Genomic DNA, 128,966 nt, shown 5'->3' with positions numbered 1-128,966 from the left:
AGTTCACCAAGCCAGTCAGACCACCAGAGGCCAGGGCAAGGTCAGTCCGGCTGAGCCGCAGGGCCAGGCTCGCCCCAAAGAGCATCTGTGGCTCAGCAGCCCGACGTCACCTCCCGAGGCCTGAAGAAGGGGCAGCAAGGGCCCATCCGGCGGGGCACAGAGCTCAGTCGGCAAGGGCACAGGGCAGAGGGGCCCACCGGCCAAGCGCAGGCACTCTGCACAGACGTCCTCATGCAAGTCGGGGCCCTGCATCTGGGGGGTGAGGAGCGGCACCGGCAGAGTCGAGGAGGGATGACCGCATGAGGGACGGTGGGAGCAGCAAGTACGAGGCAGAGCAAAGCTCTGCGGCAAACGGCGCCTTCCTTAAAGAGATGTACGAATACCTGCCCAGGAAATGCTCCTGTGCAGCTTTGCTTGGCAACTGGACTGGTACAGGGAGGAGAAAGAGGCCACTGCAAGGAAGACCGCGCGCGGCCGGTCAGCAGCAGCACAGACTGCGCACAGTCGAGCAGAGAGGAAAGGCAGCGCTAGTCCCGCACAGAGCCCGAGCCTGGAGGGAGAGAGCGGAGGGCCAGCGGCGGCCGGCCGGCAGCGGGCGGCTCCCGGCTCTCCGCGCTGCTGCAGGGGGGCGGCCCTCCTCCTCACCAGCAGAGGTCCTGGGCCTCGAAGCGCCACGTGGGGCCACAGGGAAGGCCGGAGGGTGGCCCGGAAGGAGCGCACCAGCCCCGCCAGGCAAGGGCACAAGAGCGCGCAGGCAGGCTTAGCTGTGCTCGGCGCATCCAAACCTAGACCCAAGCGCAAGTGCAGCTGCCCTCCTGGGGCCACGGGCACGTCGAGGACAGTGCAGGGCACAGGGCGTGCAGGGCTCTGAAGTGTCCACCCTGAAAGCACCTGCCTGCCCCTCTGCGAGCGGCACATCTCTAAAGAAGGGGGCCCTCCTGTAGGAGCCGGCCCCGCTCCTGAACGCCAGGCTGTGCCAGCGACAAGGAGAGCTCAGGGAGCTGGCTCCAGCGCGGCCCCACGGGGCGGGGGGCGCAAAGCTGCCTTCCCGCGGCACTCACCCGTGTTAGACCGCGGGGGCGGAGGGGGCTTGGCCGAGCCCGCCGCCGGCACCGACAGCGACTTGTACAGAGCTGTGTCGCGACGCTCCTTAAAGCGCTCGGCGGCCATGAGCGCGTTGGACAGCTCCTGCAGGGGCATGTTGTTGATGTCCGAGGAGAAGGGGCTGAGTGGGTTCTCCAGGCTCATCAGCCAGCTGGTGTTCCCTGGGGAGGCACACAGGCAGCACCCTTTAGGCATCCAACCGCCCCATCCCCTCCCAGAGCTCCCGGGGCAGCCCATCCCCCCGCCACTGTCCTTAAGGGCATGTGCCCGGGCTCAGCAGGGTTCCTGTGCTCAACCAGGGAGTGACAAGGAGGGGGACAGGCCCCAGGCAAAGGCATGCCCACGGCTTGCCCCAGACCCCCAGGTTAGGGCAGCCCCCGTGCAGCGGTCACCCGCCTCATGCATGAGGAGGGGTCTCAGTGCACACCACTCTCCACCCCAGGGCAGCTCCCGGGTCCTGGCCAGGCTTGGCGGAGGCATCTCAAAGCCCCAGGCCTCGCCATGGAGAAGCCTGAATGGGGGGCCTTCTGGGCTCTGTCCCTCTCCCCATAAGACCCAGGAGCCCACACTTTGAATCAACCTTCCACACTGAATGTCTTCCAATCCCGAGCATCTCACCCAACCCGACCCACCTCCTCTTGCCCTGCCTGGGCCTCCTCATCCAGTCTCCCACCTGCCCCCTGCCTGTTCCCTGCCGGGAGCCAGGACCCGCAGCCCTTCTGCCCACACTCGAGGCTCCTCAGGGCCTCCTATCCAGCCCTCTCCTGTCACCGCTCGCCACACTGTGCCCAAAGCAGGTCTCAGGCCCTGGACCTTGGTTTAAGTTTTTGCAATACCCATTACAGGCAGAGTCATGTCCAACAAAATCCATGTATCGGACTCCTGACCTCCTGTAGCTCAGAAAACAGCTCATTAGGGTAAAACAGGGCCACAGAGATGGCCCCTAATCCCCTGAGCCCTTCCAAGAAGAGACAGGACACAGACCCACAAGAGTGACCCAGGACTTCCAGGCTCCGGGCGGACGAGAATACACGAATGTATCTGTGGCTGAAGGCCCCCAGGCCATGGTGCTCTGTGAGGGAGGCCCTCTCGCTTAGCCGCCCGGATTGCCCCTCGCCACTCCCCTTGGCACTCAGCTCAGAAGTCACAGAGCAGAGGCTCGCTCGACCCTGTGTGCCTGCCACTCACTGCCGGGTACCTCAAGCCCTGGCAGAGGCCCCTGCATGCTGAGCGCAGGCCCCTCCGTACCTGTGGGCCTCCGGACCAGGATCTCTGCCCAGCCCTGGGTCAGCAGGGGGACGTAGGCTGCCAGGCTCGTCTTCTCCTGTACTGGGAACTGGGTACCAGCTGACGCCCTCTCAGACTTGCTGGCGAGTGCTGTCTGTGCACCCGGGGAGGTGGGGCCACCCGGGAAGTGGGAGGCTGGAGTGTCCAGGGCACCAACACGAAGGCCGTGGCCCCCTGAGGAAGAGAAGGGCAAGAGTGCCAGTGACCACCACCTGCCCAATGCAGAGCCACCAGCCCGGAACCGGCTGTTCCGCCCAGGGCCCGGCGACCGGAGGCAGCTCAGCTCTCCCTGGGTGCGGCCCTTGTACGGGGTCGGGCTCGGGCTCGGTGGACCCAGGGCAGTAGGAAGGGGCCACGGTCGGACCACATCTCATTCCAGCTGCAGCAAAGAGAAGCTCCAGGGGCAAGCTGGGCCGAGAACCAGGGCAGCCAACGGTTCTCAGGAAACACTGGCCACGAGGAATAGACCCACAGCCACGAGGGGGCCTCAGGCCAGCTGTAGAGAAGGCACGCCCCCCACTACACAGCCCCGTGGCCAGGGCTCACAGAGACAACACCCCAGTTGGTCAACCACCTTGTCCCCAGGCTCCGAGCAGTCCCTGCGAGCATGCGGACCCACAGGCACCTGTGAAGGAGGCAGGGTGGGGCCCAGGCTCACCGGACATGGAGCGGACCCGGTCCCGGGCCCTGCGGCACACCTGCTGCCCAGCCTGGGACTCCAGCTTGGCAGGCGCCTCCTTGGTCTGTCTCACGTGCGTGCCAGGGTCCGAGCTGAGGGCAGAAGGGTCCGTGTGGAGCGTGACCGAGGTGCCTGGGCCCAGGACGGCCGCTGTCAAGGCCTGCTGGGCAGGGGGTGGAAGGCACAGTCACCTCGACTCGGGGCCACCCTGCAGCTCTCCTGAGTCCAAGCCCAGCAGCGACCGGGTCCCAGTCCCCACGCTTGTTGTCACGGTAACAAGCTTGTTCCCAACCAGCCAGGTTTTGGTCCTGCCGCCAGCCAAGAGGAACTCGCCCACAGGCGACCTGAGAAACAAGAGCGTCAGCCGACACCTCACCCACCGTGGGCTCTCTGAATGGGCATCTTGGTTTCAAAGGTACGCGGACTGAGGTGGGCCCTGGTCCCCAGAAGAGCGGGGCCCCACGATGTGCAGGGCAGCCTGGCCTGGGCCTCGCCTGCTGCCACCGCTGCCAAGTTCGGTGACAGAAGCCAAGCCAAGCGCTGGCCTCCCGCCCCGGGGCCCGGCCCGCACCTCTTGGGAACCGCTGTGAAGTTGGAGAACACATATCTGGCCATCATGTCCAGACATGTTTCCGTGAGCTCCAGGTGGAGATTTTTCAAGTTGTCATCAGCCTGGGCCATCGAATTCTCGTCTGCAGACCCCAAGCTGGCGCTGGTGAGGGACGTCTGGATCCTGCTGGAGGGAGGGGCCCCCGCGAGGTCAGGGACCAGTCAGGGCAACTCATCTCCCACCAGGGGCCAAAGCTCGAGGCATGCAAGTGCTGAGAGGGCTGCGCCCACACACCCCCCACCAGGGCGCACGGCCAGTCGAGCCACAGTGTGGCAAACCGCGAGGACACATCGTCCCAGAAAGAGGAGGAGCAGGGCCTCACAGGAGAGACCCAGGCCCACTCGTCGGAGCAGAGGCTCAGGAGACAGGGTAGAGACCGACGTCCCCTCACCGAAGCACAAGAGAGTTAGGGGATGGCTTGGTGGCAGAACAGTTTAGTCATGCAGAAACACAAAGATTGCATTCTGCCCACAGGGCCACCTCCCGATGACAGGGAGGGTCTGGGCTTTGTGTGCCGCTCTTCCCCCTCAACTCAGGCCCCTGGGGCCCCACAGACACCCAGCGACCAGTAGAAGAGGCTCATGCAGGTTTAATTCTGATACGAAATTTTACCGACCCTTTGCCATGTTTGGCTTGTGTTAAAGAATTTGCTAGAAAAAAGCTGAAAACTTCGCTGTCCCCATCCCCCCAGTCAAACCCTACTCGGCAGAGGCCAGCCTGAGGCTGGAGCCTAAGCCAGGCAGCAGTGAGGAGGTGGGTCTCCGAGCTTCGGACTCAGAGGCCTGAAGGGACTTCCTGGGGAGGACACAGCCCCCCACACAGCTCAGTGCAGCCTAGCCTGGTCGGCGCAAAACAGTGACCCCCAGAGCCCACACCTGCACTCAGACACAGCAGGGGGGAGTGACCGAGGCCGCGCCCCTCGACAGTTCAGGCCTCCCCAGCCCCCGCCTCCTCCCAGGCTGGCCCCCACCCCTGCTGCTCTGTACAGAGCCCCCCCCACCATTCCCTTTCAGCTACAACAGAAAGCAACCCTCTACTAAAAGAAAGCTCAAGATTAAAGTCCACTTGAGAGGATAGGAAAACCAAACCCTAGAATGCGTTTCCTCCCCCAACCTGCGTGGGCGCCGCTTTACTATGCGAAGGCCCCTTACCTCCGGGGATAGGCCTGCGGGTAGCTGCCACCGGCCACCTGGCTTTCTCAGAGCTACAGCCCTGCTCCAGGCTCCCAGGCCAGCCTCTGAGGAGGCCATGCAGCCAGCCCGTGCTCGGACGAGGCTTGGGGACAGAATGCAACCTTTCCACCCCTCACCTCCAGGCTCCCCTGGACCAAGGGCTGCCCCTTGGGCTCTCCTCCAGCTCCGGCCAGGGAGGGCGTGGGCAGGCGACGAGCTCATGCAAGCAGCCCCATGCACCGCCCCCCGGGCACTCCCGCCTGGCAGGGCCGCCTCGCGGGCCCTGCTCCAGGGCCTGAGCCCCCCGCCCGACGGAGCCCACTACCTGCGGACCACATGTTCAGACACACTGATGCTGCGGCACCGGAAGGCCTCGGCTGCAGGGCTCTCCTTGAATTCTTTCACGGGTGGAGAGTTATTCAAGCCTTGTTTGGGGGGTCTGGCTATCCTCAAACTACCAGGTGAGGAAGGAAGGCCCAAGCCCCAGAGAGCCCAGCTCCCGGGAGGGGAGAACAAGCCATTGGAGGGAGGAGGAGGAAAGGTCACAGGCCACAGGGTCAGGATGGAGAGCCCGAGGGTGAGATGAACAAAAAACCATGCCAGAGGCCAGTTAGCAGGGGGAAGAAACAGAAAATAAAAATGCATGAAAATACATGTCATAAACGTGACTGAGAAAAAGTCAGGTTTCACGCATGGAACCAAAACAAAGAACATTAGTGCAAATTAAACATGTATGGAGCGCTATGCACGGCAGATTCCAGGCTGTGCTGACCAGGCGCCCCACCCACCCCGCTCAGGGGCCGGGACGCCCCAAGGCCCTGAAGGTCACCGCTCAAAAGGCCGGTTCTTAGCTCAAGGCCCCTGGCACCCAGCTACTGGGAGCTTGAGAAGCCAGCTTTTGACTTTAGGTCACGCTGACCTGGTCATTCTGGAAAATGCCGTATCCCCACCAAGGGAGAACTGAAAAGCTTGGGCGGGAAGGCGGGGACAGAAAGAGGAGTCGCCGTTCGTAGGAGATGCAAACAAGACACGAGGCCTAGCACAGTTCTCTCAGATCTGGCAAAAGCGGCTGTGACGGGGTCCAGAGGAGCATGGCCCCTGCTCAGCAGGGGTGGAGAGCAAGCTCGGGAGAACGGGCAGCCCCGGCCCGAGACTGGGCTGACCATAGGGCCCCGGAGCTCCACCCCAGCCAGGCCAGGGATTCGGCCTCTCGAGAGCTACCGCTGCCCTGACGCAACCCTCGGCCCATCCGGTGGAGCCGGGCCCAGGCGCCCTACAGCTAGCATCCCGATTCCCAGCTCTGCGAGTCTGCACTCAGGGGCTCAGGCAGGCCTGGCCACAGTCCAGCACATGGGCTCCGCGACACCGCAGGCCACGCGGGCCAGCTGGGTGGGCAACAGCTTGCTCCTCCAGCTACATGAGGGCGCTAAAGGCCTCCACAGGCCCTGCCTCTACGCCAGGACCCCCTGGTGCCCAGCACAGTCTGAAAAGGGACATCCCCCAGCCACATCCCAGTGCCGCCGGCCGGCCTCGGGGCAGCAGGCCAGCCCAGACCTTATGTGCACCACGCCAGTCACAGGTCACGCTCGCAGACCCGCCCCGCTGCGCCCCATTCGCACCGCAGGCCCGCACCTCTTGGGCCTCTCGTTGAGACTAGTGCTTCGAGCTCTGAAGCTGTCTTTCTCAGGGGTGTCATCGAAGGGCAGGAGGACGTTGGAACGCAGGCCCTGGCGGAGTGGAGCAGACCTGAGCCATCGGCAGGGGGACTGACCCCCCTGGTTCTTCCCTCCGTGAGCCTGCCTGCAGTGCGCCGCGTCCCAGCAGGCCACGCTCGGCAAGCGCGGCACCTGACGACGCCCACTTCTGGCTCCCGACATCTCCACACCAGCCACAGATAGCCAACGGCAAAGCGGGTCCCACCCTAACTATGGGTTTGGCCTCCGCTGGCCTACCTTAGTGATAAAGGGAACAAAATCCTTCCGGAAGGGCAGGCGGCATCTAATGAACCACATGGCTATAACGTGATGGGCCAGGCACACGATGTACTGATTAAACCTGCAAGAAGAAAGGGAAGTGAGGCAGCTCTGATGAGGCCCTGAGGCCGAGCATAGAAGAGAGGCCCCAAGGCCAGAGGCCCATCGGAGGTCAAGGACCAGCATGGCTCTCGGCTGCAAGAGGCCTCAGGCTGGCCCAGGCCGTGGGCGGGAGGGACGGGCCAGCACTCACTTGGAGGGATTGGTGTAAGGCAGGGAAATGGCAAAGACACTCGCGTACTGCTCAGCTGCGAAGTTCCGGTAGAGGTGGGGCAGCCGGGCCAGAGCTGCAACAGGAGGGCACAAGGGTGAGGGGGCGCGGGCGGGCCGGGCAGACACAGGCCCACGCCTGCCGTCGCCAGGGGCCTGTGCTACTCCTGAAAGCCAGCGCGGCCACCCTGACCTAAGAGGGCTGCAAAGGACTGAAGGTCGCAGCCCCCTTGAACATGACCTTCCCTTGACCCTTGGCTCTCTATTCCAAGGGCTAGTAAACTATGGTCCCCAAGACCAAATCCAGCCAACGGCCAGCACTCGTGTGACCCATGAGCTAAAGATGGCTTTTATGTCTTTAAAAGGCTGTAAATAAAAAGAATGTGCAGCAGAGATCCTACGTGTCTCTTTGCAGAAGCGCTGGTGGCCCGGCTCTGCTCCCGTCACCGCCCTGCTGAGGGCCAGATGCGCACTAGGGTACTGGGAACGAGGGGGTGAATGGGGCAGGTGAGCAGGGCACCCTGAGCTCCTGGAAGCCCCTCCCTGCTGTGGTGTGTGTCCTGAGGGGAAGCGAGAGGAGGCTGTGAGAGCCCAAGTGCAGGGACCCGCGTCCAGCAATAGAGAGGCTTCTGGGCCGTTTAAACTGACACTGAGTATAAGAATGGAGCCGGCCACTGGAAAGCCAGAAAGGAAAGCATTCAAGGCTCAGGGGCAGGAAGTGCAAAGGCCCTGAGGCAACAGAGGATGGCACACCCCAGATGCTCCATGGAGTTGTGTCCCAAGAGAGGCGGCAAGATGAGGTCAGCAAAGCCAACACGAGTGACAGCCCCAACCCCGAGGGTCCGCCCCACACTCACATGTGCACTTGCTTGCACACAGAGACGGGAGGGGAGCCAGATGCTTACTTGACAGGAACTCGAGGAGTGGAATGGCCATGCTGGCCGTGGCTGAGATGTGCGTGAGCTTCACGACCAGGACGGGAAGCGCCTTGATGATGATGTCGGGCATCTCCACGCTACAGATGGCCAGCGCCACGACGCACTGGCTAGCACAGCGGTAGATCAGGCCTTGCTCCAGGCAGTACACCATCTCCCGCTGTGGGGCAGCATGGGTGCCTCAGACCCAGCCCGCCACGCCCCCCCCCTGCCCACAGACAGGTCTCCCCTCACCCACTCCGGAATGTTCTACAGAAAACAAGATCAAGGCTTAGCAAGGTTAGCTGCCTCATCCCAGGTCCCTGAGCCCCTAACCAGCACAGCACCAGGAGCTGAGCCCTCTCGAGGTGACTGGACAGTGGGGCAGCTGTGGTCAGGCACTCCCTGATGCTTCCTGCCCACCAACAGTGGCCGGCCGCCCCGGCGCCTCAGCCCATCCTGGAGCCAGAATGCGCTGGGCCCATTACCTCTTTAGTTATGGGCCCCATCCCCCTTATGACAGGGGAGGTTCTGCCTGACACAGCAAGGCCACCAGGCCCACTCAACTCCGGGCGGCCTCCCACGTGAAGACGCCATGCCATGCCCAGCAGGAGACAAGTGCAGCTCGGGCCATAGCCTCTGGGCAAACCCTGTAGCGCAAGGCCCCACGGACCACTAAGTTTCCCGTAGCCAGCCCCATCCCTCAGACACACTCCAGGCTCCGGGGGTCCTAGGGACACCTTCAGCCCAGGCGGACAGCTGCCCAACAGGGCGCGGCCAGGAAGAACCAGGCCAAGCGGCACAGGAGTGCCCGGAGGCGGGGCAGCGGATGGGCGCGGGGCACCAGCTCCAGACATCGCTGCCGTTGGCTCTGAGCAGCCCAAGTCTAGCGCAGGCCCCTCTCCCTGCTGGCTGGGACCCCGAGGGCACTAGCCGACCTCTCCAAGACTTCTGTTCCCTCACCAAAGACGGCCGGCTGACCAAGAAGCATTGGGATTCTAATGGACACGGTGGACGTGCCCAGCAGCGCGATATCAGGGAGCTGCTGTGTGCCCGCTGATGGCAGAAGCGCAGGCAGATGGAAGTCAGGCGCCCTGGGCCCCGCTGCCAGCCTCTCAACACAGGCCCAGCGCTTGTCCCGAAGCCAGGCAACGCTCCATAGAAAGAAAAGATGCCGCCGCGTGTGGGAGGGCAGCAGAGGGCCCAGGCCCCCCGGGTGATGCGGAAAACGTCCGGCCGGGCTGGCTGACGCAAACATCCTGCGGAGCAGGCTCGCCTGTCCCTCTCCCACCAGGTACCTGTCTGGTTTTGTCCAAGTAATTATGGTAAGAGATCAGCGCCGTCAGCACGGGAACCACAGCCAGATGCAGGTCAGTTCTGGAGAACCCTTCTGGGGTGCCTCGAAGCCGCTCCAGGGTTCTGGGACCTGAAAGCTGAAGACCAGGGCTCAGGTGGCAGCACGCCCAGCAGCGAGGAGAGGGCGAGTGCTAGATGGCCAAGAGCCCGGGGAGGGGGAGCCCTTCCTACATCCTTCTCTGGCCAAGGGTCTGCCTTTTCAGACGTGGGAGCATGCCCACACCCAGTGGCCAGGGACAGACAAGAGACGGGGCGCACGTGTCCCAGAAACCCCGGTGAGGAAGAGAGGGGAAAGAAGTTAAGACAGCACACTCAGATGGTGAGTTCAAGCCCTTCACGGAGATCTCCGATTTCCTGCCCCCTGAGCAGGGAAGGGAGGACGGGGCCTCAGGGGCAGGATCTGCACTGCAGATAGGGGTCTGTGTCTGAACGGGACTGCCCTCTCATGCGTCCACACGTGACCTCCCAGGACCTCGCGGGCAGGGCAGGAAGGCACTAGAGGTAGCCCCACCGCGAGGGGCAGCATTACCACGGAGCAGAGGGCGGAAGACAGCTGGTCGACGCTGCACGGAGACGTGAAGATGAGTACCTTGTAGCGCAGGGACTCAGGCAGCTTGCTGAGCACGAGCTTCAGCACCTTCCAGTCCGCCTCCTGCAGGAAGAGCGGCCGCTCAGGGGGCGGTCGCGCCCTACAGGGGAAGACGAGCTCTCAGAGCCTCAAGCTGTGTGTGCAGCCAGGCAGCTGCAAGGCCTCTGGACCCCCTCTGTCCCCACAGGAGCACGTGTTCCTCTGAGAAAGTTCCCTGCTGTACATCAGCTGCACCCTCCAGATGCCAGGCTGAGCGGGAGGCCCAGGCACAGCCAGTAGCGGCTCTCTGCCCTGAGCTGGCCCTGAACTTCCCACACCTGCCCCACCCTCCCCATGTGCCTACCGGTGACCCACAGGCTGCCTGCCCAGGACACTGATACCCATCCAGGGCACCATGAACGCATAGCAAGAGAAAAGCCCGTATCCTAACTCCAAGAGAAAAGCAGCACGTGTTCCTGAATAAGAACAAGCCCAAGAACCCGCTCCAGGACCAAAATCCACTGAGGGCCACCGCAATGAGGAGGACGTGGTTGTGGCTCCCACTAGAACCTGCCTGGTGAGTCCTCCCCACCTCATCGGGGGAGACCACAGCCCATAAGTGACACCAATGGCTGTGAGTCCTGAAAGCCTTTCCCCAGATTGAGCCTGGGACTCAGAGGCCTTGAAACTCTCACAGGAAGTGCCCGACAGCCCCCTTCGGTGCCAACGCCTGGTGCCCCCGGCAAGAAGAAGCCGCTTCCCTGCATGTGGCCCTCCAGGGCTGACCTAGGCCAGCACAGGCTGCCCAGCCCCGTGGCGGCACACCACTGACCACGTGGCCTCTCTCGCCGGCCCCTGTGCGGGAACAGGCCTCCACCCTGCCCCTCCGCGGTGCGGCCCCAGCTACGTCTCTGCCGGCACCTACCCTACCTCCAGGCTCTGCTTGTCCTGCCCCTGGAACCTCTCCTGCCTTTCAGGGCCTCACTCGGCCCTCCAGCTGCCCCCAACCAGAGGTGACTGCACCCCCCTGATTGCACACAGCCCGTCTCTGCCTCCACCTGATGCATGTCATCCAATGACTCGTTATCCCTCTACACACCTTCATCTTACACCAAAGCCACCTCCCAGAGGTGGGAACACGTCCTCAGCTCCATGCCCAGCTCCACATGACGGGCCACACATGGCTACAGATGGTTACAGACCCACCATAGGCATGGGGCGGCAGCGCGCACGCCAGCAGCGGACCCCCGACGTGGCTGACACAAGGACCGGAACTGTGCCCGGCGCGGCGGAGGGACCGGCTGGCTCACCTGCTTCAAGCACTGCAGGAGGACACGGAAGAGCAGGGAGTAGGGCAGAGAGCCGAGCCGCACCGCGGGGCCTGCAGGCGCGGGGCCAGGCGGCCCGGTGGGAGGCGACAGGGGGCCACTGGCCTTCTTCTCCGGGCCCCTCTCCGGCTCCCTGTGGAAGCAGGCGGGATAAGCACTGAGGCCGCAGGTAGGAACCGGCGCGGGGCCCCGGCCACCCCACACTGCCATCGGTTGGCTGCGGGACGTCCCTCAGACCCACGGGCACCCCCGGGGCAGGGAAGGGCTAGCTCCCCGGCCTGGAGCTGGGGGCACGGCTGACACGCACATGGCGTCGCAGACACAGTAAGGGCTGAACCTCACGGCCCCATCCTTGCTGGGCAGGCCGAGGCGGTGCAGCGAGTCGGCCCTCAGCAACAGCAGGAAGTCGAAGGCCTGTGGGGAGAAAGCGAGGTCCAGCGAAGCAGGGCCAACGCCAGGCCAACGCCGGGCCCGTCCACTCACACGCCAGCCTCTCTGGGAAAGGCCGTGCCCGCTAACAGCACACACATCCCAACTGCTCCGCGTCCGCAGCAGCGCGGGTGGTACCACACGGCCATTCCTGGCCTCCTCCCGCAGCGCCCAGGGCCTGCCCCCAGGACACAGGGACAGCACGGCCCACACTCTGACCGGGCAGCGCCCCGCACCCCCGAGTGTCGGAAAACACAACTGTGCTCAGGCCACCGGCACATCCTCCAATGAACGACAGGTCACTTAACACGCGGCACAAATGACGGACGGCTGCCCCACCGCACAGAGGCTCTGGAAGGGACCAAGACTTCCATCCCAGTGACCTCCGCTCAGCCTGGTGCCAACATCTACAATGGCAGCCGCGAGCTGTGTGCTCTGCCCCGTGTGGCCTCGCCCCACCACCAACCGACCGCGGCCCCAGGGCTGACAGGGCTGTCGCCTGAAAGCGATGGAATCCCATCTCCGCCCACGCCCGGGGCCACCGCCTGGCTCAGCCCGGCCCGCGGACACAGACAAGGGGAAGGGCAGCAGGTCCAGGCAAGGCTGCAGCCACAGCCGGTGCAGAGGACGGAACAGTCTGCAGGAGACCCCTCCTGGGCCCCCTGCCACCTCCCCAGCCTGGGGTCCCTGCGGGCACTACCAGGCCCCCAGGAAGCTGGCCATGGCCAGCCGTGAGCGGCAGTGGGGGCACCCAGAGCCGCGGACAGCCACCAGCCCCGTCATACCTGCAGCCGGATGCTGCTTGCGATGGGCAGGGCATAGTCGTGCCTGTAGTGCAGCTCCATGTGGCTGACGAGCGTCTCATACACACGCACCGCATGGCTGGCAGGCAAGGCGTACAGCTTGGTCTGCAGAGAGAGCGTGCCGGTCACTTCAAGGGCAGGAGGCTGAAAGACAGCCAGGGAGCCAGCGCCCCGGTGCCCAGGAGGAGAGGAACAGGACAAACTCTCCGGAGTGACTGGACAACACACAAAGCCTTCAGGCTGCTAACTCCGCTCCCGGGACTTTATCCCGTGGACGCTCCCACGTGTGCACACTGTTACGGCAAAAAATCAAAAACAACATGTTTGTGTCAGCAGCAGGGAATCCACTAATAAATCTCTGCAACATGTGCAACGGGGACCCGTGAGCCAAAAGCACATTCTCCTGCCACCTGCAGAGCAGGACAGACCAGGGGTGAGCGAGGCCCCATCGGCTCCAGGGCGTGATCCAGGCCTGTCATCCCCACAGCGAGCCCCCTCCCTGACAGGTGAGCCCAGGAGAGGCCAGGTAAGACCTTGGCGTGGGGGGTGCCGCGGGGTGGCATGGGCTGGCCAGGAGCTGGGGGTCCAGCCGCAGCCAGAGCGACCCCTCCATGGCTTGTGGTACTCTTGAGGAGAGCAGCGGGGCCTTAAAACATAGATCATTGGTGTTCTTGTTCAAGAAAAATTAACAAAAAAAAGAGAGGGGGTGGTGGGAGTTGGACACAATGCTCAGGCCTATTCAGAAAGCACCGCAGGGACAGCTACAGCCGGGCTTGCCTGTTCTGGCAGGAAAGACAAATGCAGTCTAAGTCTTCGCTATGTTCACGCTACTTGTGTGTTTCACGCGGATGCAGATTACTTTTTAAACAAGAACCGCCTGACCCAGGACTTTGCCTCAGCTAGCCAACAGCGTGGTACTGTGGCCCCCGGTCTGCAGGGCTGGAGTTCCAAGTGAGGGCAACGGACCACCTTCCCAGCTTCTCAGAGGCAGGAGTCTGGGCTCGCTCAGGCCAGTGCACTCCCTCACCCACCAGAGGTCTAAAGGGGGCCGGGTTCCCGTGACAGGAGGCCACGGAGGTGACGGAAGGCCACGGAGGTGCCAGCCAGCTTTCTGCAAACACTTCAAACTTCTGCACCAGGAAATAACCATCCCGTGTAAGCGTTAGGAGACACTGTGTGAAAGAGAAGCATTTGAGGCCAGTGGTTCAAGTACAACATTTTACGTAATACTGATGCTGGCCTGTGAGCTTGAGTGACACTGTGACGCGGAGAGTCAGTGACAGGCCTGGCGGCCAGCAGCAGAGCCCAGGCGGGGGCCGGCTGGGGGCGTGAAGGGGCCCAGGCGGGCCTGGGAGCACGGGAGGCCGGCCGCGGTGCAGGGAGGCAAGCGCCAACCCCTGACAACAAACTCATCCACGACACACAAAGTCCTCTCACAACTCAGTAAAAAGACAAATGATCCCGTTAAAAAATGAGAAGATCCGAACAGACGTTTCCCCAAAGACGACATACAAATGGCCAACAGGCACCGGAGGAGGTGCTCATCCTCCTCACGAGGGGCATGCGGACCAGACCACAGGGAGCAGCACTTTACGCATAGCGGCCCGGCTACGCTCCAGAGAAGCACAAGATCCGCGTGCTGGGGAGGACGTGGGGAAGGGCAGCCTTGCGCACTGCTCCCGGAGATGGAGCGGCCCCTGTGGAAGACAGTCTGGCCGCTCCTCGAATGATTACGCCCAGGGTCGCCATCCGAGCCGGCAAGTCCACTCGCAGGCGTGCACCCAAGAGAAGTGAAAACCCATGTCCACACACTGGCACACGGACGTTCACCGTGGTGGGATTCACAGTGGCCCAAAGGTGGAGCCACCCAGTGTCCGTCAGCACAGGAACCGATAAGCAAAGACGGCAAATCCACACGAGGGACGACGAGCCATCCGAGCAAAGCACTGAGCCCTGCTACCAGCCAGGTGAGCCTTGAGACACTCAGAGCGCACACTGCACAAGTCCATCATTATGAAACGTCCGGAGCAGGAAGATCCACAAGACACACAATGGACTGGTGGTTGCCAGGGGCCAGGGTGCCGAGGGGGAATGGGGAGGGACTGCTAATGGGTGTGGCGTCCCTTCTGGGGAAAGAAGACGTTCTAAAGTTGCAGTGATGCAGCGATGGCCACACAAGTCTGTGGAGATACTGGAAAATCCACTGGATTACACGCTTGAAGTGCATCAATTCTCTGGTACGTGAACTGTATCTCTCAACAAAGCTACTAAAATCATCCCGCAACCACAGGGCCAAAACGGACAGCAGGCCTCCCCACCTCGGCAGCGGTGGTGAGAGCTGGCGGGGGGGGGGGGGCAGCCCTAGCTTGGGGGCATCTCTGCAAAGACTGGCCCTGCAGCCCTCACGAGCCCCCATGCTGGGACAAGGAGTCCGGGTCACACCGGGCTGCCATCTGCGACCCCCAGGGACTGCCCTGGTCTCCCCAGAGACGTGTCCCTGCAGAGCAGCATTCCAAGGGGCGCCTGGTTGGCGCGCCCTCCCAGAAGAGCAGAGGCCCACCTGAAGGATGACCAGGAGCCCCAAGACGGCGGTCTTCACATCCTCTAAGGAGGCTGAGTACGCCGCCACATCTCTCTCCTCCAGCTCAGGGGGTGGAGAAAGGGAGCGGGCAATCACCTTTAGAGAGAAAATGTGGATTCAGCTCCCTGGCTCGGGGCTCCCTCCAGCGGCACTGGTCAGACCCAATACTTTCTCCTTTATTTCTCAAAAGCTGCATTTTACACACCTGAGGGACCGTTCAGAAAGCGTGTATTTCACAGTTAAGAGAAGAACACGCTAGTTATGCAGAAGGACAATGCGCCCAAGCCCCAGTGCCCAGCCCAGCTCCCGTGGGGCACGGCCACAGGTGTCTCCCAGGACCCGCCCCAGTGCCAGCCCGGCCACATCCCTGCTGGGAGGGGAGCCCTGCCTGAGACACAGCCCATCGCTCTGCGGAGAATGGGGACAGGAGGTCCAGGGGCCAGTGCTGCTGCGGGGCTTGGCCATAAACTGGGGCCCCTCTGGCAGCCCAGGTACCCAGAGCCCCGGGCTCGAGCGGCCCTCACCTTTTCCACAATGTCCAGGAGGCTGTTGAAGTGGTGGGTATGACAGCCTTCGGCCAGGTCCACCAGCAACTGGGTGGCCAGTTTCCGGACTTGGGGGTCTTTGTCCTCGGGGACGTGGGAGAGCTGGGAGATGACCACTGAGCTGATCAGCTCCTCCTGGGGCAGCACAAGCCGGGGGGGGGGGGGGGGGGGTGAGGCACGTGTGGCAGGGATGTGGCAGCACCTGAGGGGCGCTCTGCACAGCCCCTCAGGGGCCCAGGCCCACAGGCCCGATGCACCGAGTGTCCTGGCTAGCTGCTGCCCATTCAATGTCACAGCGGTGGGCCCCCATGTGCGTGCGCCTGGGGTAGGAAGACCCTGTCCCTGACATCACAGGGTCCGCTGTGATGGGCAATGTGACGACAGCTTTCAGAGGGAGGTACAAAGCACCACAGCAGCAGAGAGCAGGACAAGACCGACCCTGACATGAGGAAACTGAGAACCCAGAGGGGCTTCCTGGAAGAGGCATCACTGAACTGGACTCCAAGGGACAGAGATACAGGAAAAAGGAAGGCTAAGAGGGAAGGAGTGGGCAGACCGGTGCTGGGAACACCAGAAATGCTGGTGAGGCTGCCCTGAAGCCACACAGCGCCTGAAGTGCAGCTCCTAGGGGAACGGGCATGCGAGCAAGGGGCATGCAAACGTGTCTGAAGGATGCACTCTAGCCACAGACCAAATAAAGGACAGACCGGAGGGAAAGAACGAACAGTAGAGAGGAAGGCAAGACATGGAACCACAGTGGTCGGGCTGGGACTAGAGAGTGTGAGCACAAAAACGAAAAGAAAACTTCCCTAACAGGAGACTCTGCTCAGAACTTTTGTTCTAGGTCCCGAGCAGGCCCATGATCCCTGAGGGCAGCCCCGCGACTCTAGGCCCAGCATAGGCCTGGCGGGAGGCAGGAATGAACATCCAAGTGCGCAAACAGGGGGTGAACCAAGCCTGTTAAGAGAGCCTGCCACAGAAAGGCACCTGTTGGACCCCAAGTCCAGGGCAGACCCAGGAGGCTCGCAGAGACCCCACCCCTCGAGCCCACTGACCCCAGGGCATCCCCCCCACACACCCCCCAGCAGGACTCGCACCTCATAGAACTGCCTGTTGATGAGCAGCACGAAGGACAGGACATCCAGCACCTTGATGCGAACGGCACTGCGGGATTCATTCCTGGGGGCAGGGCACACCTGCTGGGGCCGGGGTAGGGGGCACCAGGCCCCAGCTCACCCTGCACCCTGCGCCCCAGGCCCACACGCCTCTGCGGCAGGGGAGAGCCACTGAGGACTCCGCCCTCATGGGGCCTGGCTTGTGAACATCCAGACCAAACACGGGGCGACGGGACAGAGCGCTCAGCCCCCAGAGCAGCATCTTTCTAGACGACCACTCCACAGGAGCAAGCACACGCAGGTGCCTCAGAGGACTCTATCCTACCGGAAGACCAACCTGCTACCACTCCTTCCAAGAATGAGAAAGGAAAACCCTGACCGGACCAAGCCTGGGCTCCAGGGGGCAGGCTGGCCCCCGAAGGCTCCCTACCTGAAGAATCTCTCCATCAGCAACTGCAGGTTGTGAATCCAGCCGTCCTTCGCCGGATGGATTGACTGCGCCCTGTAGGTTATTAAGTTTAAGAGGGAGGACTCCTGTGGAAGAAAAAGCCTGGCGTTAATGAGCTGCTCTGCTCCGAGGAGGTTTTCCTACACTCATGGCCGGCCGGGCTGCTGACCCCCCCGGGGGGGGGGGCAGTTCTGCTTACAAATGCCAGCCACTTCCCCAGGTGGGCAATCCACACAACAAAGGCGCTAATAGCGGTGAGAATTCACTTAAAGACCCACACAAGAGCCTTGGCATCAGGCTGTGGGTTTCTGGCACGAGCGCTTCCTGCTGCCTGGTGTGCAGACGCACCAAGCAACAAGTCTCCACGGAGCCAGCCAGCACCTTCCTCCGCACAGGTGGGAGGAAGCCGACGGTTCAGCTAGCGCCTGTCTGACCGTCCCACACGCAGTCAACCCGCTGACGCCCTAGCAGACTTCCCGGGAAAGCAGGAGCCTGCCGGCCAGCCCTTCAATTCAAACTCACACAGAGCCATTTCAGCCGCGGCGTCCCACCGCTCCCCCAGCAGCCAACCCTCAACCACCCTCTTGCGCGAGCACCAAAGGCCCCGCCAAGTTGGGGGAGAAGTGATCTTACAGGCCTCTGGTCTGCGCATCGCTCAACGAGCTCAAAGTATCTCTCCTGAGAGCCGTGGAACTCGTTCTGGTCACACAGCTCTTCCACTGTGGTCAGCAGGTCGTGGACGATGGCTCTGAGCTCCGGGCTGTCCAGGCTCTGCAACACAAAGGTGCAGTCACAGAGGGGTGACTTCAGCTCCCCTCAAGGACTCGGCCTGAGTCCTGAGCTCCAGCGAGCTGCATGCAGACACCCCTCAGGCCTTCCCGCTGGGACACGAGGCAGCCGGGCCCTTCTCGCTCATTTGGGAAGTGAGGGCCCCAGGGAGCCCTGCTTTGCCCATCCAGCAGGCCTTAAAGGGATCGACTCCGAGGATGTTCACATGTCCCTAAGGCTCAAACATCTCCTAGAGGCCCCAGGGCTGTGGCCTCCCAACCTGCCACTCCAGAGTGAAGCAGGGCCTGGCTAGCTGGTGGGTGACAGCGGTCGGTCCAGCAGCCAGACCCTGAGGAACGACAGTCCAGTCCTCAGTCCACTAGCCTGGCCACGCACATCCCCAAGCACGGGCCCCGGTCCCTGGGCCCCGCCCCCACCCCGCCCCCGGGGGAGACCCTGCCCCGCTCCCCAGGGAGGCCCCTGGGGAGACCCCCGCCCCAAGCCCATGCTAGACACCGCAGTCCCCGCGCTGCACCATGTCCTCCCCTCCCCGCCCCGCTAGTACTTCAGCCAAAGTTGCGGCAAAGTGGGAGCCATCCCATTACCCTTCTGGCCTCAAGTGACACCAGACCCACCCCTCGCCCACCTGCGTTCCCAAAGCACGGAGCAGCGTCAAAGCCAGCATCTTCAGCAGGTGAGAGTGCAAGGAGCTGTCCGAGCACGTGGCGGGGCAGGCACAGAGGGAGAGCGCTCCTCATCGGGAGATGAGCCGCAGGCCCCCAGCCGCCCCAGCAAGGGCCCCATGGCCTACCAGCCCACCATCCCAGTCCCCCCCATCCCCCGGTGCCCACGGCCTTCTGGCCGCCTCACCTGGAGCTGCTGAAGCAGGCGCTCCATGATGTTCAGCAGGATGTCCCACGCCACAGCCTGGAGCTCCCTCCGGTACTTCTTGATGAGTCTGGTTATAGAGAGGACGATTTCGTAGGACACCACCTCGTTTGGACAGGTCATGGCCTGGAACGAGAGACCCAGGGAACACACAGTGGTCAGCCGCTTCCCGCTCCTGCCCGGCAAGCCCCCCATCCCATGGCCCTCAGGACCACCTCTCCCAGACCTGCTCCCCACACGTCTCTCACGGGCCACAGAAGAAGTCTCTCAGGAGCCCAGAAACAGTCTTTCTACCCCGGCTCCAAAGGGCTGGACTCAGCCAGACCACTCGCTGCCGATCCTGGGCCACTGGCTCACCAGCCTAGAGACCCAGAGTGCTACCCCTGCAAACTGAGGGCAAAGACCACGCCCTCCACCGCCCGAGAAGTGGGTCGCGGCAGGAGGGACGAGGCTCGGGACACTGTGCAGCACCGGGCACCCGGGCCCGGCTCACAGGGCGCCCTGCCCACGCGTTAGAACGTGTACAGCAAGTGCCCGGAACGCCGGCGGGCACCACGGACACAGAAGCTACATCTCGGGCCTCTCTCTAGAGCAAGAGCAAGACCAGTGCTTGCCGAGATAAAACCGCCACCTCGGGGAGTCTGAAGCAGTTCTGATGCTGATCTACACGAGGTGAAACCCGTTAAGACAGAACCTTACTTAAAAATAAAACCCTTGGGGCTCCTGGGTGGCTCAGTTGTTAAGCGTCTGCCTTCGGCTCAGGTCAGGATCCCAGGGTCCTGGGATCGAGCCCCGCATCGGGCTCCCTGCTCCGCGGGGAGCCTGCTTCTCCCTCTCCCACTCCCCCCGCTTGTGTTCCTGCTCTCGCTCTGTCACTCTCCATTAAATAAACAAATAAAATCTTTAAAAAAATAATAATAAATAAAAACAAATAAATAAATAAATAAAATAAAACCCTCCTGGGCGCCTGGGGGGCTCAGTCGTGGAGCGTCTGCCTTTGGCTCGGGTCATGGTCTCAGGGTCCTGGAATCGAGCCCCGCATCGGGCTCCCTGCTCTGGGAAGCCTGCTTTTCCCTCTCCCACTCCCCCTGCTTGTGTTCCCTGTCTCTGTCAAATAAATAAAATCTTTATAAAAATAATATAAATCCTTCCAAGAGTCCTAAACTTCATGGTCTCCAAGATGCAAAGCAAGTGACCAAAAGCTGCGCCTCCCCCCCGCCCCACCCAGCTACTATGGTGCACAAACCCAGTCACCTCATAAAACGATGGCAGCACGGACGTCGGGGAGTTCTTGAGGGAGTAGAGTCGGTGTGCTCCCCAGAGAGCCATGCCCACAAAGAACACAGCCCCTCTCAGCAGCGGGGCATCTTCCATGTAGGCTCTGGAACAATCCGCAGGAAGACCACGTGTCAGGGGAGCCCATGTAGCCTCCCCAAGCTCCCTGCTCTTACAGGGCAGGCACACGGGATGTAAGCTCTAACTCTAGCGCAAGCTTCCGAAGCAGCCACCTCAAAGGGACAGGAAAGCTCTCAGCCCCCTGGAGAAGGCTTTGTGGCAGCTGACCCAAGCCACCTGGCCCGCCCGGGTCCGCCCCAGGCCTGGCGCACACTCGCCTGTCCTCCATGATACGACACATGTTGTAGATGGCACTGTGGCCCAGATGGGTGCCCAGGAGGTTACGCATCAGCTGGGAAACAGAATGCACCGCCGTCAGAGATGGGCAGAAAGAAGCCCCAGGCCCCGGGGGCCAGCCTCGCACAGCCACCACTCTGAAGCCCTCTGCGTCCAGCCGCTTCTCCACCACCTCCTCCCAAACACAGAGGCTGTAGAATTTTCAAAATGCTGCTAAAACCCTGGCCTCAGCTCAGCCCCCTGGGAAAATGTTACTGGATTCCCCTCAACAGGGCAGATGGCCATTCCCTGAACACAGCATGGCCCCTGTCCTATCCACGTGCCTGACTTTTAACTTCATCCAGGGAAGAACTCTCCAGAACAACAGTTCAGACCCCCACCTTCCAGCAAGGCTCACAGAGCTCCTTGACGTTGATGGTACGGCAGAGGGTGACGATGAACAAGGGGAGGCTCTCAGCCGGCAGGCAGTTGTAACAGACCACGGCATCCAGCACCTGCAGGGAGACCTGGGGAGGGGGGATAGGGGTCATGCCGGCCCTGCCCTGCCTCCCGCCCGCAGGGAGGTGACCCCCTAGCCTCCTGCCCACCCTCCTTTGGTTGGTGACTGCCGCCCCTCCCCACTGCCAAAGCAGCCTTCCTTAGAACAGCAAGAGTGAGTGAGCATCACCGTCACTGTAGGTCACCCCATCCTGAACTATGACCCCACGACGGAGGTCATCCAACCAACCACCCTTACTGCAGAGTCCTGAGTACCAGAGAGGCCAAGCAGCTAGCCCAGGGCCACACAACCAGTGAGGGGCAGTGCAGGGCTTGACCCCACAGCTGGGGTTTCAAGCACTCCGCCACCCGGCCCGCCCAGAAGGAGGGTGAGAGGAACCAACCCTGGGGAGGACCAGCTACTAACCTCTATGTCCACGGATGACACGGTCTGGACACACAGCAGGCAGATCATACTGTTAGAGGAAGCGAAAAGTCAGCAGAAGGATATGTTTCTCAAGAGACTGCATGGCTCCGTCTCACCTTATGGTGACTCTACAAGTCAGTTAAATCAAGAACTCGACCCCCTGACGGCTCCACTCACCCACAGACAAGCAGGTGCCTGCCCTGGGCCAACCACTGCTCAGTGCTGGCTGGAAAGCACCAGCAAGACCCAGCCCCTGCCCTCACGGCTCCCAGAGTACGTGAACAAACAACAACAAAAACGACGATACAGAAACCTCGGCTAGGGACGCCTGGGTGGCTCAGTCGGTTAAGCCTCTGCCTTCGGCTCAGGTCATGATCCCAGGGTCCTGGGATCGAGTCCCACATCGGGCTCCTTGCTCAGCAAGGAGCCTGCTTCTCCCTCCGCCTGCCTCTCTCCCTCTCTCTCTCTCTCTCTGATAAATAAATAAAATCTTTAAAAAAAAAGAAACTTCAGCTAACGTAACTCGTCTAGTAAAGAGAAAATGCTATCATTCTATAAATGTTAAGCAAAGGGCGGCTACGCTGCTCCCAGCATCTCCGACTGTTTGCTGATTCCAGCAGCTTTAGTCACACTGCAGAGCTACATGCAGCGCACAAGGCAGCAGGACTATGATCAGAAGGACGTTATTGGAACTCTTCTTACTGGACCATTGATGCAATGTATTCATCCAGGTAGCAGCTGTTGAACTTAACCAAGTTCACAAGTACCAGCAGGAATTCTGAGGACAGGCCGACGTCCATCCACTGCAGGACAAACCCAGCTGAGGAAGAAGAAGAGAAGGGCGGTGTACTGCCTACTCAACTCCTCCCCAGGAAAACACCCCGGTCCCTTCCGCTGCTGTCAGCCACGTCACCTGCCCCCATGCAATAGCAGGCCATGTGCAGGCCGACGGAGGCTCGGACTGTCAGCTCGGACTCTGAAATTTACCAGCCCCCAGGAGGCACTGAGGGGGTCCAGGCTGAGAGGCAGTAGCGGGGTTTGTGTGTTGGATGCTCAGAGCCCGGGCCCCCGAGGCTGGGCTGTGCGAGCATCGCTGGGCACGTGTCTAGGAGGCAGATTCCTGGCCCTCTACCCCTCCCTGAGACTCTCTCAACAGGGACAAAAGCCACGCTTGGCCACTGGCCAAATCACCTCAGAAAACCTGAGCATGGCCGCCAGTCAGCACCTGTCCTGGAGACAGCTGAAGCCCATCTCTGGGCCCCAGTCAGACTGACTTCCTCCTCTTTCCTCTTCTCCTCACAGCGGTGACATGAAACCTCAAGACCCACGGAAACGTCACCCCATCAGGACAACAGAGAGGAAGGCCAGCCAAGGGGAGGGCTAGGAGGTCAGGCCCAGGGCACAGAGAGACCCAAGAAAACACAAAGAGGCGGCCCCAGCCCCCAGAAACCTCAGGGTACCCTGGATAAAATACAGGCTGACGCCTGGGTCAGCAGCACACTCTCCCTACAACAGAACTCGGACCACCTCCTGCCCACCTAGTAGGCCTCACTCCCCAGGGACTCTGAGCCAGCAGGTCTGGAGAGAAGCCCAGGACTGTCCATCTCTAACAAGCTCCCCAGGAGACCGTTGGCTACTCCAGGCCGCACCTGGGCAAGCAGAACCTCGTGGTGCCGCGCCCTCTGCAGGCCATCCTTGTAAACTGCAGCACCCCCTCTGCACCTCAGCAGCCTTCTGGCATCCGGGGTTCAACAGGATCCCCCAAGCCAGAGAAACCCCACAGCCACTGTGGCACCCACCCAGTTCTTCTTCCAAGTAGGTGATGTGTCTCCCATTGTCCGTGAGGGCCTTGAACACTTCCAGTCTCTCGTGGAGGTCTTCATTAGAGGGGTAATCCTTGATGACCTTAAAGAAGAGGGCCCTGAGAACGCCCAAGCGGTCCCCCTGAAGATAGAAGCACATGCTCAGCAGTCCTGCCAGGACCCCCGCCAGTGGGGTTTCCCACACAGCCATACACAGTCCAAGTACAGGGGGCTCTAGGACTCCCGACCCTGGGACCCCTTCTCCTTCCCACAGGCACTGGCTGTAAACAACAAACTGGGCACATCGGAGCGGCTCCAGATAAAGTGTGTGTGTGTGTGTGTGTACACGCGCGCGTGCATGTGCACTCGTGTGTACAGCACCTGTGTGCAATGTGTGTGTGCGTGTGTACGCGTGCGCACGTGCATGTGCACTCGTGCGCACAGCGCCTACTGTGTGCAAGCTCTGGGTACAGCGGTGGGTGAACAGCAGGGGACAATGCAGTTCCAGCCCTCCTGGGGCTCATGGCCAAGAAGAGACGTGCTTGTGCCCGCACGTGACAAAAACGGTCTGACTACTCTGCAAGGAGACAGGCCTCTCCACGCAGCAGGGGTGTGGAGGGTTGGAGGAAACGCACCAGACGGAAGGGAGCCTTCCAGGCAGGAGTGCAGAGGCCGCCTGCGGTTCTAGGAGAGGCTCAGAGCAGCATGGCCACAGCCTGGAGCACAGTGAGCCATGGACAGAGGCCCAGGCCCAGGCCGGGGGCATGAGGGCATCCGGAGGCCACCCGTCTCTCATGGTGGGCACATCCCCGTCATTTGGCATGAACAGCCTCATCGACACCCCAAAACATTCCAGAGGAGGCAGGAAAAACAGCCATCCCCATTCTAAGGGAGAGGAGGTGGAGGCTACTACAGTGACTTGCCCGGGGTCCCCCGGGTTCGAGAGGCTAGGGTGCTCGCTCAGGCAGTCGAGCTGCAGAGACCTGGCACCAGATGCCCTCCCCAAAGACCAGAGTCCACGCATGGCACAGCGGGAGCAGTCCGTGGCCGCCCGACGTCACCCCCCCCACCCAGGCCAGCTCCACCTGCACACAGACCCGCTGCCCGTTACCTGCCCCTGCACTATGGCCTTCAGCAGAGCCAGCACCGCGTGCCGGGCCTCCGGGGGCCGCTCCGGGTGCAGCAGGTCCGCCACGGCCTTCCACAGCGCCTCTACTGCATGCTGCCACCAGCAAAGAGGGACAACGGTTAGGGGGTGCTGGCCCCTCCACTCAAGGCTCAGTACCATGAGGGAAGGATGGAGAACAGTTCTTCTGACTTAGAACTCACTCCCCTAAAGCCCACATGTCATGCACCTGTCACAGCACACGTGAGCCGGAGCCTACAGAGGGGAACGGCTGCAAGCTACTTCAAACCCGCCAAGTCCTGGCCACAGCCTGGGGTGGGGGGAGGGAGGAGAGCAGTAGGCCAGGGGAGCTGTCCCGGTGCCCCCAGGGATCGGCCAGGAGTCCCCCCTTTAGAGCATGCTCAGACTCCAGTGAAGAAAGCCACTGAAAGAGTCTCAGAACCAGGCGGGCCTGGGTCTGCAGCCTGACCCAGAAATCCCATTCCCCTGGCCTCTCTGTACCAGCTGAGGGCCACTCTGTACCACACGCCTGCCAAGCCTGTGCTGCCGAGAACGCTGTGGGCTTCTGGAATCTGCCTCCCAGGGTACCTGGGTCCTGTTCCCTGCAGCTACCCAGAATAAATCTCTCTTGTCACCTTCTCTCCCACATTAACCATCCCGTGCTCCCTTCAATCAGGGTTTTCAGACCACTCAAACTTTCCTGGGCTCCCTTCTCTTAGGAGGGGACTAAAACATCCTTTAGATGTTGTCTGACCCACACCCTGACCGTTTCAGGATACTATGGAACTTTCACCTCCTTTGTCCTATGCACAACACTCCTAGTGACAAAGCCTAAGCCACAACAAGACGCAGATCCCGACCCGGGGGACTCTGCCAGCCTCTCAGGGTTATCTATTCAGTCACAGCCCCCCCCCCCCAAATACCTATGCAGCCAACTTCATGGACGCAAAAGCCTATGTTCACATTTATCCTCAGTAACGTAAAGCCTGCATGTTTCAGATGACCTGTGGATGTCGTGGTTGCTCTCCCCTCCCCCTTAGCAAATCCCAATCTGCTTGGTCCACGTCTCCTCCCAAGTTGCCCATATAATCTCTGGGCCAAGCTACAGCAGAGCCCTTGAGGTGCTCTCATGACAACTTCCCAGTCTGTCCTCGGGATGCCCGGAGAGAGCCTGCAAAAATTTGCCCGAAATAAATAGGCTTATATCTGTGAGGTTGCTCAATGCCACCAACTAGACACCTCTCCCAAAAAGACACCGGAAATGGCATGCCTTGAGTCACACGGTTTCCTGATGTTCCCTTACCTTCCTTGGGATACGAAAAACCAAGTAAGCATGCGTTTATGCAAGTCACTACTAAAGCCTTTCTCGGAACTGCCGGAAAAACCTTAATGCCTGTGCTCCCCACCTCCATGTGTGAGTGACCTCTAAGGGTTATGCTCAGAGCGTTTCCAGAAGCTCCCCTAAAAGGGTGCAGTCAGCGGTCAACCCTGCTCCTAGAAAGAGCCAAATCAGACTTCTCAACAGCAGCCAACTGAGGCAGACCTACCTCTTCAAATTTCTTCGTTTTTGCAACTTCGCAGATCTGCCCTATCACCCGGATGCGATTGTTGATACCACATTCAACACTCAGTTCCTGGCAAGAGAGGAAAGAAGCAAAGGGGCCAGCGCTCAGGCAACAGGTCTCCTTAACCGCCAGTCGTCACAGACCACCCCGAGAATTCCCACGCTGGAGACCTGGCCCGGCTCTTTCTGAAATCGGGGACCACGAGAATTTACTACTCTGTTTCAAAGGAGTGAGAACAGACTACTTCTCTTTTTCATGACATTTCATTTTGTTGAGATAAAATTCACATACCAAAATTAGCTGTTTGAACAATTTAAAACTGTACAACTTAGCTTTTGGTATGTTCACGAGGCTTGCAACCACCTCCACTGACTCCCGAATATTTTCATCCCCTAAAAGTACAACTTCACACCCATTAGCAGTCACCTCCCACCCCTCAGGCCCCGACACATGCTGATCGACTTTCCATCTCTAAGGATTCACCTATTCTGGACATTTCATAGAAATGGAATCACACGTTATGTGGGGGCTTTTGTGTCTGGCTTCTTCCACTTAGCATGTTTTCAGTGTTCATCCACATTACGGCATGTGTCAATACCGCATGCCTTTTTTTGCCAAGTAATACTCCATTGTACGAATGACATCACATTTTGTTTATCTGTTCACCAGCGGACAAACATTTTGGTTGTTTCTGAATGGGAAACCTCACAAGTGCAGAAACTCAGCATTTATAAAACACGGTGCCGGGGGCGCCTAGGTGGCTCAGTTGGTTAAGCGTCTGCCTTCGGCTCAGGTCATGATCCCAGGGTCCTGGGATCGAGCCCCACATCGGGCTCCCTGCTCTGCAGGAAGCCTGCTTCTCCCTCTCCCACTCCCTCTGCTTGTGTTCCCTCTCTCGCTGTGTCTCTGTCAAATAAGTAAATAAAATCTTTAAAAAAAAAAAACATGGGGGCGCCTGGGTGGCTCAGTTGGTTAAGCGACTGCCTGCCGGGAGTCCCTGGATCGAGTCCCGCATGGGGCTCCCTGCTCAGCAGGGAGTCTGCTTCTTCCTCTGACCCTCCCCCTCTCATGTACTCGCTCTCTCTCATTCTCTCTCTCTCAAATAAATAAATAAAATCTTTTAAAAAATAAATAAATAAATAAATAACATGGTGCCAGGATGTGGTAGGGGGATTCAAATACACACCAGAAAACAAAAACCCGCTCATTCCAGGAACTCACAAATTACCAGGTTAACACTTGGCTACAACCCTAATCACCCGTGGAAACCAAGCACGGCGTTTTAGCCGTGGCTAGTGAAGTAGGTTCTCCAGCACGGACATCCTAGTACTACCTCAAGTGTGCTAGCCGCAGTCCCCAAGGTCCTGACTTCCTGCACCTCTGAAGGAATGATGTACAGGCTTCCAGAGCACTGGGGACAGCAGTCCCACTTCCCACAGAACCTGGTGACAGACGGAACCCAGCCTGCCCTGCACCTCCCAACAGCCTAGCAGGGCAGACAGGGCAGCTCACTCACTCTCAGGATGTCCGCGGTGATGATAAACTCCGTCTGTTTGCCCTCTGCAGACCTGGGGTTTGGCCTCGGGGTTCCCAGTCCCAAGAGAATCCTGAACTTCTCCTTCAAGCCTGAATCTTTGCTTGTTGGCTTGGCCATGGTGGGCAGGGATGCAGCAGAGGCCGCTTCTGCGCCGAGAATACAGGCGGAGAGCTCAGGGCAGCTCCCCGCACCTGACCCCGCTGCTGACCTCCGGCCTTCCACCCGCGAAGCCTAGGTCTCGGGTGGGCACGACCCTCCCACAGCTCCCGGGAGGACCTCAAGCACAGCCTGGCGGTCCCGGCCAGCAGCGGGCACCGGGTGAGGGAGGGGAACCGCAGGCTGGGGCTCCGACGCTCGCCCTCCCTCTCCTCCCCGACTTGGGGGAGGCCTGTCGCGGACGCCGGAAGCAGGGGGCCCCTCGCACCCGCTCCGTCTTAAAACCCAGGACTGCTCGAGCGGCTGCAGGCCGAAGGCCGGAGCCGTGACACTGCGGGGTCCGCCCCCGCCGCCTCTGCGCCGAGCAGCACCTCCCCCTCCCCGGCGCGGCCGCCGCCCCCTGCCCCATCGCGGCCGGGCCACACGGTGGACCGGGCCGGCGTCGGCGGTCGGGAGCCCGCGAGCCACTCACCCCACGCCGCGCCGGCCGCGCGCCGGGTCGTCCCGGCGCGGAGAAGGGAGCGCTACCCCGGCCCCCCAACCCCCGAGCCGCCGCCGGAAGCTTGGTCCGCACTTCCGGCAGCGGACAGGGGGGCCGAGCGCCGCCGCCGAGCTTCCTGGGAGTCGTAGTTCCCGGCCGCTCTCGGCGGAAAGGCGGGGCAAGAGTCGAGTCACGTGACTGGGCCGCGGGGGCCGCCGGGATGTGTAGTGCGCAGGACTCTGGCATGAGCATGGCGGGCGTGAGGATGGTGACCCGGAGCCGGAGCCGGGACCCGGGGACCGGGCCGCGGGGGGGTGGGGACGAGGCGCCGCTCCGGAGGGGAGAGGCAGCTGCAGGTAGCCCGGCACTCGGACCGGGGCATGGGGAGAGAGACGAGGGAAGAAGCCTGCAAGGGGCCGGGGGCTGGGATTCCGAGTCGCCCCCACGTGGGGCTCTGACTCCCACCCTGCTCCCTGTTCCCAGGACGCAGGGGCAGGGGCAGGGGTCCACAGGGACTGAGTTCCGGGCGCTCGCACCTCCCCCACCCTCGTCCTGAACAAGAAAGTTCTCCGCGTCCCGGTAGCCTGTCCGGGGATACCCCACTTGCGCCGGGCTTTCTGTGGGCACACCAGCCTCGTTTGTCCTGGCTGCTTCTCTCTCAGAGAGACCAGGTGCCGAGGACACGCCCAGCCAGAAGTCCTCTTCCCCTGCTGGAGGGTGCCTCTGAGAGGAAACGGGAAAGGGCGTTGTCTTCGTTCTGTTTATTCTGCAGGCATTAAGGACCTAGTGTGTACAGGTCTGGGGCGGGGGGGTGAGGGGGGTGAGCGAGACCCACAGGGCCCCTGAACAGGGCAGCCAGAGGGGGATTCTCCTAGGCACCCAGTGAACTTAGGGGTAGTCCGGACAAGGAGATCCACTATGACAGACGCATGGCAGAAGGAAATGGGGCAGGGGGAGTAAGTAGGTAACAATACCAGCTAGGTAGGGAGGACCCTTGATGCTGGGATGGAGTTTGAAGTTTGCCATGAGTACAAGGAAAAATCAATGAGCAGTTTTAAACGGAAATGACGAAGTCTGATTTGGGCCTTAGGAATGTCTCTCTGGGCCCATGTGGAAATGAGATTGGAGGGGCACCATGGTGGAGGCTGTGGGTAGAGTCGTCCTGTCCTAACGCAAACTTGGTCAGGAGGGCAGTGGCATGGGGAAAGCTGACCTGCCCCAGAGCACGCGCTGCAGAGGCCAGAGCAGCCCCAGTTGCGGTAGATGATGGATGGTCGTTGAATGAATGATGATGGGTGGTAGCAGGCGGGACAGCACCCACGCCCACCCTCACCTGGGGCCCCTGCTGAATGGCACTTTTTTGCAGAAGGAAAGAAAAGCCACAGCCCCGCAAAGCGTCAGCAGAAGACACAGAAACTGAATGTCACCTATGAAGCCTCAGATCATGAGAAAGGAGAAGGCGCCAAACCCCCAGAGGCACCAGGCTGGGAACCCCCAGACTGGCAGCAGCAGCTGGTGAACATCCGCACCATGAGGAGTGGGAAGGACGCGCCTGTGGACCAGCTGGGGGCTGAGCACTGCTATGACCCCAGCGCACCCCCAAAGGTAGGCGCCCTATCTGCCTGGTGACTGCCTTCTGGACAAGACACTTGCTTCCTCTGTCAGGGCACAGCCTGACCCTGGCAGCTCTTGACTGGCACCCTCACCGGCAGGCGGCACCTCGAGGGGACAGCACCTGGGTCCCAGAGCGCAGGGCAGCATCACCTGCTTCACGGCGGCCACTCGGCAGGTCAGGACTGCCTGTGTCTTGGGGCTTCATGCTCTGTCTTCCACCAGCACAGTCCTGACCTACCAGGGGAGTTCGTAATGTTTGTGGAGAGAAAAAAAGTTCCTTACACCTCACTGTCTTGGAGCCTGGTCCTTAGACCAGCTTGATTCTAATCCCAACTCCACTACCAGTGACCTGGGTGCACGACCTCCTCGGGGCTTCTGTTTGCTTGTGTGTGAGATGGGTAGGATTCTCCACAAGGCAACAGCAATCACAGTAGCAGGCACTGGCTGTCGAGCACCAGGTCTGATTGTAAGTGTTGTGATCGTTTATTTAAGCCTCCCATTAAGCTTTGGGGGGCAGGCACTGTTATTGTCCCCATGTTATATACGTGAAAACAAAACAGGCCCAGGCCGGACTGCTCACACAGTCCGTTGGCCAGAGTGGGTGGGAGGCTGATGTCCCACACGTTGGCCAGGGTAACAGGTGGAGGTGGTAAAGGGTTTGGCGGGGGCCCGACGCACAGTGAGCACCCAGGACCTGCCACTACCCTGGTCCCTGTCACCGTGCAAACAGGTGCAGAGGTACCAGGTGCTGCTGTCACTGATGCTCTCCAGCCAAACCAAAGACCAGGTAACAGCAGGTGCCATGCAGCGGCTGCGCGCTCGGGGCCTCACAGTGGACAGCATCCTGCAGACAGATGACAGCACGCTGGGCACGCTCATCTACCCCGTAGGCTTCTGGAGGGTGAGCCCACAGGCCTGGGAAAGATGTCAGGAGGCCGAGGAGAGGCTGTGGGGGTTCAGGAGGCCAGGTGGGGCATCTGAGGCCAAAGGGACCTGGATGTGAGTTCGCAGTGGAGCCCCCTGCCCATCTGACCAGCAAATGGGGCCAGGGCTATGGGGCCTCCCTCCTTGGCCTTTCCTGTTTGCAGCCCACCCCTTCCTTCCTCCACCTCCCCACCCAGCTGACTGGCGCTTCCCTTCCTCCCTGAGGCTGCCCACCCGCCTTTCCCTTTGTTTACTCCAAGCCTCCCTGGAGTGCGTCACCCCCTTCCCTCTGGAGCCCCAACAGGCCCTAGAGCACTGGTGGCAAGTGGGCGGCTCTGTTGAAGGCAGCTGGGCGGGTGGGGCTGCTTCCCCTTGGCATTGGCGTGGGCTGCAGTTTGTCAAATGGGTTTTAAATAGTCCTCTCTACTCAGGCACAGAATGGGAGCCACCCAGCTGGCCTGGCGGCTGGCGGGGGAGCCCCAGGCTCCAGCCTTCCTTCCTGAAGGTCCAGGTGCTGCTGAGCCCAGCTCCTGGCATGGCTGGCCCTGCCTAGCCCACCTGGCCTCTGGGGGAGTGATGGGGCAGGGGACCTGAGCTAGACCCCACACACATGTCACTGGTCCAGGCCTGCATTGGGCCTCCCTCAGTCTCCCTGCTGCCCTTGGCTCATTCCCACCTCTTGGGGGGACAGGGACAAACAGGTGCCTCTGAGTGTGTCTAGGGCAGGTGACAGGCAGCTCTGGATGCCTGTGGGTCTCCCTCAGGACTCATCCTCCCAAGTAGGGCTACACCCTCCACCTCCAGGGCTGACCACCCCCCTCCGTCTTTCAGAGCAAGGTCAAGTACATCAAGCAGACCAGTGCCATCCTGCAGCAGCGCTATGGCGGGGACATCCCAGCTTCTGTGGCAGAGCTGGTGGCACTGCCGGGCGTTGGGCCCAAGATGGCACACTTGGCCATGGCCGTGGCCTGGGGTGCCGTGTCTGGCATCGGTGAGTGGCATACACAGGGAGGGCAGGGCTGGCCACGTCCTGTGGTCTGTGACCCCAGCTCAAGTCCCCTCACCCACAATTTAGCCCAAAGGGTCAGAAGGATGTTTCCAGCATTGAGCTAGGCCTGCCCTGCCTACAGGTGGGTCCTAATGGGAGGAGTTCCCATTTGCTGAGCATCTACCCTGCACGGGGCTCTGTGAGAGGCCCTGGGGATGGATTCAAAGTTTGTGCTATGCACGAAGAAAGAGATTGAGCACGTAACTCCTTACCTGTGAGGTAGAAACACTCCCGGGGGCATGCATGGCACTGTCAGAGCTGGCCTGGTCTGGGGCATCTGAGGAGACCTCCTAGAAGGAGGTGATAACTCAGCCAAGAGCTGAAGAGTGAGGGGGGCTGGCAGGCTAGGAGGAGAAAGTGCCATCTGGGCAGAAGGAACAACACCGGCATCAGGTGGGGGAGGGGGCCAGTAGAGGAAGGCTCAAGAACGGGCCCATGGGGGAGGCACGGTAAAGGCAGGGGGATGCCAGGGGAGGAGGCGCTGGGGGGAGCCCCTCCTGGAATCCATTTCCTGACATTGGTGGTGTCCGTGAAGACAGACCCTGGGTTAGGCTGCGGCTGCGTCTTCAGGTCTTTGCCCAGACAGTTGGGGCTTCTGAGAAACCCCAGAAACTGGGGCCCGACCCACAGCCTCTCTGTATGCCCCCACCCTGGTGCTCCTCTGGAACTTCTGCAGGGGGTGGGGAGGGGGGCAGAAATCTCCCCAGCACTTCCCAGCTCCCAAAGCCTGCTCCCTGGGGTGGGGACCCTTCTCAGCACTGTGCTTGGGCCGAAGGGCCGCTAGGCTGGAGCCCAGCAGCCCCAGAGACTGGCGATGGGCCAGGCAGGGGCTAGGGCCCGACCCCTGCCGCCGCCCCGATCCTGCAGCTGACAGCCTCTCAGCACATGCTTGAGCTTATGGGGGCTGCTGTCCTCGCTGCCTGAGTCCCGAGTCTCGGGACGGGTCTGGCAGGTCTGTGGGGGATGGGCCTACAGCCCAGGGAACAGGCCTTTGGGAGCAGGAGGCACACTAGGAGGGCGAGTGGGAATGTCACCCTTTCTGGATGTCTGTGGGCCCTGCCTCTCAGGGGCTTCGCCTCAATTAGAAAGCCAGAGCTGTGGGCTACAGCAGCCAGTCCCAGCCCTGCTGTCCCAGCTGGGTGACCATGAGGCAATACGCTTAGCCACTTGGAGCTTTGGCCACCAAGCTGGGAAAGCGTGCAGAGGACCTGCCCACAGGAGGCTTGAGTGGTGTGCCGTGGCCCTAGGCTGGGCCCCCGGGGGAGGACCAAGGGTTTGGGCCCCCTCTGGGGGACAGGCAGTGATCATTTCTGTGCTACAGGGGAGGAAGCGGAGCCGTGGTGACCCACTAGCATGACCCCTGCACCCGCGTGCCCTCCCTGTGCCCACAGGGTGCCCTCCGTTAGCGTCTGGGGAAGGCCTGAGGCTTTTTCCAGACCATTAGTAGCAGGGGAAGGGAGCAGGTGTAGGGCTCAGGTTCTCTTTTGCAAAGCTGAGAGGAGGCAGGGGCTACAGCTTGCAGGGAGAGCAGGTGCCCAGGCCGAGCCTTGGGGTGGCCCGGCCCAGGGGAGCCGGGACCGCGGCCCACGGAGAGGGCAGCTGCAGCTGGCCTGGCCACACGCCCTGCTCTGTCCCTGGCCGTGCCGTGGTAGGTGCGGGCGCTGGGGGCCGTGACCTCCCGCTAGCCTAACCGTGAGCACTCACAGCCAGTTCCTGGGCCAGGAGGCACCGCTGCCTGCACCCCAGCTAGCAGGCCCTACCCTCTCGCTCAAGCCGCTGACCTGCCCTCCGTGGAAGCCCCTGGGGTGGGAGCGGGGGAGACTCCGGCTCCAGGCTTGGGGCTGTTGGCAGGGTCTGTGTCCGCCAGCGCGCCCTGTGATGAGCCGGTCCTGTCTCCCACAGCGGTGGACACCCACGTGCACAGAATCGCCAACAGACTAGGGTGGACCAAGATGGCGACCAAGTCCCCGGAGAAGACTCGTGCGGCGCTGGAAGCCTGGCTGCCCCGGTGCGGCAGGGTGGGGGCTGGGGGTTGGGGGGGGCTGCCCTCGGTCTCCCTCCCCTGCTGACCTCTCACCTTCACAGGGAGCTGTGGAGTGAGATCAACGGACTGTTGGTGGGCTTCGGCCAGCAGACGTGTCTGCCCGTCCACCCACACTGCCAGGCCTGCCTCAACCGAAGCCTGTGCCCGGCTGCACGCAGCCTCTGTGGGCCATGAAGCCTTGGCCCGGCCACCGTGCGCTGGCCTACGCTGGGGAGCCACGGCCTGCTTATAATAAAGCTCGGGAGTTGTTTGCTGTGGGGGTCTGGCCGCGTCTTACCCCTGGGGCGTGGGGGTAGGCCGGGAAGCACGTGAGTGAGCTGTGTGTCTGAACAGGGCTGCCTGGGAGGATGAGATGGGGACGTGAAAATCTGGGCTGTGGACTGGGCGGGGGTGGGGGGTGATGGGTGTGCAGGAGCCTGGGACAGAAGAGATGGATGGCGGGAAGCCCGCTGGAGACCCGGGCCTCCTCCAACCTGGGCAGCTGGCTGGGCACGCAGATCTACACCCATCCCCCGAACTTTGGCACCCTGAGAGCTCTCTGCCAGGAGGCCCCACCCCGTGTTTACAGAGCCACCTGGCCTCTGGAGTAACACCAGTAGGCCCAGGCCGGGTGCCACAGGACATGAGACCTGACCCATGTGTACCTGCTGGAGTGGCGGGGGCGTCAAGGATCCAGAAGGCATGGAGGGTGGGGGAGGGAGAAGATAGCAAGGGCCCCAAGGGTGTGCCAATGAAGGAGGGGGCAGGGCTCCAAGTTTTGGGGGTCTCCAGGGGGCTGGGGAGGGGGAGACAGAGCAGAAGTGGAGAGGGGTCAGGCTTTGCTGCCAGGTGGATGGAGTGGGAGAGGCTTGGGAATGAGCCTCTGCTTCCAGCAGCTGAGAGTGGGGCTCCCTAGCTGCTCCCTTCCTGCCCAGACCACAGCCCCCCACCCCCAAGTGAGGTCTCAGGAAGGACAGGCGGCCACAGGTCTGAGGAAGGCCTGTTTATTAGGAGGGCGCGCATGCGCTATGGCTTACGGGGCAGACAGCAATGTCAGCCGGGGCCAGCAGGAAAGGGAGAGTGGGTGGGGGTCTCCTGGGGGCAGGCAAGCTCTCCCACAGCCACACTCCCCATGCCTCGCGGCTGTGGCGCAGGGACAAGAGGCCTGTCCGGAGACCACCCTCTTCTGGGACACAGGGCCTCCATCTTCGGGCCCCTGGAGCCCAGGCCCCATGCCCCAGACCACAGTTGAGTAGGGACATGGGGGCCTGGCCTGGTGACCCCTGCTCCCAGCAGGGAGGGGGCAGAGGGGCAGCTCCTACAGCCACATCTGGCCTCCCCAGTGTCACGCTGAAGCCCCCACAACCACAGTCTGGCCCCCCTACGTTTTCCTCTGTCCCTGGAAGTGCCCGGGGCGCCCACTTGGGATGGCTGCTGCTGAAGGGTGGGGAGGAAATGGTTTGCAGAGAAAGGTTTGTTTTATTGCAATTACTTAGAGAGGCGTCCTGCGGGGGCAGGGGCGGGGGCGGGACTCTGGTATTAAGTGGAAACATGTGTGGAACTGGAGCTCTCTCTCTTTTTTTGTTTTTGGAAGAAAAGCAAAAACACAAATTCCTTTAAGTCAGCAGGCCCGGGCAGAGCAGCAAAAGGGCCGGGCCCACGGTCACCACTGCCTCTCTCTGTCCCTCTCTTCTATCTCAGGGGGGCCCCCTCTCCCCTATCCAGCACCCAGCAGGTAGGGGGGCAGGACGGGGCTCACTGGGGCGCACATTGGTTCCTGGGTGGTGGTGGGACCAGCACGGCTTCTGGGGGTGAGGAGGCACTCCCTCCAGTCCACTGAGGCTTGGGGAACTCTGGGCTGGGCCTGTGGGGCGAGGCCTGTGGGCCGTGCAAACAGGCAGGGAGGGGCTCAGAAGTTGCTGAAGATCTCGCGTTTCCTGTTCCAGTCCATCTGTGGTGCCCGCTTATTGATCCGGGTGGCTCTCGCCTTCTCCTTGGCTTCGGCCGCCGTGGGGCTCAGGTGGAGGCCGCTCTCCTGAAAGGGGTCCCGCTTCCAGGTGCTGCTGTCCTGGATGGGGGGTGGGGCAGGTGGCCAGAGTGAGTCCCGGACGCAAGCCCCCCGTCGGGTGACCCCCTCCCGGGCAGCTCATACCACAGGCCACCTGGTGGGGCTGGGGCAGCGGGCCCTAGAGGGTGTCCTAGAGGTGGTGACCCCACTGATCAGGCTGCACAGAGGCCCACTCCCAAAGCTCTGACCCCCCATGTGTGAGCACAGCAGTGGGGACGGGCAGGCACTTGCTACCTCAGTGTCCTTGTCTAAGCCAGGCAGATCACTTCGAGACGAGCACGCTGAGCCACCGTTGACCTGGGAAACCAAGGGCAAGGTGTGGCTTCAGGGACCCTGCCCGGGAGCCGCGGGTGCACACGCAGACGAGCACACACACACGCACACGTGTGCCCACATGCACATCAGAGCTGCATCTAGTCTTCCATTTGGCAGGTGGCGCCTAGCCTCTACTGTACTCCAGGCCCAGCCCGGGCAGGATGCTGGACACCCGGCAGTGAGTGGACAGGTGCTGCGGAGGGCTGGGAAGCCAGCCCTGGCCGGCTCACAACAGGAATGAGCCACACGAGCATCCCATGGGGTGAAGCCAGGGCCAGCTTCCCAAGGAGTGACGGAATGAGACTCCAGGTCGCCAGCCAGCACTGGGCAGGACCCGCAAGGCCAACAGCCGCCTGGGGCTGGGGTGTGGCTGACCCAGGACAGGACCCACAGAGAGCATGAGAGCTAGAAGTGGTCGGGCCAGATTGGGTCTCATGGTCACACCAACACAAGGAGATCTTGAGGCGCGGCCTGGGGATCCCTAGAGGTGCCCCTATGGCCCACCCGGTCCATTCCCACCCTCTTACCTGGGCAGGGCTGGTCCCATTGGTGACTGGTGATGGCAGTGGACCTGTGGGAACAGGGTGTCAGTGGCTGCCCAGCCCCCCATGCTTCACCCCATCCCCAGGCCCCCAGGCAGCAACCCACCTTCCAAATGCTCCTCAGTGGGCGTGACCCGGAGCCGCTTGAAGTACTCGTCCGTCTCAGGGTCCACCACCAGCAGCCGGGCCTCATCCTCCCTCGCCCTGATGCTGGCAACCACCTCTGCGTGGCGCAGCCCCTCGACATTCTGCCCGTTCACCTGCCACCAGCAGCATGGGGTCAGCACTGCCGGAAGTCAGGCCCCTGCAGGCCCCCTGAGCCACCCAGCCAGGTGTGGCATCAAATATTTATCAATGTTGTCACCAGCCGTGGCAGCAAGAGGAATGCCAGCTCAAGTTCCCAGCATCTCTCCTCTTCCCAGCAAGGACCTCCCTGCCCAGACACACACTGGGGGCGACACAGGCCCAGACACACACTGGGGGTTGGGGGAACATGGGCCCAGACAACACTGGGGGGAGGACACGGGCCCAGACAACACTCGTGGGGGGACACGGGCCCAGACAACACTGGGGGGGACATGGGCCCAGACAACACTGGGGGGGGAACATGGGCCCAGACACACACTGGGGGGGACATGGGCCCAGACAACACTGGGGGTGGGGAGGACACGGGCCCAGATACACACTCGGGGGGGTACATGGGCCCAGACATACACTCGGGGTGGGGGGGCACAGGCCCAGACACACACTCGGGGTGGGGGGGGGACACGGGCCCAGACACACATGCGGGGTGAGGGGGGGATAGGGGCCCAGACACACATGCGGGGTGAGGGGGGGACAGGGGCCCAGACACACACTTGGGGCCCAGGACCCCAAAGCCTCCATGACAGGTACCTCTATGAGTCTGTCCTGGGCGCGGAGGCCAGAGTGAGCAGCAGGTGAGCCTGGGTCCACGGAGCGGATATACTGTCCCGGCCGGGACTTGTCACTGTGCAGGTTGAACCCGTAGCCTTGGGGGCCCTTTCGGAGGTGGCACAGCCGAGGGCGTAGCTCCCTCGGGGGCCCACTGACATCCTGCAGGCACGTGAGACCAGGCTCAGCGCTGATCTCCCCCCCCATCCCCCACCACGGCCGCTGACCCAGCCCGCCAGGCCTCAGGCCCCCAGAACGCAGCTGCAGTGGATGTGGGCCAGAGGAACCCCAACCCCACGCTCAACATCACGCCCTGCCCGGCAGCCCCAGGTCTCAGGGACAAACCCTCTGTACCCATGCCTGGGGACCCTGGTAGGGTGCCTGTGACTGAGCTCAGCAGCGGGATCTTGAGCAAAGCCTCAGTTTCCAAACCCAAAACAACTTCAAATGGGACCAGGGGCTTTACAGGGGTATTAACAGGATCTGCTCAAGGGCAGCGCTGAGCCCAGGCCAGGGACCTAGGAGCAGCCAGGTGAGACAAGTGTCCTGGATGGCTATCCCTAGGGGGGTGCGCTGCTAGGGAACCCCCTCCCCCCTCCCTCCGAGTGAGAGGCTGACGTTTGTTTTTTCTCCCCTTCTCCCTGTGGCCTCCATAGGGCTGGTGGCAGAGTGATGTGTTTGCTTTTACATTCCAGAGCAAGCTGGAGCCACCCCCACCCCCATAGGGCCCAGGGACAGGGCGCAGGGGCCGAGCCGAAGTGAGTGAGAAGGCCAAGGGTGGGACCTGCCCTCCCACCCTCCCTGCCAGAACACAGAAGGCCCAGGATGCCCCAAGCGCCCCCCCGCATCGACAACCCAGGGCCTCGCCTCACTTTACCTCGGGCATCCTGCAGTAGGGCTGTGGGTCAGGGGGCCGTGCGGGCAGGGGCCAGTCCCCAGGACGCGCCCCCCAAGCCACGGCTTGGGGCCGCGACCACAGCGTGGGTGGCTAGCGGCTGTGGGTGCTCAATTAAACATGGCGGGTGGCCGGAGTGCCTGGGCGGGCAGCAGCTCAGGTTTCCGGGGCCGCTCAGGACTTGAGTGCGCGCGCAGGTGAGCAAGTGCCGGGTGGGGGTGCTCCCTGGGCCCCTCCCTGACCCTCCACCTACCCTCACCCCCAGGGAAGCTCTCCAGGCCTCAGGCACCTGCCCCCTGCAGCTCAGGCCACCCCCTGACCACTCCCAGCCTCCAGGCCTCTGAGCTCATTCCTCAAATCTGACCGTGAGTACTCTGGCCTGCTAGTCAGCCTGGCTGTGGACCCAAGCGCATCTTTTCTCACAGGGCGAGTGCCCTGCCCTGGCTCCAGGCCTCCCCCTTGTCCAGAACACCCTCTTCCTCCCCAGCCTGCACCCTTCCTCTGGGACCCCTTTCTGGACCCCCAAAGCCCACCCAGACATGCCCTCGGGATCCCCACTGCAGGCCACCACCTCGCCCCATAACCCCAGGAACTCAAGGGACAGGGCAGCTGCTCCTTGATCCCCCAGGGGTTCGGCTGGGCAACATGAGCTGAACTGACGGGTGTTAGACCCCCGAGTGCTCCAGGGTACCCCTGTACAGACTCAGCCCCTCTCCCAGACACACCTCGAGGCACAGGCTTTGAGTGCCCCCGCACGCAGAGGTGCCGCTCAGATCCAGGTGGCCAGAGCCCACACCCCGAGGCTGACAGGCCAGGAGCAGAGCCTGGCAGGTGGACACGGGCCCAGATGTGAGAGGCACATGGCCACAGAGACCAGACATGCAAACATACGCTCACAACACACTACACGGTGACACACGCGTTCGAGAGGACAGCCCCCTGGCGCTGAGCCCTGCAGCCTCTTCTCACGCCCTGCACAGTGACCTCCCCGCCCTGCACAGTGACCTCCCCGGCAGGTCTCTCAAGGCCCCCAAACAGGAAGCAGGACTGGGAGAGTATCCGGGGCCATGAGGCCAGGCAGAAGTCACATCCGGGTTTGGGACCATCCTGGCCATCCCCCTGCCTCAACCCAGCACGGCCACCGCTCACCACACTAGCCAAGAGGCTTCTCTGCAATTCTTGCCTGAATTGCTCTCCTGCCGATCAGCCAGGATCAGCCAGCATCCAAGGAGCCCCACCCCCAGCACCAGACCCTCAGGTTGAGAGGCTGCAATGCGGGGGGCCAGGCTGCGTGGGGAAGCCCGGAGAAGCAGTGGGTCAGGAGGGGGCGCAGGCAGGCCCAGTGCATTGCTCACATTCCTCGCTCCGGGCCCTGGCTCTGAGCACTTCCTGCCACCTCCCAGCTAGGCCCTCAGGCTCCCAAGGGCTCCCAGCCGGGCAGCCCGGAGCTGGACAAGCCCTGGTCTCACAGCGCAGCCCGTGACCAGACAAAGAAGCTGGCATGGGGGTACCCCGGGAGCCGGGCTGTGCCCCCCCCAGATGGTGACTCACCAGCCCTGAAAGAGAAAGGCCCCCATTGTTGCTCAGGGTGCAGCCTGCTCGCACCAGGGTCACCAGGGTGTCCCAAATCCCCTCTCCTGACCCTGGAGGACATGGGCTAAGCTGGCTGCTGGGGTCCTCGTTGCCCACCCTGCCCCCACCCAGCCTGACCTGCACAAGTCCCCAGGATGGTCTCTTCGGAGGGGCTCCTGGGGCTGGTGCCGGTGGTGTGGCATCCCCAGAGCGGGCCATGGGAGGCAGGAGAGAAGTGGCAGGCACCGAGCGTCCAGCCAGAGTGGCCTGAAGTCTCCGGCCAGCCCAGGCCACCACCCCATTTATCCACCTCCCACAGCGGCCCCGGCTCCCCAGGGATGGGTGGGGACATGGGGGCTGAGTCACTTTGGGGAGCAGGGTGGTGTCTGGGTCCCCCTCCCCTGCTCAGGCCCCAGCTAGGCACCCCATACTGGCTAGGTTTCAGTCCCAAGAAAGGAAGGAAGGAAGCTGCTGGGAGGCCCTGCCCTGCTCCCAGGACCCGGGGCTGGGGAGACAGGGAGGCAAGGGAGGGGTCCCCGGCGCCGGAGCATAAGACAGTCCTGCTGAGGCTCCCAGAGCCTTCCCGTAGGTACGAGGCTCCCACACCAGGCGGTCACCCCCTGCAGGACTCTCACTCCCTCGCTCGCTCACGCTCGGACCCTAAGGGCCTCTAGAACGGGCAGTGGGGGCCCAGGCTCTGTCCCCACCTCCACGGCCCTGGTACCGCAGGCTGCCCCATCTGTTTGGGGGCTGTCCCTCTCGTCACTGTCAGGATCAGCTGGACTGCAGCTTCAGCCTGCCCAGCCTGCTCTGGCCTGGGGCTGAGTCACCACTGACTAGGACCCCACAGCACCCCAATGGGAGGGGCCGCCCCATCGGTGTCCTCCCCGCCCCACCTCCCACAGCCCAGCCGGGACGGAGGAAAAGGAGCTGAGAGGACAGGAGTGACTTGCGGGGCCCTGAGTCCCAGCTTGGCCCTTACTTCCCACGGGGCCCCCGGGGGCTGACATCCTGCACTAGAGCAAACCACATCCATCCCAGCCGGTTGTCCTGCCTGCCGCAGGCAAGAACCACCCTCCCAGGCACCCTGACCGCCAATCGGTCCTGGGGAGGTCAGCCGAGGCCTGGCTCTTCCATCGGACCCTCTGAGCTCAGCCAGTTAGACATCAGGTCTCTGGCTGGGAGGGAGGGGGTCGCCCTGTCCCCTGGGCCTCCCCTGACATCCTGGAGTCCCGGTCCCCAGGCTGGCCCCTACCACAGAGCCCCTGCCAGTCAGGCCCCACTTTGTTCCTCTAAAAATACGCCCAGAGGAAGCCCCCTCCTAAGGCTTCCTGTGGCTCCCAGAGCCTGAAATAGCAGAGAGGGAAGGTCCCACCCAAGGACAAGGTGCCTCAGCACCCCACCCTCCAGATAAGCCCCGAGGGCGGATTTTTCCACAGGAAGGTGAACTCAGCGTTTGTGTCTAAATCAATGGACAAACGCCTGGGGGCGGGGGCGCTTCCTCCGGGAGGTAAGACGCCTGCGAAGGAGCGGTGCTCTGGGAGCCAGCCCAGCCAGCACATCGTCCCCAGACCTCCCTGAAACCCCACAGCTGACCCGGATGCCCCCAACTCGGGCCCTGACCACCCCCATAGGCTCTCCAGCCCAGAGAACAAAAAGCATCCTGAAGGTTCAGACCCAGGTCTGCATCCAGGCTGGCTTCCCACCTGAAATGCCGCCTTCCCCCGAGCCCCAGGCACGGCCAGCTCACACGTGAGACATGCACACCCAGAAACTTCAGATCTCACACCTCCACTGGCATTAGGCCAGTGGTTCTCAAAGTGGGATCTGGGGAAACCCCTGGGATTGAATCCTTTAAAGAAATTTAAAAAAAAAGAGAGAGAAGAAAGAAAAAAGGCGCCTGGGTGGCTCAGTCCCTTGAGCGTCTGCCTTCGGCTTAGATCATGATCCTGGGGTCCCGGGATGGAGCCCCATTTGGGGCTCCCTGCTCAGCAGGGACTCTGCTTCTCTCTCTCCCTCTGCCCCTGCTTGTGTTCTCGTTCTCTGTCAGATAAATAAATAAAATCTTAAAAAAAAAAAAAAAAAAGGCAAAACGGGCACGAGAAACAGTACCATGGGGCTTCGAGATGATAGAACAATCGGGGCGCCTGGGTGGTTTTGGCTCAGGGTCATGATCTCATGGGTCATAATCTCATGGGTCGTGAGATCGAGCCCTGCGTTGAGCCTGGAGTCAGGCCCCACACTCCGTGGGGCATCTGCTTGGGGATTCTCTCCCTCTGCCCCTCCGGTTGCTCTCCCTTTCTCTCTCTCCCCCTCTCCCTCTCTCAAATAAAGAAACAAATAATAATAAAATTTAAAAAAACGGGGTAGAACAAGCAGGGGCAGGCTCTTCCTCTTGGCCTCCCCCAAGCAGGAACCCCCGCCCAAGTCCTGCCACCCAGAAGTCTGTAGAATAGCAACACACACACACACACGCACACACATATTTATCCAGCTCTTCTGGCCTGGAGCGGACACAGGAAGAGAAAAGTACCCCAATCGCGGTAGACCCCAAGCTGAGGACCCAGCTCAGAGTGTCCCCGGCTGTCCCCAACCATGCACTGCCCACAGAGAAGGACCAGCCCCTACCTCTCAAGACCTTCCCAGCACAAGCAGGCTCCTTAGACAGGCAGACACCTGACATCAACACAGAGCTAGACACACTCCGTCACAGAACATCCCTGCAGACCCTTCCCAGTTCCCTCAGCCCCTAGGCTGGGCTTGTCAGAGTGACCTTTCCTAGGCCAGGGAGCTCTAATGAGCATCCTGGGGAAGAGCGCTGGAGATGGAGGGCCAGGGACCAGGGCCACGCTCCCCTGAGTCCACCTGCCTTAGAACACAGACTGAGGGCAGAAAGAGTGGCCCCAAGTAGCCAAGAGGGTAGTCACCAGGGGCCCCAAGAGGCAGAAGAGATGGAGACAGAGCCTTGTGGAGGTGAGTGGAGGGGGAGACTGCCCGCCATCCAGAGGCAGACACGATGGTTCTGGGACAAGCTGGGGTGGCCCCGGTGTGCAGAGCCTGCCGTACCTTCTGGCCAGCCTCAGAGCCCAGGCTGCCTGCACGTGCCCAGTCCGGCTTTGGCTCCCAGGGGTCGTGGGTGGGTGGAAGCCCTCGCTGGGCCATCTCCTCAGTGCAGGTCAGCTGCCGCCGTCGGAGCTCCTCGTCCGTCTCTTTGTCCACCACCAGCAGCCGAGTCTGCCCTTCCACAGCCTTGATCCTCTGCACCACCTGGGCCGGGCAGGTTGGGGGGAGCAGGTCAGCAGTCGGCACTCTGGGCAGCACATGGACAGTGACACCACCCGGGGCCGGCCCAGGATCGCGGGCAGGCAGCTGGCCTACCAGGGGTGGGCGGCTGGACGGAGAGGCCAGCCGGCTCCGCCCCCCACCCCCAGTGTACCAGCAGCTCCCTCCCTCTTTACGGAGGACTCCTGACACAGGGCTACAGGGTCACTGCAGGGCCTGGCCTTGGCCCCGGGTCTCGTCCAGGAAGGGCTGGGAAGCTGGGTGAGGCAGTTGGTCTGAAAGGTGGTGCACGGCTGAGCTTGGATGTGTGCGCACGGATGTGTGCAGGTGTGTGCGCACGGATGTGTGCAGGTGTGCATCCAGCTGTTTCAGGGTCTGTCTCTCAGTCTGCGGGTGAGGGAGCGAGGGGTCTCCCTAGGTCCCTGTCTGAGGGTCTGTGGTCATTGCTGTTCTCAGCAGTGGAGCATGGATGTCTAAACCCCTGCCTCTGAGCCTTCCATTTGCTTCCAGACCATGACCACCTGTCCCTGCTGGACCTGCAGAGACAGGAAGGCCTGGTTCCTGTGGCAACGCACCCGCTGGGGCACCCACACACAACCTGGGAAGCAGGGTTCAGACCCGGCAGGCAGAGGCCACCTGTGGGACCAAGTGCGACATGAGGGCCATGTGTGTCTATGCAGGTGTCTGTGAAGTGTCTAGAGCGTGTGGGGGACCATGGAGTGTGCATGTCAGGGTGTGTCCTGCAGGGAGAAGGAGCAGTCAGTGCCCCCTGGGCATTGGGGTAGGAAGGACAAGACCCCCACCCCAAGTTTGGGGGAGGGCAGAGAGGGCCCCCAACAGCTGCTTGGCAGAAGCTGTCAACGGACAGGAGGGTGTGAACCAGGCCCATCTTCCCCCTGGCCCTCCTCTGCCCTCTCCTCTCTCTTGGTGAGAGCCACAGGGGGACCCCAGCACCCTGCCGCTTCCTGACTGTGGGACCCAGACTAGACACCCAATATCCTCAAGCATCAGTTTCCTCATGTGTCAAACAAGGAGCTGTAAGAGCACCTCCTCCCTCCTGGGCCAGCATGGTCCTGTGTGTAAACTTCGAGACCAGCACCTGGGGCCCTGGGAGAAGCAGGTGCTCTTGGGGCAAGGGTGGCAGTGACTGTTAAACCAAAGCCAGCTGGCACTCTGGCACCCCTCCCTGTGGTCTGTCAAGCCCAGACCTCTGGCCCGCACCCCACCCTCCTTCAGCAAACAGCTTTATCCAGGGACACGCTGGGTGGAACACAGAAGGTAGGCAGACAGACGGACAGACAGGGGCCTCAGGGGTAGAAGCTGGAGTTCAGCTGCTGGCCCAGCCAGGAACAAAAATACTAATCTCTAGGCCCCAGGGCTGGCCACGAAGACAGGTCACAGACTCACGGGTGCTGGGGAGGACACAGAGAAGCCTGAGCAGAAGGGGTGGAGGGAGGCTGGACTCCAGCCAGCTGAGTCCCTGGGCAGTGGAAGATAGAGAGTCCCCAGGGAGCAGAACCTGCCGAGAACAGACCCTGCCCTGCTTCTGGCCCTCATGTCCAGCGGCAGGGGGCAGGGGGCAGGGGGCTGCGGCAGCAGCCCCTGCAGGGCCGGGCAGCCTCCAAGGAGTGGCATATGCTGCCACCAGCAGCGACTCTGAGGGACCCAGACACCATCAGCCAAGACACACATTATTAGTACATTGACCTGCCAACACACACTGATGACCACTCGTAGCCAGGCAGGCCGACCCACAGGCCTGGACACACACACCTAGAGGTGCAGACCTGTATATTCACACGCACAGGGCAGCACGTGCACATGCGCACACACACACACTGACACAGGCACATACAGGTGTGCCCTCACTGGGACACCCCTCAGGTACCCCCAGAACCGATGTGGGCACACGGGCGTGACCCCCAGAGGGACGTGTACACACACATACCCAGCTGTGTACACAAGCACGTGTTTACACTCATAGACAAGCACTCCGGGCCCGCAAAGCATGGAGGGCCCCCAAGGTGACTGACGCCTGCACTCCTTGCACACGAGGCCCGAACAGGACTGAAGTGCTGGGGCCGAGGGCGAGGAGCCGCAGTGCGGGCCCCTCCCTGCCAGGATGCCCCTCCGCGGTGCAGGCGCCAGCTTCCTGAGGGGGAGAGGCGAGGAAGGAGGCCGGCGGCCGCTGCCTCCGTGGCCACGTCCGCAACCTCGGAGCGGGAGCCCACGCAGGCCCTCGCGCGACCCCCCTCCGGCCCCCGGGGCAGGGCGCTGAGGCCTGGGCGCACCGAGCGCCCGGAGCGGCGGTCGCGCGAGCGCGGGGCGGGGCCGCGCTCCCCGGGGAGGGGGCCCAGCGGGGCCGCGGGCGGGGCGCGGGTACCCACCTGGTGGTGCGTCTCGCCCTCCACGTTGACGCCGTTGACCTCGACCAGCCGGTCCCCGGCGCGCAGCGCGGCCGCCTCGGCGGGGGAGCCGGGCTCCACGCGCCGGATGAACTGCCCGCGGCGGCCCTTCTCGCCGTGCAGGTGGAAGCCGTAGCCCTGCTCGCCGCGCACCAGGCGGCACAGGCGCGGCCGCAGCGGCTCCGGGGCGGCCATGGCGGCGGCTGCCCACCGGCCGGCCGCCGGCCGGCCACGGCGCTCACGCCTGCCGCGGGCAGGCAGGGACGCGGGGGGCGGCGCGCAGGCGGCAGCGGCGGCGCTGGGGACCCGGCGGCGCCCTCGGCTGCTCCCGCTCGGCTCCCGTCGCCTCGGGCTCGGGCTCGGGCTCGGGCTATGGCACCGCCCCCGCGCCCGCCCCTTCCCCGCCTCCTCCGTGGGGCCGCCCCCGCCCCGAGTCCCGGCCGGTCCTGGCTGTGGCCCGGTCTCGGCACCCCGCCAATTCCGGGGGGTGGGGGGGAGGCCGCAGGGCCTAGGGACCACCTCTGTCTCGCCCCGACTCTGGGCAGCCTCCCTGGCGCCAGCATCTTTGCTTCCTAGTCCAGGAACATTTATTGAGCACCTACTGTATTTGTGACACCGAGGCGGGCTCTTGAGGTAGGAGAGGGGTGGAGAAAGGGTCCTCAGGCCGAGGAATCCCACACAGGGGCAGAGGGTAAGAACAAGGGACACAGCTCTGTCCACCATCCTCGGGAACACACCCTCCCTTCCCCCCCACCTCCTCCCCCGCTGTCCCGGTATCTGGATCTCTCCTGCACCGGGAGCTGCCCTGACCCAACAGAGTCCCAGGACGGTCCAGGAGGCAAAAAGAGGAGTTTGGAAGTAACAAGGCAGCAGCCCTCTCCTATATTCTGGAGGGCAGTGACGGGGGCTCCCTGACCTCCCCAGAAGATCGTTTGTGCCAATCTGTGCTGGGGATGTCTATTAAACATTACAACCCCCCCCCACACACACACACGCACACACATACCTCTCTCTTTGCCAGGGCCCCTCACTTGTGCCCCTGCTCATTTCAGGCAGAGATGAAATGTATCCAAGACTTTGGCCTCTGACCTCTGGCTTGGGATCCGTGCTCACAGAAGCTGTTCCCATGAGCTGACCCCTGTGATCCCCCTCTGCCCCAGGCCACCCTTCCCTCCATCCTTCTCCCCTAGCATCTAGCCATCCCCAGCATGGGTGCCCCTTCCCCCAACCAGACAAGAATGACAAGAGAAAATCGGTTATGCTTTGTTGTGCTTCTGAGTACACTTTATCTGGAAAAACCCAAGGGTGCTCAGGCCATTTTGCAGATCAAGAAACTGAGTTCTAGAGAGGAACGAGACCCAGGCAAGGTTCCCCAGGTCCTCTTAGGCACTGCTGTGAGATTCCAAGTCCACACTTTATCATGGAACTCTTTCTCAGCCTCAGATACAGGAAGACAGCTGAGCTCCCCCTCAGCCTGCCCCCCCCCCCAGCCTGCCCAGGCCCCTGCACATACCTGGTCTCTGGGGGTCAGGCATAGCCAGCCCAGACAGTTCCCCATGGGGGCAGAAGCAGGCTCGGCTCAGGCCCTGTCCTTGCTGCTCCTTCTCCCCTCTCCAGTGCCCTTAGCCTGGGTGCCCAGCCCCCGCCCAAGCACAGGGCTCTCCTCTGGGCAGCCTCCTGGGCCGCAGCCCCTTGGGTCTCCACACCCGGCTGCTGCCCCTAAAAGCCACTTAGGCCAAGACTGCATGGCTGCTTCCCCACCCCCACCTCTAAGTTCCTGGCTGATGCTGCCATAGGTTCCTGCCTAGCTGGCCACCTCGATCTGTCTGTTTGCCTGTCCAGAGGCTGCCTGTCTGGCCTGTGATGGACTCTCTGGACCCAGCCTGGTGCTGCTGCTCCTGGAGGCTGTGAGGATGGGTGCGGTCTACCATATACCACCCCAGATGGGATTTAGGGGTCACCCCATAGCAACCAGGACCAGCCAGGACCTGCCAGGCTCTGGCATGGGGCCACACCAGAGTCTAGGGAGGTAGCTGGATGGGAGACCCCCAGGCTGGGGGTAGAGAAGGTAGGAGCCCCTGGTCCTCCGGGTCTGGGTCGGGAGGCTTGGAGGTCTCCTCCCCCCTCCATAGGACAGACACTCCCAGGATCAGCCTCAGTCAGTGAAGACGGAGGGGAACAGAACACCACTGGAGGGAGGGGTATGGGCATGTGGTCACAGCCAGGGGCCAGAACACTGCATCACAGCCTAACAAAGGAGGCTCCAAAGCAAAAAAGGAGCTGAAGTACCAGGAAGGTAACAGTAACAAAGGCAACATCAGAGAGTAACAAAGGGGGTGGCCAACAGCCACAGAATAAAGGCAGCTCGGAGGAAGTGCAGGTAAATTCCAAAGGGGGAGCAGGAATGAGTGAGAGGGAACAGGGTAAGTATCGGGCCCGACGAACAGAGGCAGGGAAAGCTAACCCAGCTGCTCTCCTGGGCAGACTCGCCCGCGCCCTTCCTTCAGCCTCGGGCCTCGGGCTGAGACAGAAGTGGGAGGCAGAGAAACAGGCCAAGAGAACAGCATGGACAACGACCCAGAAGAGCGGACCGAAAGGTGCTCAGGGGCTGTAAGCTGTTTGGGGTCGCTGGGGAGTGGGCCTGAGGAGGTGATCAGCGAGGCCAGCGGCAGGCGGGGAGGACAGGTGGGAGGTGATCCCCACCCCCACCCCCGACGCCCTCGCTGCCACCTTGCTACACAGGCCTTGAGACAAACGGGAAGTAGACCTTTCGGGGCTTCCCTCTCCTGGGCTGTCCGAGGGTCCACCTGGGGTGGGGGCTGGCCCGGGGCTCCAGTGGCGGGGAGGGGGCTGTCCTCTGAGCTTTGAACCTACCTCCCAGCTGCAACGCCGCCAGTGATGGGCGGAGCCTGAGCCTGGGCGGGGACTCTGGGGCATGGCAGTGGGTAGAGGCCTGGTCACCCGCCAGGGGAAGGTTTGGGGGCCCGTCTGTGGGGTGGAGCCATTAGTCGGACGCCCGGGTAATGGCCCAGAGTTTCCTGGGCCGGCGCCGCCTCCCTAATGGGCATTAATGGCCCCACGGGATGACCGGGCCTCGCTTATGGCCTCCTCCCTCAGACTACCCCAGGCCTCTCTTCAGAGCCCGAAACTGGAGCAGGCGGGACCTGCGCGACGTAAAGAGAGATGAGAACACGACACCCGGAGCCGAGAGGGAGAGAGAAGGGGAGAACGGCGCGGACCACCGGAGGCAGGCGGTGCAGGGACCCGCCCACCAGCTCTGGGCCCGCCCACGCCCCGCTCCTGGCCCCTCCCACCGCCGCAGGCACCGGCTGGGGCTGCCGCCCGGAAGAGCAGCCGCGCAGCGCCGCCTGCCGGCTCGCGGTGGGATTGCTTCGTCCGAGGGGCTGGCCTAGGCCCCGCCCCTCTGGCTCCGACGCGGTCCAGCCTTGCCCAGCCGGGTGGGCATTGCGGGTGAGGCCGGCGCCTTGGGGCTGCTTGCACTTCAGGGGCACAGGGGTGCATGAAGGTGGTAGGCAGAGAAGCCGGGCCTCTGCCAAGTCCCTAATCAGCACTGCTCTTTCGCCTTGGACCTGGCACCAACCTCCCTGGAATGGGGTACCTCCAGGCAACGTGAAATCCAGCGCCTCGCCAAGTGTCCAGCACTTGTGACCAAACATATGCAGACCACTTGGCACCCGGCGCTGGTGAGCACTGGAGAAACATTAGACCCCTGGAAACAGATTTATATGCCTGAGTAAGGGCGGGTCTCGGGCTGGTGCAGCCCTGAGGAGGGCATTTAACATTGCCTGAGGCCCTGGAGTCCTTCTTCTGGGTGGACCATGGGGCCGTTCTGGAATCTGCCCACAGGTCCTGCACTCTGTGTGAGGGAGGGGAAGGAGCAAAGAGACTGGGGGACAGGGCAGCCCTGGGGCCCAGCCCTGGAACGTGGATTTTTGTACCATCGGTGGTGCAGAGTGAGGTCTTGTGCCCTGGAAGTGAGGTCGTCAGGATGCCTGTGCTTTGAAAGGCCGAGTTTGGCAAGAAGCAGGAGTAGGAATGGACTCAGAGTGCAGAGAATGGGTTGACCTGAGGAGTCTGTGGCCACCCCTTCCCTCAGTGCAGATCCTGGAAACAGAGTCAATATAGTCAGGGGTCAGTCAGTAAGATTTGGGAGGGTGGAGAAAAAAGAGCACCCACATTAGGGGACAACATGGGGAGAAGGGTGCACCCAGGAGATGAGCAGGAATTGCCAGTAAGGAGAGGTGGGGGCTTCCAGAGGCCAAGGAGAACGTGGGGGCTGGTTCCATGTATCTTTTTTTTTTTTTTAAGATTTTATTTATTTATTTGAGAGAGAGAATGAGAGAGAGCACATGAGAGGGGGGAGGGTCAGAGGCAGAAGCAGACTCCCTGCCGAGCAGGGAGCCCGATGTGGGACTCGATCCCGGGACTCCAGGATCATGACCTGAGCCGAAGGCAGTCGCTTAACCAACTGAGCCACCCAGGCGCCCCCATGTGAGTATCTTGAAGCTAGCCAGCTCGACAGGCATGGGACCACCCCTCCTCTGGTCCTGGCTGGGTGCCCTAGTGGAAGGCCTTGCCACATGGCCAAGGGAGGCCTCCAAGGGCAGACAGCATCAGGGCACAGTGACTAGGCGCATCAAGGCCCAGGACAGTTGTGGGAGTCAGAGCCCACACCGAAGAGGGTTGACAAGGAGGCAGAAGGGTGGAGGGGCCCACACACTTGTGAGCAGGAGCTGTAAGGGGGCCCAGGGGTCCTTATTCATGACAGCAGAGCATATTTACGTGGGGGTTGGAGCCAATAACTGAAAATGCAGAGGGGATAAGAGGTGGAAGGGTCTCTGAGGAGGCAAGGGGCCCTTCCTCCTTAGAAGAGGAGCAGGACCTTGAAGAAGGGGGCCAGGGGTTCTCACTTCCTCTCCAGAAGCCATTGGCTGAGGGGAAGGAGGGGGGTGAAGGAGATCAGGTTTGAAATGAATCCTGGGAGACGTGGGAAAGGCTGGGTAGGCTGCTGGTCTTTTTTTTTTTTTTTTTTTTTTAAGATTTTATTTATTTATTTGACAGAGAGAGAGCACAGATAGAGTGGCAGGCAGAGGGAGAGAGAGAAGCAGGCTCTCCGCTGAGCAGGGAGCCTGATGCGGGGCTCGATCCCAGGACCCTGGGATCATGACCTGACCTGAAGGCAGACGCTTAACTGACTGAGCCACTCAGGCATCCCAAGGCTGCTGGTCTTAAGGTACCTTAAGGAAGACATTCTCCCCAGCCTGGTCAGGAGGCATAGTGAGGGGGCACTCTGGGGCTCCCGGGAGGCTGGGGTGGGAGCTCTGGCTCAGCTAGTGGTGTGTGAGTCGTTTTCCTCTTTCTGGTGGATGGCAGTGGGACCCTGGGACCTGGTGTGATGACCCCACCCTGGAACAGGAGGGGCAGTACTGGCAGAGAAGGAAGGGGACCTAGGCCCCAGCAGTGTCTCTGCCTCTGTCCCCTCTCCCCTCCCCCGCCCCACAAGGACTTACAGATCGAGATGGTTAGGAGGGGGCATCCCCTGGCCAGGGAGAGGGCTCCTGTAATTGCCAGGGTGTGAACGCAGCTGTTTGCACCCCGAAGCTAGATGCCAAGTATACAGCGTGGAGGAAAAGGGTCACACGCGGGAATGCATGAACCAGGCAGCTTTTATTGACCAGACCACCTGGCCTGGCCTGAGCTGTTCGCCCAGGAGAAGGAGTAGACTCCTGGGTCAGACAAGGGGGCATCACCAGCAAGGGCTGCGTTCAGGATGGCCCTGGGGAGAGGTGGGGGCCAGCGAAGATGGTTCACTGCGCAGACCATGGCTGAACAGGAGACACTCCGAAGGCTCTAGAAAGAACAGAGCAGGACCTTGGGGAGAAGGCTGTGCACCCTCCACTAACCCTTACCCCCCCCCCCCCCCAAGGCTCCTGGAAAGCTTTCTGGGCAAGAAGTGGGAGATAGGAAGGTCGTAGGGTGTCTCGTGGGCACGCGGGCGTGCGCTCCGGGCCCAGATCTCTCCAGACATCCTCCACCCGCTGCTGTCCCGGCCCCCTTTCTCTCCCCACGTACCTGGCCTGCTTCACGGAGGTCCAGGAATGGGCGCCCTGCCGCGGCTCCAGTTCAGGCTCGGGCTGCGCAGTTCGCGCCCTGCGCGGGAGTACCTGCGTCCCATCTCCAACAGTTCCCGAACCTCCGAGGAGAGCAGGAGAGCACCGCGAGGGACGGACGCCGGAGAGAGGGTGTCTTTGGCGGATAGCCCCTGGGGGGACGCGCCCAGGCCTTGGGTGTCCCAGGGAAGAGACCCGGCAGCGGGGCGCAGCGCTCGGCGCCACATGTAGGGCGAGCGGCGCAGCCCCATGAGCAAGCCCGCGGCGCGGCCCACTGTGTGGTAGCGGGGACTCGCCACGTGCTTGTACCAGGCGCCAGCGGGCAGCGCCAGCAGCGCCAGCAGCAGCAACAATGCGAGCACCGGCCGGCCCGCAGGGCCCCGCACGCCTGTGCCCCGCGCCAGGGTGCTCAAGTTGACGGCCGCTCGGCGGGGCAGGCCAGGAGCTAACTCAGATGGGGCTGGGCGCGCGGCGGAACTGCGGCGTCGGGGGCGCAGCGCGGCGGGGCCAGCTATAACTGCTCGCTGGCCCCGCCCCGCTCGCCCCCGCGGTACTCGCTCAGCTCCCAAAAGGTAGGGGGAGGGATGGAGAGGGAAGAGGGGCCCAGGCTGCTGGGGCAGGGGCGTGGGTTATTGGAGTATCTTCTCTGAGTGGGTGGGCCTTCACCTAGAGCTCATCTTGACGCTCCGCTGGGGGCGCCCCTGCTCCCCCTCAAGAAGAACTGAGGGGATGGGCGGACATGGGCAAAGGGATGCCTCCTTAGCCAGAGCTCTTGCAGGTTGGGCACCAGCAGAGGAAAGGCTGGGGGGCTATAAGAACCCTAGTGGGGTCAGAAGGGCTGACTGGTGGGGGTCCTCTGTATCATTCAAGAACTGTGTATCTCCTCTCCTGAGGCTGTCTCTTGTCCCCCCACCCCTCCCCACCCTCTCCCACACTAGCAGGTGGGAGCCCTCCAACCCACTTCCCAGCTGTGGCTGGATGCTTGCAACCAAAGGTTGGTCACATGGAGCCCTCCCTGAGATGGTCAGTGGTTTCCCATGGCTTCCACAATAAAAAGTAAACCCCTCCTCTTACCCCAGCCCTGGCCTGGGCAGGAGAAGGCCCTGTGGACCTCCAGCCTACTCTCTGGCTGTGATCCCCCCCAAGACCACTGTCTCTGGCCAGTTTTTATCTTTCTGCCTTACCCAACAAACTGCAATTCTGCCCGCCTCTGTGTTTGTCCTTGAAACATCCTTCCCTTCCTTCCCAACCCAGCAGACTTGCACTCATCATTCAGGATCCTGCCTACATGGCCCTCATCTGAATAGTCCCCTGGAGTATTCCTCTGTGGCTGTATGTGTTTAACAACCTCTTCCAGAGGGCAGAGCCTGACCCATTCTTGCCTGAGCCCCAGCCCAGGACGGATGCAAACTCTGAAATAATCAGGCCTCACCCCACCCCCAGCAACCACACCACTCATGGAACATTTTCTTGATCCCAGACGCCAGGGATCCTGAAATGTCTTTTTTCTTTTTTTAAAAAAATTTTATTTGTCGGGCACCTGGGTGGCTCAGATGGTTAAGCGTCTGCCTTCGGCTCAGGTCATGATCTCAGGGTCCTGGGATCAAGTCCCGCATCGGGCTCCCAGCTCCGCGGGAGGCCTGCTTCTCCCTCTGCCTCTCTCTCTCTGTCTCTCATGAATAAATAATAAAATCTTTAAAAAAAATAAAAAATAAAAAAATTTTGTCAGAGAGAGAAAGAAGCTGGGGTGGGAGGGAGCACACAAACAGGGGTAGCGGCAGTCAGAGCAGGCAGGGGGAGAAGCAGGCCCCCTGCTGAGCAAGGAGCCTGACACAGGACTCGACCCCAGGACCCTGGGATCATGACCTGAGCCAAAGGCAGACGTTTCACCGACTGAGCCCCCCAGGCATCCCTGAAATGTCTTATTTTGATCTCCAAACAATGCCACGAGGTGAGGTAATTTTTTTAAAAAGATTTTATTTTGGGGGGCGCCTGGGTGGCTCAGTCATTCAGTGTCTGCCTTTGGCTCAGGTCATGATCTCAGGGTCTTGGGATTGAGCTCCGTATCAGCCTCCCTGCTCAGCGGGGAGTCTGCTTCTCCCTCCCTCTGCCTCTTCCCTGGCTTGTGTGCGCACTCTCTCTCTCGCTCACTCTTTCTCAAATAAATAAATAAAATCTTTAAAAACAATTTTAGGGGCATCTGGGTGGCTCAGTCATTAAGCGTCATAGTTTTTCAAACTATTAAAAAAAGTTTTTTTTAAAAGGGGGCACCTGGGTGTCTCAGTCTTTAGGCATCTGCCTTCGGCTCAGGTCATGATCCCAGGGTCCTGGGATCGAGCCCCGCATCGGGCTCCCTGCTCCGCCGGAAGCCTGCTTCTCTCTCTCCCACTCCCCCTGCTTGTGTTCCTGCTCTCGCTGTGTCTCTCTCTGTCAAATAAATAAAATCTTTAAAAAAAAATTAAAAAATAAAAAAATATTTATTTATTTACTTATTTTAATGAAAGCCCTTTCTAGGACTTCTGATCTTTTTTTTTTTTTTTAAGATTTTATTTATTCGAGAGACAGAGAAACAGCACAAGCAGGAGAGAGGCAGAGGGAGAAGCCGACTCAGATCATGATCTGAGCCGAAGGCAGACGCCTCACCATCTGAGCCACCCAGGCGCCCTGATAAAAAATTTTTAAAAAGATTTTATTTTTTAAAGTAACCTCTATACCCAACATGGGGCTTGAACTCAGAAGTCCAAGATCAAGAGTCGCATGCCCGCCAGGTGCCCAGAAGTGGACGATTATCGACCTCCTTTATCAATGAAGAAAGTAAGGCACAAGGAAAATGGATTTGTTCAGATCACCTATTGGGTAAGCAGTGGTGCAAATGGGGTCCGACCTAGATCCCCCAGCCTGACAGCACAAGTTTGGGGACCTGAACTGCAGTTCTCCATGGAAACTGCCCCTCGCCCTCTGCCTGTCTCTGCAGCAAAAGGGAAGGCGTGATTCTGGGAGTGAAGGGAACAAAGTCCTTCCTCCCAAGTCTCCCTATCGAGGGGCCACAGAGGGGCTGGGAGTACAGAGGATGCACCTCTAAGGCAGAAGGGGCCCAACTTGATTGTGGGGAGCCCTGGGGGGGCAGTTAGAAGCAATGGCAGCCCTCCCTACAAAGGCCTTGTGGAACGGGGGAGAAGTGAGCCAAGCCCAGCGCCCTGTGCTTGGTGGTGGGAATGGGGGGCGGGTGTGCACCTCAACCTCTCCCGTCTGCTTTTTCACTTGCAAACTGGGATGATAAGAGCCCCTCCTCAGCTTACTGTGAGCATTAATCCAGGCACGGGTCTTGGCATTACGCCTGGCACACGGTAGCTGCTCAAAACATGGTCACTACCATCTCCTGCGGTTACTGTTCCCAAGGCTGACCAGCCTCCTAAGCTGTCAGTAAAAACGCTTTGATGGAGGGGTGACTGGCGCAGGGACTGGTGGGGTAGGGGATGCAGAGGGAGCTGCGGGCACACCTGGAGGGGCCTGGAGGACCACAGGGACCCCGGAGTCGTGTGGAAAGCAGCCTCCCCAAGGGGGCCCTTGGCCTGGAGAGCCGCCTGGAGTGTGCAGTGGGCGGGCAGTGCAGCACGACGCGGGTCACCAGGGTCCCCTGACGCTGCACATCCTCCGGGCTAAGAGTACTTGGTGGGGGTGGGAGGGGGAGAAGCCTGCCTGGAGCCCCCCACTCCACCCAGCTCAGCGGGGGAGAGTCCGGCACCCCCTGGAGATGGCCCAGTAGGATTACTTGCGGCTAGGCGGTAACGGGGTCTGGAGCCATTAGAACACTGAAGTAGAGCTACAGATACCAGACGGATGAATCTCCAAAACAGTATTAAAGAAAGTACCCTGCACGATACTACGTCCCGTATCTAAAGTTTAAATACCCGTCTTGCTTGTTTATGGCTGTGAAACGCAGGAGATTTCATCGATGAAGGCCCCAGTGAGATGGAGCGGGACTCCTGCTGGGTGACTGTGCAGAAGGCACGTGGGGAGGAAGCCCAGGGCCGGGCTGGGGGAGCAAAGCACACCCTAGTCCTGGGAACTCCCAATGTGGGGTACAGAGGAGGAGGGGCTCTGAGCCCCGCCCAGCCCGGAGCCCAAGGCTCCAGTGACAAAGGCCTCCCCCCTCTCCCTGCTGCAGGGGTCTGGAGCCAAAGCTCCACTCTGGGAGGAGGGGAGGAGGTGACGGGCCCATGAGAGCTGACTCTCCTTTCTGGGACTCACCTCTCCCTTCATCCACCCAACACCCTCCTAGAAACCAGGGGAGCGTGGCTTTGGGCCTGCACACCACCTTTCTCCAACGGCACCAGGCTGCCCGTGGGCCAGGACCATTCAGAGCCTGGCCCCAACAAGGACTCCATCCTAAGGACGCAGTGACTGAGCAAATCTGTTTTGTCTTCTTTTTTTAAAATTATTTATTTCTATCGAGGTAATTTACATGATTAATATAATGCTAGCATAAGGAAGAAATTCAAACTCCCTGACCCACCCTTTCACATCCCAGTCGTGCTCTCCAGAGGCAACAGCTTCCAGATCCTTCAACTGTTTCTTCTAGTATTTACTCCCTACTTAAAAACCATAAACTTAACTATTCTAAAAATCTGTGGTCTTTTTAAGAAGCCGTAACTAACGTACCCTGAGTAGTGTGCACATCTCGTGTTTTATGCATACATCTGCATGCCCACCGCCCAGAACAAGAGAGCAAAGAGTTCAGCTCCCGGGGAGCGCCCTTTGCAGCCCCCCAGCTCCCCTCACCCGCACCCCAGCCAGAAGCCCCCAGCATAAGTTATGACCTCATCAGGGTCCCTACCCTCAGCCGCACCAACATGTGGGGGTGGTCCTGTGCAGTGGAGGGCGGTCAGCAGCATCCCTGGCCGTCACTCACCTGTACAGGCAGAGTTAACAGCCCCTGCCCAAGATGTGCCCCAGATATCCTGGAACCTGGGCACACCTACTTGACGTGGTAAGCGGGGGGTGGGGAGACACTGAAGCAGATGAAATTAGGGACGCTCATCAGCGGACCTTAATGGAAGCAGATGGTCCTGAATTATGCAGGTGGGCCCAGCGCCACCACGTCGTTGGTGGAGGGGGGCAGCGTTGGAGGAGGAGGGGTGACAAGGACGAGGCTGGCAGGGTGCACCTTGCAGATGGAGGAGGGGGCTTCTAAGGCTGGAGAGGAAATGGATTCTCGCCTGAAGGCGTGCACCCCACCTGCACCTTGATTTTATCCCAGGCAGACCTGTTTCGAACTTCCAAATTTGTTGTTTTGAAGCTGAAAAGTTTGTGGTCATTTTTTTTTTTTTAAAGATTTATTTATTTGACAGAGAGAGACACAGCGAGAGCAGGAACACAAGCAGGGGGAGTGGGAGAGGGAGAAGCAGGCTTCCCGCGGAGCAGGGAGCCCAATGCGGGGCTCGATCCCAGGACCCTGGGATCATGACCCGAGCCGAAGGCAGACGCTTAACGACTGAGCCACCCAGGCGCCCTTGTGGTCATTTTTTAACAGTGGCCATGGGAAACTAATAACCCAGTAGATGTCAGTAATGCTCCCACTCTGCTGTGACCACCACAAACGTCTCTTTGGGGGTAAAACCACCCCCAACTGAGAACCACAGACCCTTAGATTATAAACCGACACTTTCTGATTTATCTGTTTTAGGCAGCACCAGAAGGCTTCCTACGAATTTAGATGAAGCTTTGGCCCTCTCACACCCTCTCCATCCTTCTAGAATTTTGTCACAAATTTTGGTTAACTCAGTAGCCAGCGTTTATATTGTTATGGCTGCGTAGATATTGTTCTCTGCTAAGTGTACTATGATTACATTTCCTATCTCACTGATTGCTTTTTTTACATACTTATTGTGCTATTTTCCCCCAAAGGTTCTGAGAGATAGGTCGAGTTCCTCGCAGTACCTTTTCCAGATTCTCAAGCACGCGAGGGCACCCTGATCGGTTCCATGTCTGCTCTGGAGGCTCCCTGTGGGAGATGGTGGCCTCCTACTCCAGCCTGCACACCCCCTTTCCCACACATCCATGTTGGCGTCTCCACACGGGCATCATCCCACGCTCTGCTTTGGCTCTTGTCTGGGTTGGAATCCGTTTTCTGGATGCCAGGTCATCTTCCAACTGGTACTCCCTAACATTTTGGAGACACGAACACTCTGGTAGTTTCATGTGAATGGGGACATAGGACCTAAATAATTTGTCCCTTTTATGTCAGTGTCTTTATGCCTAATGGAAAGATTTTCTGGTTGTAGAATTTGTGGATGGATATCCCACTCCTTCAGAAATTTGAGGGAATCTCTGGCTTCCAGTGTTCCAGGAGTAAAGTCCTATTCTCAATCCCCCTTCTAGGATCTTCTCCCTCCTTACCCCCTCCTCCCTAAAGCTGTCCGCCATATGGCAGGATGATGTCACTTGCTGGGGGCCTTTCTTCCGTGGCTGGGCCCTTCCTTTCAGTGTAAAGACTCACGTTCTTCAGTGACAGCCCCTACTGTCTTATTAGATCTTGGGTAATTTGCGCCTCTCCACTTTCTCTGTTCTCTCTAACATTCGTATTAATTAGATATTGCACCTTCTAGATTCAAAGTTCCAGCTTCTTTATTTTCTTTGTGTTCTGCTTGCTGGGAGATTTCAACTGTATCTTCCCAATTTGCTCTTGAATTTTTACTTATATTTTTGATTTCTAAGAGCCCTTTCTTGTTCTGATTATTTTGTGCTTGTTATTATTCAAGGCATCCTATTCTCATTTCACAGAAGCAGCATCTCTTCTGGGAATATCAAATACAACTCTTTTTTTCCTTTTCTCAAGGTAGGCTCCCCACCCAACACGGGGCTGGAATTCACCACCCCAAGATCAAGAGTCATGTGCTCCACCGACTGAGCCAGCCAGGCACCCCAAATAGTTCTTTCTAAAGCTTCCTTTTGCTCCCTGGGTCTGCTTAGTTTGGTCCATCTTTCACACTGCAGGCTTTCCTCCTGAGTCTGGAGATCCTTGGCTGCCCGTCTGTCCCCATGTGTGAGTGAGACCTGATGCTCTTTCTGTGGGGACATGGCTCTGCCAGGCAGTGGGCTTCACTGCAGGAATGGCTTTTCATTCTGTAATGGGGCAGGCAGTGAAGCTTTTCTCTGGAGCTGGTCAGTTTCTGGAACCAAAGCAAGGAAGGGGGGCGTGGACTGGATACAGAAGTCAGGGCAGGGGAGGAGGGCCCAGGTCACTGGGTTCCATGCACTGACTTGCAGGCATTCGTTTTCAGTGCCCTGCCTCAGTTCACCCTCGGTGAAACTTCTTATCAGGGTTCCCCCCACAGGTCTTTTTTTTTTCCTTAAGATTTTATTTATTTATTTGACAGAGACACAGAGAGAAGGAACACAAGCAGGGGGAGTGGGAGAGGGAGAAGCAGGCTTCCCGCGGAGCAGGAAGCCCGATGCGGGGCTCGATCCCTGGACCCCGGGATCATGACCTGAGCTGAAGGCAGATGCGTAATGACTGAGCCACCCAGGCACCCCCCGCAAAGGTCTTAAGGATGCTTTATAAAGTGAGTCACTCATCTTCCTGTCGTTCCAAAGTCTGTTGACACCTTTCACTAGCTGCCTCCTCCCTTCTTCTCTTGGCACTTGTGGATTGGCAGTCTTTTATTCCTTTGCTGTCATTTAGTGGGGTTGTGTGACAGTGAGAAGGCATGTGCATTGGCCCGTCCACCAGATTCACTTGGTGTGATGATGCCCACTTTCCAATTGAGGAAGTCAAGGGTTCAGTGAGCTAACCAAGTTCACCAGCAAATAAGTGGCTGAACTGGGGTTTCAAGCCCATTTCTGTCTGATTCTAAAGTCCAGGCTCGCTCCCCAACAACACACTGCCTTTTTCTAGAAGGCTTCAGATTTGACTTGCCTCCTTTAATGGCAGAAGGGAGGTCGGGAGCGTGCCTGTCCCCCAAGGATAGGGAGGAAGCCTACCTGCAGGGACCTGAAGCCCAGTATTCACCACCGTCCATTCAGCAAACCTGCCCTGAGGCTTCTCTGCGCCAAGCCCCTGAGCTCAGCTGGGTGTGCCCAGTGAAGCGCACAAGTTCCCTGCGCGATTTTCCCATCAGGATCCGGGGAGATAGCCCCCAGCTTGGAGAAGGATGTCACCAAAAAACTCTTTTCTGATAAGGATTTGCAGGAAGTTCTTATTTGGGGAGGCCGGGGCGGGCGGGGGAGGGGGGGAAGGGTGCGCCTGGTGACCAGGCCCGTGTACGCGGCAGATACAAGCGGTCTGGCTGGTCAGAAACGGTGGGCTCCCAATACGGCGGCTATATTTAGCACATAAACTGCAGGACGTGCGGTTCAATCTGCATTTCAGATCAACGCAGGGTAGCATGTCAACACAAGGACGGCCTGCCTACAGCAGGGGCGTACTCACCGGAACCACACTGAGCGCCGTCCGTGGCTGCTCTGAATTCCAAGCCACCTGGCTGGCGGCGCGGCGTCTCACCGGGCGGGCAGCCCCCGCAGAGGCAGCGGAGGGGGACCGCGCTGCGGACCGCGCCCCCCGCCCCCATCCCGCGGTCCCGCCCGGGCCCCCAGATCCCAGCCCGGGCTCCGAGCCCCCTCCCGCGGTCCCGCGCGGGCCCCCAAGCCGCCCCCCGCAAGCCCCATCCCGCTGTCCCGCCCGCGCCTCGCTGGGGCGGAAGTGGCGGCTCGCGCTTCCGCCGGGCGGGCCCGTTACTGGGCGGGGCGCTGACGTCGCCCGGAAGGGGCGGGCCCGCCGGGAGCCAGGCCGCGCCGCGCTGCGCCGGCCGGAGGGGGCCGGAGCACGGACCATGGCGGCGGCGGCGGCGGCGGCTGTGGCGGAGGCGGCGGGCGCCGAGGGGCGGCGCGTGGCCTTGGAGGCGGTGGCGGTGCCCGAGCGGGGCGGCGGGAGCTGCGTGCTGTGCTGCGGGGACCTGGAGGCTACGGCGCTGGGCCGCTGCGACCACCCGGTGTGCTACCGCTGCTCCACCAAGATGCGGGTGCTGTGCGAGCAGCGTTACTGCGCCGTGTGCCGCGAGGAGCTGCGCCAGGTGCGCCGCGCGGGCCGGGCCGCGCGTTCGGGGCGCCGGGCGGGCACGGGGCGCGGCCGGAAGGGGACTTTGCCTTCCTGGTGTCCGGCCGCGAGCCTGGCGGGGCCCCCCGGGGCGGGATCCTGACTGTGGGGCCGACTGTGGGGCTTCTGGGGCCGGCAGGCAGGAGCTGGCCCCGCTGGGTCGAAGAGGGAGCGGTCCCTATGGGGACGGTTATGGCAGTCCGGGAAGCAGAGGGTCAAAGTGGGTATTTCCAGCCCAGCTGTGTGTCTGGGCCCCTCGGGGTAACCCCGGCAAGGTCCTCCCGAGACTGGTGCTTTCATCTGTTGAGGGGCGGTGACACTCACACCTGCCCACCAGAGGGGGGAGGCTGAACCATTGAGGTTTCCTTAAGATTGTAGGCGGATGGGGTTAAAAGTGTTATGAAGTTTTTCTCCTCCTTGCCAATTCCAATGGGGGGTGGTAGTGAGGGGGTCAGCTCCAGAGTGGAGGTGGGGATGTTTCTGACTCTGTACAGATTTGGAAGCCCTGGAGGGGGTCAGAGGGCACTGTGGAGATTTCCCCCATCGTCCCCGTAATGCCAGATGCTGGCTGGAAGCACCTAATTGGACCTCCCTTGGTTTGCTTTGAGATATGTTTGCTTCCAGTGTTGTGAAAGTCCTCTGGTTTGTTCATGGAAAGCTTGGGCTGGTGACATCTGCCAGGGAATCTTTCTTCTTCCTAGAAGTGACGCAGAAACGGCATTGTTGAGGAGTAGGTTTCTTTAGTTGTGTTGTTTACCTTTTTTTTTTTTAGGTAGACATTTATGTTAGGGGAGCCAAGACGATCCTGTAATTCCATGAGCTCTCCCATGAGCACCTATTCTGTGCTCTTTTCAAAAAAGACACTTGGAGATGCTGTTAGTCTGTAATGGGGTGGACAGAGACGGGCCTGGGAGAGATCTGGGGTGCACAAATTGTCGGGAAATCCTTGGGCCTGTGGCTTAGTAAGCGCCTCCCAGCTCTGCCCAAGGCTGCCATGCCGGCCAGTCTTGCATGGCATGAGGTCACTCTTGAAGGGCCAGGTTTTCCAGTGCACCAATAGTTCCTTCCAGGAAGGCAGGGGCTGCAGATCTCACTCTGGAAGTGAGCAGACACCTCTGTGTGGCTCCTGTGGCCAGCACATGGCCTCTCTCGCTCCCTGTGGGTCCCACACCCTTCCAGTGCTCTGTGTGGCAAGCAGCTCTTGACACGAGCTGTCAGCAGGCTCCCGCTGGAGCGTGCTTTGGCACTGGGTGCCTCTGGCCGATTCTGGCGTTCCTCTTAGGCCTGCCCTGAATTACTGGGCAGCAGGAGGGTGTCCTGGGAACTTTGGGAGATGACGATCCTTTCGATTCATCTTGCTTGCTTCCCACTCTTGAACTTGCAGCTCCACCCTAGCTCTTCCTGTTCCCTGGCTGAGTCCTGCACTGTCCTCTGAATGTGCCATGCCCACTTAGGAATCCCACAGCTGCCTCCAGAGGCTGCCTCTGCTCTGTCCTCCCTTATGGGACTCGGTCTGTAAAAACCCTGAGGAAAGCATGCCAAGATGCTGTGCGGAACAGGCGCACACCTTGGCTCGGGGCTTCCCTGTGCCCGCTGTGGGGCAGGAGTTGCAAAGAGCAGACGCAGAGCAGCCCTGCAGCTGCTGGGCAGGAAGGGAGCCAGATCCAGCTGGATTGCCCAGCAGGTGCTCCGGGTGGAGGCCAGGCCGGCTCCCAGTCAAGACCAACATCAGTGCCCCCCACCTTCCTCCCTGGTCTCACCTTTCGCACAGTCCATTTTCTTCTTTTTTTTTTTCCCAGCCCATCTCTGTCAAAGAGGCCGGATGGGGCTGCTGTACAAAGTGGGGTGTGTCTGAGCTAGTACGGCCTCCCTTCCACTTCACAGGCAAGACGTGGGAAGGAGGCTGATGGCAGGTCAGGGGGTGGGACCTGCTGACCGCCCTTGCTTGTCTGGTGTCAGGGCCCCTCCCCACCAGCCTGGTCCACCTGGGCTCCTCTGGGGCCTGTACTTCCTAGGTGGGGCCCTCACTGCGCACCCTCACCCTCACCATCGGTTCACTCTCACCAGGGGTCTCTGCTGTCACCATGTATCCTTTCTTCCACTCACTGAGTGCCCAGTGGATACTAGGAGTGGGGAGTAACAAAGCCCAGGCAGGAACACACACCCACCCCTGTGGGGGTCTGAGTAGAGCCCTCATCCCATCTCCCTCTCTTCAGGGACTGGCCCAGCCATCCTGGGGCCCACCCAGGGGTGCCCTTTCCCCCTTGGACATCGACTGCCTGGCCGACCCAGGGGCTTCCCAAGATGGTCCATTCTCAAGTGTCTAGGCCTGGCCTGTGCCTCTGTCTTCGGATCCATGACCCTGTCCCATCGGGGAGATCACCAGGGTGGGTGGGTCTTGGGCCATGCTGGTTGGATCCCTGGTGGGTTCCTTCCCATCCCTGGTTGGGCCCCCATGCCCTGGTCCTTGTTCAGCGACTTGGTCTCGCCATGTGCCTCACCCTCTGCTGGGCCACACCGAGCCACACTGCTGCCCTCTCGTGTACTCATTACTGGTCCTGACGCCGGCGCAGACCTTCAGGGGCCCAGTCCTGGTCTTATAGCCTGTCTAGGAGGGGCCCTTAGCATTTCGCCATTCCCACCCCCAGCTCCAAACCTGCTCACCCTCGTTCTCAGACAAACGCAGCCATTCCCTTCCTCAACCTCTTCCTGAGGTTCCCAGTGTCCCCCCTCTCCTGGCTTGGCTCAGGTGTGCCCAGAATTGGCTGCCCCATCAGACTGCTCAGGAGAGACAGACGCCCCTGAGAACGGCACCCTGCCTCTGTCCACAGCAAGGGTGCCGGCAGTAAGACACCCCCGCCCCCCAGTGGATCCGAGCAGAGCTCTGAAACTAAGGCGCTGGAGCTGGGGGAGACGGTGGTTGACAGTGGCGTCGCGGCACGGGCTTCCTCTGGGGAAGAAGTTGTTCCTCTGCTGAGTTGCTGGACTGGCTGCTTTTTGGCAGGGGGCTTCCTCACGGGAGGACGCTGCCCCTGCCGCCCGTGATGCCTCAGTGTAAGCAGGGCCCTGAGTCCCGGCAGCCGATCCCACGACAGACCCTGTGATCTGTGGCCAGCTCGTGGCCCTGCGCGTGCAGGCGCTGGTCCCCTGGCAAGAGGCAGGAGGAACTGGGGTCAGGGCCAGGAAGGCGCCCTTGTGAGTGGCGTGGGGCAGGGCTGGTGTGGCCTTGTCCTGGAAGGGCGGGAACCGTGGGAAGAGGCCAATGTGAGGCCCAGGGGCCTGGGAAGGGAATGGGGGGGGGAGGGGAAGCCATGGGAGCTTAGCTGCAGTGAAGCACTCACCCGAAATACGAATGGGGCAGGGGCGGGAGCGGGCAGCCAGTTCACCAGACAGGATGACAAGGGGAAGAAAGGCCTGCTGGGGCATTGCTCATCCTCCTCCTTCCCCCAGAATGGGTGTGGCTGGACCATGATGCCTCCCTTGGGCTGGAGGGGGAGGTGCTTGGGGGTCAGCATGCTCTCCCCACAGTAAAGAAGTGGAGACTGAGCTCCCTAGCTTCTCCCCCAGACCCCCAGGGAACCAGTCTTAACCATCCTGCTGCTGGGGACAATGTGACCACCATTCTCCCCAGTCAGTCCCCTGCTTTCCCAAGTGCATGGCCATTGTGATCCCAGACATCCTCCCTGGCTGAGCCTAGCTGAGCCTAAACAGAGCAGGGATGACCTTGACATGACCCTTCCCAAGGTGAGGACGCTGAGCAGAGGTGAGCGACCAGGCCCAGACTGCGGGGGACAGTAGTGGAGTGGGAAGGGTCATGGAGAGAAGGAGACCGAAGGTGTGGTCTTGGTCCAGGGATGGGGAGTGAGGGCCAGAGGGGAGGGAGCCCTGGAGGGAGCTGTGTTCTTGTTGGCGCAGAGGGGGGACCTGAGCCTGTGAGAGGATCCTGGGGGCGCTGGGATGGGGGTCTGTGGAGGGGCAGCCCGGCAGGCTGTACCTGAGTGGGCCCGAGACCCCCTGGGAAACAGCCAAGCTGCACGGGTGTCTGCACCCAGCCCCCCCCCCCACGCACCCCAGCTCGGCACGTTGGCACCCCTGGCAGCTGGTTAATAGGCAGGAGGCAGCCAGGGGCTGTGACCGAGGCCTGCGGGGGAATCCCTCTCCTATGACATTGCGGGTGGACAGAGGGTGGCCTGGCATGACGTGTGGTCACCTGGCTTGTCCTGGTGGCGTTGTTTCCATAGCTTCTTCTTGGACGTCATTTCTACCTTTTCTGCCCTGTGCTCAACACCCATGTGTGGTCTCTGTCACTGCCCCCGGGGGTCACTGCTGACCCCTGTTCCTCTGGGGTGATCTCCCTGGATGAGTGGGGAACCTGCTGCCCCCTGGTGGCGAGGCTGGGTGTTGTGTCTCCACGTGGGTCACCCCAGGCGCGGGCTGCAGGTGAGGAGAGGGGCCTGGGCAGCCCAGGATGGCAGAGAGTGCTGCCTGCAGGGCCGGCCTCGGCCTTCTCAGCAGGGGCTGAGTGCCTCCCTCTTCTCAGCCCGACGGTGTCCTCCACTGGGTGCCCACAGCCCTGCTCACCAGCCCCTCTCACTTGGTTCTAGGTGGTCTTTGGGAAGAAGCTTCCTGCCTTTGCCACAATCCCCCTCCACCAGCTGCAGCACGAGAAAAAATATGACATCTACTTCGCTGATGGAAAAGTTTTTGCCTTGTACAGGTGCGAGAGATCCTTAGCCTGGGATTCCGAGGGCCTGTGGCCAGCCCTGCACTGGGGATGGGCACATCCCCGAGCCCTCCTGTGCTCCTCACAGCCCTGGGGCGCAGATGTCAGAGCCCATGCTGTTTCCTCTCCTGTAACAGGGATCTCATAGCAGCCCCCTGGGGTGGCGGTGGGGACAGGGGCAGCACATTCAGGGAAAACACTCTGGTGGAGTGCACAGTGCCTACTTTCTGGGGCTCTGTGAGGTGCACTCGAGCTCCTGGGAGTTGGACTCTTAGTCTGTGGCAGGAAAACCCCATAAAGGGGTACAGTTGTCTCGGGAGTGATCCTCCTCATCCAGGTGAGGGTGTGGGCCCAGTGTTCACGCCCCGCTAACGCGGAGCTCAGCCCTCCTGGCCAGGAGCAGCACTGACTCTGTGGGCGGAGCCCTGGTGGGCGCGGGTGGGAGTGCCCGTCCTCCGGCCCCTGCTCCTAAGCGCATGCAGGAGCTCGCTCCGGACGGGGACACTGAGTGCCTGCGGGGTCGGGGGGGTCCTCGGTATCTCTCCAGGCAGCTGCTTCAGCACGAGTGCCCGCAGTGCCCTGAGCTGCCACCGTTCGGCCTCTTCGGGGACCTGGAGCAGCACATGCGGAAGCAGCACGAGCTCTTCTGCTGCAAGCTGTGCCTCAAACACCTCAAGGTGCGCCCTGGGCCGCGGAGCCCACCCACGGGCCCGGGGAGAGCTGGGTGCAGGCGGTGGGGGCTAGGACCCTCGTCCCCCTAGCTCTCCGGCCTCACCCAGCCCAGGCAGGGGGGTGCTCCTGGTGTGTACGGTGCTGTGTGTGTATGGCCGGGGGGACCGAGGCAGCCCTTTGTTGCGGGGCCATGGGAAGGGGCCTGCCCACGCCTAGCACCTTCTTCCCTGTAGATCTTCACCTACGAGCGCAAATGGTACTCGCGCAAGGACCTGGCGCGGCACCGCATGCAGGGGGACCCCGACGACACGTCACACCGTGGGCACCCGCTCTGCAAGTTCTGTGATGAGCGCTACCTGGACAACGATGAGCTGCTCAAACACCTGCGCCGCGACCACTACTTCTGCCACTTTTGTGACTCCGACGGGGCCCAGGACTACTACAGGTGGGCGCGGGCCCGGGGCACCGGAGCAGGTTGGGTGGGGCCGCAGGCCGGGGTGGCAGGGCCTGCAGACTCCTGCTGACACCCTGGCCCCGCCAGCGACTACGCCTACCTGCGCGAGCACTTCCGGGAGAAGCACTTCCTGTGTGAGGAGGGCCGCTGCAGCACAGAGCAGTTCACCCACGCCTTCCGCACTGAGATCGACCTCAAGGCCCACAGGACAGCCTGCCATAGCCGGAGCCGTGCCGAGGCCCGCCAGAACCGCCAGATTGATCTGCAGTTCAGCTACGCGCCCCGGCACTCGCGCCGCAGCGAGGGTGAGCGAGCGGGGCTCCATGGGGCTCCAGCCTGGTGCTCCCCGAGGCCCGGAAACCCCACAGCCGGGCCCCGGTCTGGCCCATCGTGTGTCTCCCATCTGCCGGCTGCGGGTGGGGGGCTCCAGGGTTGGGAGCACTGTTGGGAGAGCTGCTGTATGGGGTCGTGGCTGCGGCATACTCTTCTCCCTGCCCACTTCTTGCTCTGAGCCAGTCCTCAGGGCTCATGAGCTGGGGGCGGGGGGAAGTCTCTGCTGGGCAAGCTGGAGCACTGGCCTCGGGCTGGCCCAGGCCTTTGACAGGCTGTGTCCCGGCCGCAGGGGTCATCGGGGGTGAGGACTACGAGGAGGTGGACAGGTACAACCGTCAGGGCCGTGCCGGCCGGGCCAGTGGTCGCGGAGCCCAGCAGAGCCGTCGAGGAAGCTGGAGGTACAAGAGGTGGGAGGATTTGCGTGCCGCTGACATTCTCCTGGCGCCACCCCTGGGGTGGCGGCGGCAGCCAGCAGCTGGGTTGGGACGGCGCATGGGGATCAGGGGACTTTGGCCTTCTGGTGTCTGGTGTCCTTGGCTTGGCGGTGGCGGGGCCTGCTTAGTGTCCTGAGTAAGCAGACATTTCCCTACTCTTTTCCCTAGTTCTAGCCAGAGGCACCAGGACCCTGCAGGTGGGGGTGGGCCGGAGGGGCCTGTGTCACTGGGTGGGGCTTCAGTGCAGGCGTGCTGTGAAACGCTCACGCTGCTGGCACATGCTCAGGCCAGGCGCTGTCCCCACTGTCCAGCAGGATGGAGGCATCTTGGACCCCAGACACTGGGCCCACGTGCTGCCTGGGGAGCCCCAGCCTGAGACCCGCTGCGTCGGCAGCGCCCTCTCCTGGCCAGTGAGGGCAGGCGGGCACCGGCTTCACTGGCCCCGGGACAGCTCCCAGTGGCCAGGCTTGGGTGGGTGGGGGAGGTTCCTGCCCAGCTCCTCACCCTGCACGCCGCCGTGGTCCCTGGCCTTGCCCAGCCTGAAGGCTTCCCCCTCCCAGGGAAGAAGAGGACCGGGAAGTGGCAGCTGCCATCCGGGCCTCAGTGGCCGTGCAGCAGGCGCAGCAGGAGACGCGCAGAAGTGAGGACCGGGAGGAGGGCAGCAGGGCCAAGAAGGAGGAGGCAGGGCTGCGGGCGCTCGAAGAGCTCCGCGGCCCCCGGCGTCTGCCCCGGACTCAGGGCGAGGGAGCAGGTGAGCTGGCTGTACCGGCAGGCACCTGGGAGGGGAGAGGCAGGCTCCTGGTGAGCACGGTGCTTGGGAGTGACAGGGCTGAGCCCTGAGCTCACCCTGGAGGGTCTGCTCCCACCCCCTGCACGTTGCTCAGCCCTAACATAGGGTCCTTTCATGCCTCCTAGGCCTCAAGGAAGCCTCGCCCAACGGTCCTGTAAGCCAGGAGGGCCTCCCAGCAACTGGCCCGGCCACAGGGGCCACGCCTCCAAGGTACACTCGTGCACAGCTGGGGGGTCTTCCTGCGGAGGGTGGGTGCGCAGTGGGCTAGGGCCCTCAGGCCACTGACGCCACTCCCCTCCTTGGGCTCAGCACCCTCCCACCTCCCACTTCGAAGCTCAAGGATGAAGACTTCCCCAGCCTCTGCGCCTCTGCGTCCTCCTCTTCCTCCACGTCGTGCTCTGCTGCGGCAGCCCTGGGCCCCGTGGGGCTGGCACTGGCATACCCTGTCCCTGCCAGGGGCAGGAGCACCTTCCAGGAGGATGACTTCCCCGCCCTGGTGTCCTCCACCTCCAAGCCCAGCACCACCCCTACCAGCCTCATTTCCGCCTGGAACAGCAGCAGCAGCAAGAAGGTGGCGCATCCCACCCCGGGGGCCCAGACTGCTGGCGGGAGCAGCCAGCCCCCCAGGAAGGCTGGGAAGGGGGGCAAGGGTAGCAAGAAGGGCGCGCCACCACCCTCAGAGGAGGAGGAGGAGGATGGCCGCACCGGCCTCACCGCCCAGGAGCTGCGGAGCGTGCCCACCACGGTAGCCGTCTCCTCCCTGCTGGCACTGGCCTCCACCCATACCCTCCCCAAGGTCGGCAAGAAGAAGAAGGTGGGCTCGGAGAAGCCGGCTGCCACCTCACCCCCCCCACAATCCCCTGACAAAGATGGGCCCCCTGGGGCCGAGCAGGCCCCCACCACAACTGCCAGCAGAGCCGAGGGACCCGTTGCCCTCATCGTCAATGGACACACAGAGGGGCCGGCCCCGGCTCGGAGCACGCCCAAGGAACCTCCTGGGCTCCCACGGCCCTTGGGCCCCCCCCCCCTGCCCCACACCCCAAGAAGACTTCCCAGCACTTGGAGTTCCCTGCCCACCCAGGATGCCCCCTCCTCCAGGTATGTGTGTCTGGCTCTGGCCTGCTTCTGGGCATCTGGGAGGGGGCCGGGGTAGGAGAGTCAGACTGGAGCCCCGGGGTTGAGGGGAGCACACCCTGAGGGGCAGTCACAGGCCAGCAGGTGGGGGGAGGGAAGCCTAGTGGCACCGCTGACTATGAGCAGGGCAGTTATCCTCCGCATCCCTTGCCTCCCTGTAAAAGGGGGCAATCCTAGTGCCCTCTGGAGATGGGGGAGTAAGTCGCCCTAGGCCAGGATTGCCGCGAGGGAGCTCAGTGTGTGGCATCATCGGGTCCTGGTCCTACTGGACGGAGCCCGACCTCGGTGGGCTGAGTAGCCTGGGAAGCCACGGCAGCATGTGGCAAGCAGGGCTCACATTCGGGTCTTGCTGTGCCGCCCCTGCAGGCTTCAACGCTGTGGTGCTCCTGAAGGGCACCCCACCCCCGCCTCCGCCCGGCCTGGTGCCGCCCGTCAGCAAGCCACCCCCCGGCTTCTCGGGCCTCCTGCCCAGCCCCCACCCAGCCTGTGTCCCCAGCACTGTCACCGCCACGAAAGCGTAAGTGGGGGTGGGCCGCCCAGCCTTGTGCCCCTAGAGGCCGGGGAGTGCCCTCACCTTGGTCCACCCCAAAGGCTTAAGCCACAACCTCCTGCCCGTGTTCCGACCCTCAGGCCCAGACTGACACCTGCGCCACAGGCCTACCTGGTGCCCGAGAACTTCCGGGAGAGGAACCTGCAGCTCATCCAGTCCATCAAGGACTTCCTGCAGAGTGATGAGGCCCGCTTCGGCAAGTTCAAGAGCCACTCGGGGGAGTTCAGACAGGTCAGCCAGGCGGGTGTGGGGGGCCAGCACGGCCACTGCGGGGACTCAGGCCTGGGCTGGGCATGACTGGTTTGGCTCTGGGTGGCAGGGCGTGATCTCCGCAGCCCAGTATTACAAGAGCTGCCGCGACCTGCTCGGGGAGAACTTCCAGAAGATTTTCAACGAGCTGCTGGTGCTCCTGCCCGACACGGCCAAGCAGCAGGAGCTGCTGTCCGCACACACGCACTTCCGGGGCCGGGAGAGGCCTCCTGGTGCCAAGGCCAAGAAGAACAGGAAGAGCGCATGGCAGGCTAACACCCGGCCGGCAGGCCTGGACTGCTGCGTCTGCCCCACCTGCCAGCAGGTGCTTGCGCACGGTGACGTCAGCGGCCACCAGGCACTGCACGCCGCCCAGGACAACGACTTCCCATCCCTGCAAGCCATCGCCAGGATCCTCACGTAGCCCCCCCAGCATGGGCAGGAGCTGCCACACCCACGAGCCTCCTTCCTCCTCCCTCCTTCCTGGCTGCCCTGCAGCCAGGTAAGGCCCTGCTGAGGCCGCCGCTCAGGCCCCTCCGCCGGCCAGCCCGCCCGGGGTCGCCAGGAAGGCCCACCCGCCCTGTCCGCACACCATCACGTAGGAGTCCATCCAGTTTCCTCCTGGGAGGTGGGCAAAGACCCCTGCCTCCGTGCTGGGCTGGTCTGGGTTTGTGTTTTCCTGCTTTTGGAAGGTGCAAGGGGAGGGAAGGGTGGGGACGCAGGAACCTGTCCATGCTCTCAGAGCTGGTGGCAACAGCGGGCCCTCTCCAGGTCCCCTGAGCCCGAGGGCTACAGCGCCGCCGCCCCCGAGCCAGAAGCTGCGGGGCCAACCGGGGCCGGAGTCAGATGTTGAGTGTGTTGTGTAAAGTTGGCTATTTCGTGATTCAAGAACGTTCAGGATTAAAAACAGACACGAAATTGTGCTACTTGAAGTTGAATCTTTGTATGAGACAAGCTGAATCTGGGATCTCAAATTGCCTCTGACCTTTTATAAGACCGTGTATCTTCAAATAAATTTATTTTGCAATAATGCACATAGCTGGTGTTCTGAGCTTCTCTGCCCTCCCAGGTCACCCTCAGGGAGCGGGGAGCTCAGAGCCGTCCAAGGCCCCAGCTCCGATGGACAGCCAGGGGCCAGCTGGGGTGGGGGACGACCTGTGTGCACAGCTGGGTAGCTGGGCTTTGCTCTCGGGACGCGGCCGCCGGTCTGGGCCCAGGGCCCAGTCCTGGACATCTTGCACTGCCCAGGCTTTCCAGGAATAGACACAGCCATGTTTGACCTATGCTTATGTCCCCAGTAAAACCGTCCTTCCAGAACGTGGGAGTCCTACAGACTCCAGGTTTGCACCCACAGACTAGTAAAGAGCTCCTAACGATAAACAAGAGCGCTTCAGAAGCAGTGGAGGGCGCATCTGAAATTCTGCCAGAGAATAATTTGTGCTTAATTATTTGGATGCAGTATCTCGGGAGGGGACCAGACCGAAAAATCGCCCCTTTCTGCCCTAAACACACGTAAATAGTAGAAGACAGTTCTAAACACATAGCCACATCCAAATCAGGCAAAGGAAATGTCCTCACATGAGAAGAAACATGTCTTTGGAAGTGCGTACCCCCTGGGATGGGGGTACCCAGGACGATGAGGACCAGAGGCGCACGGCCGTGGGCTTGGCCGGCGCTTGGGGCCCGGTGCAGACAAGAGCCTTCAGCCTCTTTACCCTCCCCTGGGCTGTGTAGAGGTCACCTGCCTTCCCCAGACAGGCCGGTAGCCCCTCACAGCCTATGCCCCCTTTGCAGACCTGAGGACAACCAGCCCCACAGAAGAGTAATCTGGAAAACGGGGGATCTTGTTGACAACGTTGAAAACAAGCTCTTCTTAACGAAGCAAGAACCACGCTAACACACGGCAGCACTGAGGTGGTGCTGGCCGTGTGCCAAACCCTGCTCTGAGCTCTGCCCCTGTGTTGGCCTGCCCCCCAGCCCACCCGCATGGCCGCAACCATTCTTTTGGAAGGGGAGCCCGGGGCACCGACGAGAGACTTGCCCGAGACAGCCCTGCCTGCTTGGATGTGGCATAGCCAGCCCTCCAGCCCCAGGGACGGTTCTCAGCCCCGCTGCCCTCAGCCGGGACATTATTAAATAGTTAGACGTGAACAAGTAACTGAGCTAAAAATCCCAGTGGATGGGTTCAGAAGCAAACAGGACCAAGCTGGGGAGATCTCCAGAGGCTGAGTTAGCTAGCCGGGGAACATGGCTCCGGAAGCTGCCTGCAGCACCTGATGGGGGTCCCAGGAACAGAGGTGACACGTAGAGACATAATGACTCCCTTTCCGTGCGGTGAAGAAAAATAGAAAACTAAACAAGCACTGGACGCCTGGCTGGCTGTGTCGGAGGAGCATGGGACGCTCGATCTCAGGGTCGTGAGTTCAATCCCCATGTTGGGTGTGGCGATTACTTAAAAATAAAAAAAAAGTAGGGGCGCCTGGGTGGCTCAGTTTGTTAAGCAACTGCCTTCGGCTCAGGTCATGATCCTGGAGTCCCGGGATCGAGTCCTGCATCAGGCTCCCTGCTCAGCGGGGAGTCTACTTCTCCCTCTGACCCTCTCCCCTCTCTCTCTCATTCTCTCTGTCTCAAATAAATAACTTCTTTATAAAAAAATAAAAATAAAAGTAAATGGTTGTTTAAAAAAAAAACAGGACCCCTGGGTGGCTCAGTCGGTTACGCGTCTGCCTTTACCTCAGGTCATGATCTCTAGGTCCCAGGATCGAGTCCCGCATTGGGCTCCCTGCTCAGTGGGGAGCCTGCTTCTCCCTCTCCCTCTGCTGCTCCCCCTGCTCGTGCTCTCTCTCTATCAAATAAATAAATAAAATCTTAAAAAAAAAAAGCACTAAGAAGGATAATTTTTTTTTTTAAAGATTTTATTTATTTGACAGAGAGGGCAAGAGAGCACGAGCAGGGGGAACATTAGAGGGAGAGGGAGAAGCAGGCCCTCCGCCAAGCAGGGAGCCCGATGCGGGGCTCGATCCCAGGACACTGGGATTGTGACCTGAGCCAAAGGCAGACGCTTAACCACCTGAGCCACCCAGGCGCCCCAAGAATAATGCTTTAAAAAGCCACATCTCGACACAACACAACTTAGAAAAAAATCCCAGTAAGTTTTACCGAAGGGAAAAAACAGATAACCCGCTAAAGAATACCAATCATACTGTCATCACTGCTCTCGTCAACAGTATAGGATCCTAAGGAGAATACAGAAATACCTTCAAAGTTCTAAGGAACAAGACTTCACATTTATAGTCCCAGCAAAACAATCCTTGAAGAACGTGGTAGTAACATGAAAGAAGTTCACATCCACAGACTGATGAAGGAACTGCTAAAGATGTGCGGCGACAAAAAATAATTCCTAGTCCTGCTGTTCTAAAAAGAAGAGGTGGGCATCTCCCCAGCATTTCCGAGAGTTGGCTCTGGGCAACCCAGGGGCAGCCCAGCGGGATGTGCAGTGGGGGCCTCAGGGACCCCCAGAATGTGGACATCAGCCTGGCCACCACCTGCTGCCCCTTCCTGGGTTCTGGGCCCCGAGGGGGCAGATCCCAACCTCGGGCACTCACAGGGGCAGGGATAGAAATGACTCGGCCAGCCTCGGCACCAGGTAAACTCACTTACAGTCTTTTATTGTAAAGAAGTTGCAGTTGAAACATGGGACACTGAAGATACACAGTCACGGAGTGTTCTTTCAGAAGAGGGAGAGAAAGATTCATATATACAAAAACTGTAAACATGTTCACTTAAATACCCACACAGAATTGGTCTATGCTACAATGTAAAGGGTAGTCACCCAACTGCAACTCCAGAGGGAGGTGCCTCTCTGTGAGAACGGAGCCCGGCAACTGCGTTTGGTATTAACATAACTTTGAGCGATGCATGAGTAGTCAGCTATGCAGAGGGACCCCAACCTCGGGCTGTGCTGTAAAACGGGGTGCAGGGCAGGTTGCTGAGGGGCTGGTCTGGGAAGCGGAAGGTAAAGGGGTTTGCACAGATGGGCCATGTCCAGGGCACTGTGGGCACACAGAGCCTCTAGGCCTCCCTCCTTGTGAGGCGCCTGTCTTGCCAGGCATCCAGGTGCCCCAAGCCTCCCTCAGGCAAGGTCTTACTGAAGGGGTGGGAGAGGGCTGGTGCCCAGGCCTACAGCCATGTTGTGCCTTCCTAGCCCAAAGTGCCCGCATCCGCGCAGGCTCCTGGGCCGAGGCAGGTAGGGGCAGGAGCAGGGGCCACAGACAGTGGGGCTGCTTGCGGGGAACTATGAGGTGAAGCCCGAAGACCTGACCACAATCACAACATCAACAGGACCAGGCTACTCTAGTGAGCCCGTGAAAGCAAACGGATGGAGGCTCCAGACAGTGTGCACACAGCCCCGCAGGGTGAACCACCACAATTCCGGAGCAGGGACCGTCACTACCCCTAGGGACATGGGATGGGAGCAGTGCCCATGCTCCAGGGGACAGCCCCTGCACCTAGCTACGGAGGGCAGCTAGACCCCTGACCCCAGAGTGGACAGGTGAGCCACGGGCTAGCTGGCTCATGAGAGGAATGACCCGCTCGCAGGCTGATCCACTAGAAGCTGGAGGATACATGTCCAAGGCTGCACTGTCCCCTCCTCAGGACCTCAGGCCTGGGGTCAGCGACTAAGCAGACAGGGGGAACTTGGGTTGAGGGGGCAGCCTAGGCACCCTGGGAGCTACCGTCTCTCAGCCCCAGAGGGCCCACAGTGGCCACCCTCTCTGTCACACCCGGCACTAGGCCAGGAGGACCTGAGGGAGGTCCCAGGAAACCCTGGACCCTGGCTTGGGGGCAGCCTTCCAGCCCCGGTGGGGGCCTGCCGGCCACTAGTAGGCAGGCACCTGGTACCCTTTGGGGCTGGTGTCCAGAGTCTCGGTGAAGGGAGGGCTCTGGTAGGTCTCGGTGCCCTCCACGCCGCTGCCCACCGGGTAGCCAGGGTAGGCCTGACCCGCCCCGGCGCCCAGCTGTTCGGTGGCAAAGAGCGACATGTCCGTGCCCAGGCGGAACCGCTTCAGGGCCTTCACAGTGAGCGCCACCTGAGGGGGAGCCCTGGGTCAGCCAGCACCGACCCCGCCCCACCCCGGCCCAGGCCCGGCCCCCGCCGGCCGCACTCACCCAGCTGAGGATGGAGAAGAAGCTGAAGGCGATGGCGGCCCGCGCCGCGTCTCCCGCCTGCAGCGTGGCGGGCCCGGGCGCCGTGCGCTGCCACTGGTTGGTGAGGAAGCAGAAGCCCACGAACCACAGGAAGGACCAGAGCCCTGCGGGCAGGCGGTAGGGTCAGGGGAGGCCCCGCCCCCCGCCGGGCCTCGCCCCCGCACGCGCGGGCAAGCCCCGCCCCGCCTCGCGGAGCCCAGAGGCCCCGCCCCCCGGCCCGCCCACCTGAGAAGCCCAGGTCGAGCAGCACCGCGCGGCGGCGGTCGCGGACGCTGCTGATCTGCTGGAAGCGCAAGTCGAGCAGCAGGAAGGCGGCGCAGGCAAGGAAAGCCCCAAGGCCGAGCGCGACGCCGAAGCGGCAGGCGCCCGCGTTCCCGTTGAAGACGCAGCGCAGCTCGGGCCCGCTGTCGGTGTTCACGTAGCCCTCGTTGATGATGGGCCCGAAGACGGCGATGGAGAACACCTGCGGGCGGCGGGCGGCGCTCAGGGCCCTGCGGTGGTCCCCTTAGCCGCTGTCTCTGTCACCCACCGCGACTGCTCACGCCCTCAGGCCTGTCCCCAAGTTCCCCGGCAGCACGGGGCCCATTTGTGGGTGGGGTCTTCGGGCACCCCTCCCTTAATAGCTGCCTCAGGTATTTTAAATTTATGGACGGCATTACTAGTGAGCATCTACTATGCCCAAGCACTATGCTTAAAACCGCTACTTTACATGCATTCCTCCTAGAATCCTCCCCTCAAACCACAAGGGGGCCGTTGTCATCCCCTTTATAGATGGGGAAATTGGGGCTTCAATTAGTGAAGTCACTTGGCTGATAAAAGACGGGGCTGACTTTCAAACTGGGTCACTGGCACTGTGTGGGGCCCATAGGGTGTCTGCATGGCCCCCTCGAAACTGTAGGAACAGGAGCCTTCACCTAGACCAGTGATTCCTAGGCTGCAGCGGGTGACGCTATGGGAGGCAGGTGTGGAGAAGGGGGAGGCAAGAGCACAGGGGGGAGCAGCGCAAGGACAGGGGCACAGCTGTCACCCAGCCCCTCATGGAACCCACCCTCAGCATCTGGGAGCTGTGTGGCCCTGCTTCCTAACATGCCAAATATAGTAACAGGTACAGCTCATGGAGTGTTGGGGCCAGAGAAAATAATGCCCACCCAGCATCCTGCACTTGGTGGGCACCCAATGGATGATAGCCCCGTGTGACTGATTATTAGCATCATAAGTGTTTGGGCTCAAAGGCGATAGTATTGGGGCACCTAGGTGGATCAGTTGGGTGAGCGTCTGACTTGATTTCGGTTCAGGTAGTGATCTCATGGGTCACTGGATTGAGCCCCGAGTAGGGCTAGGGCTCCGGGCTTAGCAGGGAGTATGCCCGAAATTTTCACTCTCCCTCTGTCTTCCCCCAACTTGTGCGCTCTCTAACAAACAAACAAACAAGTCCTTTTTTAAAAAGGTGATACTGTTGAACTCTGGGGCTCAGCCAACTTCAGCATCCCCTTACCACAAGGGCTGAAAGGCAGGTAGGTGGTAGACCATAGTCATTTTACACTTTTTTTTTTTTAAGTAGGCTCCACGCCCAACCTGGGGCTTGAACTCATGACCCTGAGTTGCATGCTCTGAAGACTGAGCCAACCAGGCGCCTCTGGACCAGTCATTTTAAACCAGATGCTGCTCTTTTAGCTCTGGGCAGCCTGTGTTTCTAAAAAAAGACCTCCAGTTTCAACTTCATTTCTCCTCCCCCTCTCCAGCTCCTTGAGATGGAGTCAAGAGGGAAACCCAGGTGCAGGGCATGGACATGTGCCCCCAGAGTGGTCCACAAGTCGGACCAGAGCTGGCACCAGAACACAGGGTTCCTCCTTCCTAATCTGCACAAAGTCACCCCACCCTGGGCACCGCTCTCCTTGAAGACAAGCCAGTAGGTGCAGCTGGCTGGCACCAGGTGCCACCAGCTAAATAAAACCCAGAGATCGTCACCCCACCTTCTCATCTCTCCTGCCTGGAGAGGTGGGAAGGAGGAGCAGGCCACCTGGCCTAGGAATGCCCCAGTAGTCTAGGTTGTCCCCAAATCTGCCCCTCCCACACCACCCCCAGGAAGCCCTCCCCGTGCAGAGCCCCTTCTTGCTGCCCCACCCAGTGGAATCCCAGCGCACCCCCCACATACACACACAATTGCAACTGGAGGGCCTGGGAAAGGGCCAGCTCCCTTGGAAGGAACCTGGAGGCTGTGTGTGCGGGAGAAGCAGGTGTAAGCGCTGCTTGATAGTACTCGGCTTCCATAGCCCCCTCCTCGTGCTGAGGCTGAGTGCTCAGACCCAATCCCGTCCCCGCCCCTGTGTCCGCTTCCAGGTCGTGAGAACAGGAAAAACGGGGCGAGGGCTGAGGAAGGGGACGGAGTTAGATCTAAGGAGGAATTGGAGGATGGGGGCGGCGGGCGGTGACCTCTCAAGGTCCCGGGCGGTTGCCGTCGGCCCCTCCCCCTCCCGCAGGTGGGCGCGCCCAGCCCGGTGACGTCACCCCAACCTGCGGCTGGCGGGGGAGGGGCCGGCGGGGACGAGGATGGGGTTGAGGGGCGAGGGGCGAGGGGCAGCGGGGAGGGACGAGGGATGAGAGGCAAGGCGGGACCCGGGACCGGGGCCACTCACCCAGGACGCGACCCGCAGTAGGGTCTGCGGCCGCCGCGCGAAGCTCACGGGGTCCATGGCGGCCCCCGCGCGGCCCGCGCCGAACGAGCCTCCCTCCATGGCCAGCCCAGGAGGGACGCGCGCCCCCGGCGCCCTCTGTCTGTCTGTCCGTCCGGCCGGCCCCGCCCGAGGCCGCCCGGGTGTGCTGCCGAAGGTGCTGGTGCTGGTGCCGCCGCTGCTGCCGCCGCTGCCGCCGCCTCCCGGGAGCGCGCGCCGGCCGCGGCGGGGGCGCGCGGGGCGGGGCCGAGCCCGTGCCCCCCGCCAACTGGTCCGCTTGCGGGGCTGGAGCCCGCCCCTCCCTCCGCCGCCCCGCCCACAACCCCTTCACCTGCTAGACCCGGGTCTGAGATGCGAGACCACCCCCCAGGCCCCAAGAGGGGCAGGGGCTCGGGGCCTGGGGACTGAGTCCACCACCGCCCGTCACAGGTGAAGTCAGGAATCAGCAGGGAAGGTGGACGCTAGGCTCAGCCTTTGCGGCAGCCTGGCGAAGGAACAGGTAAACCTGACTCCGCCCCTCTGAGCTGGGCCCTTTCGTGAGTAAAGGGGTAACAGAGGTCCAGGGGCTCCACGTCTTCCCAATGGCTGCAGCTCCCCGTTTCAGCCCTCAGGAAAGGGGAGCCCGACTCCCTGAACCTGGTTCCCCCTTAGACCAGTTATTGGGTCCTTTCCTATGAACCCCCCAATTGCACCCTAGCTTCTCCTTCAGAGGGTTCTAGCCTCCCTGACAGGGAGGGAGAAGGCCTCTGCCCCCCCGGGGCACTTGTCCAGGAGGGCAGAGCCCACAGACCAGCATGGGTGGGAGTTGAGACATCTCTGCTCCTTTCTTGTGGGCAGATGTTGTCATTCCAAGGGTGCTCACTGAGCCCTTCACACTCCTGGGTCTCCCCAGCTGACATGTGGCTGGCATGTTTAGTCGGGGGCTGAGGGGTGGGAAGAAGCATGAGAGATGGGGAATTTGGCTAAGCTGGGGGTCCTTGCTGGGTCTCTTCCACAGATCCCCCAGCCCAAGTTCAACAGGGTCCCTCCCTCGTGTTCCTGGCCAGCCTGGCAGGGTCCCGGACCACTGCTATGTTTCTGCCTAGGGCATTGAAAGAAACATTTGCATCTGTTGAGTATTTACAGTGCCAGGCGCTTCACAAGGCCCTGTGGGGGGTAGGGACTGTCTTCATACCACACACAGACAGCCGGTTGACTTCTTCCACCACATCAGGAAGTCAAGAGCTGGGACTCAAAGGGTCCCTGCTGTGCTATCCGTGTGGATGGAAGAGGACGCCTGGTCCACCCCCTGTGGAACCCGCCCCAAGGCAGGTGTGGCCAGATGTGCCACCCACGAGTCTTCCTACAAGTCCCTGACACTGGGTATCCAGTCTGTCCTGAGCAGTAGCCACTTCCCCTTTGGTTGCCCCCTTTAGTGCCAGGGCGATCCAGACATAACCACCCTCCTGGAAATGCTTGTGGATGTCACCCTCTCCTCACGTCCCTCTTTCACCAGTCCTTCTCATCGCCCTTTCGGGGTTCTCTCTTCTTGTCCACCCTGTGAGCTCCTGTAACCTCTCAACCTTGGGAGCCCTAGGGTATGATCCTGGGGCTTTTCTCCTCCCTCTCTGCCCAGTCCCTTGGTCTGCGAGCTGACAGCTTGAGCCAGAACCTCACCTCAAACTACAGTCCCACTTGTCTTAGCCTGGATTAGGGGGTGAAATCTCCAGGAAGCCAGAGTCAGGGGAAGAGGGAAGGGAGGCAGGACAGGAGAGCATATCCAGGCGCTCTGTTCCTGAGCCAGGCACCGCTTCCTTGGAGAAGTTGACTGGTTCTCCAACTAGCGGCTGACTTCGGAGAGGCCAGAAGAAAACCACGTGTTGGGAACAATTCCTCAATGGGAGGAACGAGGAGCAATTTCTCTGTTAGCTGCTCCCTGTCTCCCATTTCTTTGCATCGCTGTCCTCTCTGGGGAAGGCCCTGCCGAAGCCAAAGCCCCTGTGGCGCCCGCTGGGTGAAGGTGCCGAGGAAGCCGAGCCAAAGGGAGAGGCTAAGATGCTACTGGGAGAGAGACGACCAGTGCATGACGACCACAGGGAGGGCATACTGTTGCTGGTCCGTTCCACCTGGGAGCCAAGCCTGGAAGCAGGTGTGGCTGAGCAGATCTGGCAAGGCCCAAAAGCTACATGCAGGTCACCCCTATGCCTGCCCCACCTACAGCGTTCTCCAGAGCACAGATCCCGAGAGCATCTTCATCCTCCCAGGGCTAGGGCCCCAACCCCCCAGTCAACCCTGGCTCCTTTCTCTCCGCCTGTCGATCTGCTCTGACCCACCCAGGTGCCACAGGGGTACCTGCCGTCCCTGCTCCCACCCATACCTGCCTCATCCTAGCTCAACAGCCAGAGAAACCTTTCGGAAGTCATCGTGCCATTCCTCAGCTCCAAATCCTCCAAGACCTTCCTGTCCCGGGAGGAGAGTATTGAAACAATGTCCTTGCTGGGACATGAAGACTTGGTGCCATCCAACCTCCCACTGATCTCTGACCCTCCCTCAGCTCCAGCACTCGGCTTCCCAGGCTGCCCCTCCTGCGGAGCAGAACCTGGATGGAAGGAAGCAGCAAGGGCAGGTCCTGCCCATCGCTGCAAGTCCCAGCACAAAACACACCAAAGCCAGACCCTCAGTCACTTCTCTACCATTTTATTTTGGTCTCCAGCTCTGAGAAGGCTGGCCCCACAAAGCCTCTTGACAGGCCTGGTACAGATACGTGCAACTGGAGGCGGGCAGCAGCGCTGGCAGGCCCTCAGAGAAAGCCTGCCTGTGCTTTCCTCGTAGGCTCTGAGCCGGGAGGAGAGCTCAGCCCCCAGGCCTCTTTTGCAAATGGCCAACAGCACACGGCCTATGTCCCTTGCTACAGGGTAGAGAGACAGTGGCCTAGCCCTCCCTCAAGGAGCAGGACAGGTGGCCCAGGAGGACCTGTCACCTTCTTGCGCAGGGAAGTGGGCACCAGGGTGCAGGGTGAGCAGCAACCTGCCCAGCCCGGGCTGCTCCTGTCTCCTTCACCGGCAGCCCACGGGGAGGAGCACAGGCCGCTGGGGTGTCTGCAGCAGGCACCTCTGCTTTTCCTCCAAACCTAAGAGGGAAAGGGCCCCCGAGCAGTGTCTGGGGACATCCAACTGACACACGACAGGCTCTGGCTCTGACGCACTTTAATGAGTGCCCCGTCCCCCTCTGGCCAGGCTGCCCGGAGGCCCCGGGCTGCTGTCCCACAGCTCTGCCGGCCACCATCTAGTCACAGGAGCCATCCTTCCAGCCATCCCGCCAGCGCTCGTCCACTTGCGAGCAGTCGAAGTCCGGCTTGCCCAGCTTGCGGTTCACTTCATTGTGCAGGCGGCACAGCCACTGGCTGAAGCATGCCCGAGTGCGTGTGTCTGGCTGGTTCCTGCGTATCCTGTGGGGGAAGCAGGTGGAAGGTGGGGACAGGCCGCGGCTCCTTGCCGGCTCCATGCAGGCGGGAGAGCTGGGGCGGCTGTCGGCTACAGCCAGGAGGGCCTTTGTGCTCTGAGAGACAGGCATTCCCAGAACAGGGCTGACCCTGCACTGTCCAACAGTGGCACACTCCTAGGCCTGCTCAACCCCTCACCTGGGGAGCTCGGCAAACCCGGAGAACTCAAAGCAAGACAATAAGGCACCAATCATGCAACTTTACAACCTCATAACAATCAGGAAGCCTCACCCCAGCATCCCTGGCCCCAGGCAGTGTGTGAAGGGGTGGGGCAGCACAAAGGCATAACTGAAAACCAGACCTGTTTCTAGCACCTGGGGCCCCGGGCCTCGGCCTAGCAAGAGAGCTGTTCTAACTGCCCAGGCTTCAAATGGCAAGGGCTGCCCTGGCCCCCACATTCAGCGCAGAAACACTTATAGGTACCAAACAACAGCTCTTGGGCTCCCCAGGGAGGAAAAGGTGGCTCCCAGAAGCAAAAGCAGTGGGTTCTCAAGGCCTTAAAATCAGCAGTCCTGCTCCAGAAATCAGGCAAAGTGGACTCATTAACCTGCCCGAGCCTCCAGGAGTACCAAGCAAGGGACTCTGTAAGTGAAGCTGGGCGGAGAGCCTCTGGTTGCAGGAGCAGCAGCCCCAGGCAGCTTGGCCCTTGAGGGGAAAGGAGACCGCTTAATTGATCCAGTGCCCACTGTTGGTGGTCCCTGCTCTGGGCGACCCTCTGCACCTGCTTCTCCAGGCTCCCCTTTATGACATCAGCCAGGGGGGCCCCAGACCCTGGCTCCAGGAGGGATGACTCTGCTGCCCACAGACAATGCAAACACACTTACCTCTTCCTTATATCTTCGGCACACTCCTCACACGGATAAAACTTGGAAAATAAATGTATGAACTGGGCCATGTCTTGCTGCTGTTCAGGGGTGGGCAGATCGGGGTAGTAGGCGGCCAGGGTGTGGAGGACAGCCCAGCTGTGGCGGCCCAGTTCCTCGCGGTCCTGAGGACAATCTTCCCTAAACTTGCTGTCCCGCTGCGGAAGGAGGCCGACCAAGGGTCAGTTCGCCTCCCCGGACCGGAAGCCCGCAGAGCTCCCGTTTTCCCCCGCCCCAGTCAGAGGCCCACTGACTCAAGATGGAAGCCCGGCGGCCGCCGATCCCACACACGAGTGGCTGAAACCCTAAAGGCCGGGCCTCCCTTGGGAGCAAGGTGTAGGGACAGCCCACCCTGGTTGGGGAGGGGGCACAAGTCTGTGAGGCATAGAGCCCGTGAGACCGCTCGGCTTGGGCCTCTGGAGGGTCGGCGCAGACGCCTGAGAACAAGGTGTGGGGGCCGGGACCAGGGGAGGTGGCGGCCCCGGGCATCTGCACCTTCTGCTGCGTCCGCATCCACGTCTTGAAGTCCACGCAGGCCCGGCAGGGCCGCCTCCGGGAGGTGTCCTCGGAGACCTGAGGATCTGGGGTCGGCGTCGGGGCTGGCGTCGTGGCCGAGGCGGCGGCATCTCTCCGCCCCGCGCCCCGGCCGCGCGCGTCCGTCACTAGATCGTCCATCACCTCTGAGCGCGCGCCGCCGGGCAGGAAGGAGAAGAAGCTCCTGCCGCAGAAGCGGCCCCGCTCGCCGGGCGCCGCCATGTTGCCCGCGCAATGCCTGCCGGGCCAGCTCGGCCTCCAGATGGGCCTCCAAGTCGGTCTCCAGGCCAGCGCGCGCGCCGCTGCTAGGGCGCGGCCACAGGAGCCGGTCGCGCGCGCCGCGGGCGCGGAGGCCGTGCTCGAGCTGGGGCCGGGGCTGGGGGCGGGGGCGGGGGCGGGCGGAGGGGTGGGGCTCTGGCCCGCGGCGCACGCCCCAGAGGCCGCAGAGTCCGTGGCCGGGGTCTGGGCCGGCGCGGGCGCGGGGCTGGAAGCCCGGGTCCTGGCCGCCCGGGTCCTGGCCGCGCCCCTGAGCCTCGATCTGCGTCCCGAGCCTGACTTGCGTCGCACGTGGCTGCGCTCCCGCTTCCTCCAGTAGAAGAGCAGCGTGTTGTGGAAACCACGCCGCGGCCGCGCCGTGGACTCAGGCTGCGGCGGAGGCGAAGTCCGTGTTCCGGCCCGTGACGCCCCCATCGCTCCGCTCTGACCGCCCCGCGTGCCCGCGGCCAGGCTCTGTGCCCTCAGCTGGGGCGCGCCCAGCGGCCGGCCGCATGGCGCCCTGGCAACGCGGGGTGGCGCGGTGAGCGCACAGAGTGGGGCGCGCGCTAGGGTCTGGGTCCCGCGGGTCCGCCCGGGCGACCGGCACCATGGCAACGGGCGCCGGCGGGTCTCTGGGCTCCTGAGGGCAAGGAGTAGCCTGGATCCCTATAGCCTGCCTGAAGGGGTTATAGCCACGTCGGGAGTGGCCGCAGCTTCTATACGTACATTTCATTCATCCTGCAAATATTTGTGTAGTGTCTAATCTGTTCCAAGTACTGGTCCAGGCGCTGGGCAGGGCGGGGCACAAGATCCGTCCCTGACCTCCTCTCTGGGCTCATTGTCCATTGGTCAAGACGGAAAAAGCAAAAACAAAACAAAAAAGGAGTCACACTAACAAATATTCCCTGACAAACGGGTGGGAACCATGAACAGGGGTGTGGTAAATCCGGGAGGCTTCCTTGAGGAGGTGACACTTAGGCAGAGGCCTGAAGGATGAGGAATCAGCTGAGGAGGGCAGTCAAGGCCATGGCTGGAGGTGGGCATGGGCAGAAAGGCCAGTGGAACAGGACTTGGGGAAGGTGGTGAGAGGAGAGGTCCAAAGGTGGGCAGGAGCACATGGAGCTGCCATGGGAGCTGGGAATTTAAGGACCATAGGAAGGTGCTGGACAATTTGGGGCAGGTCCACCCCAACCTGATCCCCTTTGTGTTTTGCAAAGATTTCTCTGGAGGGTGGATTTCATAGGAACTAGTGAGGAGTATGGGGGAAGGCCGGGGGGGGGGGGGGGTTGTCCAAGGGATAGATGAACCTGTGGTCTATGGAGAGAGAGAGAATGAAAAGGAACCAGGGTTGCTGGGGGTGTGAAGCAGGGGCTGTCAGTTGGGGCAGGGAGGGGGCCTCAGCACCCTTTAGGAGGTCCCTGGCTGTGAATAAACAGGCCCTCTCCCAGCTTTTCTCCTGGTCTTCCGGGGGAGAAGTGTCTGCCCCACCCTGGACCCTGCCAGGCCAGGCCAGGCCACTGAGGTCGGGGAGAGCGTGACAGCTGAGCTGAAGGCATACTGCAATTCAGGCCTATATCAGCAGGTGTTTGTTGCTTGGGCCAAGACCAGGGAAGGTTTGAGAGCCGCTGGTTGGACAGGTGCACAAAGGCCCTTTGTCAGGGCTAGGGTGATTTCCGGGAGGGATGTCCTAGAGGCTAACCCCTCCCTGGACAGCTTAGGGTAGGAGTCCCAACCTAGAGCTGGTGGCCCCAGCAGCACGAAGAGCTAAAATATACCAGGGTTGGATGGAGCTCTAGAAGTCTTTCCTGTAAGGAAGCAGCCCAGACATGTGGGGCACCTGAGCATACGCTCTCTGGGGATTCTAGGGTCCAACCCCTCTTCACCCCAGTTAGTGGGGGAATTGTGACTTCTGATCTCAGGCTGTGTTTGCAGTAAATTGTGATAAATCATAAATTTAGAGGCAGCTCTCAAAACAGTCCTAGTCACCAACCCCCCTCCCCAAGTGCCAGTGACTGCAGAGAGGGACCCTCTTTGTCCTGCCCCAAGTCCCCCCACCACAGGGGAACCTCTGGGGTGAGCCTGTGAGGTCAACCCCCACATCCAGAAAAACTGACATTAATTATCTATTTAATACAAATTTCCTCCTCTGTGATTTGGAAACATTAAGAGACCTTTCCTCCAATGTGAGCCAAACAAAGTACATAAAGCTTTTAGCACTGGGTCCTTGGTTCCTGATGACAACAGCAGTCAGCTTCCAAGGTGAGTTCAAAGACAGAGCCATGGGGGCATGCCCTGGAGGAGGCTCCGCTAGTCCCAGCACCACACCGGGTGTGGGAGAGCTAGGAGAGCAGGGCCAAGCCTGGCGGCACTTTGAGGACTCTTCCTTTTCCTCCTCCTCCCACAGGCCAGACTCATGCCTGAGGGACTCAGGCCGCAGTCCCCACCCTCCACCGCCTCTCTGCCCCTCCCCTCCAAGCCCTGTCCTGTCCCTCTACCCGGATCTACTCTGGGCACAGTGAGGAAGCTGGGAAAGACCCAGGGGCAAGGCAGCGATACAAGGACCTGCCAGGTCTGGGGCATAGCCGGGGAATTCCAATCAGTCTTCCGGGTGCCCGGAGCCCCCTGCCTTCTCCCCCCAACCCCCACCGTGTGAGCCAGGACGCAGTGGGACCCTTGGCCACAGTTTGCCAGCTCCAGAAGCCCAGAACCGGAACCCGTGAGGCACAGCGATGGACGGCCCCCGGTACCCGGTGTCAGTGTGCGCAGCGGCCCTAGTGCAGACAGCGCGGCTTCAGGTATGACGGGCGGGGAGTCCCTGCCAGCCCCAAGGAAGAAGGAAGGAATTCCTGGCCCAGCACCTCCAAGGCGCCCCAACCTTTCTCCAACAGACATTTGCCTTCTCTGTGCACTGGTCAGATGACAGCGACACTTTTGTGCGCAGGAGCTGGGATGAATTCAAGACGCTCCAGGTGAGTGAGCCTGGGGCGAACCCGACTGCCCCCGGTGCCGGAGGGACCAATGGCCCGCGCCTGGGCACTTGCCCTTGAGCCCGTGAGGGCGTCTAGCCCCTACGACCCCCATCCCGGCAAGGAACCCTCACCCTCCCAATGGAACCGGTGGACTCTGAGACTGATTCGCTGGTTCTCCCTTAGAAGACCCTCAAGGAAACCTTCCCAGTAGAGGCGGGCCTGCTGCGGAGATCTGACCGCGTTCTCCCCAAGCTTCCCGGTGAGGCCGTTAGGGAGGCCCGCAAGGATCCCGGGAGGGGCAGGGGCACCAGCGGCCTGGTGGAGGGAACCCTGGGGCGGGGTCCCACAGTCCGTTCCCGTCGTGTCCGCAGACGCATCGCTGTTGATACGCGGGGGGCGCACGGGCCGCGGCCTGGCGCGCCTGCGGCTGCTGGAGACCTATTCGCGAGCGCTGCTGGCTGCGGCGGCGCGCGTGTCTCGGAGCCCAGCGCTCACCGGCTTCTTTGCACCGCAACCCCTGGACCTGGAGCCCGCGCTGCCACCCGGCAGGTGCCTGACTCGTCCCCAACTCCCTGCCCGCAAAAGCCCTTGGAGGCTGGGGGAGGAGCGAAGGCTGAGCGGACTGGGGAGGGGTGGCAGGCCCTCACCACACTTCCCACCCGCCCCTCGCCTGTACCCTTCCCAGTCTGGTGATCCTGCCCGCTCCTGAAGAGCCCCTACCCCGCCCGGCGGACAGCCTTGCCATCCGTGGCCTGGAGGCTCAGAGCCTGCGCTGCCTGCAGCCCTTCAGCACCCAGGACACGCAGGGCCGACCTTTCCATGCACGGGCCCAGGAGATCCTAGACGTGCTGCTGCGACATCCCTCAGGTGGGGCTGGACAGGACTGAGAGCTCGCCCATTTGCCCCCAGGACCCAAGAAGGCTTGGGGGGTCTGAACCTCCGGCCACCTCTTGCGCACAGGCTGGTGGCTGGTGGCAAACGAAGACCAGCAGACAGCGTGGTTTCCTGCTCCCTACCTGGAGGAAGCGGCCCCGGGCCAAGAACGACGACCCCTAGGGAGTAGTGGTAATTACCCATCCCACCCCCGCCAAGCCAGCCACCACCACTGGGCAGTGTGCGGCAAAGCTGACTACTGGAAACAGCTGAGCGAGCGCTGGACATGGGGACAGAATGTCCTTGGTCCCATCATCTGGGGGATGCCTGAAGGTGGTGACTCCATGGGCGGAGGAGATAGAGGTGGGAGTCCTGGTCCCTGAGGCCTCGCAGTGACCCCCAAATACCCACTCCCAGGGTCTCAATTCTGCGCTTTTCAAGCCTATGAAAGCAGCCACGCAGATGAACTGTCAGTGCCTGCGGGGGCGCGCGTGCGCGTGCTGGAAACTTCGGATCGTGGCTGGTGGCTCTGCAGGTGCGTGGGGGTGGAGCTTGGGCGGGGCCCAGGATGGGGGGAGGATCCAGCGACCGCCAAACCCCACCCTCCTCCCCGCCCCCTCGCAGGTTCGGAGGGCGCTGCGGTCTCCTCCCCGCTGTGCTGCTGCGACCCGATGGGCTGGGCGCGCTCCTGAGTGGCGCAGGGCTCCACCGCGAGGAGGACCGTGAGGAGGACAGGGTGGGAGAGGCCCAAGGCTCCCCAGAGAACCCCCAGGCCACAACCCCTCCCCCTACCGTGCCCACCCGCCCTCTGTTGAGCGCCATCCAGAGCCGCTGCAGCACCATAACCCGCAGGGCACTGGCACGCAAGGACCCCCGCGAGGGCGTGTGGAGCTGCACAGAGGGCAGGCCCAAAGCCCCAGACCCCAGGGATGACTGACACCAGCCATGCCGCCACCACCACCACCACCACGGCTGGGGGAGGAGTATTTGAGGGTGGGACCCCGTGGCTGGCAGGGCCAGGAAACCATACTCTCCCATTTCCAGAGTAAAGCTCTTCTGACTGAGGCACAACCCAGTGTCTGTGCTGAGAAGCAGGGCCTTCTGGGTCTTGGCCAGGCCGGGGCACCCGTGGGGCAGGTTAGGGCTGGGGACCTGGAGTGAGAGACAGTCCACACATGGGGAGTCTGGATAGAAAAGGACAGCCTTCGGCATGTTTCAGAGAGCTGAGGGAGCCACAGAGGGGGCCGCAGGGAGGGCGGGCAGCTTCATGTTGTGCCACAAGAAGTCCAGGAAGGTGGCTGCCTGCAGTGTCCGGCTGAGCCGCTGAAAATGTCGCTCTGGGGGAGGACACAGGGATGTCAGGGGCTTCGTGGGGGCTGGCCAGCAGCTCCCGCCCCGCCCAGGGCCGGCCCATATACCAGTGTAGGGCAGTAGGGCCTCGAGGGAAGTCTGCACGCCAGGGTAGGCCAGGAGCTCTTCCGGGGCCTCGTGCCGCAGGAGCACCCCCAGCACAGCCTGTGCGTCGTGACAGTGCCTCGAGTTGGTGTTCCATGTGACGCAGAAGCGCAGCAAGGCCTCTGGGGGGACAAGGACAGTCAGACCTGCCCACTGGCTGCCCTGCCTGGCCATTGCCCCGCCTGCCCACCTGCCCCTGACCTTTCTGATCTCGCCGCAGCCGCAGCACCGTTGCTCCCAGCTTCTCGCAGGCCTCAGGGTCCCTCCGGATGGCTGGGGGGGGTAGGGGGGTGGGGAGACTGAGCCCCAGGGAAGGGCACAAGATGGACCCAAGACCCCCGCCCCCCCTCCACGCCCCAAGGCAGCACTGACCTTGGATGACAGTCAGCACAGTGTGGGGCCGGTCCAGGGAGATGGCCAAGCCCAGTGCCCGCAGGTACCGTTTCTCATGGAGCAGGTTGTCCAGTTCTTGCTGCCTGGTGGGGGAAGGAGGGAGGACAGGGTCACTGGGGGACCTGGCTGGGACTGAAGGCAGAGCCATCAGGGGGCTGGCCCAGGAGTCCACAGCCTGGCCCTAAGCATCCACTGGTGGTGAGCTGTGTTGCACTCCTAGCCTCAGTTTCCCACGCCATAAAGCAGAGGTGACAGCTGTATGTCCCCACTCCAAAGGTGTGACGTATGGGATGGTAGACATATGCGTGGCACTCAAGGGGACTGGGCAGGGACCCCCAGACTTACTTGACCACCTCCTCCTCCCGCTTGGCCTGCTCTTCTGCCTGCTCCACCTCGGTCACATCCTAGGGTCAGAGCGAGGTCAGATGGGCACCCTGATGCAGCCCTGCACAGTCCCCATGACCCCCCAAACCTCCATACCTTCCAGAGGATGACGCAGGAGTCACCAGCACCGGTGAGGGCGCGATCGTCCAGCCGGCTACAGTGCAGTCCCCAGACCTTGTCCTCGTGGGCGTCCAGAGTCTTTACACACTCGTTGTTTTTGATGGTCCAGAGCTTCACGAGACCATCAGAGCCACTGGGTTTGGGATCGGGAGGAGTTCAGTGCTAGGGCCCATCCTGCAGCTCATCCCAACCCCTATCCCCAGCCCACTCACCTGGACAGCAGCTGGGTACCACGGCTCACAAAGGCCACCTTCAGCACGGAAGCATCATGCCCCTCGAACGTCTGCAGGATGGGGAGGGGAGAACGTGAGACCACCCCAGGGCGGCGGGCAGGGCCTGGGGATGAGGGGCCTGAGGCGGGCGCTCACCTTGAGGCAGCTAAAGTCCTGCAGCGCCCAGAGCTTGACCGTACCGTCAGCCGAGGCTGTGGCCAGCACCTGGTCCGTGGGTGAGAACTGGACGCACCAGAGGCCGCGCCGGTGGCCCGAGAAGACACCCAGCAGCTGGCACTGCGGCAAAGCCCAGAGCTTGGCTGTGCGGTCCTGTGAGCCTGTGGCCAGCAGCTTGTCGTTGGGGGCGACGGCCACACTGTTGATGTCCTGGTGATGGGAGCAGGGGGCAACTCAGAACCCCATCCCAGCAAGGGCCCTGGCCCTGCCCCTGCCACCGTGTCCCATCACCTTGTCATGGCAGCGCTGTGTGGCCTGAGCCTGGAGAAGGACAGGACTGCTGTCTGGGGCTGCACCCTTGGAGAGCAGGGCTTCAGGGACGGGCCACACCTTCACAGTGCAGTCCTGGCTGCCCGTCACCAGGAACGTCTCCTTCAGCCTGAGGCCAGATGTGGGGGAGGGGAGACCCCTGCTGAGCCCCGGCCAGCCCTGTCTGCCAGGGCATCACAGCCTGGGCTTGCAGGACCATGGTCCCGACCAAGGAGGGGCAGGGTACACTTGTCTACTTGAGCCCCCACCACCCGCCCTTGGTCCACCATACCTGGTGACTTGGTAACAAGACCTCAACCCCCCTAGCAGGGAATGTCTTCTTTTTTTTTAAGATTTATTTATTTATTTGACAGAGAGAGACACAGCGAGAGAAGGAACACAAGCAGAGGGCGTGGGAGAGGGAGAAGCAGGCTTCCCGACCATCAGGGAGCCTGATGCAGGGCTCGATCCCAGGACCCTGAGATCATGACCTGAGCCGAAGGCAGACGCTCAACGACTGAGCCACCCAGGTGCCCCAGGGAATGTCTTTTCTGCCTGAGTTTTGTTCAATGTTATTCTTTCTGCCCTGAAGCCTCTCCCCCCAGCCTTTTTTTTTTTTTATTTGAGATACAGGAAGAAAAAGCACGAGCAGAGCAGCAGGGAGGGGCAGAGGGAGAGGGAGAAGCAGACTTCCCGCTGAGCAAGGAGCCTGACACAGGGCTTGATCCCAGGACCCTGGGATCACACCTGAGCCAAAGGCAGACATTTAACTGACTGAGCCACCCAGGCACCCCGAGCCTCTCCCCTTTAATTCCCCCAGCCCCAAGAACAGTTCTGAGGAGCCCCTGCCAAGAGAGCAGCTGGGTAGCCCTTGCATTCTGTTACACATCCCTAGCCTGGAGCCTCGAAGACCAAGGCCGAAACCTCCCCCTCCACATCTCCCTGAGCTGGAACCCCATTAGCAGGGTCTGGGCCTCTGTAACACCACGGACCCCAGCCCTGACCCCCTACCTAGAGCAGCAGATGGTTCCCACGCTGTGTGTGTGCCCAGAGCCCTGAGCCACACAGGCCACCTTGCCAGCCTTGTTCATCCTCCAGATACAGATGCTCTGATCCTGGGAATCAAACGGGTGAGGACAGAGGCGGGGCTGGGCTTCCTCCACTGGGACCCATACCTCCACACAGCTCCAGATGACTCACCTTGGCACAGCTGGCAAAGAGCCACCCCTTCCGGAACACGTCCAGGGCCAGGACAATGTCTGGGAGAAAGTAGAGAGAAAATGGCCATCAGTTACAGTAAAGGAGGGCATTCTAGTCCAGGATAGAGTGCTGGGGGCATCAGCTCAGCTCCCTGACCTGTGTGGCTGTGGAGAATCTGGCAGGCCATTGTCTGCAGCTCAAACACTTTCAGGCTGGGGCTGTTGGAGGCCACGACAATGTGGGAGTCCTCGGGCCCAAGAAACCGGACGTCCAACACCTCCTCGCTGTAGCCGGCAAACTGTGGGGGCGGGGGCCAGAGGGACACAAGCCAGAGCCTGCATGAGTGGAGGGCTGGCAGCCCCACCTCCGGGCTGAGCAGGGGCAGCGCTCACCTGTTTCTGCAGCCGCAGGGAGTGGGCCTCGTAGAGCAGCAGGTTATGGTCGGCAGTGACAGCGAGGAGCAGGCCGGCACGGTGGGCCAGAGCGCAGTGGGTCAGCTCCTGCCCGGGGCCTGGCAGCCGCCGTTGTATACACACGCACTGCCCAGAGGCTGCCTCCCACACGCGCAGCAGGCCTGTGAGGGGACGCGGGCTGCTGGCACTCCAGTGCACGGACCTCCCCCAGCCTCTGCTGCCCACCCTGGCCTGGACACACATACCTTGGTCTCCGGCTGTCAGGAAGTGCAGGCCCTTGGACTTCACACCCAGCCCAGGTGCTGGCTCCTCTGGCAGCAGCACGGCCGCCTCCACACTCTGAGGGTAAGCGGGTCAGAGGCAGCAGCCCACCCTCCCCCTGCCCCCTCGATTGGCCCGGCCCCCTGGCATTCCCACCTCAAACACTGGCACCGTCCTCGTAGCCTGGTGGCTCCGCACGTCCCAGATGACACAGATCTTGTCACGGCCTGAGCTGGGGGGCGGGGGGGACAGCCACCTCAGTCCTCAGCTTCAGCTGCAGCCCTCCCCTTCCTGCCATGGCCTGGGTGGCTGGCCGCTGACCTAAGCATGGTGTGGCCATCAGTGCTAAAGGTCAGTGAGGTGACGGCACTGTAGTGGGCAGTCATCACGGCCAGGCACGACTGGTCCTGAAGCGACCACGCGCGGATGGTGGCGTCTGCAGCTGAGGAGAAGAGCAGCAGGCGTGCGGGGTCCGGGTGGAAGGCCACCAAGCTGCGGGTGGTGGGGGGGGTGGCAGGTGAGTTGTGCGCCCCTGGGCATAAGGCCCTGTCCACCCTCTGCTGCCCTCCACTCACTGTACAACCCCTGGCGAGCCCCGAAAGTGGTGTGTCCCATAGTGCCGCACAATGTCCCAGACACGAACTGCCCCGTCACAGCCGCCTGTGGGAACGTGTTCAAGGTGAAGGGGCTGGTGTGCCTGAAGACCTCTGACTGTGTGCCCTCCGGGGGCCCATCCACCCAGCCAGGGCCCTACCTGTGGCTAGCAGTGTGGAAGTGGGGTCAAATGCCATGGTGGCCACAGGGGCTGTGTGTATCGCCTTCCACAGGCGGGTGATATTGCCCTCTCGCCAGGCCCAGTGAGCCAGAAGCAGTGCCCTGCTGGCTGTTACCAGCACCTAGAGAACGATGCAGTTCAGCTGGGAGGGGAGAGGCACGGCCACATGTCCTCAATGGCTCAAAGTTTGGCTGAGAGGTACCGAAGCCCGCCTCCTATCCCTGCCCCGTATACCTCGTTGTCAGGGCTGAGATCAAAGGCAGTGATGTCCTCCTGGTCCTCCTAGAGGTGAGAGTTAGCACACAGAGCACCATGAGAACGGACTGCCCTCCACACTAGCCCCTTGCCCTGGCTCTCCCCACCCTCACCTGCTCCAGGCTCCGCAGCACGGCCCCTGAGGCCACATCCAAGATGTTGACTTTGGTACCACAAATGCAGAAGAGATGCTGCCCAGTCTGGTCCAGCTGGTGACAGAAGGGTCTCAGCCAAGATAACTCTGTGCAGCCCCTGCCTGCCCCACCACTCTGCCCCTCCCTGGGCTGGTACCTGCACCTTCCCGCCCTTGTAGAAAGGCTCGATCTTGCGCTCCACAGCATAGCTAGAGAGAGAACAGGGGGAGAGAGTGAGTCACCCACCCCTTGGTCCCCAGTGCCCAGCTCTGTGCTGGGTGCTCTCCCAGAGCTCAATCCAAAAGGCCCCTGCCTTGAGGAGTTCCCAGGCAGAGGCGGGGATGCAGGAGATTGGAGATGGCTCTTCTCACTGTCCTCTCTCTGCAGCACTGTGAAGTGGGTGTCACAGAGGATGCGAGACCCAGAACTGGGCAGTGATGCACACCAGGTTCTGAGGCAGTACCAGCAGTGTGACACCCCTGTCTTCCCAGATTCCCCCAGAGTGGAGTAGGCCAGACCTCAGGGGCCCTCTGCTGGCGGCGGGAGGCCAGCCCAGGGTACCAGCCCAGAGCAACACCCCCTCAACAGCTTCCTTCTCAGCTGCAGCCTGCCCCCTCCTCAACCCTAGCTCTTTCCTCCCACTCCCCAAGTAGCCCTCATTTCTGCAGCCTCATGCTGTCCTCATCCCTCCCCTCTCGGCTGCCTCCGCAGTGGTCCAGGCCACCACACGCTCATCTGGACAGCCACTCCAGCCTCTTCACCAGGCCCCCTCTCTACCATCTCAAACCCTGCTGCCAGAAAGACCTTTCCAAACCTAAGTGTTTTACCCTGTCTTAAAACCCTCTCCTCTCCTTATGTGTTTCTAAGACCCTGACTTGGAGGAGCCTCTGCTATCCTTTTGTGTCACACAGGCTATTCCCCATATGTGGCTTGGGTCTCTCTTCCCGGATTTCACTGGTGCCTAACTCCACTAGGGGAGGCTTGGCTACCAACATGAAATGGAGCCCCCAACCGTGGCGCCCTGGTGACTATGCCACAGAGACGCTCTTGACCCCAGGCCTTCCCTTTGGTATTGCTCATCACTCCCACTGATGAAAATGAGCTGCTTAGTATGCTTATCCCATGAGACCGTGCTCACCGGCAGGGAGGAGTCCATCCCGTCCTGGGCCCTAAGCACTTAGATGTTCACCAGAGTCCTTGGGGAACTGAATCAGCCCAGGATTCAGGGTCTCCGGAGCCACAGCAGACCGCCCATCTCCTGACCTCTCTTCCTGCTCCATGTCGAAGACGGACAGGAGGTGAAAGCCCCCGGCTGCCTGCCCAGAAGTGGTTCTTCTCCCAGTACCTGAGGGTGGGGGCCTCCCGCTGTGGTTCAGGACCAGCCTCCACCTGCGCTCAGCCCGCTCCTTCCTCCTCTAGAATTTTTCACCCACAACCCCCAAACCAGCTCCTAATTTAATAACCGACGCTGGCTCTCTCACTTTGTAATAACGCAACCAACACGACTCCCGCGGGCCAGTTCGTACACCGCCCTCAGGCTCTGCCCAGACCCGAATGGGCGCCCGGTTCAGGGCGGGCACATTTGCCACTGGGGCTGCGAACCCCGCTCCCTCCCTGGGTGGCACCCACAGCCGTAGCGCCCCAGCTCACTTGGCCTTGAAGCGGCCCACTCCCGCCACGGGCTCCGCCATGTCGCCGCCGCGTGAGGGAAACAGAGGCGCCACTTCTCACTGCCGGCGCGCCGCAGATGGCGTCACCGCCCACGACTACTGTGACGCCATCAGTTGCGCGCTCGGCGCCATCTTTGCTGTGGGCAATGCCTGCTGTGGCAGGAAGCGGAAACTGGTGGAGGCGTTTCTGGCCTGGAGGAACCGGTGTAGAGCCGCCTGGAGGCGGCTGGGGCTTCTGGGGCGGAGGACTGCAGGACACGGGGTTTGCCCGCTGTTTGCCTTTTAGTGGAAATTTTAAAAAAGGAGTCGTAGGAAATGTTTACTAAAGTCATCCCGAGACCCTTGCCCCTCGGCCTTCTGGGATTTGGGTACAAGCGCAGTCAGGTGCTCATGGTCTGGTGTGATATATATCGCAGGTAAATGAATAAATCGGGTAACTTCAGAGACTCTCAAATATTTATTGATCACATTCTATGTGCAAAGCACTGTTGTAGACATTTGGGAGGCACAAGAGCAGGAGGTGCTAGAGGAGAGAGGGCTGGCGGAGGACGGGCAAGGAATAATCGGGAGCGTTCAGCGATTAGTGCTGTAGAAAGAACAGATCAGGGTAACGGGCTTTTAAATGGGGTGGTGGGGGAGGTAAGGTGTCGCCTGAGTGAGTAAAGCGGGGATCCCTGTGGCTGTTTGGGGGGACAGTGCTTGTGGCTACAGGGAGTACTGAGACGATAGGGGCAGGAGGTCAGAGATAATGGCAGTTCCCTGAGTCATTGTGAGGCGTGGGCTTTTCCTAGGAGTTCAGGGTTTTGAGCTGTTTGTGTGACTGGCTGGGAAGTTGGTTAACAGACAGGTAGAAGTAACAGGAAGGAGACTGGGAGGGTTTCAGGGATAACCTCTGCGAGGAAGAGGTATCTGAGGGAAAAGAAACCAGGCAAACGGAGAGCAGGGAGAAGAGCCTTGCAGGCAGGAGCGGCCCAGGGAGAAAGGCCAGTGTCCCTGCATGGTGAAGGCAGTAGTGCCTGGGGCGGGGCGGGGGTGGGGGTGGCAAATGGGATAAAGCTGTGAGGCCGGCAAGCACAGAAGTGGCAGGGCGGGCCAGGCCTGGGCTCTGCGTTTATTTACCCCTCTGTTTACAAGGTACCGTGACCCTGGGCCCCCCACACCTCGGCCCCAATGCTGCCTTCTGGGGTGGCCTCGGACTCCCCTTGCGGGGCGCCCACGAGCAGCGCGTCGTCCTCCTCCAGGAAGTCTCCGAGCTGGGCCAGCTGCCTGCGGATGAGATTGGTGGTGCGGTGCACTTTGCGCATGCGCCGCAGCAGGCCCAGCACCAGGGTCCGGCTGCGCTCCTGACGCTGGGTCCAGGCGTCGCGCAGCTCACGGTAGCAGTTGTGGCGTGCACGCTCCACCGGGCCCAGGGCGGCCCCACAGCCCAGTGGGCAGCGCTGCTGGGCCCCACGTTGGCAGTGCTGCCAGTGCTCAGCCAGGGCCCCACGTGGCACCCGTGCCGTGCAGCCCTCATTGGGGCAGGCCATCAGCTCGAAAGGGCATGAGTCCTGGTGCCCCCTTCGATGGGCCAGGGGGCACGTCACCAAGCAGCCAGCTTCCGCGTTCTTGCACTGAGGGTGGGGGGAGAGCACCATGTGAGCCAAACCAGGTCAGACGTGGCCAGCACTGGAGCAGCCTACTTTACCCAGAATCCCCCATTCGGGATGTTCCTAATCCGGGAGCCTGCCAAGCCCTAATGGCATCAGTGATATGGAGAGGGAAGAATCTAGACCTCTGAGACCAGGTGCACAGGGCCAAAGGCTTGAGGGATGGGGGGTGGGGGGAGGTACATGGCTGGGTTGATCTTGCAGTTGTACACAAGCCAAGTTTGTCTGTTTTTTTTTAAACCTCAGTTTCCTCATCTATAAAATTAAGGGACTGGGGTGGTGGCCAGCACAGCAGACACTTCATCCTCTAAAAATCTTGTATAATCCCCATTTTACAGCTGAGGCCCCAGGGGCTCAAAAAGGTTAGGTAACTTGCCCAAAGTCACACAGCAAGTAAGTGGTAGAGATGGGACTCAAACTCAGGCAGGACTGATGACCCTGAGGCTGCAGTCAGTGTTGCTGGAGCAGAAACCCTCAGTTCTTTCTGAGGATAGGATTCTCCTTACCCTCTCCTGGCTCTGTCCCTCCCCTGGCAGGAGCGAGAAGGGCGCTGGGAGTGGGTGCTTCAAGCTACCTTGACTTCCAGGCGGCCGATGGTCCTCCGGAGTTTATTTACATGGACCATCTTTTTCCATTTCACCTCTTTCCTGCAGCATGGACAGGTCTTCTGTCTAGGAGGCAGGAGGAGGGGGGTGGGCAGTGTTGGGAGTGGAAAGGGACCAAGAGACAGCAACACGCCTTCCCAGGTGGTCCCTTCTCTCAAGCTGGAAGAGGCCTGAGTACTTCCTGGGGAACTCAGCTCTGAGGTTGGGGCCATGGGCTGTAAGTACCCCAGGGTGCAGGGACACATGTACTTTAGTGTCCTAGATTTGGAAGCTCTTATGCCCACTGTGACCTAATGCTTGGCCCACCTTCCTCTGTTCTGCGCCACAGGGATGGACACAGCCCTGCCCTTGTCCTCCCAGCCTCTTGGGTGCCCACTAGCACCTGGCTAGCCACCGGAGGATGCATTTCTTGCAGAAGATATGGCTGCATGGCAACCTCACTGGCCTCTTGAGAACCCCGTGGCACACGGAGCACAGGAAGTTGCAGTCGGGAGGGCTGGCGAAGAGGTTGAGATCATATCCGCCACTCTGCAAGGGCCAGGCCAAAATCAGTGCCTGGCTGAACCAGGTTCCAGCTACATACCCCAGGGAAACCCCAGGATGGGGAGGTGGGCCCCCCAAGTGGAGGGTTGGGTCAGGACCCACTTTGAGGGGGCAGCTGTGAGGGTCAAGGCCTTCCAAGACTACCAGTCCCCAGCTGGAGAAGCTGGCCTTGGTCTGGAGTTAGACGTGGCCAGAACCCTTGCAAAGGTTGGTTTCCTTGTCTTGGGGAGCCTGTAACCCACTGTTCACCCTTTCTCAGAGTGAGGAATGGGTTCCAGCTCTGGACAGGTCTCGATTTAGGAACACATTTAAGGGCCAGAGGCAAAAGGGTCCCAGGCTCACCATGATTTGTGTCTGGACAGCAGCTCCACTGACCCCCAGGGCTCAGGAGCCTCCATTTCACAGTAGGAGTGGACCGACCTCACAGTGGCATTGTCCAGCTCAGGCCAATCACAGCCCTGGCTCAGGGCCCACTGGGATCCTGTACCATCTGGCCCTTGCTCAGAGTTGAGGGATAGGTAGTCTGGACCTGGGGCGGGTCCCTGAAGGCCCCGTCTTGGGAGTGGGTGATAGCTGATCCCCAAGCAGCACTAGGCTGGGAACTAAACTTCTGAGGACTCTTTCCCCAAAGCTGAGGCTTTGGCAGGAATGTAGGAATCATTCCTTTTTCCCTCCTCAAAATAGTGCTGCCCAGGCCAGATCTCCAAAGCCCAGGGACTTTTGACATCGACCCACCATCAGGTCTCCTAGGATCTAAGACTCATGGCGCTAGCTCCAGAGTACAGATCGGAGGGAAGTGAGGACCAAATTCCCATGCAACCTGTGGTACCACCATAGTGGGGGGCCTAGTATGTGGGAAAGCTTTCCAGAACAGGTAGGCTCTGACGATGTGGGCAAGCCTCTGAGGAGACATGGGGAAATCAGTCTCCACCTGGGAAACCAGCAATGTTCCCACACATGAGGCAGATAATATAGAACTGCACGTTCAATAGCACCGAATACCAAGGTCACCAAATCCTATCCCAGACCCTATCCCCCTCCTGAGAGCAATATGGGGCCCATGCAAGCCCTTGAGCTGGGAATCTTACACTCTCATTCTTGGGTTAACTTTAAAAATAAGAGTCCATTATTTCACTGGCAAAAGTGTGTTTATTTGGAAATAACCAGAACTGCAATTCAGGACATGCAAAAAGACTACAAGCAAGACCCCAACAAACAAAGGAAAGGAACTTTATTTCATGGAGAAAGAAAGTTGGGAGGGATTGAAGTCCCCTGGAGAAAAGCAAGAGTTCAGAGTGATGACAGTTTCTCACAGGCTGAGTTGCAGGAGTAATCAATCCCTACATCCTTCCCTGTTGGGGTCTGTAATTGATGTTGAGCAGCAGAGCTCCCCCTTCTAGCCTTCCAACTCCACCTTAGGGATGTTTCCCTTCATTGTCACACTCGCTAGTGGGTTGGTGACCCAGCTCAAAGGTACTTTATCTGCTACTGTGGAAGCTATTTGGTGTGTGAAATACACCAGGGTTTCAAATCTGGCCCTGCCACTCACGGGATGCCACGGAGGAGTCACCTGCCAGCCCCTGGGACCCAAGTTGTACCCCTCTGTGGCATCCGACGCGGAATCCGGCAGGCCGGCAAGGTGTCCCATAGGGTCTCCCCTCCACTGCACACCTTGCTCCCCGCGCCCACAGATGCACCTCCAGGCGGATGGGTGGGGGGCCAGGAACACCCAGACATGCAGGACTCACATGGACAACTTCACTGGGCGTTGGGAGCAGAGCTCCCCTCTCCCCGCGGTCCTGGCGGCGTGGGCCTCACGGTCGGGGCGTCGGCGTCCTGCGGGCAGAACACGGGGTCAGGGATCAGAGGCCAGAGGCCAGAACACACGCGGGCCGGGGCCGGCGGGGCGCGTGTCGGGGCCTGGGTTTCACCTGCCCACACGGACGAGTGGGCGGTGAGCTGAGGCCCCCGGTGGCTGTAGGCGCCGAATCTCACCCGCGGCCACGGCCAAAGCCGCGGGTGATTTTCAACCAACGCCGACCTCCCAGCTACCATCCAGGGACGCGGCGGGGCGCGGGCCTACCCGCAGTACCGGGTAGCTGGGCCGCCGCGGCGCCCACACTCAGAGCCGCACACGCGCAGTCGCACGCGGAGCGCGGGGAAACCCAGGAGTGCGCTTCCACGGTTCTTATAGGCCCGTGGCGAACTCGCGCCTGGGGCGGGGCAGCCGAGATCTCGCGGCACTTGGCCGTGGTATAAATACTCCCTCCGCGCGGCCTCGGCCTTCTTCTCCGAGAAAACACGTGAGTTTACGTGGTGGTTGGTGCGTGCGCGGGCCCGGGAGCCAGGGGTACGCGGCCATCTGGCGGGGCTCGGTCCGGCGCGTTGGCGCTTCTGGGCGGGAGCCCTGGCCCCGGGCGGCCGCAGGTGCCAGGGCCTCGCTGACTGGTCCATTCTCGATGTTCTTTTCAGCAAATGGCGGATGACGCCGGTGCTGCGGGAGGGCCCGGAGGGCCCGGGGGCCCTGGAATGGGAGGCCGCGGCGGCTTCCGCGGAGGCTTCGGCAGCGGCATCCGGGGCCGCGGTCGCGGCCGTGGTCGGGGCCGGGGTCGAGGCCGTGGAGCTCGCGGAGGCAAGGCCGAGGACAAGGAGGTAGGTTCGGGCCCTTGCGCGTGAGACGGGCCCGTGGGCGGCGCCGATCGGGCGACCGTAGTTATCGGCGCCTTTTCCCCCTCCAGTGGATCCCCGTCACCAAGCTGGGCCGCCTGGTCAAGGACATGAAGATCAAGTCCCTAGAGGAGATCTATCTCTTCTCTCTGCCTATCAAGGTAACGAGGGGGTCCTCCCCCCGCCCCACCTCCGGACAGGGCGTTGGCAGGTGGAGTCCCCGGGAGGCTCATTTGGCCTTGGGTCCAGGGATGGGATCTGTCCACCCCGGCCAAGGCTCCACGTCTGAGGAGGGTGTGAGTGCCTAGGTGCCCTATCTCTGACTTAGGGTATTCGACTTGGAGACAAAATGTGGACAGTTGAAAAACTAGTTCTAGGATCCGGGTGGAGGTTATCTAGGGAGAATGGTTACAGATGGTTCCTGAGCTTTCTAGTGAACGGTTTCGTTGCAATCTCTCATCCCATAGGAATCTGAGATCATTGATTTCTTCCTGGGAGCATCCCTCAAGGACGAGGTTCTGAAGATCATGCCTGTGCAAAAGCAGACCCGTGCTGGCCAGCGGACCAGGTTCAAGGTATCCTAGTCACCTTGTGTGTTCCTGGGCTGCACCTGCCAAGGGGCTGGGTGAGACTCTCTCAGCTCTGCATGGTCACGCTTGTCACTACACGCGTGGCTTTCGTAATGGGGAGAGAGAGAAAGGATCTCCTCGGGACCTCAGAGTGGCCTCACGGTGGCCACTCTTTCCTCGAGGGGCGCCACAGGCCCAGTTGGTGGCTGTTGGTGGCTGCTGGTGCCGTGCCGGCCAGCGGACTCCTAACCATGTCAGGTTCCTCACAGGCGTTTGTTGCCATCGGAGATTACAATGGACACGTCGGCCTGGGTGTCAAGTGCTCCAAGGAGGTTGCCACTGCTATCCGTGGGGCCATCATCCTGGCCAAGCTTTCCATCGTCCCCGTGAGGCGAGGCTACTGGGGGAACAAGATCGGCAAGCCCCACACTGTCCCATGCAAGGTAGGCTTGGGGGGTGGGGGGGTGATGGGGCCTGCGGTGGTGCCGATTCCCCCTAGGCCATCTCCTGACTCCTCCACGTTTTGCAGGTGACTGGCCGCTGTGGCTCTGTGCTGGTGCGTCTCATCCCCGCCCCCAGAGGCACTGGCATTGTTTCAGCCCCTGTGCCCAAGAAGCTACTGATGATGGCCGGTATTGATGACTGTTACACCTCGGCCAGAGGCTGCACTGCCACCCTGGGGAACTTTGGTAGGTGGCCCTCATAGCTCAGCTTAATCATACTCAGTGTATGCTTGGCGTATTTTGAGAGAGAGGAAGGCCTTCCTAAGGCACGGCAGACTGGCCCCAAGTGGCCTCTCTGTCCCTAGGAGCGCAACATCTTCTGTTTGTATCTGGGGTGTTGTGTCCTGTGTATCTGCCAACCTTCTCTTTTCTCTCTTCCAGCTAAGGCTACTTTTGATGCCATCTCCAAGACCTACAGCTATCTCACCCCTGACCTCTGGAAGGAGACGGTGTTCACCAAGTCTCCATATCAGGTACTGGCTGCCCAGCCACCCCCTTAGCCTGGACAGGTGCACAGGGTGCTGAGGTGTGGCTACAGCTAAAGCCTTGTCTCTTTTTCTAGGAATTCACTGACCATCTTGTGAAGACCCACACCAGAGTTTCTGTGCAGAGGACCCAGGCTCCAGCTGTGGCCACCACCTAGTTTTATACAAGAAAAATAAAGTGAACTAAAGCTTGTTAGTAGTGCCTTTTGTGTATTTCTCTTACGAGCTTAGTTGTAGCTGGATTTAAAGGGAGATGGGACCAGTGAGGTCAACAGGTCCAGGTTGGGGACTAAAGGTGACACCAAAAACAGGTTTCTTAATTACTCTTTATTTTAATAGTCATCTTGTGAAGGTGCTCAAGGAGCTGCTTTAGGCAGTGGCGGCCTCTTTAGCTGCCTTCCTCTCTGCCAACATCCGCTGCTTCTGTTTTGCCAGGCACTTCCTGGCAGAATAATGAGCCCCCAGGTCGTGATCTGGGAAAGAGATAGGGGGAGGGAAGTCATGGGCCAAATCTACCAGGATACAGACCAGAGTCTTCTTTAAAAGTGGGGAGGAAAAAGCTAAGATACTGAGCAGAAAAGGGATCTGGGATACAGTGATTCTCTTAACCACTCTCTCCCCCAACCAACTGGCACAATTTGGGCAGTGAAGTTAGCGTTGAAGGATCAGGCCAGGGTGGGGGCTTGCTTACAGCGGTCCTGGTAGGCCTTGGCCACCTGGGTGAACTGCTCCAGCTCCTTGGCACAGTTCTGCCTATAGCTCTCACCTTCCCTCTGCTGACAGGCCTTCAGCCTTTCCTGGATAATGTTGACGATTTCTTGATCAACTTTACTGAAGAAAAAAAAAAAAAAAAAAGGCAGTTTACGAGGAATCCTTTCCCTGTACCCAGAGATAGCAGAATGAAAACAAGACCTTAGGGCCCTGTTGTCTGGCCCCTCCACCCTCAAGATCTGGGCAAACCCCAGGAGGCCTTCTTGGTGGCTGACCATCATCCCATGGTATCCCTGGGGGATAAGAGCCCAACAGAGGTGCTCACTGAGTGAGGCTCAGTGTTTCCTAAGGGACACACACAGGCAGGACATACTAGTCTCTTTTCCATTGCATTTCTGCTTCGAACATGCACAAGATATCCTTTTCCCGGCACTCGGTGACGTCTGGCACACGGCGGAACTCCCGGTGATAGTAGTAATACCTGTTCTTCGCGTGCTGCCGTTCTATAAACTCTGTAAAGAAAAAACCCCAGACTCAAAAGGCCCCGTTGGTTTGGACAGGCCACAGAAATTGCTCTTAGCTCTCTTCTTTCTCACAAGCCACGGAAGGGGCAGACTGCTTTTACAAACACTGCTAATTAAACTCTCAAAGAACAGGTGTGGCTGGTTGTCCTGGGTTACTAATGGTGAGGTCCACCGTTTATGGTTTACGGAGGGCTTCCTGGGAGCCAGGCACCATGAGTATTACACCAGGGGTAGCTCCCAGTAGAGTACGTAGGCCCAGAGAGAATTCAGGATTCTGAACCCATGCTCTGCAAGCCCACACCCTTCTATAGGTCCTACCTGCTGGCCAACCTCCCCCACAACACAGGGTCTTCCCATGTAGGCAGAGGCCCCAAGCCAGTTTTGCTGCCACTGACCTGGCCTCAGCATCCCCACCCAGAAATTGATAAGTTGGAACCAGTGAAATCTCATCTTTCCAGACACATAAAACACTTTCTAAGAAACAGTGGGTTCACTGCTGTGCCTTTTCCAGATTTGGGGTTCTGATCTGCTGACTTTATCCTAAGAAAGGAGCCACCGGGGCATCGCAGCACGTGGGTGGCTGGGTTGTTTGAACGAATGAATGAGTTAAATGCATGGATGAACTGCCAGGCAATAGTGACTGAGGGCAGAGCGTGCTCCTGCTGCTGCCTCCACTGGGCTAGCTGAATAACAAACTGGGCCACAAAGAGCGGTTTTAAACATCTGCCTGGTTTGGACCAGAGATGGGATCTGGACAGTTCTTAAGCATAAGCACACACGGAGTACAAGTCACAGCACATCTAGGTTGAGGGAACCTCGGCCAGCACTTGACCACCCCGGTCATTTTGCAGCAGGTGTGCAGAAGGCTGGCAACACCCGTTTGCTGACTGCCTTCTGTGCACAACGTGGGATGCAAAACGTGCAGGGAGAATGGGGTTTAGCAAGCCCCAGGCTAGACTGCGATCCGCTAATATTTGGGCGAGGCCGGAGACCAGGGGTGTGTGGAGGGTTCACCAGGCGGCGGGGGCCGGAAAGCAGTGAGTGATCTTGGTGTAGGAGTGAGGGGCGTTCCTAGAGTGCAGTGAAGGTGGGGGGCGGGGGGATCCAAGGAGGCGACGCCGCCCGCAGGTGCGGACGGCGGGGGATGGTCACGGGGGCGAAGCCCGGGGTTGGGCGAAGGGGTGCGGGGATCGCCGAAGGGCGGCGAGGGGCCCTGGGGAGCGGCGAGGCCCGGATAGGGTCCGTACCTCTCGCTAGGGTCACGGGCCGGTCCACGAGGAGGTCGAAGGCCTTCGTCAAATAGGTTATGGGGTTGGGCAGCGAGGTCTGCGGCGAGGGCGCCGGCGTGCGGCGCGGGGGCTCGGGGTACACGTCCTTGTCCCAGCTGTCCGGCATGGCGGCCGCGCGCAAGGGGTATCCACTCCCGGACGCACAACCCCGGCCTCTGCCACGGTCCCACGGCCTAGTTCGCCCGCCGCAGAGGACGCCCTCCGGGGCTGCGCCTGCGCGGGATGGGGGGGCGGTGCTCGCGAGGCACCATGGGACTTGTAGTTCCCTCGGCCCGCCCAATGATGGGCCGCGGCAGCATTGCGCACGCTCCCCTTCGGTCCCGCGTCCTTTGTGCTGGGCGCTGCTCTCGGCGGGTGGGATACTCTGGGGAACGAAGCAGAGGCTCCTGCTGGCATTCCTTTTTCTTTTCTTTTTTCCTTCCTGCTTACATTCTAAGACAAGACAGACACAGGAATAAGTAAACCATTCAGCTTTCTTGGTGCACAGGCACGTGGCAAGTGCAGCAGGGAGCAAGATGAACACAGCTGAGCTCTTCTGGAGAACTCTGGCCGCTAGAACAAACAAATAACAGCATCAACAAATAACACACACTACCCAACGCCCTGCTCTTTCGGGAAACCTTCCCGAATTGCCCATTCCCTACAGCCAGCCCTTTCTGGGCTCCGCTGTGTCTTCCAGGGCCTCTCATGGACAGGCTAATGCCACTGAGCTTAGGGGTCCTGTGTGGGGCAGAGCAAGAGGCAGGGCTTGACCTGGGGGCCCCTGGATGCACAGTGCTCTGGTCTGGCTCTGATGGTTCTGCCCTGGCCCTGGGCACTAGTGTGCCCCCTGGGGCAGCTCCACTGACCAGGGCCCTGCTGACTACCCTCAGTGATCTCCATACCTGGCACGGCCCCTGACCAGTACCAGGGAGGGTGCTGGTCACTTCATGCCTAGAGGCTGGGGCCAGGGCAGCGGAGCCATCAACTCTATGGATGCACAGAATTGTTGATCATAGAAATGTCAAATCTTGAAATCATGAACTCTCAGAAACACACGCTGTGCAACCAAAAGAATTTTTTAAAAAAGATTATTTATTTATGTATGAGAGAGAGAGAGAGTACAGGAGCAGGGGGAAGGGGAGAGAGAGAAACAGGCTCCCCGCTGAGCTGGAAGCCTGATGCAGGACTCGATCCCAGGACCCTGGGATCATGACCTGAGCTGAAGGCAGACGCTTCACCGACTGAGCCACCCAGGTGCCCCCTGACCAAAAGAATCTTAACATTGCCCTGCAACATTGGACTGAACAAGGGAACCCAACAGATTCAGGCTGGAGCTGTGGCCACCGCCACTATGGCTCACCAGAGTAAGAGAAAGCAGAGACCTCGGTTAAGGGAAAGCCCCGGGCTGGCAGCTCTCCACTGCTACCAGGCAGCAGAGGGACTTGGAGATCATGTAGCAGAAGTGAGATGAGGCAGATGAGAGGGAGGAACCCAAGTAGCTTGTGGCTCTGTGCCGGGCCCTCTGGTTCTTGGCCTGTGCGCCTGGAGTCAGTCCCACCACAGGCCATGTGTCCTGCAATGCGCTCGGGCCCCAGCACTGGCGGCCGCATCCCCTTTGCCCTGAGTCTGCTGGCATCCCTCCCGTGCTTCCTTCCCTCAGGTAGCCTCTCTCCCCCTGGGACACTCGGGGGGCTGAGTTTTGCCCCTTCCCAGGGATTTTATTCCTGTGGGGTCCAGCCCCAAATAATAAAAGTAGCTTTGCAAGTAACAGCAGCAACAACAGAGAATTGTGACATTTGAGTTGCATAGAATCTTAGCATCAGCAAGGCAAGGCCCATAGGCCCTCAGAGGTATTTTAGGCCTGTGCAACTGATTCTCCGGGTTCAGAACTTTATAACCATATAGACTTCTTGTTCTTGGATCACAGCAGTTACCCACCCCCCCCCCCGGCACCCTGCAGTTTGTCCAGGCTGGGCTCACCACCCTCAAGACAGGACAGGAATTCCCTCCACCTCACTGCCTGCCCACTGGGCCAGACCCTCGTCACAGCAAGCCTGGAAGAAGCCCCCTCCCCAGCTGGGGTTCCTTGACTCCTTAGCAGACTAAGGTGTTCCTGTCCTGGGAGGGTAATACAAGGCAGAAAACAAAGTGGGTGTGAGCCAGTCCCAGGGCCCTTGAGGACAGGAGTGACAGGCCTGGCTCCAGGTATCCCTACCCCAGGGTGCCCATCTGATGCCCCCTTTTGCCCCGCCCCAGGCTAGGCCTGCTCCTGGCTCAGGAGCCCATGCCCGCCACGGGACGTGAACAAGCTCCCCTGCCAGGGGCTAAATCTGGGAGCTGGCTGCTGTGCGTTCTGGCCCTGCCACTCGACCTCCTGCGCCTGTTGGGAGGCCCCTTCCCTTCCTGACCTGCAGGGACCGGCTGCCATGGTCAGTGGGCTGGGGGGCAGGAGCCAGCTGGCTTCCTGGGAGGGGCAGGTGGGCTTCTGGAGTCTCTCCCAGCAGGGATGGTCCTTGGGCCTATGGGGGAGTAGGTGACTGAAGGGACAACAGGGGGCCAGAGCTCAGGTTGCCCGGCCTAGAATGGGCAGGAAGATGGACAGATGGCAGTGGCCCCCTGTCCCTTTAGCCCTGAGCCACAGTGTGGGCCTGTCCCTCCTGGGCCCAGCAGGCGCAGCCCACTGAAGCTGGAAACCTGTGGGTGAGGAGGGCCTGGTGCCAGCTCTGTCCGTAAGACACTGCTCCTGAGCCAACCTCCCTTCTTTCCCGTGGACTGAGGGAGGGGGGTACCGAAGACCACCGGTGCCCAGTCTGGGCTCTCTAACTCACTTCTCTGGGGCTGGGCTCCGGGCCCATCCAACCGCCCCCACCAGGGACACCCCAGCTCTGACCTCCCTCCCCTCCTACCCCCAGTCCCACCGGAAGTTCTCTGCCCCTCGGCATGGACACCTGGGCTTCCTGCCCCACAAGAGGAGCAGCCGGCACCGGGGCAAGGTGAAGACTTGGCCTCGGGACGACCCCAGCCGGCCCGTGCACCTCACGGCTTTCCTGGGCTACAAGGCGGGCATGACGCACACTCTCCGAGAGGTGCACAGGCCCGGGCTCAGTGAGTGGCTGCAGGCGGACACATGGGGAGGGTGTGGAGCCTCCCTGCCTGCCGGGGGGATCTGGAAAGACTTCTGGAGGCTAGGAGCCAGAACTGGGGTCCAGGAGGGGAAGCAGCCCCAGAAAGGGCAACGCCCTGCCCGTGGGAGCCACAGTCAGGACACTGTCAGGGAGCCCTGACCACTGGCCACACCTTGAGGTGTGTTCTGTCCTGGCCCCCAGTTTACAGATGAGGAAATTAAGCCGTTAGGAAACTGGCCAGTTGCCCGATTAGTAAGGGCAGGAGCTACGATTCAAAGACAGATGCCCCCATATACTTTTCATTTTGAGATCAAGGTAGGTTCACATGTGGCTGTAAGGAGTAAGACAGAGGGATCCCATGCACCCTTTGCCCAGTTTCCCAATGGAAATAGCTTATAAAACTATAGCAATAGGGTCACAACCAGGTATCGACAGGGATACGACCTACCCATCCTGTTCAGGTTTCCCTGGTTGGGGTGCATGTGCATGCGCATTTAGTTCTATGGGGTTCTGCCCCCTTTAAGTGTGCTACTGTGGGACGTTCTATCCCCACAGGGGTCCTTCCTGTTGCCCTTCTAGAGCTTCAGCCACCACCCCTCCAAATTCTGGGCAACTGCCCATCTCTTCTTCATCTCTCCTCATATGTGTTTTATTTTTATTTATTTTTTAAAAATTTATTTATTTTAGAGAGAGAGAACACGCACGAGCGGTGGGGAGGGGGAGAGAGAGGCGGAGAGAATCTCAAGCAGACTCCCCCCTGAGCATGGAGCCTACCGTCGCCCTTGTGGGGCTGGATCTCACGACCCTGAGATCATGACCTGAGCCGAAACCAAGAGTCGGACGCTCAACCGCTTGCGCCACCCAGACATCCCATTCCTAATATTTATTTTAAACAAATACTTTTACTTTGTATTAGTCTCAGAAATAACATCTACAAAATCATTGGTTCGGGACAAATAATAGGTATTTTTCTAGAGCTCATCCACACATATTCATAACTATTAAAATTAAGAATGTTCATGTGTGCTCCACTTAAGGAATCCCAATCCTACCCTTTGGGGGATGCCATGCTGGCTGTTGGCTCTCCTAGCCCATTTCCAGATGACCTGGTGGGGAAACGGAGGCAGGGAGCAGGTCAGGCCTTGTCTGAGATCTCCGAGCCAGAGTGCAGAGCACTTGAAGGGCCCTGACCAGCACCTGCTCCATGCCCAGGGCGGAGCAGAGAGGGAAGGGGCAGCGAGTGGGCAGGCTGGGGGCTGAGGTCAGTGGGGGCCCTCCCTGAGGCCGCGGTGCTCCACCCTCCCTCGGGCAGGAGGGGCGGGAGTTGGCTCTTCCCCACATGGCCCTCCTCCATGCTCCTTCTCGGGGTCTTTTCCAGAAATTTCCAAGCGGGAGGAAGTGGAGGCTGTGACGATCGTGGAGACACCGCCTCTGGTGGTGGTGGGCGTGGTGGGCTATGTGGCCACCCCTCGCGGCCTGCGGAGCTTCAAGACGATCTTTGCAGAGCACCTTAGTGATGAGTGCCGTCGCCGCTTCTACAAGGACTGGTGGGGGCCGCCCCCCGGGGGGGCGCACGAGTGGGCTGGCCGTGCTTCCATCCCCAGCCCTGGGCTGGGACAGTGGCGGGGGGCAGGCGGGCGCAGTATCTGCAGCGCACGGCAGGCAGGAACGTGTGTGCAGGGGGGGTTGCCTTCGCTTCAGTGAGAGACGAGTGCCAGGGCACCAGAGTAGAGATCGGGATAGAGAAAGAGAGGAAGCGAGGGTTCTAATTAAGGGTTAAATTAAGGGACTAATTGGATGGAATGACAGAATTAGCCCAGAGCTTCCTAGCAGCCAGAGCGAAAAGGGGAAAGAGCCAGCTTACAAGCTCTTCTCATCAGAAAGAAAGGCATTTGGGGGCCTTAGATCTTCCCTGGCTCTAAGTCCTGAAAGGGAAGGCCCACCTGCCCAAGGAACCTCACACACACCCCCATCCTTATGGAGTTGGAGGCACTCCTGTTCTGGCGCTCTGTGGGAGGTGACAGGTTTGGGCCCCTGAGCCAGAGCAGGCTGGATGACCGCAGGCAAGCTGGCTGACCTCGTAGAGCCTCTTAGATTGTGCCCCCCCATCACAGACACCATAGGCTGGAGACAGCATCGGGGGGAGCGGTCCCTGTGTCAGCAGGCTGCTGTGAGGATCACAGGGGCACACAGCGAGCACTCACCAAATGCAGCAGGCCTTGGTTGGGCTCTCTCTTCTGTTACCAATTTGCCCCTCATCCAGGGGCTTTGCCTTTTGTGAACTTTGGTTTCTTCATCTGTGGAATGGGGACCATGCATCCACCTTCCAGAGTTTGGGTGAGGGTTCAGCACAAAGTGGCATATGGCGCCATGAGGTACTGGCTGTTGGCCTTACAAGTGGGGTCTGCAGCTCTAGCAACGTGGGCAGGTGGCGGGGGTGGGGGGGCTGCCTGTCCCTTCCTCCAGCTTCTGCACATCAGACGCTCACTTGCAGGCCTCAGGAGGCAGGAGGGTGTCCACTCTGCAGAGGAGGAACCCGAGACCTGGAGAGGGAGGGACAGTCTGTGCTCCCAGCAGGTGGCTGGAAGCAGCCCGGGGACCCCAGGAGAGGGCCCAGCAGTGGCCTCCCCGGGAAGGGAAGGAGGGAAGGAGGGGACAGGCACTGTTCTAAGAGCCCTGCGTGGTGGGCTGTGGGCATGTGGGGCCCAGACGGGCCTGGGGAGTTGCCCTGGCTGGCCCCTCTAAGTGTCTCCTGCATGTGGCTCAGGCACAAGAGCAAGAAGAAAGCCTTTACCAAGGCCTGCAAGAGGTGGCGGGACGCCGATGGCAAGAAGCAGCTGCAGAAAGACTTCACCGCCATGAAGAAGTACTGCAAGGTCATCCGTGTCATTGTCCACACTCAGGTCAGCCCCACCACCTTGTCCACACCCAGGCCGCCAGTCCATGCCCTGGACCCACCCTCCCCCATTCTCCTCCACCCGGGCTTCCAGGAGCCCTGGCAAATGTCAGCCTAAAAATACCACGAGCCTGGGGCACAGGCCCAAAGAGTTGGGTGACCGGCCGCGCATTGGCCGGCAGCTGTCCCAGGGATGGCATGCTGGGGGTCAGTGTGCTCTGAGGGCTGTGGGGCACCCGCCATGCCTAGTGCTCAACCAGGGCCCTCCCATGCCCTGAAAGGCCTGGATCTCCTGCCAAACGTCAGTGTAGAGGGCCAGCCCCCTCCCTTTGGGGCCTGCACAAGTGTGTATGTGAGCCAACCTTCGTACATGGGGTCTGGCTTGATGTGGGCTGAAAGGTTACTAACACCTTCTGGCTTATTCTGGAAGATGCCTTGGCATCTTGTCTTCAGGGAAGGCTTTCTCGCCCCTACGCCTGGAGCAGCACCCCGCTCCTCCCTTGCTGTTCCTGGTTATGCCTGTCATTGGTCGTTTCCATTTCCCTTGACAGACTGGAGCTCCATGGGGGCAGGGGCCACGGCTGCCTGCTCAGTCTGTGCCTTGTATGCAGTAGGTGCTCCATAAGTACTTGTTGAGCACTATGCCATGGCCCGTATCCCTGCTTCCACCTGTGTGTCCCCACAGCCTGTGCCTCACACAGCAGCAGCCAAAGATATCTAAACATACAAAGCACAGTGTCACACCCTGCACTTACAATAAAGCCCCAGCTTCTCCCCACAAGACCTGCACGGGCAGGCTCCCGCTCACCTCTGAATTCATCCTGCATCACATTCCTCCTTGCTCATCATGGTCTAGCGACACTGGTCTCCTTTCCATCCCACCAACTCCCTGCCACAGGGCCTTTGCACATGCAGTTCCCTCTGCTCCCCGAAGTTTCAGATCTTCACTTAGTGGCTCCTTCTTGTTATTGATGTCACATCAGAGGGGTCCTCCCTGACTGCCCTATGTGCAATAACTGTCCCCTCTGCCCCCAATATTCCATTAGAATACTCTGCCCTGTCCAAGAATTTACTTGATTTCTGTCTCCCAATTAGATAGTGTCTCCCTGAGGGCCAGGACCCTGCCTGCCTCATTCCATGCTCTATCCCCCCAGTGCCTAGCACAGAACATAGTGAGTAGACAGACCCAAGCACTGGAACATCTGTTGGACAAATGCACGCATGAAAGCCTGCCGGGGGTCACCAGCCAGTCATGCCATGTCTGCAAATGGGGGCTGGGAGCCTCTGGGAGCCGACTGGCTGTGCCATGTCCTGCAGATGAAGCTGCTGCCTTTCCGGCAGAAGAAGGCCCACATAATGGAGATCCAGCTGAACGGCGGCACAGTGGCTGAGAAGGTGGCCTGGGCCCAGGCCCGGCTAGAGAAGCAGGTGCCGGTGCACAGCGTGTTCAGCCAGAGCGAGGTCATTGATGTCATTGCCGTCACCAAGGGCCGGGGTGTCAAAGGTAGGGCTGGGTGGGGGTGGTGGCTTTGGGAAGGCTCCCTGGAGGGGGTGGGGCCAGACTGGCCTCTCAGCCACTAGCCCCCCCTCCACCCCCTGCAGGGGTCACGAGCCGCTGGCATACCAAAAAGCTGCCACGGAAGACCCACAAGGGGCTACGCAAGGTGGCCTGCATTGGTGCCTGGCACCCTGCCCGCGTGGGCTGCTCCATTGCTCGGGCCGGGCAGAAGGGCTACCACCACCGCACAGAGCTCAACAAGAAGGTGCGTCCATGGTCCCAGTGGTAGAGGGACACTCATGACCAGACCCCAGTGGGTGGGGTGCGTGACCCAGACACTGCTGGCCCCCCAAAGGCTCTGAAACACCCCTGCCGGTGCCTGGGTCCAGGCACACGTGCTGGTGGGTACAGACATGCCACTGGCCCTGGAGGCCACCTGCAGCCCACCATGTGCCCTGTTGTCCTGGCAGATCTACCGTATTGGCCGGGGGCTGCACAAGGAGGATGGGAAGGTGGTCAAGAACAATGCGTCCACGAGCTACGACGTGACTGACAAGTCCATTACACCACTGGTGAGTGGGCGTGGCGTGCATGTGTGAGCAGGCATGTGGGGTACTGCCCTGCCCCAAGAGCTCAGGCCCCAGAGAGTGGCCACTGGCAAACCGTGCTGTTCCCGCATCCTGAACCTCCTCTGCAGATGGCTTACACTCCAGCTGCTGTCACGGGGTGTGGGGCACAGAAGCTGCAACCGTGGCCTTGCACTCAGGCCACCTGGGTTCAAATCCCAGCTGCAGTATGGTGCAGCTACAGGGCCGAGAACAAGGGACTCCACATCCCTGAGTCTCAGTTTCTCCCTCACTAAAATGTAGATTGTGAAATGAGATAAGGAAGGACTCAGAATGTGGCTCAGATGCTGCCCTGATTAGTGATCCAGGGTGTTGCCCTGGGGCCAGGCTTGCAGCTGCCCCTTGTGAGGTCTGCATCCTGACCCACCTTCCCGCAGGGTGGCTTCCCGCACTATGGGGAAGTCAACAACGACTTTGTCATGCTGAAGGGTTGCATCCCGGGCACCAAGAAGCGGGTCATCACGCTGAGGAAGGTCAGCGCCTCTGTGGTGGGTGGGGAGCCGGGCCGTGGGAGGGTTGGGGGGCCTTGCTTGGAGCAGGGTGGGGGATGGGGGAGCAAAAAGGAAGGTGTTCTGGCAGGAGCTGGGTGAGTGAGACCTTCCCGGTGTGGACTGGGGGTGGCGGGAGGCGGTGGGTGAGGACCTTACATCTGGCTCTCCTCTTCCACGGACCCCCAGTCCCTCCTGGTGCATCACAGCCGCCGGGCCCTGGAGAATATCGAACTCAAGTTCATCGACACAACTTCCAAGTTTGGCCATGGCCGCTTCCAGACGGCCCAAGAGAAGAGGGTCTTCATGGTAAGCCCGCCCACCCCTTGTTCCCTGGGGCAGCTAGATCGGATGAGTGTGGCGGGGGCGCCCCTGCTCCCGTCCCCGGGGCTTGTAGGGGCCCAGCCCCAGGCACTGATTCGCCCCTGCTCCCGTCCCTGCCGCGGGGCTTGTAGGGGTCCAGCCCCGCGCATTGATTCGCGCCTGCTCCCGTCCCCGCCGCGGCGCTTGTAGGGGCCCAGCCCCGGGCACTGAATCGCCCCTGCTCCCGTCCCCGCCGCGGCGCTTGTAGGAGCCCAGCCCCGGGCACTGATCCGTGCAGGAAAAGAAAAGCAGAGCCGCAGCTGGCCAGGGGCAGGATTGCCGGCCAGACCTCCGTAGCTAGCGCTCCTGTGTCTCCCCCAACCCCCCAACCAGGGTCCCCAGAAGAAGCATCTTGAGAAGGAAAAGCCAGAGACCTCTGGAGACCTGTAGGCGGCTTGCGATGGATGGAGCCTGAAGGAAGCGCGGCGCAACCCCCGCCTGTCCCCGCTGTCTAATAAATAGTGCGGAGGCGACTCTGCCCGCGGTGTCTCAGAGTTGGGAGCACGGAAAGGAGGGTGGCCAGGGCTCGGCTCGGGGAAGGACCGCTGCGGCGTGGCCCCGCCCCAACCCGGAGCAGCTCAGCGGCGCCCCCTGGCGCTCGGGCGGGGCGGCAGGGGGTGGTTTTGGGGACGGGGCGGAGATGTAGGGGGCGGGGTCTCGGCGTCCCTGGACGTGATTGGTCCTCTGGAGGGGCGGGGCCTCGGGTTGCCCGGCAGGCTCCGGGCAGTGATTGGTCCTCGGGAGGAGGGGCGGAACCCCGGGTGCAGGCCGGGCTGTCGCGGGCCAGCGGCCTCGGATCCGTACCGGGCGGCGGACGCTAGCTGTCCCGCTGGCGCCATGTCATTCTGCAGCTTCTTCGGGGGCGAGGTTTTCCAGAACCACTTTGAGCCGGGTATGATCCGTGACCTCCTCGGAGGACAGCGGGGCGGGAGCGCGCGTTAGAGGGGGCGTCGCTGCCCTCGGGCGGCGGTGGAGCCCTGGAACCCCGGAAGGGCGGACCCCACGGGGGCGAGTGTGTGTAAAAGGGGTCCCGGAGGAGGGAGGGGCCTGGGGCCCTGGAAAGGAGGGGTACCTGAGGGGAGAGGGGACACTAGAGAGAGGGGTCGCTGACCTCGAGGAGTGCGTGAGCGAGGCGGTTTCCGGGAGGAATCTGTGGGGTCAGGGTACTTGGAAGGGGTGCTGACGGTGGCGGGGGGGGGGTTCCGGATTAGGATCTGGACTTCAGAGAGACGCGATGAAGGATCTTGTCCAACGGCATCCCCTGATGATACCCCAGCCTTTTCCCCTCCCCTGTTCCTGGGACCCGCGGGGTTAGCCGGCAAGCACAGAACGTTCCCTTCGGACCCAATGTGCCCGCCTGGGTGCTTCCCCAATCTGCCCAGGGCCCTGGGGTTGGGCAACCGGGACAGCCGCCAGGCCACTCAGTGCCAGTGAAGTTTCACCAGACAGCCTGAGTGGAGGTGGGGGTGGTTTGGGGCATGGCCAACCCTCAGCCCTAGCCCCAGGCTTTAAGAGGCCCTTGTATGTACCCTTCTGGGCTGTGCCTCCTGGTAATGGACTAATTTGGTAAAAGCATGCCCACAGGCAAGATTAGGGCAGTGCTCTCCCTGGGTGGGATCTGTTGGGTGTCAGCCCCCTAGGGGGCTGGGCTGTGACACTGGGCATCTGTGGACGTCAGCTGTGACTGACGTCAGTTTTACAACCTTTCTACCCCCCTCGAAGTGATCTTTTGGGGATAGATTAAAACCTGTTCTCTTCCCTGGCCCTCTGTCTTCCTGGGCCCTCTGTCTGTCCTGGAGACCTTCTTGTTGGGACCATTCTCTTCCCACGTGGAGAGCAGGCCAGCGGCTGGGAGTCCAGCTTAAGGCTTCATTGGGCATCAGGAATGGCCACTTGGGAAGAGAGGGGGGCTGGGGCCTGCAGGGGTGGGCGTGCTGAGTCCTCATCAGACCATTGGGCTCCTTCCTGAATGCACACCCTTGAGTGGAGTGTTCTGTATCACTCAGTTGCCTCATCTCTAAAACGGAAATGTCCTCTTAAGAAAACAAAACGAAACTGGAAAAGGGGCACCCAGATGGTTCAGCCAGTAGAGGATGTGACTCTTGATCTCCGGGTCATGAGTTCAAGCCCCACGTTGGGCATGGGCACCTGCCTACTTAAAACAGCGAAGCTAAAATGGCAAGGTGTACATCACAGGACTATTGATAAGAGTCAATGAGATAAGTGAAAAGCGGCTCTCCTGGGCTCTGGCACGTGCTAAGAACCACTGGATGTGAGCTCAGTGGTATGTTCCCCATAGAGCCAATACCCAGGCCTGGGGGTGGCAGGTGAGGTCGTGGGGAGGATGTGCAGGCCACCCTGCAAATGGGTACAGTGCTCTGTTCTCCTGGGCGTGAGGATTTGGCAGCTCACCCAGAGAGTAGAGCCAACGTATCTGCCTTTGCCTTTCCTTCTGCCCCCAGGTGTCTATGTGTGCGCCAAGTGTGGCTACGAGCTTTTCTCCAGCCGCTCAAAGTACGCACACTCATCCCCGTGGCCTGCCTTCACTGAGACCATTCATGCTGATAGTGTGGCCAAGTGTCCAGAGCGCAACTCAACTGAAGCCTTAAAGGTGGGTTCAGCAGCAGGGGATGGAGAGGGGGTGTTGGCCAGAGAGAGCCTGGGGTCCTGATGGAAACAGGGAAACAGGACCGTTTTCCTGTGCAGGCCCTAGGATGGAGGTCGACCTCCCTGACCAGCAGTTACTTTGGGAAATGGGTGTCGGGGGGACACCATGTACTGGTGGCAGGAGGGACCATTGCACAGTTGTTTTGTGGTCTTGCCAGGTGTCCTGCGGCAAATGTGGGAACGGGCTGGGCCATGAGTTCCTGAATGATGGCCCCAAGCCAGGGCAGTCCCGCTTCTGAATATTTAGCAGTTCGCTGAAGTTCATCCCGAAAGGTGAGCTCACCTCTGGCAGCTGGACACAGGCCTATTGACATTTTAGAGGGCCAGGGGCAGGGGCATGCTATTCTCATCCACTTACAGTGACAAATCCTGGGGGCCCCAAAGCACACTGCTCAGGAGCTGCCCAGGGCCTCCCCAAAGGGGCAGGTGTCCTGATTGATCATGTGTGCCCCAAAAAGGGGCATCTGGGGGTGGATGAGGCGGAGGGTTTTCTGTGGGGGCCTGGCTCTTCCTGGAGACTGGAGGGGCAGGCAGGGCCAGGCAGAGGCTGAGGGCTGGGAGTGGGGCTGTGTGGGCCTCTCTGAGCGGGCTTCCTCCTTCGCACAGTGGCTGTGCTCGCTGAGCCCCCTTCACAGGCCTGTCTGAGGACGGGTGCATTGACGTGGTGCCCCGGGGGCAGTATGCTTACTACGGGTTTCTCCCACTCTCTGCAAATAGAGCACTCCTACGAAACTTTTCATCAGCCAGAATGGGGTAAAGTGAAGAGTATCTCCCGCTTTCTGAGTTTCCCTTGTGCCACTACACTTTTGTAAAAGACCTTATACCTTAACGCTTATTTTCACTAACTGGAAGAAACCCAAAGAGGATTTTCACTTATGAGAAAAGCCGTTGCCTCAGTACTGTAGGGAATGGGCATGTGGTGTGAATGAAACGTAAAAGCAAAGTGGCTGGCCTTGACCTTTGCGAAAGCAGGGCTCCCTGTGCTGGCAGTTTGGGCGGCCGTTTCCCGTGTGAGTTTTATCTGAGCGCGGCATCCCCTCTGGCCCTTTGGCCTCCTGCTCACACAGGTGCTCACAAGCCAGCCCACGTCTCTCTGCCCAGCCAGCCCCTCTGGACTCCTCCCTGCACTTTGTAGCTCAAATCCCAGCTCCCCATGTGCCCCCAGCGGGACTGTGACTGATGAAAAGTTTCGTAAAACAAAATGGGGCACACAGACCCCCCCCCAAGCTGGGTGCCTGAGTCCTGCAGGCTGGAGCTGGCTGGCTAGCTCAGGGGATGGCATCTGAAGCATAATGTAGCAGTGACTTGTGTTTCTCTCCCCTCCCTCCTTTCTTTTAGGCAAAGGAACTTCTGGCTCTCAGGAGCTGTAGGTGGGCAGCGCATACCCATTCCAGCTGGCCATCTGGGAGATGACACTCTGGCCATCGCACCTTGGAATTGGAACCCCAGACATTCAGACAGGGTGGGCGGGGGGCACTGGCTGAAGCATCAGGAGGTCTTGGCTCTGCGCAGGTTGTCTTTGGGAAGAACACTGTTTGCCATGATGCCCATAGCCTGCTGCCAGGTTGGGCCTGGAGGGCCAGCTGTGGGCTCACCTTAGCCTCCTGCTCATTTGGGAGTCTCAGGGAAGTGGGTTCTAAGCCTGGCTTGCCCTTGAATGATGGCACACCCCACCTTCTCTTCTCCTCAGCCCACTGCCCTCTCCCTGCCTGTCTGGACTCACCCCTGTGGGACCCGATTCTGAGATGGGCTCTGGCCCTCGCCAAAGCTCGTGCCGATCTCCCCCAGGCTATACGGGGAGACAGAATGCAAAGGGAGGCAGCCCTCGCCAGCTGCCCCAGCTCCGGTCACTACATGATGCACTCTGGTTAAACCCTTCCAGGCAGCCAGAGTGGTGAAGATCTGTGACCTGCTGGAGGAGCGGGCCAAGGGCACAGACCCCTGGTCTCTTAGTTTTGAGAGGAGAAATCCTTCCTGTTTCACAATCCGGGTGGGTGCACCTTGCCTCATTCAGGCTTAGGACAGTGGTTGCTTCATTACCTTGATTGTACAAGGTCAGGGCTGGGAAGCTCACAGCCCAGAGCTCACACCTTCCCACGAAGTGGTGGCTGTGGCTTCTGGCACACGCCTGGGGGGGTGGGTGATGCCACGGCCCCTCCCAGCTTAACTCCCCCCTGGAGTCCTCAGGAGATCAGTAAACAAATGGAACCCAGGCCTGCTGTCTTCATTCCCCTCCAATGCTGGGACACCTTGTTTCACTTGTTCTGCTAATACTCACTGAGCAGGTGCAGCCTGCCGCTGGGGATGCAGCCGTAGGACGGACGGGCGTCACTGCCCCTCAGGGCCTTCCGGCGTTTTTGAGGGACAGTTCCCGTCAGGTGACGGTCCGGGCTGTGAATATCTAAGGCAGAGCAATGATGCTAGACTGTGGAGGGGCAATGAGGGGGCTAGTGCTTTGGCCCCACTGGTCAGGGAGGAGGACGCCAACGGGAGGATCATCTCAGCTCAGCAGTGACAGGTGAAAGAAGCAAGAAGAGCTTCCTGGGTGGCAGCATATAGCACGTAGAGAGGCCCTGAGAGGGCACAGACAGCAGGCGACAGACGCATGCTCCCGCCCTGCGGGGGGTGGTCAGAATGCCACCCATGGGGGGTAGGCTGTACTGCAGAAGAACCGCGCGATTTTTCCAAATTCTATGGACAAATCCAGGAACGTGTAAGAATGGATATTAATGGATGATGGTAAAGGGAATGTAAATTTGGATCAGGCTGAATTTATTGATGGGGGCTCACCAAGCAGAGATTGGAGGTTTAATGGTACAGCTCAGGGGATGAGAGGGGTCTCGAACTATTTGGTCACTCGGTTGGCTGAGACATGGCCCGGGAGGTGGCCTGCACTGCCTTGCTTTGATGGAGGGAGGGTCCAAAGGCTTAGGGAGATGGGAGTGTCACAGTCGGTTTATCCTTTAAAACCCGCTCCCCAACCTCTGGTCCAGGGGACACGCCTTTCACCATGATTGTGAGCAAGCCCCAGCATCTTCTTGAGGCCAGAAATTACATACAGGACTGCCAGCGAGCTGGGAAAACAAAATGCAATGGGGATCACTGGATCCCGAGGGGCAGAGGTCACGTGCCCGAGGCAAGGAGGGTATGGTGACTGAGATGGACCGTGGAGTCAGAGCACCAGTCAGGTTGGTGTGAGGTGCACAGAGCTTGGCCATCGGCTAGCTGGTCACGGTGTACCTGGACGTGAAATCGATGGGAAGCCTCCTGAATTCTTACTGATCTGAACAAACAGAAGCGTTCCAGGTCAAGTGAACAGAAGTCTAACTTGAATCGTAAAAACAAAGTCATGATCCCTCAGTCAGTTCCCAGACATGAGCTGGTTTACAGACCCAGGGAGGCTGGGTCCCCTTGAGGAAAGATCTTGGTACATTGCCAAAAATTATATATGGTTAATCTTTCTCCCAGCCTTCCCCAAAACGACCTATATTGGGGTGGCTATGCATCAGCGAAAAGGAAATAATCAGACCTTCCAGGGACTATTAGACACGGGCTCTGGACTGACTCCAATTCCAGGGGACACACACACTCCGTGTCAGAGGAGGGCTAATGGAGGCGGGCGGTCAATAGACTTCCAGCTCAGGCCTGTCTCCCGGGGGGCCCATCCTGTGGTCATTCCCCAGTTTTGAAGGCATCATGGAAATGGACATACTCAGCAGCTGGGAGCATCCCCATGTTGGGAGGACCGGGGCCTGCAGGTGTGAGGATGGGGGTGGTAGAGGAGGGATGAGGTTTCAATGGCTGGGGAGGGAGGGGCAGGGAGGCTGGTGACACTGTTGGTCTGTTCATTCCTTGGTGACGGGACTCTGCCCTTACCCCCCATCCCCAGCCACACACCAGGGGTCCCCACTCTGGCAGGGGGTCACTGGCCTGTGCAGGGGCTGCTGGCTCACTGTGTGACCTTGGGTGGAGCGCTTAACCTTCCTCTGTGGAACCCAGCCTGTCTCCTGGGTGGGGGGTGGGGCAGAGGGTGACGGCAGATGTGTGGATTCCGAGCAGATGTCGCTCTGTGGGTTAGATTCCGGACACCAAGTTGGTCAGTGGTCATCTGCACAGAGGAAGTTGTGCAGCAGCTGGGAGGGGTCAGCATGACAGAAAGCACCAAGGAGGACCATGCAAAAGAACCCCATGCAGGAGGGGCTTTTTGCTGTTTGCCCCTCCCCACAGCGTGGCAGCCTCCCTCTCTAGAAGACATCTCCATCTCTGCCCTGCTGGGAGCCAGTCCTGATGGCAACTCTAGAAACACCCCCCACCCCCGCCTGGGACTGCAGAGGGTGTGCCCTCTGCCCCATGATTCCAGTTCCTACCTCTGCCTGACTTCTTCCTGCAGGAACCCCTCTGTGTCCCAAGTTGGGGCTGCCCTAGTCACCTGGGATTGTCATCAGCCCCAGGGCACTACCCAGGCCAGCCTGTGATCAGCACACTCCGAGTCTAGCAGCCAGCCTTGGCCGAGGGCAAGCCCACTGTAGGTGCGCAGAGACTGAATACTTAGTGCACTTCCATAGGCAACATCGCCCCGAGTGTCTACCCTAACCGTTGTTGTGGGGCAGGCACTCATTCTGCAGGGGAGGAACAGGAGGCTCAGAGATGGGGAGGGACTTGCCTGAGGCCTCAGGCTCTCTCTGCCTGCACCTGTCGCTTTCCTCTTATCTGTGCCCCTGGAACAGTGGCTCTGGGAAGGTGGTGACCACCTTTTGAGCATAGTCTGAAGGCAGTAGGCATGTTGAAACTGCCTAGGGGTAGGGAGGGAGCCCGCTGTATGCAGGAATCTCCAGGCCCAGGGCTAGGATGGACTTTGGGCTTTGCTCATCTCTCCCAGCACTCCTGGTTCAGCATGCTGGCTCAGCATGTCCCTGAGTGAACTGGATCCAAGAACAGGTTGGCCTTCTGCAAACTGGACTGATGTGTCCAGGACATGGCCCTGGGGCCAGCTTTCTGGGGCCAGATCTATAGCAGGGTGGGCTGAAGGACCTGCGGGTGCCTCAGGCTGGTGCTGGGGCTGGTGAGGCTGGGAGGGACGCCGTGAGAGCAATGCCTGACTACAGGGCTCCAAGCGCACACCCACACATCCAGGTTCCCTGGCGGTGGGGAGGGCTGGAAGCAGGGTCCTTGGAGGGGTGGTGGGAGAAGGGTGGGTCCCAAAGCCCCGAGGTCCCCTTTCATCAGGAGCTTGGACATAGATGGCTATGATAGATGGCTATGAGCAGGGTCTGTCTGCCGGGGGCCGGGTGGGAGCGAGGTGTCTCCTGTGGAATCATAAATCTTCCTCCACCCCCTTCCTCTTGCTGGGTTACACCATCCCCTTCGGCCTGCAGCCCTGCTTCCTCCTTGAGAAACAAAAGACTCTTTGAGAACCCAGCTCCCGCCATCCCCCACCAGTGCCCCCTTCCGTGCCAAGTGGAACCTCCAGGGCACCGCCTTGCAGCCAAGGGTTCTGTTCAGGGGCAGACGGCTGGTGGTGCTCTGTCAACTCCAGTCACCAGCAGCCGGCAGGCCCGTGCACGCAGGGGCACCCAGGGTAAGGGACTGGCGGGAGAGAGAAGACAAGTGTCTGGGATTCCACTGATCCCCTGCAGGGGCCCACGGAGGAGGGCGTGAGTGAACTGACAGTGCGTGGGGCTTGTGCTCACTCACGGCTTTCAATTTTTCTGAGTGACAAGTGCCAGGGACAGCCGTGACCCCGGTGGGAGTGCTGCCGATGGCTAGGTCCCAGGAACTCCCTGACTCCAGGCCTGTTTGTGGGCTGGGCCGGCAAGTGGGAGGAGGCGCCCAGAGAGGTCAGCGAAGGTCATCGCCAAGCCAGCCACCGTGCCCCCACCCTCATACGAGGTCCTGGTAGGGAACCCAGGGCGATGACCCCCTTCCGAGTGCACCCGTGCTCAAGGACCCCTCCCCAGGTAGGGACGCAGGCAGCGCGCGCAGCACCCACTGGAAGGGGGCGAGCTCGCTCCGCGCTGCCCGTGAGCCAGGCCGGGTCGGCCAGGCCCTGCAGTTCCCCGAGGCGCCGCCAGGGGCGCAGCGGCGGCATTTCCGACGACGAGGACGGGTCCGCGCTTGGGCCCAGGGCCCCGCTACCCCCGAGGCGGTCCGTGGTCAGTGCCGGCGTCCCCCGGGCTCCTCGGCCACACCGGCCCAACATGCCAGTACCCGGGACACAGGCTGAGGCCTCCGGGCGTCCGAGGGTGCAGGGGCTCCATGTGGTGGGCTTCGCGAAAGTGACGGGCACAGGGAGAGCAGTCGAGGCCCGAGTCAGCTGGAGCGGGACAGAGGTGGGGGGTGGGACGGTTGCAGGGGGCGCGGGTACTGGCCGGACGCTTCCAGCCCCTTCTCCAGGGCAGCCTGGCGGGACCCACGTGCACCGACGCCCCCTGCCTCCCCCTCCCTGCGGCCATTCCACGCCCGGGCCCACCTGGGGCACCAGGTTCCGGGCTCCCACCTCCCATGCATCTTTGCCTGCCCCGAGTTTGCCTCCCCCAACCACTGTGATCTTTGCAAAATAACAGTCAGACCACAAACTTCCTTCAGTGGTTCCCCCAGACTCTGCTGGCTCTGGTCCCACAGACCCCATTTCTCCAGCTAGATTTCCACTCCCCGGATGATAGCAGTGTCATGCATCATAACTATGCGGTTTCTATTATCCACACCCCCGGCACCCAGACCCTTGCACCTGGGCCTCCAGGCCAGCCAGGCTCCTTTCTAAAACATGCCCCTGTGCTCCTGCTTCTCCAGTTTGCTGTTCCTTCTTCCTCATCCCCTCCCTATGTGCCAGAATCCTTCTAGAAGCTTCTTCTGGTGGCTCTCTCCTCCCCCCTTCCCCCCCCACCAAAGGGGCCCTGGGCAGGTCTCCTATACATGTGCACAGAATGGGTCCCTGCTGTCCCCTTGCAGGTCTCACCCCTGCCCAGGTCAGAGACCACAGCACCTTCATCTCATTCCCTTCCCAAACGCTGAGCCCCGAGGAACCGAGGAACGGATATCAGATTCCACTGCCTTCTGCCCACTCCCTCTGTAGGGATGAGTGAGCCAAGCCACACATCTGCATGAGTGTGTTCGTGGTCTGGGAAATGCAGGGACCCCAGGACCACTGACCACCCTACCCTGGCCCTAGGGTTCTGCTTACCAGAACTCAGGGGCCAGAGGCACAGAGAAGAGTTGTGGGCCGCTGTGACTGACAGGAGGGGAGGGGCCGAGGGTTACCTACAGATAGGCTCCCTCCACCCCAAGCCCTCACCACCCCCCAAGGTCTGTCTCCAGGCGTGATTTGTTCCTTGTAAAACCACAGAGATTATCCATGCTTCAGCCCGTCTTCATGTCTTATCATGTTTCATCTCCAACGACGATGTTTACAAGCAACTCTTGGCTTCAAAGGGCTTGGCAGCTGCATTTGGGGAGCGGGAGTAGGCAGGAGATAGGGCCCTGTGGGCTCTGCACGCCCATGGTGCAGTCTGCCTGTTGCCTGGGCTGCGCCCTCCGCCTCTGACTCTAGTGGCTTTTTGTTCCCTTAGTCTAGACACTGTGGATTTTTGCTGGGCCCCCATCTCTGAGCCAGGAACCCCTGATGTGTGTCTGGAGGTGTGGGGAGGGCAGGGAAGCTGGAGTCAGAGGGAGGATGGCAAGGGCTGGTGTAGGGGACAGAGTCACTGTTCTCTGAGGAGGGAGTGGGGGGTCAATTTTCAGGGTCCTTTGGTCAGACCAGAAAGCCTGCAGCTTAGGGCGGGGGCTGGTGAAGGGGAGGAGTTTGAGGCGCCAGCCCCAAGATGCTCAGTCCTGGCAGCTGGGTTCTGAGTCTCCCTTGAGGGCCAAGCCTGACAAGACTGGCTGCATGCCTGTCTGGCCAACTGTGGTGGTGGCGTGCTTCCCCTGGAAATGAGGGGGCATGGAGTGTGGCCTTCTCTGGTGCCCTGTCCACTGGCCAGGCTGGACTTGCTTCTGGGCCTAGGTCACCGGTGTGTGGAGAGCTGCACACTTGGGGCTTCCCACATTGGGAAGGGTGGCTGGAAACTGGTGGCAAGCCTGTGAACACCCCCCACCGTGCACACCCACGCACACATACACCCCACATGCACACGCGGTCCAGGGCCCTCTGCAGAGCACGGGGCTCCTGAGCCTGCATCTGTTTCCTCGTTCCCGATGGAACATGCTCACAGTCACCATGTCGTCCCTGGGGACTCTTGGCAGGGCATGGATGGCTAGATCTGGCCCCAGAGCCCCAGTGCCCTGATGTGGGGACCATTGAGATGATACTCAGCCTTCCCCAGGATGCTGAGCTGCGTCTGCTTTCAGAGGCCCGGCTTGGGGCTGTGAAGCTGGAGGAGGTGGGGATGGCGTGGAGGCAGAGAGAGTCCTGTTTGCATGAGACCCTTTAGATTCATTTTGAGGATACAGGCTGTTGCCAGCGCGCCCCTCTTGCACCCTGGAAGGATTGCTACATTGTTATCCCTGCCCACTCTGTGCTGATGGCTCCAGGAAGACCTAAGGGAAAGGAGTGAGGGTGGCTAGAAGCCAGCTGGTGGCCCTACCCGTGCAGGAGAGGGGTCTGGCCTCTTTTGGCAAATCCTGCAGCTTCAGGCAGGCTCCCTGCAGGTGTGTGACCCCTTCCATGTGGCTACTGATCCCGGACGCCCTCCTTCCTCCCCACTCCTGGCCAAGGGAACTTCTTCATCTGTCCCTCCTGACACTGGGAATCTCGTCTGCCTTGGCAAAGCCTTCTGTGCCCCACTGTCCCCAGGGGGAGCTGGTCACCAGGAAGCCAGGCCCCAGGAAAGTCTTTCCTCTCCAGTCTTGTCTCCAGGGAAGATGAATTATGAGTAGTGAGGTCTGCCAGGGCAGGAGCAGCTTCAGGGCACCCCTGTGCTGGGGTCCCTGTCACACATCCACTGCCTCCTTATCATAAAGAGTTTGAGAGCTAGGCACCCAGAGAGATGGGGGCTAGTGTCATCTTTGCTTTATAAAGTAGGAAAGTGAGGTTCAGGGAGACTTGATGGCTGCAAGGTCCCCTGCTGGGAGGGGGCAGAGCTGGGTGACAGCAGGGACCTCTCAGCACTGAGCTGGGCTGCACGCGCCCCCCCCCCCCCCCAGCGCTCCCTACCAGGGTGAGGTGGGAATAGTGGGCTCCCGGGGCGGGGGTGGATCGTGGGTAGACGTCTCCTAGGGGTCCCACTCCGGGAGGAAACTGCATCTTCTATGTGCTCAGGCAAATCCGGCATCTGAAGTGGAAAACCCCACACAAATCAAGGACAGCTGGGCCTGCCCTCGGCCGCAGCCCCCTCGCCTTGGCCCCCCTGTAGGCTTCAGAACCCCAGCAGACTGCGGGAGTGGGTCTAGGGGGTAGGGGTGTGGTTCCAGGGAATGGAGTTCCTAGAAGCCCCGCATGTGTGAAATCTCCCCCAGCTGTCCCCCGTGGAGGGAGGGAGGCACAGTGTTAGTAATCACTTTCCGGAGCGGGGCAGCTGCTTACACACCCCACCCCGCTGCCCGTGGGGGCTTGCGCTGGGGGTGCCCACCCTGTGGAGGGGACAGGCTACGAAAGAGGTGGAGAGAAGTGTGGGGGAGGGGCGCTCACGTAGGCTCTTTCAGCTGCACATGTACACACACCCCCTGCCCCCACAGAGCCAGTCCACCGGTCATTCAGCAAACATTCATGGGTGCTTACCGTGTTTAGATGTGGAGCCACAGAAAGGATCAAGACTGACTCCATCCCTGCCCTTGCAGAGCTCATGGATAGGGGGAGGAGACAGATGGGGATCACAATTACCCACGAAGGAGTAATTACAGTCTGCAGAGGCACTCGGACGTAGCTGGGCAGCTGGGTCATGGGTCTGTGAGGCCAGGCTGGGCCTTCCCCTCACCATGACCTTCCTCCCCAAGACTCCCTCCATAGACGGGCCCTCTCTGTCCCACTCTGCTCTGGCCCTCCCCGTCATCTCCCCCACGGATGGTGTTTACTTGGTCCAGCAGGCTGAAGCTCAGCCCACCTCCTCTCCCCAGTTCTCCCTCCTCCCTTCCCACCAGCACAACAAACCTGACTAGCTCAATATCTGACGGCTGGCCTAGGGAAGGTGGACAGACGGACCTCTGCCTGGCCATCCGGCCTTGGCAGGGAGCCCAGACTGGGTGAAGGGGGATTGAGCCATGTTGGACCCTGAAAGTGAAGCCCCCCTCGCCCCCGGGGAGGTCTGGCTGGGCAGAGAGACTTGCTGATGTATTTCTTCTTGACAGAGGAGGTGAGACTGGACAGGGCAGGAGGTGGGTGACCCTCTCAAGGTGCAGGGACAACCACCAGCCTTGTGCTCCCATGGCCTGGTTTCTTTCAAGTCACTTTCTACCACTGTCCCTAGATCACAGAGGCAGGAGCCAGTGGAGAGCCAGGGCTGGACGCTGACGGCAGGCTGGGGCAGGGGCAGATGGGAGGAGCTCTCAGACATCCCGGGCAGGAGGGAAGGCAGCAACCCTGCGTGTGAGGAGCATGGACAGGCAGATTCCGAAACGCCCAAATTCAACCTTCAAAAGGACTCTTTGTAAAGGGCTAAACATGGAGTGACCGTGTGACCCAGCAATTCCCCTCCCAGATATATGCCTGAGAGAAAGGAGACGTGTTCACGTGAGAACTTGTGAATGAGCGTTCACAGCAGCGTTATTCACAATAACCTGAAGGCCGGAAACAAGCCAGCGTCCCTCAACAGACGAGTGGATAACAGAAGGTGGTCCATCCACACAGCGAACATTACTCAGCCATAAAAAGGAACAAAGCTCCGAGCCTGCCAAAACATAGATGATCCTTGAAGACGTGACACTGAGTGAAAGAAGCTGGTTGCAAAAGACCACGTATTCTATGATTCCACTTACATGAAACATCCAGAACAGGCAAATCTATAGAGACAGAGAGCAGGTTAGAGGTTGCCAGGGGCTGGGGGAGGGGAGAATGGGGGATGACTGCTAATGGGGATGGGACTTCTTTTTGGGGTGATGAATATATTCTAAAATCCACTGTGGTGAAGGCTGTACAGCACTGTGAGTATACTGGAAACCACTGAATTCTACGTGCTAAATGGCTCAGAGGCATGGTATGGACGTGACATCTCAGCAAAGCTGAGCACCACGACTGAGGTCTCCATTTTACCAAGAAGGAACAAGACGCCCAGGCTGGGCCCCGAGGGTGCACTCCCTCTCGGAGACGGGCCTCTGCCCTCCACCCCTGCCCCATACTCTCTGCTGCTGCTGTTCTCGGGATGCTTGCCTGACCCTCACCTCCTCCAGAAAGCCTTCCTTGCCCTCTCCGTCTGTTTACATCCTTCCACCAGCTGACCTTTATCAAGTGTCAAGTATCAGCCAGTTTCTGTTAGGTGCTGGGGATACACTGGTGAGTAAATGTTCCAAGTCTGCCATCCTGGGTGTCCCCAGATTTGCACCCACCCCTCACTTGACAGTTGGGTGGTGGCTGGAGGGAGGGGGTCAGCTAGTAATCTGTCCTTGTCCCTGGCTTCATTCCCCTGCCCTCAGCATATTAGTTTCCTGCTGTTCTTGATAAATTCCTTCCGGAAAGCCCTGAAGCAGGTGTCTGGGTGGCGGGAGGGTTGGGGTGCTGAGGAAAAGGCATTCTCAGTGGGAGGAACAGCATGAGTGAAGAAGGAACAGCATGAGTGGAGGCTGGGAGGTGGAAACCCACTATGCCTGTGCTGGGCAGGGAGACAGAGGGGCCACCAAGGCTTAGTGCTGCATTCGGAGCCTGGAGAGATGCCTCCTGTGACTGTGGGTGGGTGCTGCAGGTGGAGTGGGGCCCCACCCAGCAGAGCTCTAAGGAGAACCAGACTGTCTGGAACAAATCCCCTTCTAAGCTAGACTCTAAGAAGAACTTCCTGTGACCCTGTGTGTATCAACATGCACCCAGACAGTGCTGTGCCAACAGCCCGCCTCCAGGGCTCCTGGCTGAGTCTTGCCCTGACAAGCAGGTGCAGGCCTGGTGTCTGGGACCTGGGCTGGGGCGCTGATCAGTGGTCTTCACCCCATTGGCTCTGCAGAGACCCCTCGGTCCAGGGCTGCCTCTGGGTGGGAGCCCTGGAAATGTTTGTGGGTCATGGAGGCCCCTGCCCCTTGGAGGTACCCCAGGTTTCTGGGACTTGTCCAGATGCCTTTAGTCTCAGGAACAAGCAGAACCCAGGGCAGTGGACTCTGAGCATCCGCTGGAGAGAAGCTGGCCTCTTTGGAGAGTCCACACCCATGGGGCACCTACTTGCGGTGAGGAAGTCTGGGGCAGAGGTGGAGAGAGGACACGGGTCCAATTCCCTGCCTACCTGGGACTGTTGCTCACTGAGCCCTCTCTCCTCTGTGCTTTTCTTGTGCTGTGCTGGGGGTTCAGTGAACCTGGGGGTGCATAAAGCTCCCACAGAGTGTCCAGCGCCCAGCAGGTCCCATTACTGTAAGTGACCCCTGGATCTCACTGCTCCTCAGCAGGAGCTGCTGGGGACAGGACCCGGGTTCCTCTTTCCAGTCCCCCAGCCCGCCTCTCCCGAATCTTCTTATCTCCGACAGGAGCCACGTTGCCAGCGTCAGAGATGGGTCCCTGACATCCCAGGGCAACGCCAGGTGCACAGACAGGTGGTGTGACATGGTAGAAAGGGTCAGGAGACAGGTCTGCGTGGGCCCTTGGGACAGACGCCTGTCATCCCTGAGCCTGTTTCCCCGGACTCTAAAATGGTAATCATACTTGGCCAACCCTCTCCAGCCGCCAGGGCTGTGACCCTGACGAATGGCAAGCCGACTGTCAGCAAAGCACGCCCTCTTCTCCCCTCAGACTTCCCTCGACGCCCGGGAACCCCTCTGCGCAGCAGGGCCAGGGTCCACGCGCCTCCTCGATCCACTTGCTCGGCCCGCGCACCTGCTGCTCCGCCCTGGTCCGGGA

The 128,966-nt window shown here is 60.7% G+C and overlaps 14 protein-coding genes and 3 non-coding genes across 29 annotated transcripts in view; 8 read left to right on the top strand and 9 right to left on the bottom strand.

Moving 5' to 3' along the window:
- TSC2 (TSC complex subunit 2) overlaps positions 1-28,147 on the bottom strand; it is a 33,794-nt gene extending 5,647 nt beyond the window's left edge. Inside the window, exons 1-32 of one of the 5 annotated variants that reach the window (XM_035021969.1) lie at positions 28,033-28,147; positions 27,384-27,550; positions 25,850-25,936; positions 24,288-24,398; positions 23,174-23,318; positions 22,077-22,194; positions 21,375-21,423; positions 20,851-20,976; positions 20,452-20,525; positions 20,093-20,219; positions 18,821-18,964; positions 17,816-17,953; positions 17,165-17,268; positions 16,717-16,798; positions 15,599-15,754; positions 15,054-15,170; positions 12,476-12,598; positions 11,569-11,675; positions 11,244-11,394; positions 9,895-10,017; positions 9,308-9,442; positions 8,001-8,190; positions 7,079-7,172; positions 6,805-6,907; positions 6,485-6,579; positions 5,178-5,306; positions 3,642-3,806; positions 3,262-3,414; positions 3,050-3,162; positions 2,353-2,565; positions 1,062-1,265; positions 384-452 (exon numbers count right to left, since the gene is read on the bottom strand). In XM_035021969.1, the coding sequence (XP_034877860.1) occupies positions 384-452; positions 1,062-1,265; positions 2,353-2,565; positions 3,050-3,162; positions 3,262-3,414; positions 3,642-3,806; positions 5,178-5,306; positions 6,485-6,579; positions 6,805-6,907; positions 7,079-7,172; positions 8,001-8,190; positions 9,308-9,442; positions 9,895-10,017; positions 11,244-11,394; positions 11,569-11,675; positions 12,476-12,598; positions 15,054-15,170; positions 15,599-15,754; positions 16,717-16,798; positions 17,165-17,268; positions 17,816-17,953; positions 18,821-18,964; positions 20,093-20,219; positions 20,452-20,525; positions 20,851-20,976; positions 21,375-21,423; positions 22,077-22,194; positions 23,174-23,318; positions 24,288-24,398; positions 25,850-25,936; positions 27,384-27,521 (3,883 nt within the window). In that variant the 5' untranslated portion in view covers positions 27,522-27,550; positions 28,033-28,147. The remainder of the gene's footprint in view (positions 1-383; positions 453-1,061; positions 1,266-2,352; positions 2,566-3,049; positions 3,163-3,261; positions 3,415-3,641; positions 3,807-5,177; positions 5,307-6,484; positions 6,580-6,804; positions 6,908-7,078; positions 7,173-8,000; positions 8,191-9,307; positions 9,443-9,894; positions 10,018-11,243; positions 11,395-11,568; positions 11,676-12,475; positions 12,599-15,053; positions 15,171-15,598; positions 15,755-16,716; positions 16,799-17,164; positions 17,269-17,815; positions 17,954-18,820; positions 18,965-20,092; positions 20,220-20,451; positions 20,526-20,850; positions 20,977-21,374; positions 21,424-22,076; positions 22,195-23,173; positions 23,319-24,287; positions 24,399-25,849; positions 25,937-27,383; positions 27,551-28,032) is intronic. The other 4 variants (XM_035021965.1, XM_035021966.1, XM_035021967.1 and 1 more) reach the window with 4 other exon arrangements.
- A 99-nt stretch (positions 28,148-28,246) lies between these two features.
- Positions 28,247-33,926, top strand: NTHL1 (nth like DNA glycosylase 1). 4 transcript variants are annotated; one of them, XM_035021970.1, is made up of 6 exons: positions 28,247-28,397; positions 29,408-29,646; positions 30,386-30,556; positions 31,411-31,570; positions 33,530-33,635; positions 33,713-33,926. In XM_035021970.1, the coding sequence occupies exons 1-6, from the start codon at positions 28,262-28,264 to the stop codon at positions 33,843-33,845; spliced, it is 945 nt and encodes a 314-aa protein (XP_034877861.1). In that variant the 5' UTR covers positions 28,247-28,261; the 3' UTR covers positions 33,846-33,926. The 4 variants fall into 4 exon arrangements, with proteins under 4 accessions (XP_034877861.1, XP_034877865.1, XP_034877862.1 ...); XM_035021971.1 differs by having other exon boundaries at positions 28,266-28,397; positions 29,411-29,646; XM_035021972.1 differs by lacking the exon at positions 28,247-28,397 and adding an exon at positions 28,985-29,300.
- Positions 33,927-34,638: 712 nt separating this feature from the next.
- SLC9A3R2 (SLC9A3 regulator 2) lies at positions 34,639-45,915 on the bottom strand. Of its 4 annotated transcripts, none has more exons than XM_035021959.1 (7): positions 45,624-45,915; positions 43,021-43,221; positions 37,470-37,649; positions 36,682-36,835; positions 36,561-36,604; positions 35,953-36,015; positions 34,639-35,718 (listed from the first exon to the last, which is right to left on the bottom strand). In XM_035021959.1, exons 1-7 carry the CDS (start codon positions 45,834-45,836, stop codon positions 35,560-35,562), a joined length of 1,014 nt encoding a protein of 337 aa, XP_034877850.1. In that variant the 5' UTR covers positions 45,837-45,915; the 3' UTR covers positions 34,639-35,559. The 4 variants fall into 4 exon arrangements, with proteins under 4 accessions (XP_034877850.1, XP_034877849.1, XP_034877851.1 ...); XM_035021958.1 differs by having other exon boundaries at positions 35,950-36,015; positions 45,624-45,856; XM_035021960.1 differs by lacking the exons at positions 43,021-43,221; positions 45,624-45,915 and adding an exon at positions 40,093-41,876 and having other exon boundaries at positions 35,950-36,015.
- A 5,065-nt stretch (positions 45,916-50,980) lies between these two features.
- NPW (neuropeptide W) lies at positions 50,981-52,401 on the bottom strand (the record flags this gene model as incomplete). The annotated part of the gene is made up of 1 exon (XM_035022419.1): positions 50,981-52,401. A coding segment is annotated over one exon (657 nt), but the record flags the coding sequence as incomplete, so codon positions are not given.
- A 7,758-nt stretch (positions 52,402-60,159) lies between these two features.
- ZNF598 (zinc finger protein 598, E3 ubiquitin ligase) lies at positions 60,160-71,239 on the top strand. Its single transcript, XM_035022463.1, is given in 13 exon segments — positions 60,160-60,843; positions 65,471-65,583; positions 66,137-66,266; positions 66,495-66,706; positions 66,803-67,020; positions 67,338-67,455; positions 68,043-68,233; positions 68,398-68,482; positions 68,582-69,290; positions 69,292-69,370; positions 69,773-69,923; positions 70,037-70,187; positions 70,276-71,239. Coding segments are annotated over 13 exon segments (3,195 nt in total). The 3' UTR covers positions 70,630-71,239.
- Positions 71,240-73,289: 2,050 nt separating this feature from the next.
- SYNGR3 (synaptogyrin 3) lies at positions 73,290-78,217 on the bottom strand. Of its 2 annotated transcripts, XM_035022418.1 has the most exons (4): positions 78,050-78,217; positions 75,639-75,876; positions 75,375-75,517; positions 75,026-75,295 (listed from the first exon to the last, which is right to left on the bottom strand). In XM_035022418.1, exons 1-4 carry the CDS (start codon positions 78,146-78,148, stop codon positions 75,086-75,088), a joined length of 690 nt encoding a protein of 229 aa, XP_034878309.1. In that variant the 5' UTR covers positions 78,149-78,217; the 3' UTR covers positions 75,026-75,085. The 2 variants fall into 2 exon arrangements, with proteins under 2 accessions (XP_034878308.1, XP_034878309.1); XM_035022417.1 differs by having other exon boundaries at positions 73,290-75,517.
- Positions 78,218-80,745: 2,528 nt separating this feature from the next.
- Positions 80,746-83,308, bottom strand: GFER (growth factor, augmenter of liver regeneration). The gene is made up of 3 exons (XM_035022416.1): positions 82,925-83,308; positions 82,391-82,587; positions 80,746-81,512 (listed from the first exon to the last, which is right to left on the bottom strand). The coding sequence occupies exons 1-3, from the start codon at positions 83,183-83,185 to the stop codon at positions 81,350-81,352; spliced, it is 621 nt and encodes a 206-aa protein (XP_034878307.1). The 5' UTR covers positions 83,186-83,308; the 3' UTR covers positions 80,746-81,349.
- A 75-nt stretch (positions 83,309-83,383) lies between these two features.
- Positions 83,384-87,997, top strand: NOXO1 (NADPH oxidase organizer 1). The gene is made up of 9 exons (XM_035022462.1): positions 83,384-83,759; positions 85,623-86,013; positions 86,107-86,187; positions 86,371-86,446; positions 86,559-86,736; positions 86,873-87,054; positions 87,148-87,252; positions 87,478-87,595; positions 87,685-87,997. Exons 2-9 carry the CDS (start codon positions 85,948-85,950, stop codon positions 87,995-87,997), a joined length of 1,119 nt encoding a protein of 372 aa, XP_034878353.1. The 5' UTR covers positions 83,384-83,759; positions 85,623-85,947.
- Positions 87,998-88,097: 100 nt separating this feature from the next.
- TBL3 (transducin beta like 3) lies at positions 88,098-94,904 on the bottom strand. Of its 2 annotated transcripts, XM_035021957.1 has the most exons (22): positions 94,799-94,904; positions 93,306-93,357; positions 93,128-93,223; positions 92,994-93,041; positions 92,739-92,880; positions 92,560-92,644; positions 92,306-92,476; positions 92,141-92,216; positions 91,969-92,062; positions 91,703-91,884; positions 91,467-91,608; positions 91,311-91,369; positions 91,122-91,225; positions 90,093-90,240; positions 89,781-90,011; positions 89,625-89,695; positions 89,389-89,545; positions 89,254-89,312; positions 88,888-88,991; positions 88,717-88,788; positions 88,479-88,637; positions 88,242-88,397 (listed from the first exon to the last, which is right to left on the bottom strand). In XM_035021957.1, exons 1-22 carry the CDS (start codon positions 94,837-94,839, stop codon positions 88,276-88,278), a joined length of 2,415 nt encoding a protein of 804 aa, XP_034877848.1. In that variant the 5' UTR covers positions 94,840-94,904; the 3' UTR covers positions 88,242-88,275. The 2 variants fall into 2 exon arrangements, with proteins under 2 accessions (XP_034877847.1, XP_034877848.1); XM_035021956.1 differs by having other exon boundaries at positions 88,098-88,397; positions 91,703-92,062.
- Positions 94,905-95,267: 363 nt separating this feature from the next.
- On the bottom strand, positions 95,268-99,912 carry RNF151 (ring finger protein 151). The gene is made up of 4 exons (XM_035021955.1): positions 99,708-99,912; positions 99,364-99,451; positions 97,042-97,138; positions 95,268-96,431 (listed from the first exon to the last, which is right to left on the bottom strand). The coding sequence occupies exons 3-4, from the start codon at positions 97,090-97,092 to the stop codon at positions 95,946-95,948; spliced, it is 537 nt and encodes a 178-aa protein (XP_034877846.1). The 5' UTR covers positions 97,093-97,138; positions 99,364-99,451; positions 99,708-99,912; the 3' UTR covers positions 95,268-95,945.
- LOC118022035 lies at positions 99,524-99,650 on the bottom strand. The gene has a single exon (XR_004682368.1). It is a non-coding gene; the product is annotated as a small nucleolar RNA ACA64 (small nucleolar RNA).
- Positions 99,843-102,035, top strand: RPS2 (ribosomal protein S2). The gene is made up of 8 exons (XM_035021952.1): positions 99,843-99,918; positions 100,088-100,267; positions 100,354-100,443; positions 100,750-100,857; positions 101,121-101,294; positions 101,381-101,540; positions 101,736-101,827; positions 101,917-102,035. Exons 2-8 carry the CDS (start codon positions 100,091-100,093, stop codon positions 101,995-101,997), a joined length of 882 nt encoding a protein of 293 aa, XP_034877843.1. The 5' UTR covers positions 99,843-99,918; positions 100,088-100,090; the 3' UTR covers positions 101,998-102,035.
- LOC118022028 lies at positions 100,913-101,046 on the top strand. Its single transcript, XR_004682361.1, has one exon. It is a non-coding gene; the product is annotated as a small nucleolar RNA SNORA64/SNORA10 family (small nucleolar RNA).
- Positions 101,548-101,672, top strand: LOC118022029. The gene has a single exon (XR_004682362.1). It is a non-coding gene; the product is annotated as a small nucleolar RNA SNORA64/SNORA10 family (small nucleolar RNA).
- A 112-nt stretch (positions 102,036-102,147) lies between the features above and the next one.
- NDUFB10 (NADH:ubiquinone oxidoreductase subunit B10) lies at positions 102,148-104,580 on the bottom strand. Its single transcript, XM_035021953.1, has 4 exons — positions 104,322-104,580; positions 102,924-103,062; positions 102,531-102,670; positions 102,148-102,312 (listed from the first exon to the last, which is right to left on the bottom strand). Exons 1-4 carry the CDS (start codon positions 104,467-104,469, stop codon positions 102,209-102,211), a joined length of 531 nt encoding a protein of 176 aa, XP_034877844.1. The 5' UTR covers positions 104,470-104,580; the 3' UTR covers positions 102,148-102,208.
- Positions 104,581-106,624: 2,044 nt separating this feature from the next.
- On the top strand, positions 106,625-113,819 carry RPL3L (ribosomal protein L3 like). The gene is made up of 10 exons (XM_035021951.1): positions 106,625-106,774; positions 107,258-107,450; positions 108,849-109,017; positions 110,238-110,373; positions 111,684-111,870; positions 111,969-112,129; positions 112,335-112,436; positions 112,868-112,963; positions 113,168-113,287; positions 113,675-113,819. The coding sequence occupies exons 1-10, from the start codon at positions 106,772-106,774 to the stop codon at positions 113,729-113,731; spliced, it is 1,224 nt and encodes a 407-aa protein (XP_034877842.1). The 5' UTR covers positions 106,625-106,771; the 3' UTR covers positions 113,732-113,819.
- Positions 113,820-114,032: 213 nt separating this feature from the next.
- MSRB1 (methionine sulfoxide reductase B1) lies at positions 114,033-118,767 on the top strand. The gene is made up of 4 exons (XM_035021950.1): positions 114,033-114,233; positions 115,804-115,952; positions 116,167-116,281; positions 117,347-118,767. Exons 1-4 carry the CDS (start codon positions 114,179-114,181, stop codon positions 117,376-117,378), a joined length of 351 nt encoding a protein of 116 aa, XP_034877841.1. The 5' UTR covers positions 114,033-114,178; the 3' UTR covers positions 117,379-118,767.
- The last annotated feature ends 10,199 nt before the right edge of the window (positions 118,768-128,966 follow it).

This window comes from Mirounga leonina, unplaced genomic scaffold (assembly GCF_011800145.1).
Source record: "Mirounga leonina isolate KUSES-001 unplaced genomic scaffold, KU_Mleo_1.0 Mir_175, whole genome shotgun sequence".
In the NCBI taxonomy this organism is placed as follows: Eukaryota; Metazoa; Chordata; class Mammalia; order Carnivora; family Phocidae; genus Mirounga; species Mirounga leonina.
The sequence above is the reverse complement of the archived record's forward strand: the minus strand, read 5'-3'. Positions and strand labels throughout refer to the sequence as shown.

Bases quoted from the DNA above. Each gene is read 5' to 3' on its own strand.
- NTHL1 (XM_035021970.1), top strand. From the start codon at position 28,262: ATGTGTAGTGCGCAGGACTCTGGCATGAGCATGGCGGGCGTGAGGATG. The intron at 28,398-29,407 runs GTAGCCCGGCAC...ACTTTTTTGCAG, and splicing joins GAGGGGAGAGGCAGCTGCAG to AAGGAAAGAAAAGCCACAGC. The intron at 31,571-33,529 runs GTGAGTGGCATA...TGTCTCCCACAG, and splicing joins GGGTGCCGTGTCTGGCATCG to CGGTGGACACCCACGTGCAC.
- SLC9A3R2 (XM_035021958.1), bottom strand. From the start codon at position 45,836: ATGGCCGCCCCGGAGCCGCTGCGGCCGCGCCTGTGCCGCCTGGTGCGC. The intron at 37,650-43,020 runs GTACGGCAGGCT...ACGTGCCTGCAG, and splicing joins GCTCTGAGGCTGGCCAGAAG to GATGTCAGTGGGCCCCCGAG. The intron at 36,605-36,681 runs GTGGGTTGCTGC...CTGTTCCCACAG, and splicing joins CACTGAGGAGCATTTGGAAG to GTCCACTGCCATCACCAGTC.
- SYNGR3 (XM_035022417.1), bottom strand. From the start codon at position 78,148: ATGGAGGGAGGCTCGTTCGGCGCGGGCCGCGCGGGGGCCGCCATGGAC. The intron at 75,877-78,049 runs GTGAGTGGCCCC...CGCCGCCCGCAG, and splicing joins TACTGCGGGTCGCGTCCTGG to GTGTTCTCCATCGCCGTCTT. The intron at 75,518-75,638 runs GTGGGCGGGCCG...GCCTGCCCGCAG, and splicing joins GCTCGACCTGGGCTTCTCAG to GGCTCTGGTCCTTCCTGTGG.
- GFER (XM_035022416.1), bottom strand. From the start codon at position 83,185: ATGGCGGCGCCCGGCGAGCGGGGCCGCTTCTGCGGCAGGAGCTTCTTC. The intron at 82,588-82,924 runs GTGCAGATGCCC...CTCCTTCCGCAG, and splicing joins GGATGCGGACGCAGCAGAAG to CGGGACAGCAAGTTTAGGGA. The intron at 81,513-82,390 runs GTAAGTGTGTTT...CTTCCCCCACAG, and splicing joins GCCGAAGATATAAGGAAGAG to GATACGCAGGAACCAGCCAG.
- NOXO1 (XM_035022462.1), top strand. From the start codon at position 85,948: ATGGACGGCCCCCGGTACCCGGTGTCAGTGTGCGCAGCGGCCCTAGTG. The intron at 86,188-86,370 runs GTGAGTGAGCCT...GTTCTCCCTTAG, and splicing joins ATGAATTCAAGACGCTCCAG to AAGACCCTCAAGGAAACCTT. The intron at 86,737-86,872 runs GTGCCTGACTCG...TACCCTTCCCAG, and splicing joins CCCGCGCTGCCACCCGGCAG to TCTGGTGATCCTGCCCGCTC.
- TBL3 (XM_035021956.1), bottom strand. From the start codon at position 94,839: ATGGCGGAGCCCGTGGCGGGAGTGGGCCGCTTCAAGGCCAA. The intron at 91,370-91,466 runs GTCAGGGAGCTG...ACTTTCTCCCAG, and splicing joins GATTCTCCACAGCCACACAG to ACATTGTCCTGGCCCTGGAC. The intron at 89,696-89,780 runs GTGAGCGCCCGC...CCCATCCTGCAG, and splicing joins AGGACTTTAGCTGCCTCAAG to ACGTTCGAGGGGCATGATGC.
- RNF151 (XM_035021955.1), bottom strand. From the start codon at position 97,092: ATGGTCCATGTAAATAAACTCCGGAGGACCATCGGCCGCCTGGAAGTC. The intron at 96,432-97,041 runs GTAGCTTGAAGC...CCCCACCCTCAG, and splicing joins TCGGCCGCCTGGAAGTCAAG to TGCAAGAACGCGGAAGCTGG.
- RPS2 (XM_035021952.1), top strand. From the start codon at position 100,091: ATGGCGGATGACGCCGGTGCTGCGGGAGGGCCCGGAGGGCCCGGGGGC. The intron at 100,268-100,353 runs GTAGGTTCGGGC...TTCCCCCTCCAG, and splicing joins GCAAGGCCGAGGACAAGGAG to TGGATCCCCGTCACCAAGCT. The intron at 101,541-101,735 runs GTAGGTGGCCCT...TCTCTCTTCCAG, and splicing joins TGCCACCCTGGGGAACTTTG to CTAAGGCTACTTTTGATGCC.
- NDUFB10 (XM_035021953.1), bottom strand. From the start codon at position 104,469: ATGCCGGACAGCTGGGACAAGGACGTGTACCCCGAGCCCCCGCGCCGC. The intron at 103,063-104,321 runs GTACGGACCCTA...TTTTCTTTACAG, and splicing joins GCCCGTGACCCTAGCGAGAG to AGTTTATAGAACGGCAGCAC. The intron at 102,313-102,530 runs GTAAGCAAGCCC...TCTCTTTCCCAG, and splicing joins CAAGGCCTACCAGGACCGCT to ATCACGACCTGGGGGCTCAT.
- RPL3L (XM_035021951.1), top strand. The intron at 112,130-112,334 runs GTGCGTCCATGG...TTGTCCTGGCAG, and splicing joins GCACAGAGCTCAACAAGAAG to ATCTACCGTATTGGCCGGGG. The intron at 112,437-112,867 runs GTGAGTGGGCGT...ACCTTCCCGCAG, and splicing joins ACAAGTCCATTACACCACTG to GGTGGCTTCCCGCACTATGG.